Here is a 129,057-nt window from a genome sequence, read left to right on the forward strand (position 1 = left end):
TGAACAAGTTGCTTTGCATCTGTAGACTGGTTGGGCCGCTAAGGCTGTTGCTGGGAGCTTTGGGGTGGCTGCCCAGTGCTGCTGCTGCTTTTCCTTCCAAGTCCTACCCCAACAGTGTCCCAGAGACCCTGCATCTGTGTCACGAAGTGATGTGTGCCAAGCCAAAAAGACCCATAATTGCAACAAGGTGGTGTCTGCTGTCAAGAGGAGGAGAAATCTTGCTCCCTGCCTCCCTTGCTTCAGGCAGGAGCTGGATGGAGGCCCTGGAGCTACAGAGACAGTGTTGTCTAAGCAATAGTTGGGAGCTTGAGCTGACCTATGTGGGGGCAGCTATGAGTACAGCGTGACAGAGCTGAGAAGGGTCCTGTCTGGGAGGCACTAATTGAACTTACCAATTCTACTTAAAGCCCCTCAGTGGCTTCCCAGCACCTTTGAGATGATAAGTGGGCTAGTCCAGGCCCCTTTCTGGAGCTGTGCAGGTCGCACTTCATGACCCAGCCACACTATTTTCAGGGTGTGCCAAGCACTGCACTCCCCCACCTCTAAGCTTTCCAACACACTGCACAACCCCCACCTCCAAGCATTCCAACACGCTGCTTCCACCTTATCAGCCCATCCCTCCTTCAGAGCTCCTCTTGGGTTCTCCATGGTGAGAGAAGTGCCCCTCCTCCATGGTGCCACAGCACCCTGTGTGTGCCCTCTCACACTGGCCCAGAGCAGGTGCAGCGAAGTGTCTGGGAATGGTGATGCTAGGCCGTGTTTCTACAGATTACACCTACTTCTACAAGGGCCGGGACTACTGGAAGTTTGACAACCAGAAACTGAGCGTGGAGCCAGGCTACCCACGCAACATTCTGCGTGACTGGATGGGCTGCAACCAGAAGGAGGTGGAGCGGCGCAAGGAGCGGCGGCTGCCCCAGGACGACGTGGACATCATGGTCACTATCAACGATGTGCCAGGCTCTGTGAATGCCGTGGCTGTGGTCATCCCCTGCATTCTGTCCCTCTGCATCCTGGTGCTGGTCTACACCATCTTCCAGTTCAAGAACAAGGCAGGCCCTCAGCCTGTCACCTACTATAAGCGGCCAGTGCAGGAGTGGGTATGAACAGCCCAGAGCCCTCTCTGTTCACTCGGTCTGGCCAGCCAGGACCTTCCTCACCAGGGTCTGAGGGGCAGCTCTGGCCACTGCCCACTGGGGGAAGCAGGGCCCTAGGCCAGAGGTCGTGCAGCTGAAGTGGTAGGTGCATTGGCCTAGGCTGAGCATGGGGCAGGGAGTGATGGTGGCTGCCCCAGGGTGGGTGTCTGGCACCCAGCTGCCAGCCTTCTGTCCTGGGTAAACTGCTCCCTACTCCAGGGAATAGGCCAGGCCCCATGAGGAGGCAGGGACCATGCTAGGAGGAGGCTCTGTGGTCACTGCATCCTGTGGTGTCCATGAGGCACCACAGCTCTGTTCCTGGCTGGACCCAGCTCCTTCTGTGGGAAGCCAGCACTAGCGCTCTCAGCCCCATCTGGGAGATGCCACCAGTCCTGGTTCCCCCTTGCCAACACCTGCTGGTCAGATGTCCCCCTACCCCCACCCCACGGTCCTCCAAGGCTACAGGACCCCTGCTGCCAACACGGTGGGCAACAAGTCTGGGTTTCCCCTGCTGCCATACAGCAGATCCCTCAGGAAACCTGCTCCACACATCAGGGTCTCCTCTGAGACCCAGGATTTAGGGTCACATGCTGCAGGCAGGGCTGTGGCCCAGCTGGGTCTGACAAGGACCCAGTTGTCACATCGTGAATATTTAAATGTCCTGTCACTACTGTTTAAAGTCCCATTCTGCAAAGGCTGCTTGAGGCTTTAGGTGAATTAGAGGTGACTGTCTTGGTGATGAGGCCTGTGTGGCCGGCCCTCCTCCAGGGGATAAGGAAAAAGGTGCTGCTAAGGCCATTCTAGCACCCAGACACCACAGGAGCTGAGCCCTACTCATGAGGCTAAAGGACTGGGGCAGCACTTCCCATTTCTGGAAGCCAATCTGAGTTTGTGACCATCCTCCACTCACTTCCCATTATTCCTGTCCCTCTCCCTATTCCCCCAAACCCCAGCCCTGCTCCAGTCTATTGCTTGTGGCCTGGGCACTCAGCCTGACTAGTTAGGTGAGGTATAAATGGCTCCAGGCCAACATTCTCATAGCCTTGGGGTAAGGGACCCAGGGTAGCCTTCTGAAGTACTGAGAGCCCACACCTCTAGCTATCCTGAGGCCTACTCAGTCTCTCAGCCTGGAAGCAGTGTTTATACCACGAGCTTGGTCCTTGCTAACCCAGCTCACTGGTCCCACCTTCCTGCATTGCTCTTTGGAAAAGGGCACCCCCAGCTGGTAGTGGCCCAAGCCGAAGGGTCTCTCTTTTTGACCCTTCTTGGGACCACCCTTCACTGTCTCTGGCAGGAATTCCTAGGGCTTAGCTTGCCTCACTCCAACCCAGTGGAGGTAGTCCTGCTGGTTACTGAGAAGCCCTAGGCAAGACCAGTGGGTTCAGTGATGCCCACTGGCTCTCTGCCAAAGCCAAGAGGAGGTATCAGTCTCTAGGGTGCTGGCAGGGCCTCAGATGCCACCCTGGCCCTCTGAGCCTGCATGGGCCTGGCCCCCAATGGCCTCTGGGCTTTGGGTCAGCTTAACTTATAGCAGACAGGGACTCCTGTTGTGAGCTGTCTCAAGCAAAATCTCTCTTGTCCCAGAGGCACCTATGTGGGTCCACTGTGTTCCCTGTCATCATCCTTCTGTTTTTTTCTCATTTTGACCAAGGGCGGGCTCCCTGGGGCGGGTGGGGAACAACTGCAGAGATATTAGTGATTCATAGGTTTGTACAGTGTTTTATACTTCGCAAAGCACTTTATTAGCTCACACCTGTCCACTCACATCAAACTCGTGTAGGCCCTGGGAGGCCGAGGGTAACTCTCACCGTGCTCTCAAATGAACCAGAGAGAGGTTGTTACTTGCCCAGGCCCTCCAGTAGGCTGACTGAGCCTTGGGTCCCCACCTGTGGACCCCTCTAGGGTCCAAGATGAGATCAGAAGTGTCTCTTTTACCCATCTTTTCCTGGCCTCCCTTATCCCCTTCCTGGTCCCTCTCCACTCCTCAGGTTGGTGCTCTCACTTCTTGAAAGCTCTAGGCCGCCCCCAGGCTCCCCATTGGCTCCTGATACTACTGAGGCCAGCTGAGAAAGAGCAGGAGATGGAGGCAGGCAGCCCAGGCTGCAGATGTGAGGGATACAGGACCAGGCCCAGAGAACGCTCAGCCTGGAGGCTTCCACCCTCAGATTCTCCTGCCTGTGGTCATCGGTTTGTCCATCACCCCAGGACCAGACAGACAGAGGGGCAAAGCACTGGGGGCCCCAGAGCCCAGCTTCCCCTTGGCCTGGGGAACATCATAGCATTTCAGTGTCAGTCACATTTTAAACTGATCAGCCTTTGTATAATGTTTTTTAAATCATTTCTAAATAAAACAAAAATACAGAGTGTGTCATTTCCCTGGGATGTGGGAACAAGGATTAAGTTCTGAGAGTGGCCTTAAAGAAGCTTCTGGGAGAAGACATTCCAGGGTGCTTTGGGGTGTCTGGGAGCTACCCCACGCATCTCACCTGCCAGCCCAACAATCAGATGTCTCCCCTTTCCAAAAGGCTGGCTGTGGAGGCCCAGTGTTACTGGGGTCCCAGGAATACAGACTGATAATGGCTCACTGGGATCCAGGATAGAGGAGCTCCCTCCCCTAACAGTACGGGGAAGGTCACTGTGACAACGTCTTTTCTGAAGTCAAGGCACACGGTGCCATAACCAGGGACAAAAGCAAGAGCCCAGTTCTCAGCAATAAGGGGCAGACAAGGTGAGGTCAGGTCTGTAGCCTTGCGGCCTTACCAGGATCCCTGGCCTGGCTCTGGAAGCCAGTAACGAGGGCTGCCCCAGGACCCAGACGGCTGGAGAAGGGGTGGTAGTGAGCACGAAGGTCTGAGCCGGTTTGGGTGCAAAATGGGAAGCGAACAAATTCGGGGTGGTGGGAGTGGCCAGAGGCGAGACGCTGCCCCGTGGCAAGGCTGTGGAGGCGGCCCTGCCAGGACTTCCTTTCAGTCCTCCACGACCTCCTGATTCTCAGCGGGTCTCCGAGGCGCCGGGGTCGGGGGAGAGATGACAAGAGACGGTTCAGGCGAGGCGGACAGAACGACAGGAGACGGCGGGCGGAACTGCGAAGGGCAGCGAGTCAGTACCAGGAGGTGCAGACGATGAGGAAGCGCACGTCGTCCAGCGGCCCCCAAGGGCCAGGCTCGGGCGGGGGCCGCTGAGGGCCCTCGGGCGCTGCAGGCTGGGGCTGCGGCTGGGGCTGCGCTGGTTCCGGGACGCCCTGGCCGCCGCTCACCTGACCGCCCATGGTCTGCTAGAGGAGACGCCCATCAGGTGTGGGGCCAGCCGCATGCCACACCCGCTCCGGCCCGGCCCCCCGCCCCCAGCCCCCGCCCCCGCCCCCAGCCCTCAGCCCTCAGCCCTCACCTCGCGCAGTCGCAACCGGAGCCGCAGGTCTCCAAGATCCCAGCGCCGGTATCCGCTCCCTGCTCGCAAGCGCAGCGGCGCCGGGAGGAGCTGGCGCCGTGACGTCGACGCGCATCGACCCCGCCCCCTGGCCGTCGGAGCGGAAAGTTCCAGGCCCCGGGAGCAGGGCCCAACCAACCCGACCCCACCCACCAGCAGCCGGCCAATCCCGTCTCAACGTCACGGGACCCCGCCCCGCGCGCGGCCCAAAGACGGGTGGAGCCGGCCCAGCTACCAACGCGCCTCCCGGCGGCTACCGCGCTCCCTCAAGCTCCTAAGGGAAGGGGTCTACCAACGTTGGTCTGCGGCTGTCCAGAGCACATGCCAGCCAGGCCAGCATTCTCCATCCGTCTTGGGAGAAAAGGGACAACACTGCCCTGTAGCCAGGTGCCCCGGAGCCCTTATAGGGTCCTCACACCAGCCCAAGGGACAGCTGGAACACACTCTCATCCTTTGAAGCCCGGAAGTATAAAGCTGAAGTTGCCTGGAAAATGTGAGAACTACAGTGGAGTGCTTCTTCCTCTTGCCCTGGAATGAAGCCACCCATCCTGATGATGGAGGAGGAGGGGTGGGAGATTGTGGAACCGAGGAGTATGTATGCATCCTACCCCGCCTTCCCCCTGGAACAATGGGGGGTGGGGGCCTGGGTGCAGGCTGAGGTCCCCAAACAACACATTCACAACAGAATGACCAGAAGCAGCTGCCCTTTAATGAGACAGTAGAGCTTTCAGCTAGGGGTCACAGGGCCTGACCACCAGCATGATGTGGCAGATTTCTGCAGAAACCAGATTCAAGAGGTGGAAACAGGCAAAGAAGGGCTAGGCCTCCAGCCAACTCAGTCCCAGTAGGCTCCCTGCCACCTCCCTATCAGCATCCGGTACAGACTGGGTGGCGCATGGAGAGGGAGCCAAAGTCCATAGCCAGGAACCCACGGAACAGCATGGAAGGTGACTCAGGCAAGGCTAGAGAGAGAGAGAGAAAGAGGAAGGAGCATCATCAGTAGGTGCTTCACAGAGCACACCTCACCCTTCATTCTCAAGGTGCTTGCCTCCAGCCTTACCCCTAGACCTCAGTTCCAGCTCAGCCCCGAAGAGCAACACTCAGCCCCTTCCAGGTTTCACTGTTCCCAAGAGTAACAATCCAGTATAGAAATCTCAATGCTTTAAAAACTAAAAGTAACTCCTTTCCCACTCAGGTGGGTCAACTTAATTAATTTATTCAAACTGTTATTGATCATAAATCAGAACCTCAGCGAGCCCAGACAAAGAAGGGATGTGCCCAGACCATAAATCCCCCAGAGGCAGGGATGGGGCCAGAACATTCTTCCTGGAGGTGATAATCATGTGCATGATCATAATACTGAAGTACATATTTCTAATCACCTACCTGATTCCTTCATCGTGAGGTCTCATGGGCACTTCAACCTCAATGGGTTCAAAAGCAAAGGAGGCTAATGAGTGTTGTCTCTTCGTTTTCAATACCCATTTCTTTCTTATCTAACTGCATAGGCTAGGACCACCAGAATAATGCTGACCAGTGCTGGTGACTGTAGGCAATTCTGCCTGACTTGGCAGTTTCTGAAGTTTCACCTTTAACGGCAACATTTGCTGCAGTTTTTTAGTAGGTACTAATTATCAGGTTACAGAAATTTATTTGTTCTTAGGTTGCTAGGAGGTTTTTTGTTTTTTTCTTTAAATGATTAACTGTGTAAGTACTGTCTTCTTTATGAGATTGTATATTTCAAAAGGGCAGGGAGGGTATATTTTATTAATCACATCATTACTGTCTGGCACATAATAGGTGCTAAAAAAAAAAAATTTGTTGAATGGACAAAAGCATTGATACCACTTTCTTGTTCAGACCCTTTTAACTGCTCTCCAGTGCTGACAGCAGTTTGTCAGTGTGACCTCCAAACTGCCCCCATCAGAATCACCCAGGAAAGCTTATTTAAAAAACCACCATGGTTGGGTACCACTCCAGACCTAAGGAATCAGTATCTGAGAAGTGACACCAGGAATCTACATTAACAAGCATCCCAACATACAAAGCTCAAAACCACAGGTCTACAGTCAAAACTGTAGTATTCAGAGTCCTCAACACCCTAGGAATACCACCTTTTCCCTTCACACCCTCCACACTTTCCCATCTCTGTTTGTCTGAAGTGCTTCCCCATTCCATCTCTGCGTATTCAAGTACCTATTCATTCCCTGAAGCCCACACTAAATGATTTGTCCTCCACAAAACCTTCTTGGATCCCAGAAAGTGTCTCACTGGAGCTTTCCAAGCCGCTTAAGGCACCTTTGCTTTCTCCTTTGAAGGTAGCTAAGTTATGTGTGGCCACTGCATCTTTTCTGTCCTGCCATACTGTGAGGCCCTAGAGGCAGGACATAGGACTAAGTTGCCTGACTATCCCACATGGAGCCTTGTCCACAGGGCTCAATGATCATCAGGTGAATGAATGAAGGAGGGAGAATGATAGGAAATTTTGCCCCTGGTGAGTAGGGGGTCTGTTACTTGGCACTTGCTCTACACTTTGGGGTTTCCATCCTCATAAAGACTGCTGTGCTAGTTGGGTGTGACATGTTTTGAGAAGGATCCTCAATGGGGGATGAGAGAGGGAGAGGCTGAATATCCAGCACCTGCTGCTCGTCCAAAAAAAAGGCATTATAGAGCCTCATACCCCAGAATCTCCTGAGTTAGGGCCCAAGTACCTGCTTTTTAAAAAAAGCCAGATGATCGTGATTGTGATGCAATCCCCTCCCAACAAGTCCCTTATGCATCTGGGTTCTCCTCAGTTCCTAAGAGCAGTCTCCCCTCCTCCTCTCAGTAAACAGCTCTTTTCTGATCTGGCTCTGGGCTATTGGCTGGGGACAGCGACACACAGGCAGATACAAACTGCAAAACAATATGGTCAGTGATGAAATAAGATGCACCAGAGGGAAGCTTTGCCCAGAGGTAACATTGAGCTGAGTCTTCAAAGATGGGGATAAGCAGATGCTCATGCAACACCTGCTGGCTGTACCCTATGACTGCTCAGCAGTGCACAGGTGGGCCCTCAGATATAAGGAGAAGCTACCAGTACGATTACAGTGTGGTTCCCATTCTAGGTGGCATCTCCTTCCCCTACCCCCAAAAGGCAGAAGAGAGGAGAGGCCCAGGCCGAGATACCTGTCAATGAGAGAATCCCGCATGCTGGTAGCAATGGTGCTAGGCTGGGCTTCGTTCAGCTTGAAGACACTCTCCACCACTGACAGCTCTGTGCTGGTTGTGTCTAGACCACAGAAGGCACACCAGTCGTTCACCACCATCCCAGCAGCGATCACCTCACTGCCTCGGTTCACAGTGCCCGCCTGCCAAAGAATGAGCTCAGTGTAGGTCACTGCACCAACAGCCAAAGTCTCTCCCCTCCCTGATGAGGACTCTACCCAAACTCTTCTCCCTGACCCACAGGCTCAGTCCCAAACTGTGGCAGGTAATAACACAGATTCCTGAACAGTGGGCAAAGAGATCTGCCTCAGCAGGAGAGAGAGGACAGGAATGCTTACCACAAGTGGGACCTGAAGAAGAGAAGACAGCTCATCCTGGTCTTCAATTGAAGTCTTGGGATGTACCAGCCCTCCCTGATTGCTGAAGACACAGTAGCTCCCTACTAGCACCTGGTCAGCCACTGTCTGTCTGAAGACTTCCACCTTGAGCACATCAGCCAGGATTTCCTCTGTCTCCTGTCAGCCAAAGATACTGTATTCAGGGCCCAGAACTTGCAGGCCAAAGAACCCGAGGCCCTCCACGCCCAGAGCCACCTGGGGCTTAGTTCCCTGAGCCCTCATTCCTCCTCTACATATGAAAGCTTCACCCAGAAACAGGAGAGTATATAGCTTAGAGCAGAGTCTAGAGCAGCTCTGGAGTCCCTGATATCTAATGCCCTGAACAGCCAGGGGCTGGTCTCCACGTCACGCTCTTCCCTCTAACCCACACTTAAAAGAGTTCAGTCAATCTCTCCTGGCTCTGGCTGCAGGACCAGATGGGTTAGTCTCCCTGATTCTGAAGGATTAATATCCTCCCCAGCTTCTTTCTGGCACTGACCACACCATGGAAGGCCTCTAATATTACTATTCCAGTGCGTGCCTGAAATGTGAGAGCCAAGTAGAAAAAGAAACCACAAGAGACTCCCCTAAATCCTGACTGATAGGCAAGAAAAGTGGTTAAGCACTGACTAGGCTTGTCCTGGACCAAACTGGGCTGCCTCACCCTGTCTAGGTCTGGGTGGACCAAGGCCACATAGTCGTTGCAGGTGGTGACATTGCCCAGGGCTGAGAGCCGCTCCTCCACTCGCCGAATCTGCACTGAGTCTGGGAGGCAGTTGCGAATGTGTTGTAGCTCCTGGTCAGTGGTGTTGTTGGGCACCAGGAGACCATGCCTGTTCCCTGGAGAGATCCAAATTAGGGGTGTGTTGGGGAGGTGGGGGCAATGGACCATGAATACAAAAGATGCCTGCAAAGCTCTGGGGCCAGAGGATACAATCCAGCCCAATCAGCTTCCCCAGGAAAGCTTTAGGCCCAGACCCCAGTCCTCCAACCCACTGATCCATACAACAAACAGAGGGACCAGGAGTCTCACTGGACAGGCCAGCGATGGCCCAGGAGTCTGTCCCAATATACCCTACCCACTTGCCATCATCAACCGGGGGGACCAGGACTAGCAGGAAAGGCTACTGGCATCAGTTATACATTTTGCTACTTCAAAACTGGGCTAACGCTACACACCTACCAGAATGGCTAAAATTTTTAAAAGAATATCAATACCAAGTGTTGGCAAAGATATATGGAGCAACTGAAACTCTCATACACTCTAACAGGAATGTAAATCAGTCAAGCACTTCAGCTAATTATCTGGCATCACCTAATACACTGAATATTCACATACCCTGTGACCCAGCCATTCCTCGCCTAAGTATTATACAGGCATATCTCATTTTATCATGTTTGCTTTATTGCACTTCACAAATATTGCATTTTTTACAAACTGAAGGTTTGTGGCAAACCCACACCAAGCAAGGCTAATGGCACCATTTTTCCAACAGCATTTGCTCACTTCATGTCTCTATATCACATTTTGGCAATTCTCACAATATTTCAAGCTTTTTAATTATTATTATATGTTATGGTGATCTGTGACCAGTAATCTTTGATGTTACTATTGTAAATTGTTTTAGGGCACCACGAACCATGCCCATATAAGATGGCAAACTTAATAAGTGTTGTGTGTGTTCTGACTGTTCCACCAACCAGCTGTTCCCCTCTCTCCTTCCCCTCCAGCTTCCCTAGTCCCTGAGACACAATAATATCGAAATTAAGCCAATTAACAACCCTATGATGGCTTAAGTGTTCAAGTGAAAAGGACTCTCACTTTAAATCAAAAGCTGGAAATGATTAAGCTTAGTGAAGAAGGCATGTTGAAACTCAAGACAGGCCAAAAGCTAGGCCTGTTGTGCCAAAGAGTTAGCCAAGCTGTGAATGCAAAGAAGTTCTTGAAGGAAATTAAAAGTGCTACTCCAGTGAACACATAAATGATAACAAAACAAAACAGCCTTACTGCTGATATGGAGAAAGTTTTAGCAGTCTGGAGAGATCAAACCAGCCACAAAATTCCCTTAAGCTAAAGCTTAATCTGAGCAAGGCCCTAACTCTCTTCAATTCTATGAGGGCTGAGAGAGTGAAGAAGCTGCAGAATAAAAGTGAGAAGCTAGCAGAGGTCAGTTCATGAGCCTTAAGGAAAGAAGCCATCTCCATAACATAAAAGTGCAAGGAGAAGCAGCAAGTGCTGATGCAGAAGCTGCAACAAATTATCTAGAAGACCTAGCTAAGATAATTAATGAAGATAGCTACACTAAACAACAGATTTTCAATGTAGACAAAATAGCCTGATACTGGAAAAAGATATTACCCAGGACTTTCATAGCTGGAGAGAAGTCAATGCCTGGTTTCAAAGCTTCAAAGGACAGGCTGACTCTTGTTAGGGGCTAATGAAGCTAGTGACTTTAAGTTGAAGCCAATGCTCATTTACCATTCTGAAAATTCTAGGGCCCCTAAGAATTATGCTAAATCTACTCTGCTTGTGCCCTATGAATGGGACAACAAAGCCTGGATGACAGCACATCAGTTTACAATACGGTTCACTGAACATTCTAAGCCCACTGTTGAGACCTGCTCAGAAAACAAAGATTCCTTCCAAAATATTACTGCTCATTGATAATGCACCTGGTCACCCAGGAGCTCTGATGGAGATGTACAATGAAATTAACGTTGTTTTCACACCTGCTAACACAACATCCATTCTGCAGCCTGCAGATCAAGGACTAATTTCGACTTTCAAGTCTTCTTGCTTAAGAAATACATTTCGTAACGCTATAGCTGCCATAGGTAGTGATTCCTCTGATGGATCTGGTCAAAGTAAACAAAAAACCTTCTAGAAAGGATTTACCATTCTAGATGCCATTAAGAACATTCGTGATTCATGGGAAGAGGTCAAAGTACCAACATCAACAGAGTTTGGGAGAAGATGAATCCGTCCCCCTCGCCTCATGGATGACTTTGAGGGGTTCAAGACTTCAGCGGAGAAAGTAATTGCAGATTTGATGGAAACAGCAAAAGAACTAGAATTAGAAGTGGAGCCTGAAGATGTGACTGAATTGCTACATTCTCATGATGAAACTTTAACAGATGAGGATAACTTTAACTTTTAAAGATGAGCAAAGAAAGTGGTTTCCTGAGAGGGAATGTACTTCTGGTGAAGATGCTGTGAAGACCGCTGAAATGACAACAAAGGACTTAGACTATTACATAAACTTAGTTGTTAAAGCAGTGGCAGGGTTTAAGAGGACTGACTCCAATTCTGAAACAAGTTCTACTGTAGGTAAAATGCTATCAAACAGCATCGTGTGCTACAGAGAAGTTGTTTGTGAAAGGAAGAGTCAATTGACACAGCAAACTTCACTGATGTCTTATTTTAAGAAACTGCCATAGCCACCCCGGCCTTCAGCAACCATCACTCTGATCAGTCAGCAGCCATCAACATCGAGGCAAGACCCTCCACCAGCAAAAAGATTACGACCCACTGAAAGCTCAGATGATGGTCAGCATTTTTTAACCAATAAACCACTTTTTAATTAAAGTATGTACATTGTTTTTTAGACATAATGCTATTGCACACTTAACAGACTACAGTATAGTGTAAACCTAACTTTTATATGCACTGGGAAACAAAAGAATGCCTGTGACTCACTTTATTGCAATATTCACTTTATCACAGTAGCCTGGAACCAAAACCACAGTATCTCTGAGGTATGCCTGTACATCCAATAAAAGACTTAGATGTGTTCACTAAAAAACATAGCAGCACTATTCATAATAGACTAAACCGAAAACTACCCAAATGCCCATGTCAATAGAATGGATGAATACACTGTGGTATACTTACACAAAATATAAAGCAACAAGAATTAACAACTACAATTACACTGTGACAACAATGACTAAACCTCTGCCTACCTCTGCAAGGCCACAACTTTGAACTTCTGAACTCTGAGTTACTCCCATCATAAAAAAGACACCATCGGCCAGGCTAAATTCTCCTGTTATGTAAGAACTTACTTCAAGGCCTAAGGTCATGGTTAGGAAGCAGAGCAGAGTAGAGGGACAAACTCCTATATGACCCAATGAGCAGAACTAGAAATAAGGGGTGGCAGTAAAGGGAGACAGATCCAGCTCAAATAAAGGACCAATGGCCAGAGTAAACAGTGCTGAGAAGTAGTGGGGTAGGGTGGGATGCCACTCACAGACGTGGTAAAGGGAATTTAAGATTTAAATGAATAACTAAGCAGGATGCCCCAGAATCTTAGCTTGTCATTTTTGAGAAGCAAAAATGGATGCACAGAAACAGGAAGCAACTTGCCCAGATTCGCTAGCAGGGGAGAGAAGACATTCCAGTCCTCTCTCACGTTAGGTGTGGAACTGGGTGTGTCACTTAGGTTCTCTGAGTCTTAGCTTCCTCCCTCAGTCAAATGAGGCCAGTAATTCCCCCCTCCCAGGATCTTCGTGAAGAAGGAATGAGAACAAGTGTAAGAGTGAAAGTACTCCACGATATTTGCTATTACTATGACCCAGAAGCCTTCGCCAGAGGTTGTCCCTGATCTGCTGACACTTAGACTGGGGCAGGCCCAGCCCTGAGAGATTCTAATCCCTGGAAATAATGGAAGAACACCTGGAAATCCCTGGGTCACTCCGGGTCCGCTCCAAGAGTATAATTAAAGGCGCTGGGAGGCTCCACTCCCTCCCTCGGCGTCTTCCACCTGGCTTACCCACACACATGCGCCCGATGATGCGACAGCCAGCGATCGACGCATGCACCACGGGGATGGTATCGGCGAGTTCGCCCTCGAACACACTGTAGGGACATGGACTCGGTTGGCAAAGGGCTGAGGGACCGGTGCCCTTACTCTGCCGGAGCCCCTGACTCCCAGCACCCCTCCCCTCCCCGCCACCCACACTGCCCGGCGGTCCCGGGGCTCCCGCCGCACCTGTAGAAGTTCTCGGACCCTCCAATGGCCACCAGGCAGTAAGTGTTGGTGAGTTTCGCAAAGCAGCCGATCTCACAGTTGTTCTCGAACGACGCTCGGACCGCCATGAGACCTGGGGGCTGCGGGACCGAGAGTTCAGGACCTGCGGACCCTCTCCTGACCCCCCGGGTCGGGATCCCCAGGTCCCATCCCCTTAGGTCCCTCAGGCCCCGGCGCGACCCCGCCCCTCTCGGCCCCTCACACCTCGGGTCTCGCCCACTGGGCCCTTCGAGACTCAACAGCCCCGAATCCTCCGCCCCTCACGACCCCGGGCGCCCAGAACTGACCCTTTCAGTCTCCTTCCACACGGGCTCCTTCCACACGGGCTCACCAAGTAACCGCAACCTCCTCACGCGGCAAGACCTCCCTCTCTGCCTGAGGTAGGTTTCCGTTTCCGCCTCCGCCTTGGGAGACTTCCGGAAGAGCATGGCGCACGCCGCCACGCATGCGGTCACTCTAGCTCCAGCCCCTGGGATGACTCTATGGTTGCGAACGGACTCGTCGCAACCCCGCCTGGCCCCGCCCCCATCATGCTTGCAGTGCATCATTTATCAGTCATTCATTCACTCGTTCAGGACGTTTTCAGGAGACCTGTGGCTGGCTGGATGTGAGGCATGAGAGAGGAGGAGCCACAGACGTCTCACAGAGGATGAGTCGATGGAGGTATTTACTGAAGCCTGAGGAGGAAGAGGCGTGGGCAAAGTGATCTGCGCGGGACAGACATCAAGGCCGGATCTGGAGCCCAAGGAGAGTGATGGGCATAGGAATAAGATTTGAGGCTGAAGCCTGGGGTGGATGAGGCTCCACCCTCACCCATGGAGAGGGTATCCAGTAGGGAGAAGTGAGAGGACAGAGGCTGGAGAAGGAGGTGTGGCCAGAGAAATAAAGGAAACAAGGCTGAAGAAGGTATTGGAGAGAGGGGAGGATGGATAAAGCAGGGTCTTAGGGAGAGGTTAGAGGGGGAGAGTCCAAAGTGGGCAAGGGTGTGGGAGCTGACTGGCTTCACTATGTATGTGCCTCTTGCACATGCTTGATCACTCATTCAGCAGCCACTTTCTGTCTCCATGACTGATGGTGGCAGTCAAGGGATATACTCTTGTGGACGAGATGAACTTGGCCCACATTTTGTAGAATCTACAAAAGCCCCCGGGTCTCTCAGAACATCACAGGGCACAGGGGGTTTGCAGCCCCTGGCCTCCCCCTAGTCCTCCTGAGGCCATCCACTCTCTCCCAGGGAGCCCTCTATAATTAGCATGAATGGTGCCCTTCCCCTGCCCCCAACGTGCAGTTCTATAACTCTGCCTCCCTCAGAAAACACCAGGCTGCTGCTGGGTCATAGCATATCTGCCTTTATTGATTTGAATAATGTATACTCTCCCAGGCAGGTGGTGAGCTCGGGAAAAGGACCCACAACCTGTCAGAGACTGTGCTTCTAGGGACATTCAGCAAAATGATGTGTGTGTGTCAGAGTGTCTGGGTATCCACATCTTCACTTGTCCTCCCCAGGTCATCTCATCCACTGCCTCAGTCCTCTTGCTGGCCTCTCTTCACCTGGTTCCTTCTACCAGGAATTCCTCTAACTCTCTCCTCCATCTGTCCAAATCCTCCCCATCCTTCAAGGCCTGGCTCAAAAACTGCACCTCTAAGGAACTTACTCACTACTCCACTGTCACCACGACTCTCTGCCCTTTGTTCTCTACCACCCTCTTTCACTGGTCAGCCTTTAATTAGATACAGCTGTCTTGCTCACCAATGGTTTGTACATTTAATCCTCATCTCCCAGAGACTGAGCCTGATTTATTTGTCAGCCCTACGGCATGCCCAGTATAAGGCTTAGGTTCAAGAAGATACTGGTTGGTGCGTGTGTACCTCCATGTTTGTGTGTGTATGATTATATGCATACTTATGATCTGTGGATCCTGAGGGGTCTACAGTGTACACTGAACGTATATATTTTGTGCCATTCATTTAACCAAATGACATTTATTGAGTACCTATAACTAGAACTCTGAGTGTTTTGGTCTATCACTTCGATCTATGTGTACATACTGTGTGTTTCTATGGGCATACAGTTTGTGGGTGTGAACCCTGTCAGTGTGCTGTGTATATTGTGCAGGCATTTGAGGCATCTCTGTGATGTGTGTATTTTGTGTGCATGGGGACATGTGACCTGTTGATATTGTGTGTCATGGCTGTGCAAAAACATAATCTTAAGAGTCAGAGACATAGGTTTGAGCCCCTACTCTGCCACTTACTTGGACCTGATTCCAAGCAAGTCATCAAACTCTCTGGGCCTCAGCTTCCACATTAACAAAATAAGTAAGATAGTATCTATGATCGTAGAATTGTATACCTACAAGAGGTCTATCTTGTAGAACGTTGTGAGGATGAAGGATGAGAAGTAACTGGTGTGAAGTGCCCAGCACAGAGGCAAATGACAGGTGCCCAGTAACTGTGGGTTCCATTTCCCTGTGTGTGTGTGTGTGTGTGTGTGTATAAGCAAGAATCCTGAGCCCAGGGAGTGTCTCACCTGGGCTTCTAGATATCCTTTCCTCCCCATACAGCCCCTGCCCAAGCTCCCAACACAGTGTCTGGGACCTGAGCAAGTCTAGAGACTCAGTGGATGGAGCAGGGACATGTCTCTGCTGGGAGCAGGACTAGGACTCAAAGCGGCTTCGGAGCAGCTTGCACTTGGACTTGTTGTACTTGGTGATGAGGTCCAGTTTGCTGTGACCCAGGGTCAGTCGTTTCTCATCCTCAAGCAGGCCATTGCTACTGCCATTGCCATGGCCACCTGTGGGGCCCCCGGGAAGGCCAGGGTCAGGTCCCTGCCTGGTGCCCTGCAAATGATGATACTTTGTAATGAGGTCCAGCTTGCTGTGGCCCAGAGTCAGCCGCTTCTCATCCCCGGAGCCCACTCCAGCCTTGCGAGCAGGACTCGGTCCGGGGAGACCACTGGGCCCAGGCCCCTCGCCTCGGAATGGGCCAAACTTTGTGATGAGGTCCAGCTGGCTGTGACCCAGGGTCTGCCATCGCTCATCTGGACCCTGCTTGCCAGCCCTGGCTGAGGAGTTGGCTTCAGGAGGCACTCTGGAGCCCCCAGCCTTGGGGTACTGTACCAGGAGGTCCAATTGGCCGTGACCGTGGTTTGGGGATAGCTTCTTGTCCTCCGGAGTCTGATCGCCAGGTCTGGGGGAACCTGATTCAGGGGCACCCCTGCCATCCTGGGCCCGAGGCAGGATATCCATCTGGCTGTATCTCTGGCTTGGGAACAACCTCCTGTCCTCTGTGGCCTGTTCACCAGGCCAAAGGGAACCTGAGTTGGGAGTAACCCCAGAATCAGGGCCTCCTTCTTCTCGGGCTCTGGAGAAGGGGACAAGGAGATCCAGCTGGCCATGGCTCTGACTGAGAGACACCTTCTTCTCCTCCACCGTCTCCAGGGCTGTGCCAGGTACCCAGCGACCTCGTGTGGGGCTGGGCTCCCGGCTTCCTGGGAGCCCATTCTCCGGAAGCTTGGACAGGGCTGAGACACCCCGAGGGAAGGGGAAGAGAAGGCGCGGGTGAGGGAGCAGAGGTGACCTCACTGCCAGGGTCAAGGGGCTGGCACTATTGTGGTTGAGGGCAGGGGAGGACTGGGACCATGGGAATGCCCCCAGCTTGCCTAGGTTGGCCCTATAGGGCCCTGGGAGGAAGCCATGATTAGGGTCTGACATCTGGCGTTGCAGAGAGGGCTGGCCACTGGCCTCACCATGGGCAGGGCCCGGGGATGAGGACCCCATACCCATGTCACTGCAGCCACCACCTCCTGGTAGAGCGAGGTAGGAGGAACGGCCCATGAGAGGTGAGTGCTTGATGCTGCTGAGGCTGGTGCTGGAGGGCGATGAGGATGTGGCACTGGGGATGCGGGGCCTGGAGGCCAAGGCCACTGTGGGAGGGCACGGTGCCCGGGGAGACAGGGGATCATCACCACCACAGAAGCCCTCCACAGGCTGTGACTCCGCATACAGACAGCGGAACTCCCGGTCAAAGTCTTCCACAATGCGGCCCCTCAGCTGCAGCACCATGCTAGTGTGGGCCTGGCTGCAAAGCCAGGTGAAGCTAGGGACAGAGGGTTGAGGTCAGGACCCTGGGGCTAGGCAGGAGTCACAACAAGGGGAGCATACCAAGACACTGGGTCAACTCCACCACCACAAGAGCTCAAGTGAGGGGGCAGACTCTAGAGTCTGCTAGTCCTAGCTCTGCTTAGTGGACTTGGGCACCTGGTTTCCTATCTCAGGGCTTCAACTTTCCCATCAGAAAAATGACCATAGGCAAGGTTCCCAAAAGTCCCTCCATTTTTGAGCTGCAGTAGTTATATTCTATGCCAAGGGCATTAAAGTAATCCTTCCATAGAGTGAGCTCCTCCAGGGCCCAGCCTGGGGCTGCCTTCCTCCCCGCACTATTCCCTGAGCCCTGCACAATGCCTGGCACACAGCAGCTGCTCAGTCCACGTTGGAAGAATGAAGGACATTCAAAGCTGCCAGATCCCAGGTGCCCTCGCCAGCCAGTGGCCCAGCCCCAAGCCCCTCTCCCCTCCCTTCCACTTGCTCACCTGTAGCTGCCTGCCACTACCTGCTCACAGTCGATGATGACGAACTTCTCCAGGGCTTGCCCTGTGAAGCGGCGGCCTGCCTTGCTGCAGTACATGTCCCCACACGTGCTCCGCACACGCATGTTCTGGGCCAAGGAGGGAAGGAGGGAGGTTGGGGGTGACCTTGAGAGAATGGGGCTCAAGCCATGTCTAAATCCCATGGGGCCTCTGACCTTAAGCAGCTAAGGAAACCCGGTCCCTCACTCCCATTGACCCCCACTGTTCACTGACCACCCAACTGACTCTTCTGCCCTCCCTGACGCCCCACCCCATCCCCTGGTTACTGCCCCTGTCCCTCACTGACCGGCAGGTGCCCCCCATTGAGGTCCATCTTGTAGCACATCTCCAGGAAGTGCCTCAGGTGCTCCTGAGCCAGGAGCAGGTAGACAGGGACACCACGCCGGCTCGAGGCCTCCATGAGGTCACACAGAAGCTCCATGTCGGTGAATACGTCCATCACCACAGCCACCACCTGAAGGAGGGAGGGGAAAGATCATTCCTGCCCGGGGCACTGCCCAGCCCAGGGGCAAGGGCTGGGATCCTAGCAAAAGCACATGACTGAAGAACAGGAGGCCAGAGCCCAAGAGAACACCTGAACTGGAAGGGCTTTTAGCGATGACCTAGCTCGGGGTTCTTAACTCAGACACAGGGAGGTGTCACTGTCTTGAACCCCCAGAAGTTGTTTGAAAGTTTTGGTGTGCATTTTTCTGAGGACAGAATGTTAACTATCAAAGATGTCTGTGGATCAACTGCACTGGTCTAAACCTCCACTCCGTATATGGGGAAACTGAGGCCCAGAGTGCGAGTTGTCAGAAGCATAACCTAGACCCCGGTTCCCAGTCTAGGTCCTCACACTCTCCCCACTAGCTCAAGCCCTAGCTCTGGCCCAGGGACTGTCTGTCTGAGGCTCTCTTCTCAAGAATCTTCTGCAAGCCAGTTACTGGGTTCTTCAGTGCCCTTTGCCTTACCTGCCTCAGTTTCCTAGTGAAGCTGCAGAGGTCTGGTGTGACATCTTACACCCACGGACTCCCTCACTTCCACCCATGCCAAGTGGGACCAAGTTTTCTGCTGAGTGGAAGGGCTGGGGCTTGTGGCCTCCCTCATATAATGGGCTGCCTCAGAGAAGCCTTGAAAGACTCCTAGTACCACCAAGCCCCCAACTTCCCCTTCCCATTGCATATCTGCTGTGAGAACCTCCTCTCCCAGTTCAGGCCAAGAGCAGGAGGTAAAGAGCAAAGCACTCCAGCTCTGGAGCCAGACAGAACTGGGTTCAAACCTAAACTCAGCTACTTCCGAGTAATATGGCCTTGGGCAAGTTGCTTCACCTCTGGGAGCCTCAACTTCCTCATCTGTTAAATGGAGATGATGGCTACATCTCAAGAGTTATGGGGAATTAAATGTGAAAATACTCAACACACAACAGCAGCTCAATAAATGTTCCTTTCCTGCTGCCTCCTTAACAAAGGAGGACATTGGGCTACAGGAAAAGGAAGCACTTCCCAAGGCCACTCTGAGTCAGGGACAGCCCAGAGCGGAAGTCTGGCTTCTACCCAGAGGTGGGGTCTAAATGGGGGGTGAGGAGGCAAAGCACTGGGGGATGGCTTAGTCCATGGCACAGGCCTGGCCAGGGGTAGGGAGAACAAGGACAGGCAGGAAAGATCAAAGGCGCAGGGGTGATGACAGCAGCCACCTCAATAATAACCCCATTCCCGGTGCCAATCAGGCCTGGCCCTCCCCTGCCTGGGGGCAGGTGGGCTTGCCAGGGAGGCTCTGGACGTACAGTGGGATCCCAGCATCCTGGTTCCTGATCTCTGCAGCAGGAGCCCTACAGGCTGCTACCCTAGACTAGGGCATTGAGACTAACCTACCTCAAATCCTGCCTGGGGTCATCTGACCCATTCCCCTGCCTCCTGGGTCAGAGGTCAGGGCTCCAGGAGTGAAGCTGTGCTAGTCTGCAGCTGGAGCCTTCTGAGGCATGGACCACCCCAACCTGCTCACCCACTTCTCTTTCTCCTGGGCCCCTGCTCCCCATCCCTGAGCCCAGCAGCCTTCACTCCTCTTTCCTTTTGGTGCAGAGCTAAAGGCCCAGCCCTCAAGGTCATGCTAAGGCCCAGGCACCTGTGCCCCCTCCCCTGCTTTAGGCCCAGCTGGAGATACAGTGCATGAGGGGTGAGGTGTGGCTAGGAACATGTGCCAGGAGTCAGGACCCCTTTCCTTCTCCCTGAGCTCTATTTCACCAACTGACTGGACCTCTGTGAGCAAGTCCCAGCCCTTCTCTGGCCTCAGTGTCCTCCTCTGTAAGTCAAGGGGGTAGCTCATAGGTTTTCTATGTTGGGGTTCTTAGTTTGAGGATGATAAGCCTTTTTGAGAATCTGATGGAGGCCCTGGACCCTCACCCAAGAACGATGAAGAGAGCACTCCTCCCTGCAATATGCACAACTTTGCATGCATTTTCAGGGCTTTGTGGAGTCCCTGAGGCCCATCCTCTGGTCTACGCTTATCCATAATGTTCTGGAGTGCCAAGGGCTTACCAAGGTGAATAAAACACACGCCCACCCTCCAGGAGCTTGTGATCTGATAGATCCCAGAGGTTCTAGTCCCAATGCTGCCCCTAAGCTGCTGTGTGGCCTTGGGCTGGTCCCTTTCCCTCCCTGGGCCTCAGTTTCCACATCTGTGAAATGAATGTCTGAGGAGATGAGTTCCTTACCGTGCGGGCCTGGCTGAAGAGGAAACGCAGAAGGTCTTTGATGTTCTTAGCCTTGTCCCGCTGGAAGTGGACCACAGCCTGTGTGGGACTGAAGCCCGTGGCCTGTGGAACCTCGGGCCAGCCCAAGTCCAGGTCTGGGGGATCTGTATCGGAGGCCATGGGGAAATAAGTGCCTGAGGTGACTTCGGAGAGCAGGCTGAGGTGGTCGGGCCCTGAGGCCTCCAGTTCCTGGGCCTCACTGAGTTCAGGGCCCCCACACACGTGGCTGGTCATATAGTCCATGTCCAGGGCACTCAGAAAGGGCAGCTCCCGCTCCTCAGAGATGACCTGCAGGTAGGCGGCCTCACCCCGCTCCAGGAGGGCGTCAGCTGCCAGCCGGGCCGCCTCGCTGTGCTGTAGCACCAGTGGTGAGCTCTCCCGCCACCATGGCCGCTTCAGCTCCTCCACCCGGCCCCGAAGGGGTCCTGCCATGCTCTAGGCTTCCAGGCCTCCAGGCCTCAAGGCCCTAGGCCTCCCACCTGCCTGCCCACCTGGCTGCCCTCACCCTCCAGCAGGCTCCATGGCCTACACCTCGGGCTGGCTGCAGCAGGAAGAAGATACCAGCACAACCACCTCCTGCCTGCCTGACCTGTGTGGCAGGGCCCCAAACCTGTTGCCAGCCTAAGTCAGAGCCATGCTCCACCCCATTGCCCCTGGCCTCTGGAACCTGTCAGGTCAGCCTCACCTGCCTGCCCGCTGTTGGGACTCGCCCGCCCAGGGAAACTGCAGCGCCAAGTCCTTAGCACACACTCCTGCGCCCTCCCTGCCCCACCCCAGCATCACCTGCCCCATTTCCACCAGGTTCCTAGCAAGTTCCCTCCAAATCCTGACCATAGACCCCCAGTGGAGGTTGGATTATGGTGCAGAGGGGCCTGGGCCTGCTCAGGGACACGCAAGCACACACACGCATGCACATACACACCAGGGTGGATAAATGACTCAAGACACCAAGATAAAGAAGTGAACACACAAGCAGATGGGCTTACTGACATACTGACAGTTGACACACATAGATTACAGGCTGATATATGCAGACCACACACTTTTTATCAAACTCACGTAAACTGACCCAAACACTAATTCAGAGACTAGCCATAACCCCAAACATACCATGATGGATATCACGAGCCTTGGCACACCTGCACACAGGCCCCAAATAAGAGCTGAACAGTGTCACACAGAACTGCCAAGGACATCAACACCTATCTGTCCCCCTTCTGGGCCTCTCTTTGCTTCTATAATGGCCCTGATACTCTCCACTCCCGTAACTGTGGCATTGACAGTACCCTGCTCCACCCCAACCCTGGCTCTGAGCCCATCTTCCAAGGGTCTAGAGCAGTGGCTGTCACCCTGGTCCCCAAGAAGTGTTAAAATGCAGATCTCCAGGCTCTATCCACCTGAGATTTTGATCCAGAAGGTCTAAGTAGGCTTCTCGATCCTGCTTTTTAACAAGTGGCCCTGTGCACCCGGGGCAATGGGCTGAGGCCCACACCCGAGAAATGCTGTTCCAGATGGCTATGTTTCCAACATCCTCAATTTTAGGGAAGCTCTTGGCCTGGTGAGGGGTAGACCTCAGCCTTCTTCCTCTCAGGGTCTGAGTATTAAACAGTTAGTGAGAAAGTTTGTTTCAGAGGATGGGGGACACACTGCAAAGCCAGGAGGCTAACAGGGCAGGCTGGTTTCTATTCTCTGCCCCCAACAGAGGCCATGGTCCTAGAGTCTTCTGTAGCATGGGTGAGAGGCTTTGCTCTGGAGAAGGCGGGTCAGCACATGGCAGCTAGTTAGGGAGGCAGGCCAAGCAGAAGTGGTCACAGTGGTGCAGTGACAGCTCAAGGCACCACCTTTCTATGGAGGTATCGGGTCCAATGAGGAGGGCCGGAAGAGCAGGAGACCTAATGCCATGTCTCACAACCCTAGTTTAGTACTGACTGCACTTGCTTTACTTGGTCTGTGATCACATCCACACCAGATACAGGTTCTTCTATGACCACAGAGCTTCACACATCAGGCCCAACACACACATAGCAGGGGGACAGGAAGATTTAGGGGCTCCCCACATGGAGCTGAGCCCTGGGACCAAAGATGAATGGGGCTGGGGCTTTGTCTTTGAGGACCCTAGAAGTGAGGGACCTAAGGAAGCAGGGGAGAGCCGGACACCAAGATCTTAAGTACTAGGCCATTCCATCCCATCCCAGGGGCAGGGGCAGAAATTGGAGCACCAGGCACTCTAAGGAGGCTCTTCCCTAGGGGTGGGGAGGCTGTGTGAGGGGCAGGGGGTTGAGTAAGCAGAGCCAGACTGTGGGAAGGTAATGAGCTGTGGGGTTAGCTGAGGTGGCAGAGCCTTCATTAGGGCCTTATCTCCAGATTTGTTTCGGGGAAGACCCGGGCCTTTATCTGGGTCAGAGAAGTGCTCCTGGGAGGGGAGGCAGGCATGTTTCTGTGTTGCTGAGTTCCTGTGTTTATGCCTTCAGTGGGCATAAGTCTTTCTAATGGTAGTTTGGGCTCTTTTTAAGAATTATTTTTAATTGTGGTAAAATATACATAACATAAAGTTTACCATCTTAACCATTTTTAAGTTCAGTGGCATTAAGTACATTCATATTGCTGTGCAACCATCACCACCATCCATCTCCCAAAACTTTTTCATCTTCTCCAACTCAAATCTTGTACCCATTAAACACTAACTCTCCATTCCCTTCTCTCTCCCAGCCCCTGCTAACCACAACTCTACTTTCTGACTCTATGAATTTGACTACTCTATGTATCTCAGGAAAGTGGAATCATACAGTATTTGATTTTTTGTGACTGGCATATTTCACTTAGCATAATGTCCTTGAGGTTCATCTATGTTGGAGCACATGTCAGAATTTCCTTCCTTTTAAGGCTGAAAAATCTTCCATTTGTATATATACCACATTATTTATCCATTCACCTATTGATGGACACTCGGATTCTTTCCACCTTTTGGCTATTGTGAATGATGCTTACACATGGGTGTAAAAATTTGGCTCTGTATTTTTGAGTATTTCCCCTGATGCCCATGTTTGTATTAGATTCCATTTTTCAAAGTAAAAAACCACTGAATATTGGCAATTTCATATGGCTCAACTCAACATATATACATATACCTACGCATAACCGTATCTGTGCATGTATGCACTTGTACGTACTATTTGTGATGTTTGCGTGCCTGCTTGGCTGTTTTTAAGTATCTAGCCATGCATCAGTGTATATTTACCTATGTGCACATCTGTGTATATGTGCTCACATGTGCATGTCTGGGAGCAGACCTACTTGTGTGTATGAGAGTCTGGGTGGTGGAGGTGGTCTTTGATCCTAACTCTGGACTGTGGTACTGGGTGCATGTACAAGGGAGCTCAACTGAGGGGCAGGGATGGGGAGACTGAGTTTAAGGGAAATGGGCTCTCAGGGATCCCTGACATCCTGATGACAAAAGCGTATAAATCAAATCAAATCTCCCATAGCTGCAGGACTGGCTGACCCTCTGGGCTGAGTGCGTAAAAGGCAATGGGAGGGTAGGCAGGGAGATCTTGGCCTTGGGGCTGGGCCTAGGGGTGGGGTCCCAGGGTGATGGGAGCCATACAGACAAGTAAGCCCAAACCCTGGCTACAGTGTTGAGCACAGGCCCCTTAATAACTGTTATTAGGAGAAAGAAAAATATTTTCCTGTCCAGGAGGTGTGTCAGGCGCCTGCCTGGCATCATTCTGCCATCCTGGGGGCCATTTAGGCTTGTCTGTTGTCTCTAAAAGCCAAGTGGCGCCTGGGCAGGTGACTGTCGTGTGGGGGTGGTGGGAGCAGAGACTGGGCTGCAGCCTGTTCAGCTGCAGGCTGCTCTGATGCCAACACTGCTACACAACTTTAGTGTGGCATCGCTGGGTCAGGGGAGACAAGGTTCCTGGGGAGGACCAGCCAAGACAAATAGGGGAGCCCAGAATGTGCCCAAATCCCTTGAATCAAGGCAAAGAGACTTAAAAGCTAGAGATTCGGGGACAAGTAGTAAGGATTCCCAGAGGTTGGCTTGAGTAGGGTATTAAAGGATGAAAAAGATTTCAAGATGTGCAGAATGGCAAGCAGGGCATTCCAGGCTGGAGGACTAGAGGGTTAAGAGCATGCCTATTGAAGAAAGGAGGGGGTGCTAGTGCAGGGAAAAGTCTGCCAGAAAGGCCACCTGGAGCCACATTCTGAAGAGGACCTTGCTAAGATGCTGGCTCTCATCGTAAAGATGACTGCACAGAGGTTTGCAAGATTCCTAGAGTGATATTTTAGGATAAGTTTGGAAGTAGTCCCCCAGGGAGAGAGTGGTCCAAAGCACAAAACTCCCAGAAACAACCCAGATGGACGTGGTTCACTGTCCCTGAGCATCACACAGGCCTTCAGGAGGTCACACTGGCTCTGGCACTTAATGCGCAAGTTAAACAATCACAACAAGTCACAGTGGCTTGATTTGTAAAATGGGACCAACATTACCCCCTTCATCAAGTTGTTCTGAGGAATAAATGGGCTACTCTACATAAAGTGCCTGACTGAGAGGAGTAGTAGCTCATTAAATGCTGAATTCCAGAGCTTTTCCAGCTGTGAAAGGGCAGGGGCTCAGTGAAGGCCTGAAGACAAATGAAGCAGTGACCAAAGGAGCTCCTCCTGGTCAGTCTCTGGACCCTTCTAGACCAAAGGCTGGCCCTGAAGGTGAAAATGGTCCCTGGGCCACATCTGTGGAGTATGGCTCTGAGATTTGGCCTCTTATTCCAGCTCACAGGAGGCAAGGTCCTCTCTCCACTCTGCATACACAGATGGGCATTCCGGCAAGCGGAACCACAAGTCATGAGAATTTTGGCATTCTATTTCAGAAAGGGTCTGAGACACTGTGATAATGGGGGGTCTCACCTTTTCTGCCACATCCTTCCTTCCACCCCCTCTATCCATCCATCCACCTCATCCCATTCAATGGTGGGGGACTTGTCCCCACTCCTCATGTTTCTTAAAGAGAGGTAATTCCCACTCCATCTTCCAGGAGCGGGAGGGGAAGTGTGAGAGAACCACTCCCTCTTCTGCCTCCTCACTTGCTCCTTCCTCCCTAGGGGAGGAGGAATGGCTTGTCTGATTGGTGGCTTAGGAAGAAGTTGGGCTCAAATAATCCTGGATTTTTCTTTTTTTTCATTCTGCTGTAGGCAAAAGGTAGCATATTTTCCATTGATCTACATGGTAAACTTCCAAAGGAGATTCTGCCCCTGCACAGGGAGAGGTCTGCCCTTTCGAGGGTAAGGGGGGCATGTTTAGTTTGGGGAGGATATTAGCAAGGCCATTTGGCCAGAGCAAAAGCTACCTTCTCCAATCAGCTTTGTCAGAAATACTGGTAAAGGGGCCAGCCCGGTGGCCGAGTGGTTAAGTTCACAAACACTGCTGGGCGTGGACATGGCACCGCTCATCAGGCCCTGGTGAGGCGGCATCCCACATGCCACAACAAAAAGGACCCACAACTAAAATATACAACTATGACTGGGGGGATTTAGGGAGAAAAAGCAGAAAAAAAAAAGATTGGCAACAGTTGTTAACTCAGGTTCCAATCTTTAAAAAAAAAGAAAGACTGGTAAAGCCACCATTTTGATGTCCATCTGTTTGTCTCTTGTATCTTCTCAATTTATTCTGAACTTGGGAGGGGAAGAGATATTACCTATTAACCTCTTAAGCCCCCAACATTATTGATCCAGCCACCTCTCCCTCCCCATCCCATCCCATCCCATCCCCTCTCCGTCCATCCAATCCATTCAAACATGTATTTAATGCCTTCTTTAGGCCAGCACTGTAGTCCCAAGGATGAGTAAGACTTGGTCTCTGCCTTGGAGGAACTCACAGTTTAGTGGGGAAATTAAGCTGAGGTATAAACCAGTGTTGGGGTTTAGAGCTCATGACCCATTCTGGAACCTTAGAGGAACCATGCCCCGACCCCACACCCTTACCCCCCAACTAGGAAACAGCCCTGTGGCAGGCTCTTTGCCAGATGGTAATTGGGAGGTGAAGGAGCTGTTTATGGCCGTAGGGAGAGAGAAAAAAAGGGAAGGAGCAAGCCAACAAAGGCCTGCGGGTTCTGGTTCCCAATATGAAACCTTACATGAGCTTCTCAGGGCCTCAGCCTCCCATCTGTAAAGTGAGACAGCTGGGCTGGAGGTCTCCAAGTCCCTTGTAGTGGTCACGTTGCATCCTGTCACTCTTTGGCATTACAGGTCAGTGATTAAACACTGTTTCCCTGGAAATTCTCCAGTTGGGATCTGCAGGACCCTTTCTCCCCTCAATTGAGGGGAGGAGGATCCTTGACTTGGTGAGGGTCTGGTCCTAGGCTCACCAGCATGGCTCAAGGGAAATCCCCTGGAAGCCACAAAAAACTTGTGATGAGTAGTTATTACTGGGGCAAGGGTGAGTGAGCAGAGGATCGCCACCAGAGGCCTGGGGTCTGGCCTACCCCTCCCTAAGGCCAAACTCAGTGGAGAGGGTGGGCAAGCCATGGTGGGAAGCAGTGGGGAGAAGGCTAGAAGTGGGCAGAAGCAGGCAACAAGTATAGGACTGCTCCTAAGGGAAGAGTTCAACCACTTTGGGACTGTCACATTCTCTGCCCACAAACCTGCTGGCTCCTGTTCTTCCCACTTCACTCCAATGGCTGATAAGCTCCAGATTCCCTGGGCATCAAGATCAGCATGAGCTCTCCCTTTCCTCTCAGCCCTCACCTCAACCTCAATCTGAGACCTGTCCTCCAATCTCTGGTCTCAGAAAAGGATTCCTTCCTCCCCTCCAAAGCCTAGCCCTTGTTCTCAAGACCAGGCTTCCACTTCCAAAGGGATCTAATAATAACAATTCCCAACATTTATGGGAAGTTTCCTACTCCACTAAGTGCTTTACATTTAATCAGACTCCTCCCCAACCTCCGAGCACATCTTCGGCTTTCTTCTGTGCTGAAGATGCCTTAGTTTTTAACCTGGTCTCCTAACTCCTGTCCAATTTTTCTCCATTCCTTCTCAGCCAGGCACCTCCCAAGATACCACAGCTGCTGCTATACCTTGCATTCTTAACCCTTTGCAATCTGTATTCTCTCAAAAATCTTGTTCCTGGACTAGTCTAAAGCCCTTAAGCCTCACTACCTTACTCCCTGGCCTCTACTCTCTGCAGCATGCAGCATTAAGAGCTGCCCCCTTCTGGAAGCTCTCTCCTCTTCCCTGGCTTCTACTCCCTATAGCGGTTCCTGCTCTCCCTACCTCTTGCTGTGAATGCTTTCCCCCAAGCCCACCCCAGTCCCTGGTCTATGTTCTACAACTCACCTCAGGGAGCTTGTCCAGTTTCATGATTTCAAGTGGCCCTTCTATACCCAAGACAAGACCAAAGTCCTTAGCCCCTCAGTCCTAATCATCCCCTGAGGTCCAGTCCTGCCCTATACCCTTGCCCTCCCTGGGGATCTCTACCATCTAAAGTCTCCCACCAGACTAGCTACCCATACAGACACAACCAATGTGTACCAAAAGCAATGGAGTAGGGCTCAGAAGACATGAGACTGTTCAGCTTTGCTTAGAGGGTCACCTTGCAACAGCAGGTGGTTTCTTCTCAATGGACCTGTTTCTCTGTTGCATGATGGGGCAATAATCCCTGCTCTATCTCATAGGATAATGTAATTAGCACTTAAAAACAACAACAACACAATACAAAGAGGATTCTTCTTTTCAAGTTTCCCTCTTCTGCCAGACATCACCATCTCCCAGTTCCCAGGAGAGCTCTGGACTTCTCCCTTTCTTCAGGCTCCATGTACAGTGAGGCAAGTCCTGTTGACTTTTTTCTCTGAAATGTCTCTGGGGTTTGAACTTCCCCTTGAATTCCTACAATAACCCCCTAAACCCTCAAGCCTAGATGGCTAGAATCCCTTCCTGAGCCAATCCACCCTGTGCACGGCTGTGCATCTTCACTCCATCAGGTCACAGTCCTTACCAAGAACGCAAGTGGCTCCCTGTTGCCTGTCAGATGCAGCATTACCCAGGCTACTGCCATCCATGGTCCCCCTTGGCTCTGTGCAACCTTTTCTTCCCTTAGCAATCAACTCAGCTGGTCCACTTGAGTCTGAAAAGCTTCCTGTTCTGTGCCTTGCCCTGGCAGCCCCTCGCTTCCTGTTTTTCTTTACACCAACCTAAACTGTGCCCATCCTTTATGTCCCAACTCCCTTCAAGGCTTTTCTGATTTCTAACCCTTTGTTCTGATTTTTCCTGTTTGTATGTGTATGTACTCACACAAGCCCATGTGGCTTTAGGTTTCCTTTTACTTTTTAATTGTAGCACAACTGACCCTTTCCCACCTAACACTCCTTTTCTAGAACTAAAAGCAGTGAACCAGGGAACTTCAGTTTCCCTCAGCTATAACATAAGCTTAATAACACTTGCCTCACAGAATTGTCACTGAAGATTAAATGAGATAAGTGAAAATACCAGTGTCTGGCACAGAACAGAAATGCAAAAAATATTGGCTGAATTGTGGCCTGGGCTTTAGTCTCAGCCTGATGTAAGAAATAGCAATTATTTATTATTTTTAAATTTTTAGGTGAAACAAATCTTACGGGTACTGTTTACTACATTGTTCAGTGTTTCTCATTAAAAATAACCCCATAATACATTCTTCTCTGAAGAGTAAGGAAAACATTTGTTTCTCCTAATGAATAAGTCTACTTCCTTTTCCGTGCCAATGGGAAGGAAACTACCTAACCTTTTGGTTTCTGCCTTTGGCTGCCAGGAAGCTCCGAGGGACGTTTTATACTGTTGCAGATTCCCTCGCTGGCCTGCGGGAGGCAGTGTGGGATGGGGGAGAACAAGCACCCGGGGAGCGAAGATGTGGCTGAGGCACTCTTGGCCTCTTCTTACCCTGGAAAACTCTCCAGGCCTCTCTGAGTCCCCTCACCTGTGTAAAGGGGATAATAAGAAGGATGAGGATAATACTTATTTTACAGGACTGCTGTGAGAGAATGCACCTAAAATACTTTATAAATGACCCAAAAAGTCACATGAAAGTTGGTTATTAGCAGCCTAGGTTTTCTAACATGATTATTTTCCCTCTCTTCCCTCCCAATAGTTACAACTTATCTTTTAAACGTTGTTTTAATCATTTTGCAGTTTTATTGTAACTGTGTCTCTTAATTTGCCGCGATCTCTTCTGGAAGTATACCAAGTACAGATAAATGACAAAATTATCCCTAGAGAGCAGTCTCCCTGAGGGCAAGAAACCACATCCTTCCTTTGTTTTGTATAACAACAATTTACAATACAAAAGCATTCAGCCATAGAAAGCACATTTGGCTTTCATTCCTAAGGAAGGCCAAAGGAGGTACTTCATACTGAATTGTTAAAATAAGCTGAACTGTAGGCAAAGCTGAGAGACAGGTCCAGACAGGGACTTTTTTGTTGGGCTTGTAGTGATAGTGATTGATGACTTAGTCATTCATTCCTTCTTTCATTTATCAAAGCTTACACTGATGCCTACCATGAGCCAGGGATTCTGCTGGGCAGTGGAAAAACAAAGGTGACGACCCAAACACAGTGCCCACTCTGAAGGAGCTCCCAGTGCAGGATGGAGGTAGGGATGTAAAACAGTTTCACAGAGGATACCACCTAGGGCGGAAGTATTTGAGGACACACAGGATTTCTTTAGTCAGAAGAAGAATGGAGAGGATAATAGGTAGAGGAAACACACAGGGTAGTCTCTTCAGGTAACCCCAGTGGTTCAGTTTGCTCAGAGAAGAAATGGGTTAGAGACTCACAGAAACAAGCAGGAGTCAAATTAAGAGAGCCTTGCAGCCTCTGAGAAGTCTGGATTTGATCTAGAAGGGAAGGGGGGTTGGGCAGTGAAAGACACAGACGGCCAGGAAGTGAGGGCTTTGGGACATCACAGACATGATACATCCGATTTGGCTTTTTGAAACGTGGCTCCTCCGTATTCTAAGTTTCAGTGTTTTACAATTACTCATCTCATGGAGACAGGACTTGGCTCTGCAGGAAGAGACTATCTGCTGCTGGAGATGTTCATATAGGGCCTGTATGCACATAGGCCAACTGGAATGTTGAGAAACGGAGTCAAGTTCTGGACCAGGGCTGGACTAAATGACCTTTAAAGTTCCTTCCAAATCTTGAGACTTCATGATTCTAAAGCAAGCCCAGTAGCTGAACTGGTGCTGTGGGCTGGGATCTGTGGCTGGGGAGCTGCCCTGGGCAGCAAATGGGTTAAGGCTCAAATAACTTTTATATATGAATTAATGTGTAGAGTTGGGAGCCAAAATCTGTTCCATTAATTTTTCCATCCATTCCAGGGGCAGTTAGGTACACACAGTAAAGTTTATTTTGGTGCATGGTATACTTCACTCCATTAAAAATAAATTAATCAGCAAATTCCTCCCTGGCTCAGCTCTGGTTTATGTAAATAGTGCCCAGCTGTAATGAGTTACAAGGTGTTATTATCTCACACACACAGAGGAGGCTTCACTCTAGAGCTCCGCTCGCAACAAAAGCATCTTAAGTAAACTCAGAGAAGGCGGTTTGATTTGTAATGTTTTCACAGAAGTGGGCTATACCTCACCCATATAGAGTTTCTTTATATGACTCATTTTATAGCAAGTTAAATGAAGGAAGTTTGATGGGGGGAGGGAGGGGCATTTTGGTTCCCCACCTCCTTTCTCCAATTTAAAAGAAAATTCCCCAAGCGATGACCCATACTCATAGAGAGGAAGAGACTGGTCCTCAAGTGCTCAGACCAAGGTGGCTCTGCAGCACATGCTCCAGAAGTTGGGAAGGGGACAGAAAGCTGGGCATGGGACTGGGTCCTGGGATGGTACAACTAAACCAGGAAGAATGTTCTCTTCTTCTGCCCAGTATCTCATATAAGGAGGAGCCAAGAGAGGAAAAAGGGCATATTCCTCACTTGGTTCAATACGGGGTGACAAAGGGACCTTTGTTCTTGAGACCTCTTTCCAAATGACACCAGGAGCCTCCCGGGCCCCAGACGACAGAGCCTAGCAGGCTGTGTCTGTGTCAGATCAGTGACATGTCCATGAATTGGAGGCAAAAGCAGCAGTAGCGACCCTCCTGACACCCTCCTGACCCCCCATCACTAGCTGAGCCAAGCGGTGCTCCTCAGCTTATGGCATCCACTACCTAAGTTTCTAAAAGACCCTGGAATAAAGAAGAGCCATGGCAGAGATAAACCCTCTGTTTCTTTTAATGGCCAACTCAAGCCCACAGCTCAGAGCCAGAGGACAGAGCATGGTTACTCATCTTGCTGGGGTCAGCAGCATTACTCCTAGGCCACAGTGGACCCTTGGTGGGGGTGCCCCTTTCTAACCTATTCCCATCCTTTCTGCGGCCTTTGGGAAAAGCTGTCAATCACATGGTTGATGGAGGGGACTTGGGGAATGGGTGCTGGGGAGCTCTTTCTCAGGGCTTCTCTTGAGGGAGAGGACACCCTATAAGAGTCAAGGGTTTTCCCAGCACTGTACCCCACCAGATCAAACTCCTGGGTACTAAGAGGAAAATCAACACAAATGGGGCCATATATTTGACAGATGCTGTTCAAAGGTCAGTTCAGGCCACTTTCTGCACAGTCCTGGGCCAAACAGGCACCTCTCTCCTGGCAGTTCCTCAAGTCCAGATGAGCAGCTGTTTGGAGGGACCAGCCCATCAAAGACCTTCGTCATTATAAATTGGGGCATGGGGCTTCAGGATGCTCTGAGGATTCTTCTCCACTAGAGGGCGCCAGCTCACCTCCCCTGTCAGAAGCAGATCCTCACCATTCATGGAGTCCAGGTACTGCATCTGCAAGACAGAGCAGGGAACAGAGGAAAGGGACAAGGGCAGGACTGACGTGAGATGGCATAAGGAACCAGCGTCCCAAAGGAGAGGAAGGGGAGGGGGCAAGGAGGACTTCTGACCATCCCAGCTCCCAGGCCAAGGGGGTCTCTGATCTCTCAGATTATTTCATTTAAGAAGGTTCAGAGAAACAAATCACTGGGAAAGCTCATTGGGAAGGCTTTAGGGAATTCCCCATCACACCTCTGAACGGACAGACACATAAGCCCTGACTTTCTGGACTGAAAGAACTTGCTAAGGAGGATGTAGAAGGGGTAAGGAAACATGTCATTGAAGTGTGTGTCTGCATGCACACGCACCTGTTTATCTATTCAGGATAGCAGTGTTACCCAAGGTGAACCAATTCCCTTCTCTGAGATTTAAGTTCCCTTGTCTGACAGAGAGGACAGTAACCTGTACTCCACAGGACTCATGAAAAGATTAAATGATATATGCACACTGCTAGTCATTGAACTTTTTTTTTTTTAATATGTATGCCTCTACTGTCCTTTAGTGAGCCCTGACCCCACAGTTAGTGGGCCCCAGCTTCACCACTCTAGGATGGCTGGGGCAGTTTATGCCCTTGAACAGCGCTATGAAGAGGGTACACCTGTGACAGAAAACAAGCAGCTGCAGGGGAGGTGTGGTCGAGCAATTCTGCAAGAGGCAGGTGAGCTAATGAATGGCTGAGTCTCAGGAGGTAAAGATGGTCTCTGGGAGGATTCCCCAGGCTGCTGCTAGTAAGGAGAGCAACAGAATGAGAAATGCTTTCAAGTGGACAGGCAAAATATAGGGTGAGAGCTGGATCAGAGCAGGAATCAGCATTGGATTCAGAAAGATGAGGCTCTATTTTGGAGTGAGAAGGCATTTGGGGGGAAAAGAAGGGGGCAGGAGTCCAGAGCCCTCATCTTAGGCCTTGGATTGTCTCCCTCTTTCAAGAATTCCTTCCCTCCTGTTTGTTCATCTTCAGGCTGCTGACCCTCAAACTCAATCCTAGTCCTAGTCTCTCACATATACCTCAGGTCTAGATTTCCACATGTCCTGCTATCTTCCAGTGCAAGATCAACCAATATCTTCCCTAAAATCCAGCCCTCTTTCCAACTACTCCATTTCTGTCCCTAATGCCATCACTTTGCCCATCTCTTGAGTTGAAAATCACAAAATAACCTCTGACTGGGTCTTGGGCCACCTACCACCCCAATTAGTATCATGGCACAGGACTAGAGTCCGCTCAAGGCCCAGCTTCCTGGTCTTCCCTGGTCTACCCCCTTAGATTTAGTCTCTCCTTTCTTTGACTTTCCACAGCACTTTGTTCCTACCTCTATTATATCACAAACTGACTTCTTCCAGGGTTAGCCTTGTATCTGACTGGTTTCCTCGCCAAACCATAAGCTGACTTTTTGGGGGCAGGACTGGGTCTTATTAATCTCTGCTTTCTCCACAGAGTACCTGACACAGTAGGTGTTCAAAAGGTTTGCTGACTGAACTGGGTCCCCATAAAGCTCCCTGCTTCCTTAAGAGCCCCGTCACTGTTTTCCTATTGCCTGCCTCTCACTGGGGCCATACGAGACTTCTTATAGGGGCACTAGGGTGGCTGGCCCCTTCCTTTAGGGCCCCCGGAGCCCCTGGCACAACCCCACCATGGCAGATGGAAAAGTTAAGCTGGTCTCTCAGAAAACATAGCATTTGCTTTGCCAATTGCTACTCCTGTCTGAGGGCGAGTCCAGTCAACAGTGTGAGTCTCAGAATTCTCTGTGGGTGGAGCCCTCTGGCCACAGTGCCTTCTCCCTGGCTCTAGCAGATTTGAAGAACGGTCAAACAGAAATCCTGGCTTCTGGGGTTCTCTACCCACTGGGTCTGAAGAGCCTCAGTATGTGGCTTTTACATACTGGGCCAGCTCTGGGCCCTGGGTCCTGTTGGCCCTATCTTCTCCTCAAGAGTTGGGGCTTGGCCTTCCCTCTCCTAGCTTTTGGAGGCTTGAAGGCCATGGACACAGGTGAATAAAAGAATAACTGTGGGGTGAGGCCCCTTCGGCTCCAGGGTCCAGGCCCATGAAGCAAAGGTGTGACTCATGGGACAGCCTGAGCTGATGAGTTGTCTGGAGCAGCTGAGGCTTCTAGTGGCTACATGAATCACCCAGCTTGGGGTTCTAGGCCAGCTGTGCAGGCTGACTCATTGTGAGACCCTGGAAAAGCCTCTATGTTCTTCTTCCCTGCCATTCAACTCACTCATCTATAAAGTATGAGTTTCCCATCAATACAAGATTGGTGGGCAGAGAGATCAAGGAGTGAATTCTCCATTGGCTCAAGGAAAACTATGTAGCTAAGCAGTCTTCACTCTGGAGCTTTCTCCTAGAAGCTTTGGTATCAGAGCCCTGAGGAGCCAGAGGGTAAGGAACAAACCAGGGGGACCCTGTTTGACTGTGGATAGCACTCAGCAGGAAGAGGCTTGAGAGATGTCTGGAATGCTGCCTGGAGCCAAGTCCTGATAGAAATCAGGATGAGGAAACATGAATCCTGGGGCTCAAAGCGGGTACAGAAGGGGGGTTGCAGTGGGTAGCTGCACTGTTCCCCATGCCCATGTCTTACAGGATTGTGTGTGCCCTGGATCTAGCACAAATCAAATGTGTAGTGAATAAATGACTACAAGTTTTTGAGAGCAGGAGACTACTCGTGCCTTTGCTTGTTCTTCCATTCCTATTCTCCAACCCCTGGCCAAGCTCATGGCTGGATACATAGAAGATGCCCTTCACTGGTGCCTGGTGTGACATGATTGGGTCAGAATTCCCTCAGACTGGCTTCTGGGAACTCAGCCTCTCATGATCCTGTGAAAGTCCAGCACCCACAGACCTCAGGAAGGACCTGCTTTCCATTAGACTCCGGAGAGGAGGGGAAGGGCTGCTCACCTGTTTCCTCACATACTCCACCAACAATTCAAGGTGTCGAGGGTCTTCACATTTCTGGTTGAAGAAGGTTCTCCAGAGGGCAGCAGCCAGCCCATGATCATCTGAAAGGAGCCCCTGGAACAGAAAGTATAACAATTGGTCTTCCAGAGAGTATCTCAGAGCCATGATACAAAAGCTGAGGATATCGTGAACATGCTAGCAACCACAGAATCAGCTCAGAAGGACCTTACAGATACTATGAGAGAGAAATGGGGCAGCCATACAGTAGAGCTGGAAGGGGTAATCAGAAAGCATCTAGCCCAAGCCCTTCATTTTATATAGAAGGATACGGGACTCAGAAAAGTCAACTGACTGGCTAAGGTTAATGCAGAGATGGAGCTCAGGTCTGGATGAACCTCCCACACCACCACTCCCTGTACTCTACTGCAGTGCACCCAGCCCAGGCAATGCTTAAGAGGCTTAAGAAGAGAAACAGTAGCAGCAGTGGTTCCACTGCTGTCCATAAAGAATGAGCTTGGAGTATGGTAAGTGTATACTTTTTCCCAGGAATAGAGGTGGGAGTGAACTGCACCGCTCTGCTAGTCAAGAGTACACATATGCAGGGCAGCTGGCTCTTTGGGGAAGGGAGCTGGGCACCTTGACCTCACTGTCACCCAACTCTGGGCTAGCTCTGGATGGCCCAGCCTCTCCTTTAGTAGAGGAACAGTCTGTTCGGCAGGATTACCATGGGCCACAGGGAATGCTGAGAGTCTGTGTGTATGTGTGTGTATGTGTCTAACACTGTCTCTCCTGGCACACAGGAGAGCTCTACTGGAAAGGCCAAACATCACAGACGCTAATCAGCGCTTAGGCCACGAACTAGGGCCATTTTCTAACTTAGACCTCTAAGGGATGGAGGGAGGAGGGTCTTGTTTCCTGGGGCAAGGGTGACTGAAGGCAAAGGCCCTGAGAAGTTGTTCTGTCCAGGTACCAAGGTGCCAAGGTAATGTGCTGACTAGGAGTCAGAAGGTCAGATCAAGTCCTAGCTCTGCCACTGTCAAGCTCTGTGATGGTGGGCAATTCACTAAACCTGAGTCTCAACCTTCTCACCTATTAAATAGAGATGAAAATACTTGCCCTTCTCATAGCATCCTTGAATTAAAAGCAAGGTAACGTAAAGGTGTTTTGTTAAGTTTAATATGTCAGATACAAAGATTAGGAGCTTGCTTTGGCAGGCAGCCATGAATATAGTTGAAACAACAGTGGGACCTGGGGATCAGACCACCTGAGTTCAAATGGTAGCTCTGTCACTTGATGGCTATGTAGCCTTTGGAAAGCCATTAGACCTCCTGAGCCTCAGTTTCTTATGAGCTACACAAGCATAATACCTATCCCTGAGAGTTGTTGTGACAATTAAGAGATAATGGCCGTAAAAGAGTCTGTAAGTGGTGAATCATTACACAAAGACCCAGGATCATTTATTCGACATTATGTTGCGGGTTGGGGTATCATGGTACATGAGGTCTGGCTTCGGGTCTGCTGCCAGGAAGGGCCATGTCCAGTATGGGGTGTTGACAGTTTGGTGGAAATACAGTCCACCTGTTCCAAATGCCCCTGCTAAATACCCCCCTAATTCTACAGCTTAAGTGACTGTCCTGGCACAATGGCTGAGTCAGGAAAACCAGCTTCTTCTGGCAGATGGGGACAGGAGCCAAGGACAAGCTCAGGCACATCACCATTCTTCAAGCTATTTGCTAACACAACAGCCTGCCTGTGTCTGAAGTGCCCCAGGAGCATGCCAGGGTGCTGCTGGCAGCGACTCACATGTGCTATAAGAGAGGGGAGAGGAGTGCGAGTGGGCGTTATGAGGACTTGGAGAATGAGCACAGAGCACAGGACAGCAAAAGTCTGGGAGCCATGGCCTGCTGCAAATAGGCAGCCTTGGCGGTGGGTAAGATAGGGCTGAGAAGGGGCAAATCCTATAAACAGGAGTTCCTCAGCAGCTGGGGAAAAAAAGGATGATTCAAGACTCAGATTAACGGTGATAATAACCTGGCTGTTCCAGACTGTCAGAGTACCTTCATATACCTGGTTCCTAATGACTATGTATGCCAAGAAGAACAGATATTATTATCCCCATTTGAAAGATAAGTACACTGAGGCTTAGAGGTTATCTAGCTAACTGGTGGTAGAACCAGGACCAGAATGTACTGGTGAGGTCAAGGGATGGTGCCTGACTAGCTCTAGTTAGGATGCAGTACCTGGCATAGACTGAGAGTGCAATAAAAATGTTCAAATAAATCAACGAACCCAGCTTTAGCCTTCTTTCCACCATACTGCTAGTAAGTCAGTGAAAAAAAATGGGAGACTGGTCTGAGAGAGAGTAAATTTCAAACTAAGGAAGCAGGAAAAGAGGTGCCTGGAAGCCAAACATTAGGTTGCATAGCAATCTGCCCACAATCTACTAGGGTGCCTACTTGCAATCCTTCACGATACAAAAAAAGCATCCTTCAGGAAATTAAGACACTTAGGTCTAGAGTAACTGAGAGGAAGCCAAAGGGACTGTCCTGACCCTAGAGGGCTCTGGTCGGGATTTAGGGTGGCAGTTTGTCTCAGTGAAAACTGATTTGACACCACTATGTGCTTAGCATGATGTTGAGAAGATAGAATCACAGCAATATGGTCTCAGCTCACAGGCAGCTTGCAATCTGGTTGAAGGGACAAAGCTAGTGCACATCAAACAGCAGCACAGAATTGAATCCCGGAGAATGAACAAATGCTAATCTGCCCAGGGAGACTCTGAGGCATACTCTGTACATAGCTGGCTCCTCATTCTTCAGTCTTAGCTTCTATGACAACCCCTCAGAGACATTCCCAGTCCACACTAAGTATATTCACCCTGTTATTCTCTATCACTGCACTCTATTTCTAATTACTTATTTATTTACTTGTTTACTGCCTATCTCCCAATTAGAAGGTAAGCTCCCGTGGGAAAGGACCAGACCATGTTTGTTTTATTCCCCAATATATTCCAAGTGCATCGCACATGGCAGGCCCTTAATAAACACCTTTTAAATGGATGGGTGAATGGATGGATGTTGACATTCAGAGTAAAAAAACGCAGATCCAGAGGTCAAGGAAAGCTCTGAGAAGGGGACCTTAAAGAATGGAGAATATTTGGAAAGCTATAGGACATTCTAAGCAAAAGAGAATATTATTATTTCACTAAACACTTAGAAAAAAAGGAGCTACAATGTGCCAGGCCATTAACCAGGCCCTCAGGTCCAAAGCTGACAGATTCAGCTACTGCCCCCTACACCTAGTGTCCAGGAAAGCCTCAATCAGGCACAGCATGTCTGTCTGGCAGTGAAGCAAATGGCTTCACTCAAAGAGAAGGCTACACATTGGAGGGCAATGGGAGATAAGGGTGATAGGACATGTCACAATGGGGACAGTTCACAAAAGGCCTGAAGTTCCATGGAGGACTTTCGACCTAATATAGTAGAAAACAGGATGGTTCCAAAACTGTTCAGGGCGGGGACACAGTCTAAGCAAGATTCTAGGAAAGGGGTGCTGAAGAACAGCACTGTCCAATGAACTTTCTGTGACGATGATGTTTTACAGGTGCACTGTCCAAAACAGCAGCTACTAGCCACATATGGTTAATGAGAACCTGAAACGCAACTAGCCCAACTGAGGAACTGAATTTTCAATTTTATTTAATAAATTTAAACCAAAATAGCTATTTAAACCAAAATAGCACAGCTCTCGAACCTTGTGACTCCCAGTGTGGACTGCAGAACTGCTATACCCACATCACCTACAACTTGTTAGCAATATGGAATCTCAGGCCTCACCCCAGACTTGCTGAGTCAGAATTCAGATTTTACCTAGGTCTCTAGGTGATTTACATACACAATAAAATTTAAGAAAAACTGCTCTAGAATTACACATTAAAATTACCTGGAGAACTTTTACCACTACAGATGCTCACTTATACCAGTTAAATCAGAACTTTTGGGGGGATATGGCCAAGCACTGGTATTTCTAAAAATTTTCCTAGGTAATTAGTATATTTCCCAAACTTTCTCATTCTTAGAGTCACCTGGGTTGCGTGTTGAACTACCAGGCCCCACTCCTATTGAACTGGAATCTTCAGAGAGGCGCTCAGGAATCAGATTTAAAAAGCACCCCAGGTGATCTTGTGATTGGGCATGTTTAAGATGGCTCTGCCACGATGGAATGGGATGGGAGACAGAGAAGAGACACAATTCAGAACATCTTTATTAACAGTGGTAAGAGGGATCAACTGAGCCACCTGTAATAAAGACCTCAAACAAATGCTAATAAAGGAGAATTATATTTCTTCAATTCTAAGCCTCATTCTTTTACACACTGTAAGGTTTCTGAAATCAGAATGTATCTAATTTAATAATTGATGTGTAGATTTAAGCAGATTTCTCAAATCCCATCCACTCTCACAAAGCTCATGCTAAATTAATGATGTACGGGGTATGCAATCTAAATTGCTTTCTTACAACAGATTGTCTGGTGGACTGGGAATCAGGAAACCTCAATTTTAACTAGTCCTAGGACCCTAAGCAAGTCATTTAACTTAATTTTTTGTAAGCTTATCTCCTGGCTTTAATTACTATCTTCAGGCTGAGAACATTTCCGCCAACCTAAACTCTAGTTTCTTACTTTCATCCTTTTATGCATTTCTTCCCTTCCTCACTCTTCACCTGCCATGTGCCAACCACCATGCTAGGCAATAGAAATACAAACACAGCAGACACTGCCATTACCTGGAAGAAAATCCCCACCCAGCCAGGGTGACAGTTCACACTAATGCAGCAAGTGCTGTGGAGTTCAGGGAGGGAGTAATGAGCTGAGCCTGGGGAAGTTCTGGGACTGCTTCCCAGAAAGGGTGATGCTTGCATTAAATCACAAAATGAGCATAAAAGCACAAGATTTGTTTAAAAGATGAGGTGTGATGAATCCTGGTGGTGTGCATAGATGTTCATTACACCATTCTTTTAACTTTTCTATGTGTTTGAAATTTCCATAACATCTGGGGGTGAAAAAGATGAGACAGATACTACAACATGGATGAACCTTGAAGATAGCATGGTAAGTGAAATAAGCCTGTCACAAAAGGACAAAAACTGTATGATTCCACTTATATGAAGTACTTAGAGTAGTTAAAATCATAGAGACAGAAAGCAGAATAGTGGTTACCAGGGGCTAGGGGGAGGGGAGAATAGTATTTAATAGGTACAGAGTTTCAGTTTGGGAAGATGGAAAAAGTTCTGGAGATAGATGGTGGTGATTGTTGCCCAACAATGTGAATGTACTTAATGCCACTAAAATGTACACTTAAAAATGGTTAAATTGGTTAAGTGGTTAAAATGTTATGTGTATTTTACAATAAAAAAATGAGATAGATCTAAATGTTCTGATGTGGAAGGATGCCCAAGATACCTTGTTCACTTAAAAAAGCAAGTTGCAAAATAGTATGTATAGTGTAACTCCTATTTGCATAAAGAAAATAAATACATAGGTGCTCGTGTTATGCATAGATAACATCTGGAAGGACACTCAATAGACTATTAACAAAATTTTCTTCTGGGGCAGAGAATTGGGCAGGAAAGGAAAGGGGCCTTCTCTTTTCTACTTCAACAGTTTTATGAATTTTTAAAATAATAATAATAAAATATGTATGTATTAGGGCTGGCCCAGTGGTGCAGCGGTTAAGTTCATGCGCTCTGCTTCAGTGGCCCAGGGTTCGCCAGTTTGGATCCCAGGCACGGACCTAGGTACTTGTTATCAAGCCATGCTGTGGCAGGAGTCCCACATATAAAATAGAGGAAGATGGGCAAAGATGTTAGCTCAGGGCTAATCCTCCTCAATAAATAAATAAATAAATAAATAAAAGTAAGTATGTATTGCTTTTATAATTAAAGTCAAAAAAGTGTGCGATTTGTCTGGCAGATGGTGCTAATGGTGTGTTATGCCTTCCTCTCTCTGGAGGCACCTGGGGCTGAGACAGTGACTGATTTGCCTTTGTCCCTCCATCCAGCACCCCACAGGACTCAATAAATGCTGACAAGTTGAATGACTTGCCCATATTGCACAGCACTCTCCTAAGCACAGGCAAACTGGGGCGCATTCATTCTAGTTACTGAGTCAATGAAGATGAGGAAATAAATACTAAGCCATAATGGCACGCAGTGATGGCCCCTGAAGCTTTCCTCAGAGACTCTCATCAAAACCCTTCGTTATGGAAGGCCACTGTTCGCCCTAAGGCTTAGCAAATGATCTTACCTCATCATATCCCAAGATTGCTGCATAGAAATTATTTGTCATAAGGATCATGTTCTTCTTCAGGATATAGGAATTAACCTACAGAAACAAAATGGCAAAAACAAAAATATGAAAGAGAGGAAGAAACTAAAATGTATCTTTGGCTTTTAGCTCTTAGCAGAACAGAATCTTAGTAGAAAATTCTTAGTAGAATAAAGACAGAGGGTCCCTACCAGGTCAACTGCCAGTCCATCCCCATTTCCCTGATCTGTCAGTATTCTCCCAGTTTGACCAGCTTCTTTTAGGTTCTGATGCCAAATTACACAAAGCAGTAACTCACTTTAATAAACTGAGCCCCAACTATGTGCCAGGCTTTGTGCTAGATCCCATGAACACCAAGTGTAAGAAACGATTTCCTGACTGGAGGAGTACACAGTCTAGTATGAGAAAACAGACAGGTAAAAAGTAATTACACTGCAACGTGTTGCCTCAAATTCTACTCCAAAAGTGGTGAGCCATAAATGAATTTTAGTACAAATGATCTCTGCTTGCAGGGGGAGGAAAAGAGTTCTTTAGTTAAGTGGAACTTGGAGGAGGAGGAGTCTGACACGAGAGATGAGAAGGAGGAGAGAGGACATTCTAGACAGTGGGAAAAGGTGTGCAAAGGTAGAGAGGCAGGGAAAGAATGTTTGGGGAGTGCCAGGGAGGGTGAATACATTGACAAGGTATGTTGCGACCAGGTTAGGAAATGTCTTAAGGGCCACAAAGAGGAGCTGCTTGTGGTAAAAGGACAAAAGAACGAAGTTGTCAAAGGTGGGAAGAGGGAGAGTGGCAGGACTGTGAATGAGATGCTGAGGAGAAAGGAGGGCCTCTGAGGCTGTGGACAGGAGGGGAGAATAAGATGGGCTCAAGGAGTAAGACTGTTAATTTTAAGAGACAGTTTTAGAAATGCAATTCCAGTGAGACTTTGAGACCCTGGTAGAATTCCTCTCAGAGAATCGCCAGGAGGGCCTTCACAGCCTAGAGTGCAGTTCACCGAATGTCATGAACAGGATAAAAGCTTTGACCTCCAGGAATATGCTTGAGCGCAGGGACCATGTTTCATTCCTCTCTGGGATGCCAGCAGAAAGCCTGGTGTAACGTGTAATACGTAGTAAGGACTCACTGAATATTTAAACTGACAGGTTTTAGAAATAACCAAAAGTCACTTGGAACTTTATATGGAAAATGAGATTTGTGCTTAACAACCCTGACCATGAACACGCCCACCGTCATCTCCTCCATTTACTGAGCACTTGTTATGGGCCAGGTGCTTTATGGACATCATCTCCTCTTATTGTCACCAGAACTCAGAGAGGTAGACATGCTATAGTCACTTTATAGACACAGAAAATTGAGACTCAAGACAGGTAAAGTGACTTGCCCTAGGTCCCACAGCAAATTAGTGATAAAGCTGAGATTAGCATCCAGGTCAGTCTGAATCTAAAGTCCATGAGCCTTATGTTCCATCAGGTTCCTGCCTCCAGGAGGATAATTTTACTTTGGCTCATGAATCAAAGACTGAGTGATTTAATCCTGTGGTTTATAATTGGTCTCTGAGGAAGGGCAGAAAGGAGTAGTGAAAGGATCTGGATTTACTCAGAAAAACTGGGTTCAAGTCATAATTCTGCTATATAATAGGATGTGATCTTGGGCAAGTCAAGTACCCTCTCTAAGTCTATTTACTTGTCTTTTAAATGTCCTACACACAGGGCTAGTTTGAAAAGCAAATGAATTAGCATGTATTCATTCATTAATTCAACAATGCATGCTGAAAGCCTTGGTAAGCTGCAAAGTGCTCTGCAAATGCAAGGAATTATGAGTAATACCTTCTGGTTTGTTTATGTAAAACTAAAACCAGTTCCAATACTTTATAGTCATGGATAATTTTCAAAAAGGAAGAGAACTGTGAAGCTCAAGACTGGAAAATGTGAGATTGGATGCAGCTGGTAGTGCAATCCGTGACCTTTCCCATCCCACCTTCAACCCAGGCCAAACTAGCCATCCATCCTTTGTTTTCCCAGAGCTCTCTGACCACACTTCTCCCCCTAGGTGCACAACATGATTTAGAGTTGCTTATGTACCTGTCTCTCCCACTAGTCTGTGAGCTACTCAAAGGTCTTAAGGAACCCTGTGTGACTAATCTCAGCACCTCCAACACCTGGTCCAAACCCTGGCCCAGAGCAGGGTTTAATCCTGGCATGCTGATAATGACTGAATCCTTAAAAGGATCTAAGTGCTACACATAGTGTGTTCTATCCAATGACACTCATTTGTTTGTTTCCTTTTTTTGTTGCTGAGTACTTTTCATGTTTCTGAAATTTCAGAAACATAGACTGCCAAACTTCTACTGCACCATCTTCCAGAATGGGCTAAGGCGTAAAGAAGAGTGAAGAAACAAGCCAGAGCTTGAATTAATTCCTTCTGTAATGTGAGGTTGGGACTACAACCTAGACCTCTTGATACCTGTTAAGGGGCTCTCCCCACTCCCATACTAGCTTTTCTCCTAATTGTACAAGAAGAACCACAGCCATAAATGGACAACATCAGTGATGTCAAACACAAAGGCAGGAGCATCTCTCAGAGGTAAACATTCACCGAACTTACTCAGCAGAGCTAGTTTATGTGTTGCATCAAACCAGTAAGCTTTAGAGCTGGAAGGGCACCTAGCCCAATCCCTCTGAGGAAATGGTGAACCGAAACCCAAAAAGGAGAAGGGACTTCTCCAAGGTCACACATCAAGTTAGTGTCAGAGCCAGGATTAGAACCTGATTTCTGGATGAGTGCTTATTCTACTTTACCATCTGGAGGACGTTTCCAGATATCACCAACACATTAATCTGAAAACCTCAGTTCTTGCTTTCCAGCAAGGTCCATTTACATACAAACACACTTTCTCCTCCTGGGATGCACCTGCATTCTGGCTGGCTACTGCCCAGGAATAATGGAGAGCAGGAGTGGAATTCCTTATTAGCAAGGCGCCTCTACCTCTTGGTCCTATATTCTAACTCCAGTGACCTATAAGCTGCCTCTCCCCCTTAACTCTAGCTAAGAAATGGTAGGCTGCCACAGCTAGGAATGGTTTTTAGATATCATCACCAAGGCTAGATTAGATCATGAAAAGGGCCCTTCCTGGAAGAGGGTGGAAGCTCGATCAGTGCAGACACATGATCTGCAGGCAACAGGTGAGAGTGGCTTCCTGAACTACTGGACTCACCCGGCTGGGCCCTTCTAGCCAGCCCAGCAGCCAATATTCCTCTTGTGTTCCCCCTGGTGAGCCCCTGCTGGGATTTTATTCCCTCATCTAAGCTTTTGTTTGCTGGTGCCCTGCCAATGGATACACAAATGGACAAACCAATGAGAAACTCTTCCCAGATAGTGTTGGGCATTCTCTTATTAAACTCTTATCCTTTCCATAATGCTTTGCTTTTTATAAAAACCCATACATACAGCACCGCCACAAGGAAAAGGTTCCTTTTATATCATTTACTCATATTTTCCCATTTATTTAAGCTATTAAAATTCATGCAGATATTTTATAAGCCATCAGGATTTGGTGACTGGTATTACTGAATGTTTAATAATAAACTAAACAGAAGAAATCAGAGGGTTAAATGATGACTGCAATTCCTGTAATGACTTAATTAAATTTTTATTGAGTACATAAACTATGATGTCATTTCTAGCCAACCATGGGTCTGCTTTCTCAGCATGTCACAAGGTGGGAGCACTCAATAGGAGACTAGGCTAAATGAGCAGCAAGTCTCAGCTGAAATGGGGAGGGGAGCAAGGCTCATGTAACACACTCAATAAATTATCCGTTCATTTTTAAACAAAGTCCATGAGTTATAATATATTTGCCATGCACTTTTTATGACATAATAAAAATGTTACCTTAAGGATTACTTAACACATACTACAAATGTTATAGCAGAGGCAGGCACAAGGGGCAAAGAAAACAAACATGAGCAAGCCAGGGACGGGTCCTGGAGTTTACATCCCAGGGGGAACAGCATAGTATATTAAAAAGGGAATGCAAAAAAAGGGGAGGGGCAAGAGTTCAGGGTTACTAATCAGCAGATTAATGAATGAGATAACCAACAGGGAACACAAGTAAAGTAATAATGAATCTTGCAAGGCACGTGTTTAATTAATGTAGTATTCTCAAGGAGGAATATTAGCTTTAAAGAGATGCCAGTTCATTTGAGGCCAATTCGCTGCTCTCTTTCCCCTTTTCACCATTGCTGTTCTTAAAGACATTTATGTGACTGCTTAACAGAGGAACCACAGTATGTGGTGGAGAGACTGACGGAAGATCAAGTTTAAACTCCTCCATGAGATCTACAAGGTTCTTCGTGATCTGTTCTTGGTCATCTTTCCTGCCTCACCTCACCTCCTCCTGCCTCCCCACTTCTATCTCACCCTTCAGTCAGAGTAAACTATTCCACAAATGTGTCGCGCTCTCTTATAGTTCTTCAATGTATTGCTGCCAGGAATCCTTCTCCCTTCTCTATCCACTGGGATGCTGACTTCTTATCTTCTAAAACTTAGCTTATGAATTATATCTTCTACAAATCCTCCTCTCTCTCCAGGTTACAGGTAAAGTTATTCAAGTCCAGAAACAGGTCCCATAATTCACAGTTTACCATGTGCCAAGAACTATTCTAAGAGTTTTATACAGATGAACTCACTTAATCCTTTCCAATGACTCTATGAGATGGGTACTGTTACGATCGCCACTTTAGAGAAAAGGAAACGGAGGTTTGGGAAGGTTAAAGTTAAACAGTGAGGAAACAGCGGGTCAAGATTAGAATACAGAACAGTCCAACTCGAATGCTCACTTGGAAAAAACTAAATAATGTGGCTGTCCTGTCATGTGCCCTACACCTCAGGTTATCTGTAGATGCAGGGCTAAGAAGTGCTAATGTGGTCTTGGGTAAACATGACTCAGAGATTCTCAATTCCAACAGTAGCTAGAGATGGGCCAGCAGATGGGTCATCAGTGGACAGTTACTAATATATCAGACATGAATGGTATAGCTAAACTCCATTCCTGGGAAAAGTGAAGGGAAAAAAGGGTATAAATATGGTGTAGGAGAGGATAATGGAAGAAGGTTGGTGTGGACAACACAAGAACTGATGAGCGTGAAGGTTAGAATAAGCTTTAAGGCTACTAGCTTGAGGCAAAGTTGCTAACAGAGGCTGATAAGAATTTGTTGGAATAATGAATGATAAAGGGTGGCTAGAGCTGCTGACTGAAGCAACCTTGAAAACGTTATGCTTAGTGAAATAAGTCATACACAGAAGGACAAATATTATATGAGGTATCTAGAATAAGCATTTATATGAGGTACCTAGGATAGGCAAATTCATAGAGACGGAAAGCAGAATAGAGGCTACCAGGGGCTGGGGAGAGTAGAAATTGGGGAGTTATTTAATGAGTACAGAATTTTTCTTGGGGATAACAAAAAAGTTTGGGGGTAAATAGTGGTGATGGTTACATAACATAGTGAATGTATTTAACGCCTTTGAATTGTATCCTTATGAACAGTTAAAATTATAATTATGTTATATGTATTTGACCACAATAAAAGAAAAGGTAATTCCAATTACAAATGATTCTTCTCACACAAGTGTTTCAATCTGTGATTTAACTATATATATATATATATTAAAGCCTCTCTTATGATACTTATCCCATTCTGAGTAGTAGCATGATGAAGCAATTTGTTTCTTGCTAAACCATAAGCTGCCTGGGTAGCAGAATTCTACACTGCCTTGTACATGTTCAATAAGCATACACTGAGTGCCTACCATAATCTAGGCATTGTGGTATGTGCTGGAGGTAAAAGATGAATGAAACACAGTGCCCATCCTCAAGAAGTCTGTAATCTCATGTGAAAGACACACACAAATGATTATAACATTTAGCATACTGTATGTAAAAAATGGCAATGGTGAATTTGGAGGCTGAAAGGCTTCAATGATGAGGAAATGTTTATTATATTGGGTATTAAAGGGTGAACAGGGATTAATAGTTTTTAGACAGAATGGCATGTGCAAAGCCACAGGGAGGTAAACAAGTACAGCATTTTCAGAGGAAAATTTGTAACAAAGAGCTCAAGATAGGGGCCAGGCCTGTGGCATAGTGGTGAGGTTCGGTGTGCTCTGCTTCAGTGGCCTGGGTTCACAGGTTCAGATCCTGGGCATGGACCTACACCACTCATCAGCCATGCTGTGGTGGCAACCCACATACAAAATAGAGGAAGAGTGGCACAGATGTTAGCTCAGGGCTAATCTTCCTCAAACAAACAAAAAAAAAAAAACAGAGAGGAAGATTGGCAACAGATGTTAGCTCAGGGTAAAACTTCCTCAGGGGAAAAAAAAAGGTAGTTGGAAGGGCAGTCTGTGTTCGATTGTTAATGGCCCTGAATGCCACATGAAGGAAAGACAAAGAGTTCTAAGTACAGAGAAGTTACATAGACAGATTTATTTTTCAAAAGTGACCATAAAGTTGGGGGAAGGACCAGAGGCAGGAATACCAGAGGAGGCTACTGCAATGGCCCAGATAAGAGTTGATAAGGAACTGAATTAATATGAGTGGCAATAGGAATAAAGAGGAACACTTTCAAGAGAAATGTCTACATCAAGATCAATAGGATTTGATTATCAAGTGGATGTGGAGGAAAAAAGGTGAGGCTATGACCTGCACATAATTAGACTTCACTGCATGCTAGCTAAAGGAAGAATCCAACAGTTATATGCCATCATAAGCTGATGACTTTCTGACCCTGGCAGCACTAAGTCCAGACAACCAGTCTTGTAGGGTTTTAGCAATCACCATGCCCTCAATGTCTCCTATGTTGTAGTAATGGAAAATCTTACTTGGACAAGATGTAATATGAGCAAGATGTGTATTTAGCTTGAGCCCGTCAGGCGTCTCCAGTGGAGCAAGAGTATAACACACTAAGGCCTAGGAGTCTGAGCCCCTTTCTCAGTAATTTGTTCACTACATGTCAGTGGTTATCACTCCTCTGGGTCCTCTGCATTCTACCTGCAGCCATCAGATCTGATTACTGTTAGCAAGAAGATGCTGACACACCTTAGGTTTCCAGAGACACCTGCAGGCTCCCAATTGCACCCTGGACCTCATGACTACATTTATGAGTCCAGAAAAGCTACAGCCACAACTCTGCCTTTTTAATGATTTTCTATTAAATTTAGGCAGACTGGGGACAGTGGAAAATTACAAGATGTTTGTTCCCCATCAATATCAGTCATAAACAAATGCATAGACATACAAGCTAACCAGCTGAAAATGGATAATTAACAAGTTAGTGAGTTCTTTGTAAATGGAGCCTGGGCACTGTCACTTGTCCTGCGTGCTGAGGATCTAGGTTCTAGAGAACCTAGAGGCAACACTGAGCTCACTGAGCCCAGCCAGAGTCCTTTCCCACTCAGTGATTCCAAGATGGATATCATGTTGCCTGGACAGCAACATTTTCTCAGTGGATCCAAAATCTAGGCCCTCTCTGATCTTCAGACTCCTAGCCCTTACATCAACAACCCTGCTTTCTCTCTCTCTCTCTGCAGTAATCGGGAGCAAAAGAGATGGGCCACCCTAATGAACTGGTGTTATATGTTAACCACACATGTAAACTGGTGACTCGAGCTAGGCAGAAGAAGTCCGACCAAAGTCTACAGCCTCAAACAGTAAAGTGGACGATTTCATTGTGCTCCATGGGTCATAGAATGCTTGCCTTTCACTGCTGGTTCCTTACTGCTTACCCTTCAGAACCACACAATTTCTAAAATACTGACACTGTAGTAATCTGATAAACAGGCTATTCTCTGCTGTCGAGATGAGGAAACAAAGGCTCAGAAAGGTCAGGTGACTTGCCCAATTAATAATTAGCTCATAGATGATGGAGATATTCAGAGAAATGAGTCTTCCGGCTCCTAGTCCAAATTTGTTTTGTTTTAAGGCTGGAACAGAATTCCATTCAGTTGATAGCTTATAGAAGCCTGTAGAAGTATTCTGGGAATGGCTGAGCCTGAATTCTGGGTAGGAGCAATAGGATCACTTCTGCTCAAGTAATGAGAAGGCCAAGGGTGAGGTAAGGAATGACATTCAGATAACCCCTGAAAATGGAGCAGATATGTGATCTTATGAAGAGTTGTCCCATCTATATAGGGCAATTCTTTTTGTTCTCTTTTTTAAGTAAAATGTTCTTAAAAGGGTAAGCATTTTATCTAAAGGAAAAATAAAACCTCAGTTAGAATGATATATCTGCTAAAGAAATGTTCTCTCTAGTGATCTGTATTCAAGTCCACTTGGACCTAAGCAACACTCTGAATCTAAGTAAATTCTGGGCCCAAGCAGCTTCATTTCCCCGCCTGGTGACTCTGGAAAGACAAATCTCTGAGTCTCAGTTTTTCCACCAAAACTATACAAAATTGCCTTTCCCTTTTCTTTTTACATTATTATGTGAGTTAAAAATGCTCAACAGTAAGTGATAAAATTAATAGCAGCAAACATCGATGTAGCCCTTAAGCACTATTTAAAGAATCTCAAATGTAATAACTCATTTAACCTCCACAATTCTGTAAGGTGAGGTAGGTACTACAGCTATCTATATTTTACAGAGGGGAAACTGAGGAACAGAGATTAAGGACCTTGTCTAAGGTCACATGGCTGGGGTGGGCTCTGAGCCCAAAGAGTTTGGCTTCAGTGCCCAAGCGCCCTCAACCACTGTGATACTGCCTTGGAAAGGAGGTTACAAACTCAACCCACTCTTCCAGCTGAGACGTGGACCTAACAGTCTCTGTCCCTCCCTTCAGCACCTGAGGGCTGCCTAGTCTTCTGTGCCATCCTGTCATCACTCTCAGTCCTGCTCTGGGCCAGCTTCTCTAGGAAGTCTGCAACAAAAGCAAAACAAAATAAAAAAAAACAAGGTGAAGTCATATCTTACTTGTTCATCTATTTAGTTTGGAACTTAACCTAGGCAAGATTCAACTCCATTTCTCTTCTTGGCATAAACTAGATTGTAAGCCCTGTAAGATCACTTCTCTCTGGTGTACTCTCTACCAATAGCATTTAGGGATTAGCATGTGTTGAGGGATAAAAATGTTCCTTGAACAAATGAATGAATGATTGAAACAATCATTAATAGAGCCACACTAATTAACAGTGCTGCTGGACTTAGAGGAAAAAAATTCAATAATGCCTTCATCATTCAACAAACATATATTCAGTGCTAATCATGCACCAAGCATTATTCTAGGAGCTGAGAATACAGCAGTAAATAAGAGACATCCTGAACTGCTGGAGCTTATATTCTAGGAAGGAGAGGAGGGGACACAATAAGCCAAATAAAATATATAGAATGTTAGATGATAATTCAGTGCTATCGCCCTAATCCTGTCATTCAAGGTCCCTAAGATGAGAGCTGCCCAGGGCTGTGTATGGTGTACACATGTGGGGATAGTTTGGGAACCTGCTGCTGCTAAAAGCTGGCAAACACTGATGTGAAAGTAGGAGAAACTGCTCAGGGACAGAACCAAGGATACTTGAGGGAAGCTTTACTATAAATTCCTGGAGGACAAGGCCATGTTTTGGTCCCATCTGTATCTCCAGCCCAGTGTCCTGCACATGGCAGGCACTGAGTGAACACTTCATGATTGTGCAGAGTATCTGGGGACTGTGAGGGAGATGGGGAGCCCCATGCCTCCATACACATCACTCTGCTCGGCCCTACCGTGCTGGATAAGAAAGGGTCAAGGGGATAGTTGAGGAAAATTAACCAGGAAAATAATATTCAAACTATGCTTTACCCATATACCTAGCACAAATGCCTCAATGCATGTCAGTTTTTGAAAGAACTATCTTTATTTCATTCTACTCTTCCCTTGGTGCCTCTTGCAATGCAAAAACAACTATTTGTTAAATCATATCAGGAAGTATTTCCTGTGAACTTAAATGTGCCTTGCTCTGTGCTGGGCCCTGAGGAGGTTACTTTAGGATGTCCCATGGTCCTTGCACTTACGAAATTTACAATCATATGGGTAGAAAAAGACACAAATGTAAATCTGGAGTGCTTAGGGAAGATTTCAGGAGAGAATCAGTTTAATGTGGACAGGCAGGGCCTGGAAGAAAAGTTCTGTAGGCAGAAAAGATAATAAAATGATAGTGAATCACAGAGACCCTTTAAGACAGGTTAAGGGGTATGGTACACACCAGGGAGCCATTGTGGGTGTCTGTGTAATGAGTACTTGACATTAGTAGTGTTTAGGAAGATGGCCCAGGCTACTGAACGATTTGCAGAATGGATCTGAGATAATGAGAGTCAAGAGGTAGGGGGACCAATGAAGCAGCCGACAGTGAGTATACATGGAAAGTCAGGACTGGTTCTGTCTATCAGTAAGAGAACTGAAGTCCTCCTAGTGGTTGTTTTAAAGAAGAGCTCCTTGTAGTTCCCCCTGCTCCTTTGAGGACCAGACATGTTGCACTTATGGCAAGTATCACTGCCACTCAGAAAAGATCAGCTAAACAGATGGCAACCGACATGGAGAAAGAAAGTCCCTCCTTTCCAACTATGCCCCTTCAGTTCTAACCAACCCCACAGGGTCACATATCCAGCATTTTAGGGAAATAACAGGGAAGAGGAGTGTTACAGCTACCTACCAATGGATCCAGAAACACTCCCAGTGCATCCAGGGTAGGTGCGATTAATGTGTGGCTCTATTGTATCCTGGGTCTCACCCCTTAGCTTCCAAAACTTTTTCACGTAGCCATCGAGATCTTAGCAGAGACATTACCCTCTGGCAGTGCCCAGTCCAGGGCTAAACCCACAGGAGAAAAGAGCACACAGCTGCCTACTTTGTGGTAGGACACAGAGTGAGGGCACATCAACAATCTTGCGTCATCCCAAGAGCTCCACACAGTGCTATTGCAATTACTCCTTTTCCAGAATACACTATCTACAGAAAGCCCCCGTGAAAATGCAAATGTTATCTGAGACCATTAAATGATTATGCTATTATGCATTAAGAATTTAGCATTAATTAGTTTATCAGGTAAGGTAGCAATAGAGAACTGACTCTGAGAAAATGAGGTTAGGAACACACTGTGAGTTCACTCACTCACTCACTAACATTGGATGAAGGCCTATTATGTACTAAGCATTGTGCTAAACTCTGGAACTGACCTTAAGAGAAAGGGATCAGAAGTGGTCTATAAGATAGGAAGAAAAAATCGATGTGGTAGCTCTAGGGAATGTCAAAAGTGATAGCATGATGTAACTGAAAAAGCAATAGAATGAATCAGCAATGAGTTTTAGTCTCTGCTCTGCTACTAATATGTGACAATAAACAAGCCATTTTTCTTGCCAGGACTAAGTGTCTTCAATTGGAAAGGGCTGAATTAGACTCATCTTTGTGGATGTCAAGTCTCTAGGAGACTGCCAGCCACTGAAGTGGCACAAAATATAAATGCTGACTGCTTTGCCATTCTGACCAGCTAGGGCCAGCTCTGACGGGGGTTTCCTGCCATCAGTCAGAGCAGTCTGGACTTCCTTTACATAATCTCTGCAGGTTGTCACCAAGTGGGATTCTTCTGACATCCATATCCACCCACTACTTCAGACCAGACAACTCTAGCATGTTCTAAACCCCACACTTGTCCCCAAACCACTCTAGTCTCTCCTGGGCCTTTGAGTTGAGGATATTAGGGATGGAGCCAGTTCTTCAGGGCTACAGCGCAAGAGAAGCTTGGAGAACAAGTAGGAAGTCTAGCAAACTGTTGTTCACTCTTGTAAATTCTACCCTGGATTGGAAAATTCTTATCTCATACATTTTCTTTCCAGGCAAAAGGGCCCTTAAAAACAACCTGATCCAGGTTCTTCATCTGAGTCTGCTGGTTAATGGTGCGACTAAGTCTAATTCCCTACTCCTGTGGCTCCAAATCCAGTGAGTGGTTTTTATCTCTTCCATTCTTTCTTTCTCTAGAGGGAGGCTCTTCTTTAGCAGGTGACTCAGCTGGGAACCTAAAGCACAGCAGACGATAAACATCCTCTGTCTTTGAAAGAAAAGAGGTATAGCCACAAATATCTGTACCCAAAATAGCAAAGACAATAGAGTTCATTTGATAGCTGAAAAGTCTTAGAAAAAGGGCATGGGACAGGGATGAAAAAGAGTAATGTGTGAGACACTTAGAATGGGAATCATCTCCTATGTCCCTCATAACCAGGTACAAATCACATGCTTGCTGATTCTTAACCCTAGCAGCTGAACTACCCAAGGCCCAGAAAAGGGGCAACACATACAGTTTACACCTTTTATTATTCGGATAGAAATTTCTCTCCTGGGAGCAGAAAGAGGTCAAAAGTCCAAAACCAAAAATATATATCTTTATAAGTCAGAGCAAAGAAGTATTACAGCAGTTATTTAAAAAAAAAGAAAAAGAAAAAAAACTTCAGTGAACAGAGCAGAGTAGGAGGTGTTAGAAAACTCACTCCAAGTAATTTATTTGCCGGGAACCACAAAGGGCTTTCCCAAGAACAGCAAAAACACCATTAATTTCCCCAGTACCTTCCTTTCAAAGGGCTCTAAATACTTCACACATATCGTTTTAAATTGTCCTCAAAGGCTCCAAAAATAAGGGGTTACTATTTCCCCAGGTTCAGATGGATAAACTAAAACATTCATGCCCGCCCTGCTCTGCCCAAGTCATCCTAACAGATTCAGCGAATATTGACAGAGTGCCTGCTACGCACACGATTCATGCCAGGCAGAACAGGAGATACAAAGATGAAAGATATGATCTCCACCTTCCAGAAAGTCAGAATCCAGTGGGCCATGACAGAAGTGTACATAAATACTTTTGAAATAAGGCAGCCTATGCCAGGTGCTAAAGAAAAGGTCCAAATACAGTGCCCATTTTATCAAGTGCCTAAAACGTGCCAAGTAATGGGTCAAGTTTTTACTAGCATCGTATTGTTTAAGTCACACACTATGTGTGGCTTATCTTATACAGGAAGGAATGAAAACGAGAGGTAAAGAGACTTGCCCTGGGTCTCAAGGCCACACTGGCAGAGCAGGAATTAGAACCCAGGTCTGTCTAACTCCAAAGCCCAGGTGATGGGAGATAGCTGCTTGGGAAATTGGGTGCTGGCCTTTGGATGTTTTAGCACAAAGTGCCCACAGCTTAGAGGTGGACAGCAGAAAGCAGGAGCCCTCACCAGATTTGGGAGGAATGGCCTGTTTCCCTGGCCCCAAATTGCATGTATATGTACTAATTTGGATTCTCCATCATAGGGACTGCTCCTATGGGTCAAGAAGCCAAAGGTAAGTGTCTTCCAAAAGGGAACAGAGCTCTCTCTGGGCAGAGAAGGGCTGAAAAGTCCTGAGCACTTCTTTTTCTGTTGGTGGGCAGTGAAAGTGGACCACGGCCAGAGAGCCCTCTGTCTGGCTTTAAAAGAAGGTCATGGTATGGTGGTTGTGGTATACATGCCAGCAGAGCATTCTTTTCTCAGAGCTTGAGTAGAACTCCTAGAGGGGAAGGAGGGCCCTGCTGGAGATCCCTGGAGAAGGGCCTAGTTTGGTGACAGCTCTCCAGAGCTCACCTGGTGGGGGTAATGTCTGCCTCTTTTGCCAAGGCTCCATTTTAGAGGCCAAGGAAGAAAGTGCCAGACTTGGAGGAAGAAGAGCTTATGGGGCAGCAGGCCACTGTCCCCAGACCAGACAGGCCACAGACAGCATGGTCAGCCCTGGGGAATCCCTGGGTCTTAACCAGGGCCAGGTTAATAAACAGCTCTATTTTAAGCCCACAGGACACGAGGCAGAATGGGGAAGGAGAAGGGCCTCCAAACTCTGGGAGCAAAGTTGAGCCTGGAAGTAAGGAAGCCCAATCATCAGTCCAGCATTCTTCCCATTTAACAAATGGCATCTTTCTACACTTGTTTTCAAATCTTAATTTCAACCTAACAAAACAACAACAACAAAATCCTTTGATGGAGCCAGGTACTTCTGTGTATTACTATCTCATTTAACACAAGTGACTTTGCTCCTATCAATGGATAGATTTGTGTCTAGTTTTCTCATTCATTATTATTTATGTTCTATCTACTTCCAAAAAAGGTTGAAAGTGGCTTACAACAAAAGGCATGTGGTATGGCCAAAAGAGTACAAGTTTTAAAATCAGTCAGATCTGGGCTTCTGTCCTACTATGGTGGCCACAGCCAAGTCCTTTAACTTTTTTGCCCCACAGTTCTCCTCAGCTGCAAAAATGGGGACAATCGCACCTCTATCATAGGGCAATCATAAGGATTAAATGAGATGGTGTCTGTAAAATGCCTAGCACAGAGTCTGGCCCACAGCATGCACCTCAACCAAAAGAAAGTAAAAGAAAAGAGTTAACATTGAGCACTGTGTGTGTGAGAAAGGAGATAATGAATAATTATATCAAAACATTTAAATAAAAGAAGTTCTGTACTTTCTGGCAGCCATGGCAACAAGGAAGCAGAATTGTTATGCCATCCTCATTGTTAAATAAAGGGAAGCATGTAAGTTCATCAAGACAAAGTTCTCAATTCCAAATGCAGAGAGGGTCATACACACATGAGTGAATGTGAATGTGCACACACATGCACGCGCTCTCCAACAGGAACGGGGGAAACAGCCCCCGAACCCTGCTGCCCCTCTGACACCACACTACTGCTGCATGCAGTGAAGTACTTCAACAGTTAAAACACTTTTGTGCCAATATTTTAAGAGTGCAGAAGGTTCCAAATTACATGTAAAATAAACAATGCCAGACTGTGAAAACTCTTGGCTGCAACGTTCTCTGATGTTAACAAGAGTTTCTTTATTACTGTAACCTTTCAGAAGTGAATAAAAATTATTTCTCTGCCCTAGTTTTGCCCTCCAGTAAAAGGGAAGAGAACAGTGACCATGGAAAGAGCTGTACAATGACCTCTCACGGAGGCTGGGAAGGAGGCAGTTTAAAACACAAAGCCTTCCATATATGTTTCCAGTCAAAGATTAGAAATTTAGTTTGTGCTGTGCTGATCATACTGTAAAATTTTACATTCCTAATATTTTTATGTAACTAAAACCCTTAGGGGAACTAGAAGGCATTTGCAAGAGCCCAAACTAAGCTGGTGCTATGGAGAAAATCCATATCTTGACCAAGGCTCCTTAGCCATTCAGTGAACCTCCTTACTCAGAAACTGAGTCTGAAGTCCCCTTAAGAAGCAGGAGAGAAGATCTACAGATGGCTAGGACTTAGAAAAAATATGTTACTTGGCAGACCTTTGAGTCGATGAGTCTGCAAATATTGGACACACAAAAGGATCTCAAAATGGAGTTAGTCTGGATAAAGACAGAATGCTTTCAGCATTGCAGGAAAAGAAGGAAAGAAGTCACCAAATGAAGGCAAATGAGCTCTGTCCTCTCACAGCACTCTGCGTTTACCCACACTCTTCCTCTGCCCAGAATGCTTTTCTTGTCTAGCAAACACTTATCTGAAAAGATAGAGCCCAAATGTCATCTACCCCAAGCTTTTCTCCTCTGGGCCTTCTCAGCAATTTTTAAATATCATAATCTCTTAATATTGTTGTCACTTGTTTATATGTCTTCTCCTACTAGACTGGGGAGTCAGGGACAGTGTCTCCATCATCTTTGTATCTCCCAGTGCCTAGCAGAGTACCTGGCAGCTAGCAGGCCACAATAAAACCGATGGATAGATGGGTAAAACCTTGTTTGTGTCTGGGAACAGAAATCAGACAGAGAATGATGAACTGCTAAAAAAACAGAACACAGGCTCTGGGATTTAACACAAGGCTAGCTTTTCAGACTTTCACAGAGTTGCAGAATGTTAAGTCTGGAAGGGAACTTAGAAATCATCTAGGTCTCCTCCCCAGAGAGGTGAGGTGACTTGACCTACTCAGGCTCACCCAGAGAGTGGCCAGGCTGGCCAGAATTCCTTCCATTATACCATACCATCTTTTCTCTTTACTGTTGAAATTGTAGGTGTAAAGATTTATTTGACAGCAAGATGAGAAATATGATTAAGACTACATATTGTGAGAATGTTATTTCACTATAAACAAATGAACAATCAACGTCATTCTAGGAATTCAAATAACCTGATATAAGATAGAACATCTGAGTTGCCCAAAAAGCTAAACATAGTGTCACCTTATAACCCAGCAATTTCACTCCTAGATATATACCCAAGAGAATTGAAAACATATGTTCAAACAAGAACTTGTACATGAACGTTCACAGCAGCATTATTCATAAAAGCCAAAAAATGGAAACAACCCAAATGTTCATCAACTGATGAAGGGATAATAAAATGTGGTACTGTACATCCATACAATAGACTATCCATAAAAAGTAATGAAGTACTGACAGTCACTACAACATGGATGAACCTTGAAAACATTATGCTAAGTGAAAGGAGCCAGACATAAAAGGCCACATATTATACGATTCTATTTATATGAAATGCCCAGAATAGGTCAATCCACAGAGAGAGAAAGTAGAGTAGTGGTTGCCAGGGCCTGAGGGAAGGGGGGAAGTGGGAGTGACTGCTAATGGGTAGAGGGTTTCTTTTTGAGGTAATGAAAATGTTCTGGTATTAGATAGTGGTGATGGTTGCATAACATTGTGAATTTACCAAAAAGCACAGTTAAAATACAGAATTTTACGGTATATGAGTTATATCTCCATTTTTTAAAATGGAAAAAAAAAATGACACAATCTCTGTCCTCTAGTAGCTAACAATTTAACTGAGTCAGGACCAACATACAGAGATGCTTAAGGAATCAGGTTCAGTGTGATGTGACAGCAATGTTAAGCAACTTAGAGGAAGAAGGAAACAACACTTTAGCTAAAAATCTTAATGCTAAGGGGCTGGCCCCATGGCCGAGTGGTTAAGTTCGCGCGCTCCGCTGCAGGCGGCCCAGTGTTTCGTTGGTTCGAATCCTGGGCGCGGACATGGCACTGCTCATCAGACCACGCTGAGGCAGCATCCCACATGCCACAACTAGAAGGACCCACAACGAAGAATATACAACTATGTACCGGGGGGCTTTGGGGAGAAAAAGGAAAAATAAAATCTTCAAAAAAAAAAAAAAATCTTAATGCTAATGCTAGAGCCATGGTTTTTAGTAATGACCCTTTCAGGCAGTACATAGTAGTGATTAAGAGCATGGGCTCTAAAGTCTGGCAGGTTTGGGTCCCAATTCAGGCTCCCATATTTACTGTGTAAGCCTGGTTAAGTTACCTAACTGGTAGGCTAAATAATGGTTTCCCAAAAACATCTACCTTCTAATTCCTGGAATCTGTTAATGTTACCTTACATGGCAAAAGAGGACTTTATTGCTGTGACTAGATTAAGGATCTTCAGATGGAGAGATTATCCTGGATTATCCAGGTAGGCCCTAAATGTAATCAGTATCCTTCTAAGAGCGAGGCAGATGGTGTTAGACCCAGACAGAAGAGAAGGAAACGTGACCACAGAGGCAGAGATTGGAGAGACATGACCACAAGTCAAGGAATGCCAGCAGCCACCAGAAGGAGCACAGCTCTGCTAACACCTTGATTTGGGCCCAGTGAAACTGACTTCTGACCTCCAGAACTGTGAGAGAATAAATTTCTGTTGTTTTAAGCCACCAAGTTTGTGGTAAGTTGTTACAGCAGTTACAGGGAACTCATACGCTAACCTCTCTGAGCCTTAGTTTCTTCATCTGCAAAATGAGGGCAGAAATACTATCTACCTCACAGGTAAGATTGTTGTCAGATGTAAAACTCAAATGGTGCTTGTAAAGTGCACAGCAAAGAGAACGTGCCCAATAAATGTTAGCTATTACTATTGGTGAACTCTGTTTCTCTATTATGCTCAAATTCTTAACTTTCACATGTCACTAGCCCATGCCCATAACCCTGCTCCTCTTAGTACAGAGAGCAGTAAGAACTGGCAACCAGGAAAACTGAATTCTGCTCTTCAGTTGGTTTCTAACTCAAACTTATTCAGCTCTCTTAGAGCCAGTTTCTCCATCAGTTACATGACAGGATCAGACGAGAGCACTGGCTTTCAAACTGGAAGGTTTGTTAAAACATAGATTGCTGGGCCTCATTTCCAGAGTTTCTGATTCAGCAGATTCAAGTGGGGCCCTAAACTTGCATTTTTAACAAGTTCCTACGGGTGTTGAGGCTGCTGGTCTGGGGACCACACGTTGAGAATCTCTGGACTAGATAATTTCAAGGTTCTTTTGCAGTTTTAACAGTCTAAGATTCCCCAGGAATATCCAAAAGATGTACTCAAGTAATAAACACTGCTGTATCAGGCTCAAACAGCCTTAAAACTAAGTTATTTTTCTAAGTAGGATAGTCGGGGATGAGAGGGTGGCTATGAGGCACATGGTAAAGACTAGTTTTAACTTTTGAACTAAGCAGAATGAAAAATCTTAAGCAATAGTGGGAACAGGAAGAGGCTGTCCCCTTATCCAACATGCTGGCCCCATTTTAATTTATCTTAATCCCACCTTTCTGCCTTTTTGCCAGACCCCTCCCCCTCATGCCCTCCTCTAGAAACACATCTAGGTGTCTCCTGAATTCATTTACTGGCTTTGCCGTGCACAGTATAATACCGCCTTTGTTAGTCTCCCAGCCCAGCCTCTCCAAGCACGGTGTTCAGTCTCGGTGTTCCTCTACTCTTAAAAAAAACACAACCAAAGAGTCTCTGAAAAATAATTGTAAAATCAACTAAGGCAAATTCAGACGATGTGGAGACATTCAGACTCTAAATGCTGGAAAAAGAAACAAATCCAGAACATTGTTAGCATTCTGATCTGTCTTTTTTTCCCCCTTAATCTCTATTAGTCCCATTGAATAGGAAATCTCTGCCGTGTTGGATTAGAAATTCTGAATAAAAGGGGCCTCAGGCTTGACACTGCTCTGAAGAAATGAAATGCCTCTAGATTCAAGAAAAGCTGTCCTCTTGGTCTTTGGAAGTCCTTGGTAATAAGACAGGGGAGAAGGAACCTGTCATGAGTTGATTTGGGGGAGATATATCATGGTATAGTAAAGTGGACACTCGACTAGGAATCAGCATACCCTAGGTTTTTGGTCCTCATTCTGTTGTTTTCTAGCTGCAGGACCTCAAGCAAACCAATTAACTTCTCAGGGACTCGATTTCCTCACTACAGAAATGAGAGGGCAGGAACAGACTCAACTTGAGACGTGTATCAGAAATCTGGGGAGGGCTTTCAAAATATAGACCTGAGACCCTTCAGATTGAGAACCACTGAATGAGAGAATATCTGAGGTACCCAGTCTAACATTCTAAGATTCATCTAATCCCTAAAGTGGATTAAAAGTATAAATGATGAAAGAGCCAGGAAACCCATAAGGCAGGGAAGGAAGAGAAAAAGGAACTTTTTGGGAGTTGGAGCGTGGTCAGAGAAATTGAATCCAGGTGTGACATAAGATCATTCATTAAGTCAGTATTTCGGAGATAGTGTTGGCCAGACAGTAATAATAGAACCAAGTACCTATGTTCACCCAACAAGTATGTGAGGGGTGACTATGTCAGGCACTCTGTTTAAGACACCAGGGATCCCAAGATCCTTATCCCATCTAACGGATATGACCTACACAAACCCATAATTACAGTATAGCATGGTAAATCCAATCTCAGAAGTTTGGGCAAAGTGCTGCAGGGATACAGAGAAGGGAGTGGTCAAATATACTACCATTATTAGGGGGGCTTGGAAAAGCTTCTTGGAGGAGGTACTATCCAGCAGTGTCTTATACTAGTGCCATGAGCAGAGCAGACAGGGGTTAAGACCACTTCAGACAGAGAGAAAAGCATAAACAAAAGCCCAGAAGCATAAAAGGGCATGGTACACTGTAGCAGCAGAGAAAATCTGGCATGAGTAGAACATGTGTTTGAGTGTATGTGTGCAGGCACTCACGCATGAACATTTGTGTGTGGGTAGTTTGATGGAAATTAGACTAGAAATCAGGCTGGAGCCAGAATGTGAAGATTCTTTTCTCCCCAGTTCATTTTAAGAATTTCAAATTTATATTAAAAAAAAGATGTAAGAGTAATACAAGAAAAATTTGTATGATCTTTAGATTCACAATTACTATTTTGTGACATTTGCTTTATCTGTCTATACATACACACATATCCTCTATTCTGTTAAACCATTTGAAGATAGTTGCAGATGTCAAAACATTTCACCCCTAAATTCTTTAGCATGTATCTGTAAGAACAAGCACATTCTCCTACATAACTACTAAGAGTTCTATAAGACATTGCTAAGAAGTTTGAATGTTGTCCTGTATGTGATGAGAGTCCTCAGATTTCCAAAGAAGGGACATGACCAGATGTGGGATTGAAAAAGAAAAGCTCTAGGGGCTGGCCCCGTGGCCGAGTGGTTAAGTTCGCGCGCTCCGCTGCAGGCGGCCAGTGTTTCGTTGGTTCGAATCCTGGGCGCGGACATGGCACTGCTCATCAAACCACGCTGAGGCAGCGTCCCACATGCCACAACTAGAAGGACCCACAACGAAGAATATACAACTATGTACCGGGGGGCTTTGGGGAGAAAAAGGAAAAAATAAAATCTTTAAAAAAAAAAAAAAAGAAAAAAAAGAAAAGCTCTGGCAGTTATATGGTGGGTAGGTTCACCAGAGTGCAGAAAGTCCAGGAATTAGTTAAGAGGCTATGTGCAGTAAAGGAGAGATGATAAAACCTGAGATGAAGCAATGGAACAGAGGAAAGAATAAAGTCTGGAGATATTTCGGGAGAAAATTGATAGGCAAAATGGACGCAGGAGCTGAGGAAAACTCTAAGAATTCTAGCTTGGGGGACTGGATTGATGGTGATGACATTGTAAGTGAGACAGGAATTACAGGAAGAACAGGCACATGAAGCTATTTATCCATTCTCCTGAATGAGATTTATTTAGGAGAAGTATTAGGACTTCCTGAAAGAGAGGTATGGAAAATGGCTTTGGCTATGCCTGATGCACACAGCTCTAGGCAGTATAACTATGGTATAAAAGATAATCAAATGGAACAGGGCATCCAGAAAGACTGGAGGCAAAAGAGATGTGATGGGTTGGAGAGGGAAACAGTTCTGAAATGATGAGCTGAATTGGGAGTACTTAAGGAGTACTAAACAGGGGTATTATAGAAAGACAGGACAGTATCAGTACACTGAGGCTAGTCAGGGCTTTGAAACATGGAATTAAGTCATTGTCTTTCTCCTAAAGAAATCTGTGAGGTAAACTGAAGATAACAAAAGGGGATCAAATGCACTTACTTATTGACTCATTCAGTGAAGAAACACTGAATGCCTATTATGTACAAAGCTCCATTTTAGGTACCGTAGGAATACAAAGACAAACAAATAGGAATTAGATCTCAGAAAACTCACAATCTATAATTGAAGGTAAAATGGCCATGAGAGAGATAAATGATCAGGTGCATATGATGCGGGGTCGGTGAGCCGAGGAGTCGAAAGAAAGATTTCTTGGACTCTTAAGATCTGGCAGTAGTGCTCTTTTATTTAGAGAATAGTGTGGAATAGCATGGGGACAGGACCCATGGGCAGTCAGAGCTTCTGCTGCCGCTGCTTCTGCTGCCCCCGCTGGCATGGGGACAGAGCCCATGGGCAGGCAGAGCCGCTGCTGCTGCCCCCGCTGGCATGGGGACAGGACCCATGGGCAGGCAGAGCTGGTGCGTGGGGACAGGACCCACGGGCAGTCAGAGCTCCTGCTGCTGCCCCGAGTTGAGGGTTAGGGCTAAATTTAAGGCATAGGTATGTGAGTCATCTCTTTACAAAACAAAGGAAAAAAAAGTTAAAATGGTACCAGTGCCGGTAGGGTCCGGCCATTGGGCGGTCCCACAACTTTTAGAGAAGAATCAAACCGGATTGAGTAAATGGCAGAAGTCACCGCTCAAATATTATCTTCAGCTAAAGACAAAGGAGGATTTTGGGGTGGGGGGGTCAGTTACATGAGGTTGCCAGACAGTAAACAACTTAAGTTCTTGCCTTCCCCATTAAGAGTTTCCAGAGATAAAGCCATCCCCCCTTCCTCCTGGCGCAGAGAGGGAGGCATGGAGATTTCCTTCACAAATGCAATTGTCTCTGATCAAAGGGCAAACAAATTCCACTCCTCGGAGCCTGCTTCTTATCTGTAGTTTTAAAAGTAACCAGCCTAAAAATCCTCATCATAAACTGTTTTAAAATTAAGCAGCCTAAAAATCCTCATCACATAGACCGAAGTTTCATGCTTTATTTAACTTCAAATACAGAAAGGTTTGTAACTTCTCTTTCAGGAACACTCCCTGAAATAGAGCAAATCCAGCATGGCACTCAGAACAGGCAGCCATCAGACTGGCATTCTGGCTGCAGGCACCCAGGCATCAGATCAGCTGGAAAACCGTTAAAGCACATAACGCGTGCACTTTTGCTACCTCTTTTTTTTTTTTAAGATTTTATATTTCCTTTTTCTCCCAAAGCCCCCTGGTACATAGCTGTGTATTTTTAGTTGCAGGTCCTTCTAGTTGTGGCATGTGGGACGCCATCTCAGCATGGCCTGACGAGCGGTGCCATGTCTGTGCCCAGGATTCAAACCAGCGAAACCCTGGGCCGCTGAAGCAGAGCGCACGAACTTAACCACTCGGCCAACAGGGCTGGCCCCTCTTGCTACTTCTTAAGGCCTGAGGGTATGAAACTTGCATAGAGAAAAGAATGCAACTACTAGATATACATCTTGAGTTGGACCCTGCTTGAATTCATAAGCCAATCCCAAAAGGGAATTGCTCTGCTTTCTAAGAATTTAGCCTTCTCTCTCCTAATAAACAAGTATCTACTCCAACAGTTTAGGACATTTAAAAAACTTTCAAAGGAATAACTGATATTTGAGAACAAACATGTATTCTTATTTTAAAGGCCTTGAGCCCAATGGATTGCTCTGTATTTCTACTTCACCATTCATACCATGAAAAAACTACACCCTTAAAGTGGTCCTTGCCTTTTAAAACAAACCTTTGGCAGCAACTTTTAATTCTGACCTAGAGATGTGAGCTGTCGACAAAAATAATCCATAACCAATCTATAAATGAAAATTTGGGTGAGTTTATTCTGAGCTGAAATCTGAGGACCATGGCCTGGGGCCATTCTTCACAAAGGAAGAAAGGGCATCAAAGAAGTGAGGTGTACAGAGTGGTTATATACCCCCAAGCAGGACGTTTCACATATGATTGAAATGTCCCTCCCACAATAGTCACAAGATTGCCCTGTCAGCACAGCGCTTGATGGACACAGCAGGTAGTGGGTCTGCTATCTCGGAGGGCATAGCAGGAGGCAAGTCTATTGTCTTGAGCTGGGTGGTCACAGGCGAGCGCAGGGATCAGTTTCTAGCCTAAGGAAAGATGCTTACTCCTTAAGGAGATGCCAATGTTGGGAGGGGGAGGGAAGTTGCACCTTTATCTCAAGGGCCTTTGTTCTTGCCATAGGGAATATCTAAAGCAGATATACAATGCATGCTCAACAGCCATGGTCAGGCCCTTTTGGAAAGACAAGGCCAGGCCGAATTAGGTTTATACCAAATGGCTTCCTCATATTCTCCAATATATCCTATTGCTTGCCATTTTTATTTGTCAAAAGTACAGGAAAATTTTTTACTTCATGGTAAAACAGAAGAGTTGGAAGACTTGAGGGGTGAGGGGATGGGAATGGACTCATAGAGGCCTAGAGGGAAATTTTCAGAAAAATAAAGGTGTAATTCTTATTTTTACCACCCTTAATAGATTTAAAGCCTTTGTTAGTTTAGAAACATGAAATATCTTATGTATAAATTGGGATTTTTTTAATAGTTTTGTTTTTTGTTTTGTTTTTTGTGAGGAAGATTGGCCCTGAGCTAACATCTACTGCCAATCTTCCTTTATTTTTTCCCCTCCCCAAACCCCCCCAGTACACAGTGGCATATCCCAGTTGTAGGTTCTTCCAGTTCCTCTATGTGGGAGGCTGCCTCAGCATGGCTTGATGAGCAGTGCCAGGTCTGCGCCCAGATCTGAACCAGTGAACCCCAGGCCCCGAAGCGGAGCACGCAAACTTTACCACTCGGCCATGAGGCCAGCCCCTAAATTGGATTTTTTTTTAATCAAATAATTCTATTAGAAGATGCAAAAGCATGGAAAAAGAAAAAGAAAAATTGAGGGTAGAGGAAATAATTTCTCATTTCTTTTTCTTCCAATATTTAAGACTAACAGAGCAAACAAATATCCTCAGAATAAAAGAGGATACCTCCCACCCCACGTTTTCCAATACTTATAGTGGGCTTCCAGAACTGTCTTCTTTCATTAGATATTTACCAGGCATGCATTCAGCCATGGGGCAATGACAGTCACTTTGGAGAATGCAAACAGGAATGTGCATGATCCCAACCCCACAGAATTCACCTGGAAGGTAGTCAACATATATGAATGACAATAATACAAACAGAAACAGTAAGAGCCAGAGGAAGGGTACATATAAATTATTATGGTACTTCCAGCTAGGGGAAATTGGGATTCACTTGCAGTTTGGGGTGGAAGGATGTGAAGGAATTGGGGCTGGAGTGTTAGGACAATCTAGGTGTAAGTAGTGCATGAGGAAAGACATTAAGCTTGGCTAGATTGAAGGGTATGTAAAGTGTGATGTTCACTGAATGCTTACTATGTGCCAGGCATATGTGCTAGAAGGTTTCACATATTTAATGTTGAATAAAAGCTAGGGGAAATGAGTTTGGAAACGTAGTCTAGAGCATGATCACAAGGACCTTGCAAAGCAAAATGCTGGTTCTGAAAAGCACAAGTAGAATTTTACAAAGGAGCCTGGTTCAGTCCACAGTTCCTCTACCTCTTCGCAGGCCCTCGGCACCACCCCAACAAGCAGCTCTGCCACAGAGAGCAGGAAACAAAGAAGTGACAGGAGGGTCATCCTTATTCTGGAACGGTGTTAGCAAGAAATCATCTGAAGTCCTGCTGAGGCAACTGGCACGCCAGGGACCACTGATAAGGATAAACTTGCAATTTTTTAACTAAAGCCCACCCATGCCCCCCCTTCCCACCTAGTCACCACGGCTTGGAAAGCTTAAACCTGCTCACTGTAAGCCACAAGGTGGAGATGTCTGGCAGGGCAGAACTGAGAGGAAGTCGTTTAGCCAACCTAAGGTTACCATTAACACTTTGAGCCACTGCCTTGAGCTAATTTTTATGTTTGTTTTTTAAGTTTGGTTGAAATGTCACAAATGGAAAAATTAAGTAAAGCGCCCCGGTTAGCCACAAGACTGGACACACCTGGCTGCAAACCCAGCAAAAGAAACTTACTTCATTAGTAGGAGAGGCAGAAAGTGAAATTTACATCTGAAATCTGCCTGCACCAGGAGAAAGTGCTGAGGCCAAAGGCGCTGTCTGTTTTTACAGCTGTGTCAAGTCTTAGTTCTCTACTCTTACCAACACTCAGGAGTGAGGCAAGGGCCCAAGGAAAAATGGTCTCCAAACTCTTCAGCTGCAACTCAGCTCACAAAGGTTTTTTAAGAACCCTTAATGAAATAAAATAAGACCAGATGAGGTGATATAATGAACTTTATTTCCACAGCTAATTTATATGTTTAAATCCCAAATAATGTCTTTTTTTAAAAGTCAGAACACTCTAAATTATTGATGTGATTTTTGTAACCTCAAATTTAACACTTGCTTTTTATACCAGCTTCGCTTATGATATGTGAGTCTGCCTTATTTTTCACAATAGCTGGGCTCCTAAAAAGCTGGTAAAAGCTAATCTTTGTAAAATGAAAATTTTCCTACCAAATGAGACTGGAATTCTAATTTCAAAGAAGTTCTTGATTCAAATTTCTGATCCGTTATTAATTTGCAAGTGGTACTTAGTTCTCAATCTCCCCCACACCAATCCACTCAAGTAATGGCCTCCAAGAATTCCCTGGCACAAGAAAAATCACCACTACATTGATCAGTCTTATAAATTCTACTTTTTATGAGTTTTCTTAAAGATGTACACCTGGGATGCCAAATAACACAGAGATAGATTTGCAAATTACCACCTTCAAATCATAGGTTTTCAAAGCTGAAAAGAAACTTGAAAATCATGTAGCACCCCCATCACACTTTTTTTTTAAATGAAGAAACTAAAGCACAGAGCAGGAAAGACTTACCAGCCAGGATCAGAACCAGATGAGACTGGTTCCCTACGGCCTACTACTTTTCTCCAGCCACAAGTCCCTAACTTTCCCATTTCTGTAGGTAGGACATACACAGAAGACTGGAATCCCCTCTACACACACACAATCACACTCACAACTTAGAAGTGGTTAATATATAATTTTCTTGCCTGTATAAAGGATGTCGGTTTATGCTAAGGTGGGGGGGGGGTCAAGTCAATTATAGTAGGAAAGCACTAACAGTAATTCCCCAACTTTTCCACATCTTTATTATTTTTAAACTATCATCTTTTATTTATAGTCTTTGTAACTAAACTGAAGCTTGGCATTTCTCTTCATGAAGACAAATTTCAGAGTCTGTACTTGGGGAGCATTATGGATCATCTAAAACCTTGCTATTCAAACTGTGGTTGCTCCTTCCTCACCTTGTCCCACTAGTATCATTGGCATCACTTCAAGCTTTTTAGAAATATAGACTCTCTGGCCCCACCCCAAACCTACTGAATGAGAATTTATATTTTAACAAGATCCCCAGGTAAACTATAGGCACATTAATGTTTGAGGAACACTGATCTAACACACTTCTCCATAGGGCAGTATCATATCTATAACAATTCAGACAGAAAAAATGGTTGGCTAAAACGAGAGAAAAAAAAGGGAGGACTAATTCCTGCAGGACTACACTGATGTACACCTGGACCAGAGACTACTATAAATCAAGTATGATTTATCTGATAAATAAGTTGGATTTAAAACAGAATTTCAGAGGCTGAAGTTTAATTTATTCATCCAGTGTTTACTGTGTAAGCAAAAAACTGCGGATAAGACAGGTTTCCTGCCTTTATAAAGCATGCAATCAAGTAGAAGGGACATTAGAAAGTAACAGAGAAGGGTCAAAGTTTTAAATATTGTGATGGAGACATATATGGAGGTCCAAAAGGAAATTCTTTGGGCAGAGGGGCAACTAAAAAGTTCCTGGGGTCTAGAAGTCAGCAACCTATGGCTCACTAAGCTATTCAGGTTGGGGACAGCTGTAGCCCACATGGTTCTATGCTCCAACTTTCAGCAGAGTTTAAGCAACAGTGATACAAAACAGGCTAAATAATAGAAGAGCTACAACGTAACTGTGTGGCAGGGCTTTGGCTGGCCAGGGGGTATCACTTGTCATCACTAATGGGATGACTTGAGACTGCCAGCACCACCCTATGTCCACTGTGTCCACTCTGAGTCCAGAGTTGGGTAGTATTACAGGGCATGTGGAACACTCAGCTGGATAAATACCTTAAAGGGTGCTGATCCCACTCTGCGAGCTAAGACAGCAGAAAGGCATGACAGTGAGAAAAATGAAAAAGGAACCAAAGAGCACAATTACAAAGTCAGTTGAATACTGACTCCAAAACAAATGATGATGATGATGATGATAGCAGCTAAAATTTTGATACATGCTATCATCTTCTTAGAATGAACAGAAATGACAACAGTCTGTTGTCTATTATCCCAAAGAAACGTATGTAAATGTCAACAAATATATCTAAAGGCAAATCCATGCCCATGGTGCTTCCTATACATGCAGTCCCTCCAAAGACATGAAAATGTGAAAATATCCTCAATCCAGAATTTCAGTAGGCAACCATCACTTCCATGATCTGATCTCAAAGACTACAATTTTACACATAGAGTAATAAGCACATGATACCATTAGACAATAACATTGGAGCATGTCAAAATAATTACTAATAAACAGAAGTAAAACATGGGTGAAGATTCCCACTTAACTAATGCAGCATGGAAAGATTTCCAAGACATATTATTGAGTGAATAAAAGAAAGCTGCACATAAGTACACAGAGGATGACGTCACATATAATAAAACATACACACAAAAAACAAATACTACGTATTTTCTACAGATAACATAGAAAAAAGTCTTAAAATATATATATACCAAAGTGGAAAACAGTGATTACTTCTTGAAAGAAAGTAACTGGCCAGGATTGAAAGTGATGATTAAAGGGATTTCAGTCTTAATTAAAACATTTTGAGTTTTAAAAACAATTATAAAGTAAAAATATATCTAATATATATTTAGTAAAAAAAAAAAGCCAAGATGCAAAACTGTGTATATAGTATAAGCCCATTTGTGTTATGTTAAAAGAATATATATTTATACATTTGTATTTATATAGAAAACAACTAGAAGGATACACATCAACTTTTAACAATGGTTACTTCTGGAGAGTCAGACTGGAAAAAAAGACACTTGTTATTTACATTAAACACTTTTACTCTCATTTTTTTTAAAGATTGGGACCTGAACTAACATCTGTTGCCAATTTTCTTTCTAATTTTTTTTTTTAAAGACTGGCACCTGAGCTAACATCTGTTGCCAATCGGTTTTTTTCCTTCTTCTTCTTCTCCTGAAAGCCCCCCAGTACATAGTTGTATAGTTGTATATTCTAGTTGTAGGTCCTTCTGGTTGTGCTATGTGGGACTCTGCCTCACCATGGCTTGAGGAGCGGTGCCACGTCCACACCCAGGATATGAACTGGCGAAACCCTGAGCCGCAGAAGCAGAGCATGGGAACTTAACCACTTAGCCATCGGGGCCGGCCCCTACTCTTTGATTTTTATTCTATGAACATGTATGACTTTTATAATACATCTATAAACTTTGTTTACTCCTCAGTCTACAGGGAGAACTTTGCTCTGAAATGAAAGAAATTAAATTAACTCATTTTGTGACCCCATCTGATGGTTCTGCTGCAGATGCTCCCAAGCTAGGAGGCAAAGAAACGGAAAAAACAGGAACTATAATCTACTAAAACATGGTCTAGACACACAAAATACACAATATACACAAAGGAAGAAATTACTATTTATATAATCAACTGTATTCTAATGTTTTGGTTTCATTTTTATATTTTTATCACATTCTATGTTATATATACTATATATTCTCCTTTCTCAGGTTAATTATTTAATGTACTAATGTACATTTTTCAGTAAATACCTTGCTGAAGTATTCTAGGTTATCAGTGATCAAGGAGCTTGCTTTTCAGTTTCTGGGGACAGTGCAGGCCCATGCCAGGATCTTCCCATCAGAACTAAATTACAGGAGGACCAGTTCGAACACTGAATCTGTGTCAAAAGCATAACGTCCTTAAACTGGATATTATTTTGTTTCCCCCACTGACCAAATCCATCCTTCCTAACATCATGATTTGGGCTTAATAATCCCATGTCCATACACAGGATGTCCTCACAGTGACAAACCACAATGTTTGCAAACAGTGACAAACCACAATGTTTGCAAACACATAAATAAAGTGTCTGTGACATGTCAGTCTCCACAGAGGCAGAAGTGACTCTAGCTGAATTACCATTTGACATTAGACAGCATTTCACAGAAATCTAAAAGCAAGACTACTCTAGAACAGATAAAAACTTCAACTCACTCCCTCATTGGAGTTTTCCAGGACCAGAATCTGAAAGCACTCACTTACCCCCATCACTCTGCCACGCTGCTCAACATCCTCCCACATAAAATGAACTATGATACGACACATGTATTTCCCACTCCGGCCTTCCTGCTTCATTCGGACTAGACACATCCTGGGTGGGAAGAAGACATAAAGAGTTACTGGCTGTTTGCATTTTTCACATTATACATTTCCACTAAAGGTCAGCTCATCTGAGTGATTTCAGCAATGGGAACAAAATGAAAAAACTGGAAGTGATCTTATTTTTTTAAAAAAAAAAAACTCCATTGATGTATGACATAAATACTGTAAAGTATATAAATCTTGAGTGTACAGCTTGATGATTTTTACATATTATATACACCTAAGTAGGCACCAGCAAGATCAAGATATAGATTACTTAGAGCACCTCAGAAAGCTCCCTCATACATGGAAGGGAACACATTTAGTTGTTAGAATATAAGCAAGTCTGAATCCTTCATTTTACTGATGAAAACAGGAGTACTAAAGAAGGAATGTAATCTGCCCAACACCACAGAGTAGTCTGTAAAGGTGGGTATAGTACTGTCCCGTCTAATCAGAAGCCACTAGCTACATGTGGCTATTGAGTGTTTTAAATATGCCTTTTCAAACTGAGATGTGGTTTAAGATTAAACTTAAGAAGTTTAAGATTTCAAAAATTTAGTTCAAGAAAAAGATATAAATACCTCAAAGTTTTTATATAGCTTACATGTTGAAATATTACTTCAGCTATACTGAGTTAAATAAAACCTATTATTAAAATTAATTTCATTTTTTCTCTTGTTTAAATGGAGCTACCAGAAACTTTTAAATTAAATACATGGCTACTGTTATATTTCTGCTGGAAAGCACTTGTCCAGAACATGGATCATAGAAAGTATTACAATTTCATCTGTGTAATTATGAAATTGTTTCCCCCATTAGAACGTAAGTTCCATTGAAGGCAAAGATCAAGTCTGGGGTGTTTTTTTTACCATTGTATCTCCAGGGCTTAAGTATAGCAGGCACTCAATATATATTTGTGAACAAATAAATGAACAAAACATCTCAGGGCAAAGTTTAGGGCTCTTTCCTGTATCCTCACATCACATTGCCTCTAATCAGCACAGAGGGCTCACTGCCTGAGACCTCATTTAAGAATAGAAAAATTATTTTATTAATTAATAAACATAATATTATACTTAATTATATATAAGAATATAAACAGGGTCATCAACTTTCCAAGCTAGTTCCTAATCTCATTCTCATGACTATACTTATTTGTATGATCTCTCATTAAATAGTTATTAAGCAGCTACAACAGGACAACTCACCTAAAAGACCATTCCTGCTATAATTATGGAATATTTGGTATAAACGGACAATTCTATCTCCATTCACAATTAATCCTGTCCATTAAAAACTATTAGCAATAGCATGGTACAGTGGAATGATTGCAGCCTGGCCTGCCTCAACATCTCTGGTAACCACTAAGATGGAGAAAAGAAAACATACTTATCAGATTTGCAGATGACAAGAAGCCGGGCAGGAAGACAAATATGCTGGATGACCTAACCATTGACCAAAAATATTTCAATAAGCTGTTTCAATGGGCTGAATCTAATAGGATGGATTTGAACAGGGATAAATCTAAGGTCCTACACTTGGGTCTAACAGAACAACTAAAGAGCTACAGGATAGGTGAGTCATGCCTACCTATGTGGGAAAAGGCTTAAGTCGACAGTATATGTTCAAGCAGAGTCAAGAGGATAATGAGATTGCCCACCAAAATAATGTGATTTTAGACACAGTAACAAATATAATATTTTCAATGTGCAAAGTGAGATTTTTGTTCTACTCACACAGATCAGACTCTACTTGGAATACTGTCCATAGTTTTGAATATTATATTTTAAGAGACAAGAGGAAGAGATGAAAGATCAGAAGGTATTTAACCTGGAGAAAAACAGGAGAGTTGCCCCAAATATTGTAGAAAAGCAATTAGACAGTCCGTGAGTTAGAATCAGAGCCAATAAGTGGGCGACAGAGGGAGAAAGAATTACTCAACGTTGAATATTGAAAGCAAAAACTTTCTAAGAGGGGAGTTTCTGAAGATTTGAATGATGGAATGGATGACCTCAAATGTAGAAAATTTGCCTGTTTCTGAAGGTTAATAAATGCTTGGTGGGAACTCAGATATCTGACAGAGGGTTGACTACATGATCTCTAACATCCCTTCCAACCTTGGGATTTGCTGATGCTGTAATTCTAAATTTGTAACCTTTGAACCCAGTTAGTGCCTAAGAAATAACACTCCATGACAATGAAAACAGGTCATGGAAAAAGATTTGTCCACTTTACAGGATACAGGGCACATTCCAAGGCAGAAACAAACCAGGAAAAGTTCAACAGTCCTTTTTCATGATTTTTCTTAAAGTTAATCAAATCACTCATGTCAGCCTCTCACCTGAAAAGTCGCCGTATGTTTTGATGTGTAAGTGCTGTCAGAGGCCAATTCATCAAGAGCAATAGTGAGGTAATGGAATTCTCCATTTATTTGAAAATTCTGTAGTTTGTTAATGCACCTGTCCTCTGAGGTTTAAAAGGCACAGATTTTCTCAGACCACAAACTTACTAGCTATATCAACATGGGGTAAAGTGTTTTTTGTTTCATAGCAGTTTGTTCTGTAGCCCTTACAGATAACTAAGTCAGCTCAAATGGTTATCTGGGTAGGAAAGATAAAATAAACTGAAGACTGCTGACAGACACTGAATTCACTCAACGAACATAAATTGATTTCCTACTGTGTGAGGATGTATCTATGGTTGGATGCTGTGGGGATTAGAGTGATGGCTAAAAAGAGCCCAGCTTCCAAGGAGCAGTTAGTCTCCTAGGGGAGTTATACACAAACAGCCCTAAAAGAGAATGTGGTCAATGTCCCAAGAGAAGCACAAAAGTACAATGGAGTTTGAGAGGATTACTTTTGGCTGAATGGGATAAGAGAAAGCCTCATGGAAAATGAAACATTCTACCCGGAGCTTGGAAAGATGAGCTTAAGTTGGACAGGTAGAGACAAAAGGTAAAGAGAATTTCCAGAAGATGGAACGTTATGAGCAAAGGCAGGGCAATGGAAAAGCTCAGCATATGTAAGGGAACAATGAATACCTAGATTTTGTGGGAGGGTAGGTATGGGAAACAGAAAAATATGCCAGAAAGGTCATGAAGGGCTTTGAAAGGAAATGCTAAGAAAGTCTAGACTTCACTTAGTAGACAATGGAGAGCCAGTGAATGTTTTTAGGAAGGGGTATAAGATTAGCACCTTGGCATTAAGAGTAGATGAGTGTCTGAGAAGTTAACCCTTTCTTCACAGCCTCAACCTTGTAATATAAATATTAATGTCACCAGGGCTGGAAAATGACAAATTTGATGAATATTTACTTTAGTAGAACAACGGTATTCAGAATTGTCTGATCCAGAAATACAAACTAAAGTGTGTGCCTGCCTTTTGAGAGAAATGCAACCAGCAAAGTTTGTTATAACATGCACCTAATTTTGTTGATATTAACAGTTGAGAAAATATGGATTCAAGCCTACTAAATGAAAAGAAGGTAAATTCTAATTACTCCTAAAACATTGTACCTAATTAGTTCAATAGACAATTGATGCAAAAACTTTCAGATATAAAACTCTACAGAAAATTTCATCACACATAGCTAAAGTTATCAAAACAAAGAATCAGTCTTCTCATCAACAGGAAGTATACTAAAGATTCCCATGAGTTCTATTGGAAAAATAAGATTCTGATCCACAGAGCTGTCCATTCACCAGCACCATATTCAGCTAACTAAAAGCTCAACTAATTTTTGCACTGAGTTTGTGAATCAAATTCTCCAGGTAATTAAGGACAGAAAAGCAGTCCTGTTGTGAAGAACTTTTGTGTTTGTCCTCTTCAAGAAAAAAGCACAGCAGAAGGCCAGGGCCCACATCTCAGACAGTCAGCTTCCTGGAATGTCCAGACCAAGCAGCTGAAGGTCAATTCTCAGGCCATCTGACCTTGAAGCCTACACATTCAGTCTACTCCTTTCTTTGTTTAATAACTGTTATGAATAGGCAATACATGCACCCAGTAATAAAAATTAAGTCTCCTTCCTACTCATATCCCCCAGCCACCCAGATCCTCTCTTTAAGGCAAACACAGTAGTTTCTTAGGAATCTTTCCACATATAATCCACAAACTAATACGGATATACATTCTTTTTACAGAAATGGTAGATTCTTTTTTCCCCCTTTTTCACAATGGTAGCATTCTACACACATTATTCCTAAGTTGAGAAAACACAGGATGTGCTACCAAAGGATGGATGTGAAGAACTCTCAATGCCAACCCTACGTTTCACCCAGATAGTCACCCATAGTTACCCCAGTGAAATCTTTGTTAGATATCAGAGATCGTAGATTTCCACTAATTTATTTAGCAGTTGTTAGGGTAATATGTAATCTAAGCTGAATTCAGCTTATCTGGTAATTTTTCCTATTCTAAAAAGACTAAGAAATAGGAAAAAAGAAAAATATCCTTAAATAGCAAAAACAGACAAGTGCTATAATTAACAGCTAAAACAACTATGTGCCAGGTACTGTGCTAAGCAATTTAGATGCATTATTTCATTTAATCCTTACAAATCCATGAGGCTGGTATTCTTCCTGCCTCCATTTTACAGTTGAGGAAACTGAGTCTTAGAGAAGTAACTTGCCCAGAGTTATAAACCCAGTGTCAAAGCTGAGATCTAAACCCTGATAATCTGATCCCAGAGTCATACTAAGTTTTTCTGACTCCTTTGAGGACTAGAACAAACCTTCTACAATCCTTTTACTCTGAGTTTCATTTAATTCTCACAAGGGCAGTAACTTAAGCTTCAAAACTAGTATCACATTAGAAATATTATATCAGAAGGGAAAAGACCGGCTAACTTGAGGCAAGCATAACTACAACAACAAAAAGTAACTGCTGGCAGCCTAACAGGAAAGGAAGAAACTAAACATTTATTTAAAATAGACACAAAAAATAGCACAGCAATTGAAGTTCAAGAGGGAAGGTAAATCTACCCAGTGCAACTCAAAGAAGACAGCCTGGCAAAATACAGATAAGAGTCATCAGGACCTGCTGAATGATCCAGTAAAGGTTAAAGAATGTTGAAAGGTGAAAGGAAAATGAGTAAAACAAATTCAAAATGGTAAACAAAAACAAACAAGATGTGATGATCCTGGTACCCACTGCAAAACAAAGCCAACACTTGTCACAGGCTCAGACCATACAACAATCACGCTTGAGTCATTAATAAGTAAACTATTTTACAACAATTGAAAATACTAGGCTTAAACAAAAGAACAGAACACCTCTACTTCAATTCACATCATGGATGCATTCCTCATAAGAAATGCTTAAATTAAATGTTGACAGGCCAAATTACATTTTGCTACTGATTCAACTTCATAATTTCAGAGCTCTGTTCTTGGAGGAATGGTGAAGAGAGAAGGGGGGACGTCCACACTAAAGCAAAATAAAAGCTGCCCTTAAGAATGCAAAACAGGGGCTGGCCCCGTGGCCGAGTGGTTAGGTTCGCGCACTCTGCTGCAGGTGGCCCAGTGTTTCGTTGGTTCGAATCCTGGGCGCGGACATGGCACTGCTCATCAAACCATGCTGAGGCAGCATCCCACATGCCACAACTAGAAGGACCCACAATGAAGAATATACAACTATGTACCAGGGGGCTTTGGGGAAAAAAAGGAAAAAAATAAAATCTTTAAAAAAAAAAAAAGAATGCAAAACAAACTTTAAAAAGAGACAATCTTCTGCTCAAACATAAAACTGCTCTAAAAAATAAAGTCTATTTTTAAAACTCTTTTAAAAAAGAGACAATCAAGTAAGAAAAAAAATTCTTGTATTAAATAATTTATTTAATCATTCATTTAACAAGTATTTATTAAGCACCCACTCTGAGTACAGGCTTAATCTGTGCATAAACTACTCTCTGTTTAGGAGCAATTCCAGTTGCCCCTCCCAAGCTTGATGATGTTCTTAAACCCACAATTTATTATTGAGGTTTTAAGCTTTACAGTACTATCCTTGTCTCTCAGTGATTCCAGGGGCTCATAAATAATACTGATCTCTTTTACATATAAGGAAAGCAAATAACCCAGCTAGCAAAGTAAAGAAAAAAAGGAGTGTTCAAGCCCTAGTCTGATGGCTTCCTAATATCTCTAAAAGGCAAGCATAGAGACAGGGGAAAAGAGAAGAAAGATTCATAGACTAGAAGCCTTAAAAAATAAAGGGCTAGATAAATTTTCCCTTATGGCAAATAATAATAATGATTACTACCATTTATTAAGTCCTCTAATATGAGACTTGTTACTGTAAGATGTATTTGCATTCATTATCACTTTCAGTCTACATAACCATCTGTCTAGTATAACTGGCCACATTTCATTGAAAACTGACACTCCGAAAAGTTCAAGTAACTTAAGGCTGCTCAGCGGAGAAGAGAAGAGTTAGAATGAAGCCTGAGTTCCCTCCTCCTTCCCCTAAGCCACAGTATCTCCCAGGGCAGTTTCAATATTGGCTGTTTCCCCCATTCTGTGACAGCACAGCTCCAAGAGCCTCTTCCTGCTAGATCAGACAAGGAGGAAGACAGCAACACTGCCTGCAGAGTTCAAAGGAACGAGTTTCCTAGCCACACTTTTCCTCCTCTCTGCCTAAATCTGGAAGAATTCTTGTTATTCCTGATGCTGACCTCCTGCCATGTATTGGCAGCTCTGAGCATCCTGTCTCACTTGCTCTTTGGGCCTTCTGACAATGCCAGTTGTGTTCTGGCCTTGTTTCTCCTTCATGGTAGTTTATAAGCTGCTCAGAATGGATCTGATTTTGAATTCAATGAAGACTAGAGGGCACTTGGGCAGGTCTGTCACTCTGGCTGCTATGAAGGAATCCCAAAGAGGACTCTCACGTAGCTTGTTTCCCTTACTCTGCCACCAGCTGCAGCCAAGAAAGCAAAGCCTACATGGCCACACTCAAGCCTCAGCAGTGTGCTAATGAATGAGTTTATTTATTTGTGAGCTGGCACGCTGACCCTTTCCTGGGGCTGTGTACAGGGCTATCTCCACTTCGTTTCCTAAACTCTCTCCCCACGAAGCCTAACCTTTATGTGGGAGCATGGGGGCCACAGGGTAGCCTGTGGGCAAACAGACAAGTGGGGTGAGGCACTTCCTGAAGCCATCTCACCTGACAGTGAGCTTCCTCCAAAAGCTACACCTGGCCTGTGGCCTGCCTGTCAGATCCACTATAAAGAAATAAGCTCCTGGGTAGCAGGTACCAGTGCTCTTAGGTTATGCAATGTTGGTAAAATGATGCTCCAAAGACCTTTCGTTTGGGCAAAAAGCTATATGTGCGGGTGTTTGAACAGAGCAATTCTGGCTGGGGGAGGGAGAGAGGATGTGCACACGGCCAGGGCTCACCATATATAGCAGGTCTGGAGCTGCTAGAATCCGGCATGAGCTTGAAAGCCCTATAGCAACAGCAAAACTGCTGTGGTGGTTTTCGAGAGCCCCCCTGCACTGGCCATGAGTGTCTGCCAGGACAGTTCTCTGGCCAGACTGAGACTGGAACCAGTCTGTTTTTCAACCCCTTCCCACCTCCATACTTTACTCCCTGTTCCCAAAGGCTTCTTCCCCTAGGCTTAAAAAAGTTCCAGCTTTTCTCCATCTTAAAATAAAAAACAAATATCAAAATGCTTCCCCTTCATCCTGTTTCTCCCTCTAGTGATCATCCTCTCATCTTTCTCTCCCATTTGGAACATCTTAAAAACCAGTTTACAATTACTTCTTCCCTTCCTAATAACTCCTCAAGACCGAATGTCCTCTTGTTCTATCCCTCAGAAACCCAATGCAACTGCTTTCCTTAACCATCCCCAGGCAACCCCCCTTCCCCTGTGCACCCACAAGATCTGTACATCTCCTAAACATAGCACTTACTATCCTGTACTATTTTCAGGTTTACTTGTTGTCTCTCCCAGGACACAGACAATGAGTGCCAAGAATACAGAGTTTCATATAGTTGGTGGTCAGTACTACACTGTTCACATTCAAAGGAAGAGACCTCCGTCCCCATGAACACCAAAAGGGGACACTTAGGCAAGAAGCAAAATGTTGCAGAAGCAGCAGTTTACATAGTTAGCTTTGAATTTGAGTCTCAGATTCTCCATTACTGATAAAGAGGCCTGTGATGAATCCCTTATAATTGCCAAAATCATCTCATTTGTAAAATGAGGGGATTAGACTAGATCTGTGGTTTTTTTTGTTTTTTGGGGCTTTTTGCTGAGGAAGATTAGCCCTGAGCTAACATCTGTTGCCAATCCTCTTTTTTTTTTTGCTTGAGGAAGATTAGCCCTGAGCTAATATCTGTACCAATCTTCCTCCACTTTACATGTGGGTCACCACCACAGCATGGCTGACGAGTGGTGTAGGTGCACGCCCAGGATCTGGGCATGCAAACCCGGGCCACTGAAGTGGGGCATGGCGAACTTAACCGTTACGCCATGGGGCCAGCCCCCTAGATCTGTGGTTTTTAAACTATGTTCTGAGTTTCCATGGAGCTATGCAAGGGTCCCTTACCATTGGGCACATCATAAAGACATGAAGTGAGCACATCATTCCCACTTCCCCAACCCAAGCAGCAATCCTTTCATCTATTCATATATTGTGGCTGAGCATAAAATTTCACTTTTAAAAAGGACTCTGCTGGGGCCAGTCCAGTGGCATAGTAGTTAAGTTCACATACTCTTTTTCCGAAGCCCAAGCTTCATAGTTTCAAATCCTGGGCACAGACTTAACACCACTCATCAAGCCATGCTGTGGTGGCATTCTACATAAAAGCAGAGGAAGACTGCACAGATGTTACAGTGACAATCTCCCTCAAGCAAAAAAAGAAGATTGGCAACAGATGTTAGCTCAGGGCCAGTCTTCCTCACAAGAGAAAAAAAAAGGGCTCAGCTGATAAAAAGTTTGAAAACCACTAGGTTTCTCTGCCTGAAACAGTTTTTCATCTACCCTTTGCCTTGCTAACTTCTATTCATCATTTAGGTATCAGTTTAAATATTATCCCTTCGTTGAAGCCCTCCATGACTGAGCTACCCCTCAACTAAATTATGTACCCCTCTCTCCCACAGAGTCCTATCATTTCCTCTCATAGCCCCTATCCCAGCTGTATTAATCAATGATTTGTTTGTCTCTCTCCCATACTCTAAGCCCTATGAGGGCAGGGAACAAATCTGCTGCATACAGTAAGTTCTGTTAGAGAATAAATGCTATAAATTTATAAATTTATGTTTAAGAATTAGCAGGTACTTTAAGTAATAAATAGTATTAATTAAAATTAAACATTAGTATTAATATTAAATATTACTATTAATAAATAATTATTTAATTAGTTACTTTAGTTGTTTTAATTACCAATGAGAAGACCCACTTAATACTCTGATTAGCCAGATCCAGACTTGAATTTCCTCTCCAACCTGTTACTAACTAGTTCTTTGGGCAAGTTCTCTGACTTCTCTAAACCTCTGATCTCTCATACAGAAAACAGGAATAAAGGAATTGTAAGAATGTGTAAGACAATACATATAAATAAATAAAACATAATATATGTAAATGACCTAATAGTTATTATATTTATGATATACATGACTTTAAAATAATTTATAAAAATACAAACTGTATTTTACTCCCTCTCCACTCCATCTCCATCATAGGCATATTCTAATTTTATTTGAACCATCCCGTTTTCTAAAATTAATTTCTGCATCTAGAAGGTACTAATGTTTCGTAAAAATTTTAGAAAGGAAGTCTCTACAAATCTATTAACACTATAACACCAACATAAATTCCAACTACATACATCTCACCACCCAGAAATCTAAGTAGGAGCAGAGCTTTGCTACTCTTACCCGACCAACAGTTAGTGGCCAGGACCCTTGCCACAGGAGTCAAATCATACCTGAGGCCATCAATTATCTAATGAACATTTACTGACACAAACTAAGAGTAAGACATGGCACTGAAGGGAAAAAATATCTTATTTTCATATCTTTCCAAAAAGATGATAAAAATAATTCTTGCTCTCAATAAATTCATCATCCACAAGGAAGACTGATAAAGATACAAAGTATAAAAACGTTATGTGATGATTGCCATAATAGGGGTGTCCAAAATACTAAGGGAATACAGAAAAGGAACTAACTCTGCCTTCAGAGGGAAGGCAAGGCTTCAAAGAGATGATATCTTTGTTGGATACTGAATAAAAAATAGGAGTTTGTCAGGTGGAGAGGAAGGAGAAGGGTCTTTGAGGCAGAAGAAAACTTGGTGCAGAAGACGTGACACTTCTATTACCTAGTTTTGATTTTTCTTGCAGAGGAGGGGGTTGTGGTGGGAGTGGTGCCTACAATGGCACCAGGTGAGACTAGTAACAGTGGAATATTTGATGGGATATGAATGTTATGCTAAGAAACACACTTTATCCTGAGAACAATGGAAAACACTAAGAAGGAGTATGTATGTGTGCACGTACTGATCCAATTTGCATCAAGAATACCAATGGCACAGGGAGAGGGAAGTGGAGGCCAAAGACCAGTTTTCAGGTACTGTTGCTCGTAACCCAGTGAAATCAATTTAGTGGGTGACATCTTGAATTTCTGTTCAAAATGAATTCAAATGGAATAGAAAATATCAGAGATTATCTGACATTCTAAGGTAAGTTTTACATAACTTTTGTATCAGATACATGTATGTCTTCTGAGTCACAAGGTAAAATGCATATGTTACTATGAGTCATGGTCAAAAAAGTCTGTTGATGACTGGTGACTAACCAGATGAAGGGAGTGGGGGAAAAGTCAAGGAGGACTCCCAAGTTTCTGGGCACCTGAATGCATCACAATTGACACGGACCAAGACAGGGAAGAGAGGAGGAGGCCTGCTTTTATCAAGCCCACGTGGGGATGCTGAATAACCCAGACAGCAACTTCTCTCAGCATATTTTCAGTGGCCACAGTCAATACTCCTCTTGTTCAGCAAAGACAAACGATACATAGTCATTGCAGCTGCAAGCTCACATGAATACACAACTGATAAGGGCCCTCTAGGAACTGGGGAGATTCCAGTCCTAAATCCTAATATACAGAAAAACATGGGAACTAGAGAAAGCAGACAGGATAAGGGAACCATCAACACCTCCTCCAGGGAACTAACAGGATAGGGGAAATCCTGTTCCTATTCTAAGAGCCAACAGGGAGCCATCACTCTTGGGAAGTCAAGCAAGCTTTCTGGAAAGTCCACTGCCAGGGTATTCTATTATTATTGTATATGATCTTTGTTTTGTTCCTGATAGTCCTTCAACCTAAAATGCCCTCCATTTCTCTGAAAGAAATTCTACCCACCCTTCATGGTGCATTTCAAATGTCACCTCTACCAAGAGCCACTCTTTAGACACTCACCTTCTCCCCCACCAAATTTGGATTTGGTCACACCTCCATGTGCTTCCATAATATCTGCTTGGGCCTTGGGCACTGCACTTCTTTCACTGTTATCCATTACAGGCAATTGTACTTGAGACGTGTGCTTTCCATTGGACTAAGTTCCTTGAAGGTACAGACCATGTCATATCCTTCTCTCCAATGCCCCATAGTCCTTAATACACAGTAGGTCATCAATAAGAGTTTGCTGATTCGAACTGAAAAGCTACTGATTCCACCAAAGCCTGCAGATCATGGGAACTAAAGGAGGCAGGGTGAAGGGGAGACTAAGCACAGATCTGAAGCAGATAGCCTCTCTCCTCCTTCTTAACTGCTGGTGGTACTCCTCACTCCTCTGAGAAATTAAACCAACTTCAGCACAGAAGACTCAGCAGGAAAGTTTGGAAATGATGGCTAACTTGAAAGAACTACACGTAGTTTCAAGGTTCTCTCGGCTGCTATTAGTCAGGTGTTGACCTTGGGATGTGGTCACAGGGATTATATATTTTATTTTGCCATCCACTCCCTCTAACACTCTGATACCTCTAGCTATATGGGCAATAAAGAGTCTTTCATACAGGCTCTGAATATTATCTTTGAGCTCCTCTGGGAACAGCCTAGCCTCCTCTCAACCCTCCCACCTTTCCAGTGAGCAAATCTACAGCGCCACTTTTGCAGTCCTCCCCTCTTGAAAAAGTAGTTTTCCTCTCAGTATATCCAGCTTCCCTCCCTGCACCTTTTCCTAACCTTCCCCATTCAGACAGAAGGTAGTTTGCCTTCTCAGCTGCCTGACTAGAAGACAAGGCACATTTCAAAGAACAGGTAGAACTAGTAAAGGTTTTGATAGTTGCAGCTTCCTCTGTGACCCCATAAGTGCTACTTACACTGATTTAGTATAGAACTTAGCCATGCCTACTTATAACTGACCATTTTACACATCTTATCTCCCTCACTAGACTAAGCTTCTTGAGAATTATCACTGGTTCCCAGGACATAGTGTGCACTCAATAAACTATCAGCTTAGGAAAAAATAACATAAAAAAACTGCCACCTTAGGCCCCTTAGCCAATCTCAGTGACTATGTGAGTTCAGAAGAAGAAATATTTCAGAGGTGATCAAAACCAAAAAGTCTGTACATAGTAGTCAGTCCTGTGATGCAAAGCTCAGCTGAAGGCAGTCTCAAACAAGGGTCCTTTTGACAGCGCAACCATTCCCCACGTTCCTCAGATACTCACTATGGTCAAAGTAGTAAACTTAGTTCTCCAGAATTTACTTTCCCAAGATCTGGCAGTTCAATAAATACATTCCCCAGCCCCCACTTCAACGTCTTTCCTATATCCTTCTGACCTTTAATACTGTGTAACGTTAGATGAAAAATTGATTTTTTTTGGCTACTTATTTTGCAGCTGAAGAAAAAATATACTGTTTAAGGTGTTAAATATTTTTACATGCAACAAACCTGGCATGAATCTAACCTGTATGCACATTTTAGAGGTACAGGCGTAAATGTCAGTGCTATAATTTGTTATAGGTTTCTGATGACCAGCAATGAAAATGACCACGGATTCTCACAATTCAAACCACTTTTACGTAAATGTGAACTTTCCTAAAACAGCCAAAGGAGAGAACTTTCCATCCAAGTTCATAGAGTCTCTTAGAGATACTGATAGCATTGTTCACTGGGTTAGATGTTCTTTGAGAAAATCCTACAAATATTAGTTTCTTTCTGGGACTATGCTTTGACCTTTAATAAAAATGTGCTTCAAGACACCAGTTATTAAAATGAAAGGAACAGTTTTTAATTCCTGAACAACTGCCATTTCATGTAATCAGCCCTGCTGAAGGCTATACCTTACAAATCAGCAGTGTTGGGAAAAAAAAAAAAATACATTTGGTGACTTCACTTAAATTGCTCACTTACCAGACATGAAGTAGAGTTATAAGAAACCATGAATTGAATGTATCAGGCATCTGACACCCTAGAAAATAACAATAAAATATAAACATGTGAAGGTTTAGAGGAGGAGTAGTGACTATATCTTAAATATTGCTAGGAATTTGTTCAATTAAAATATATGGCAGTTACAGTGCTCTCTGATCATGCTATCACAGAGCCAGCGCGCAGAACCACAGGGCAGGACCACGGGTTGAAAGAGCTCCAAATGCAGTCAACCAGCCTTCTAGTTCCAGCCCTGCTGCCATCTTGCTGTAACGGCCTTGGGCAAATCACTTCTTCTCTCTGGGCCTCAGTTTTCTCCCTTTGTACAATGTGGACTAGATGATTTCTATGGTTCCTTCCAACTTCCGTGTGATCCTATGTCATTTTCCCTTCCTGATCTCAAATTCTTCTGAAAAGTTCGGCAGACACCGCCTTGCCTACCCCACTTAAGTATAGGCTTTTTTCACTTGAGCCCCACCGAGAAGTTTAAGTCTTTCTAGTCTCCTTTTCCTGTCTTCTTTTAGGTGACCCAATGTGCTACAAACGTGAGTGTGCTGCATGATTCACCCAAAGTAAATGACCAGGAGAAAGAAGTGAGGCTCTAGGGAACTGTAGCTGAATAAGAGAGCAGACCATACCTAATGAAAGGCCGTTTATCTCCCCCTAGGAATGACAAACCTGGGCAGGGCTTCTCCTTGGTTTAAGATACCAAAAATCAGGTCAGTGCTTAGCCATCCAAGCCTCTCAATTCTAGGATCTCTAAGAAATGCCTCTGGCTGGATGAGGGACCCCACACTGAATGTGCCCTCCTTATTACATGACAACGAGAAAAGCTAGAGCAAGAGGATAAAGAAAAAAGAGAAATCAGTGGGAAATTGGGGCCCTTAGGGTAGAATTTGTCCTTTGGAGCAATGACTCAAGAAAGAAGTGGTATCTTCTGCCTTTCATGAATCAATGAAGTAAACAATGTACTAAATGGTAACAAACAAGGGCCACTAGGAGAGAAAACACAGGGTACCCTGTGAGGTACTCTAACAACACTAATAATAATAAAGAGCTATAATTCATCACGGGCTTACTATGTACCAGACATTATAGGTGCTTAACATGCATTAGCTCAATGAATCCTCCCAACAATCCTATGAAGTGGGTACTGATATTTTTCCCATTTGACAGGTGGGAAAACTGACTCTTAGAGAGATCAAGACAATTGCCCAAGGTCACAGAGCTGTGAAATGAGACATATGGGATCAAATTCAGATCTGCTTGATTCCAGACACTGTGGTCTTAATTGCTAACTGCCTCTCTAATACTAATATCAGAAACTAACATTCACTAAGGGCCCATACTCTATGCCAGTCCACTGCTAGTAATGTCAATATATTATCTCATTTAATCCTCACCTTAACCTTGAAGGGAGGCATTTTAGAGATGAGGAAATGGGCTCAAAAGACTAAGTAACTTGCGGGCAGCCACAGTATTAACAAGCGAGTGGCTGGGGTGGGGTTTAAGTCCAGGTCTGTCACAAAGTGACACCAAAATACTCTGGTGAGCTTACTGGGAGGTGCCCAGCAGCTGTCAAGTGAACTTCCTCTCGGAGCCCAGCAGGAGGGAGGTGAAGGCTGGCTTGGCCAGCCACACAGCTATTAAGATACATGCCATCTGAGAGTGGGCCAACCACCCTCCACCTAGAACAAGAATAGCCATGAGAAACTCTCAAGCCCGGATCTGAAATTGGGTCTTTTTTGGATGCTAGAACAAAACATTAAAAAGAAAAGTTTTCTTGGAAGTCTGTCTTTCAATCTGGAAAATGAAATTTGGCTGCTTCTAAAGGACAATCTGTTCAATTGCTACCTCTACATCAAAGCTTCTCAGCAGCCTCCAGGAGCCTTTCCAATTTTCTCAGAGAGGGAATCAGTTCTTGAGCTGGAAAGCACAGACAGACAGACAGGCCAGCAGCTGGACTTGGGTCACAATTTTCCCTTCTGGGGGTCGGCTCAGGGCTGAGGATGGGAAAAGAGCCGGCATATGATTGACTCTTTGTATCCATTGGGGTCAGAACAGAAACTCATAGGGTAAAGCCCTAAAAAACAAGACCATTTGACTGTGAGCAACACAAAAATACAGCAGATTCTTTAGCTCAATGAAATGTGTTTAAACACTTCAAAGTTAAAACCTGCTATGAGTCTTTTTGCCATGATCACACTCTTGCTCCAATACACACTCAGTACATTATTTTCTGAGGCTAAGTACTTTCTTCCTCAACACCAAGTTGGATAAAATTAATTCATTACAGTTATGGGGCGGCAGTACTAACATAGTTTTTGTTTAATGCAGGTTCTAGAGTCACAGTGCCTGATTCAAAAGCTTGACTCTACCTCTTACTTGCTGTATGATTCTAGGTAAAGTTACTTAGCCTCTCAGTGCCTCAATTTTCTTCTCTATAAGTATGGGGAGAACAAGAGAACCCGCCTTATGGGATTTTTGTGAGGATTAAATGAGATAAGGCTATAAAATGTTTAGCAAAATGGTTAGCATTTAATAGGTAATTAATAAATATTCATTGTTGCTGTTTTTCAGTTAATTATTTAAACACTAGTTAATTATTATAAACTAGGATTTATATTATCTTTGAAAAAACTCACGATTTAAGACTGTATCAATAAAATGATGAGACTTGATCACTGACTCAAAACCTATCCATTAAGGATCCTCCTCTCCAAGATATTAAGTCTCTTAAGGGATAAAGACAAAGCAGTCTGCAGACAACAGCGTGGGATTAAACACAAACTTTACTGATTGGCCACCTCTGCCAAAGTGCTCTTCATAATAGAACTGATCTCCAAAAGACCAGTTAGCAAACCACTGCACTGCATGCTCACAGAGGGTGAGCTTATTTATGCCACAAACAACATCATCAAAACATCCTGGAAACAACAGTGGGCTGCTAAGATATCTCACCAGTTAGAACCCTCAATATCTAGGTCTCTGGATGAGAGCCACCACGCTGGCTCGGAGATGAGAGAGTCTATACCTTTGGTATTTTATGGGGGCCTGTCCAAGAGGCTGATAGGTATATTATTTACTCAGAAGCATGTTGTGAGTAAAGAACTCACTCTTATATAATCTTCATGAAATAGCACTGGCCTCTTTTGTTGAAATGAGGATGACGCTGGCCAGCTACCTGAGGCTCTCAATCCTTTCAAAAATTTTTTGAACTTTCAGGACTCTAGAAGTCAAGCCCTAAAACACCACAAGTCCAAGGAAGCAATGGCCACTTTAAAGGTGTAATCTTGGGAAGCAATATATATATTTTCTTCTTTTGCCTCACACCTGGCTAGCCTACTCTTTAGAATCCAAGATACAAGAAAGTCAGTCTCATTAATTTATAGATTTTCTCTATCTGTCTCCAAACGATACTTTTCAGATTGGCTCCCTTTTTTATTCACTAGCCACAATTTGGAACCACTTTGGTTTGATCCTAAGTGTAATCTACCCACAAATGACAAAGATGGACCACAATGAAGCATAATGCAAATGAACTTGCTATTGGTCTTAACAGGCAATTCTCAAATTGAGCCTTAGAAAACTTGAAGTAAGAGTGATGTCACTGAAAAATGTACTTCCTCCCTGGGTAACCATTTCAAAGGGCAAAGCTAGGACAAAGCTCACTGAGATCTAAGTGCTCTAATATGTATAAACACTGGTTTACAAAACTAATAGAATATTTCATAGAGGTAGTTCTCATTTAAATATAATAAAATACAAAATTATTAAGACAGATTATAATTTCTAATTTGCAGTTACATTCATTCACAGGCAATATGTTATAGTGGAACAATTCCTGGATTTTAAGCCAGATGACATAAGATCAAGGCTTAACTACACAACTTTGGACAAGTCAGTTAGTCTAAGTTTCAACTGTTTCTGAAAACAAAACAAAAATGAAAATAAGAATACAAGCCCTTTCTATCACACAAGGTTTTGTAACTCCTAAATAAGACAAATGTAAAAGCAAACCATGTAAATGTGAATTATTAGTATATAATGGTAACAACTTTTATAAACGTTTATTTTTACAAGTAATTTATAACAGACTATAAATTGAAACATGACATATTAACTTAATAATAGTCTCATTATCTGATACTATAATGTTAACTCGAGAGTTGTCAATCATGAGGACTGGCTAAGATAAAGAAAGCTAGGAAACATCCTTTCAAAATAATTACAATAAATTTCTGAGTTATTCATTGAATCAAATATTAAATAGATGTCTAAGGATAGGATTTTTAAAAGATCTGATGAAAAATACTTCAGCACATGAATTCAAGAAGCCACTTAAGAAAAATCCACCTTCTAATAGTAATAGTTTCTTCATCAGGTAGAGAAAGAATATTTTCTCCTTTCACACTAATTTGTCCTAAAGTGAGAAATTTTTAGAGACTCAAAAGCAGCAGGAAAGTTTTCTTTCCTCACTACAAATAAATAAGAAATAGAAGGTGGATACTAAATTAGGATTACAACTCAGTATGGTATTTTAAGTTTCTAAAATAATATCAATCTGCTGAAATAAACAAAAGTAAAACAAAACGACTTGCCTTTGGTTTTAAAAAACCAAAATGGTTATTAAATAATCAGAACTGCATCTAGCTTTCTTCATTGTTGTTAACATAATTACACATAAATGTTTGCTGTCCATGAAAAATATCAAGTATACACAGTTAAGTGTTCACTGCTTTGAGGAGAACGGCTATTACCATAGACGTGCATAGCACACATTTCCTTCCAAAATCTGTAGAACTGGAAACAGCTTGAACTTTCCCAATGACTTTAGTACCTGATTTAACTAACTTTGTTTATAACCACAGCAATTTACAGCATAAAAATGAATACTGTATTGTTACAATCAAGTACTAGTAGTGGTCTAAACCAGCAAAACCCTTTTGGAAAGCAATTTATCAATGGGATATAAATAATAAAATTATACATGTCTTTTGACCCAACAGTCCTTCAACAGAAGGAAACAAAATCATGAGGCATATACCAGGATTAACTAAAACAATTAAAAACTAGAAAGAAAAGAGGAATGACTGACAAAAAGTTCATGTCAAAATGCTAAATAAACATCCAGAATGTAAAACAGGACAATTATATGACTACTCTTATATAAAAAGATGCACGTGTGGACAAAGGGGATGCTAATGTCAAAGTACTAGACAAATCTTCAATATTTTTTTCAAACTTGTTAAAATGTTTTATGTATAGGGTTCTTTCAGTCTTTGTTTACTCTATTAAAAGAGAAAAACAAGAAGCTTTTATTATACACTTCGTACAGGAAAAATTGTTTCACTAGAGACTAAAAAAAATCTATCCTACTACGACACAATCAGAAAAATGAAAAATAGATACATTTTCCTTTTCAGAACTATCAAAAACAGTAACTTACTTAGAAAGAATTCCTCGAAGTCAGTTTTCTCCACACAGCTAGTATACATGCGCAGGGCCGCAATCTTAATTTTCTAGACAAAGAGAATAAAACCAACTCAAGACATGACCAAGTGGATGTTCTAGTGCCATTAGACGTTGGTCACAGAATCTTGTATTTCTTCAACTAGAAGGGGGGATCCAAACCTGTCTCTAGGCAATTTAATAGCTAAACCAACATAAATATTTCTTTCTTAAAGCTAGCCATTCACAGAGACTTCACACAATTTTCACATTTTAGGATTTTAGCATGAAAATGTCAAAAAAGTTTCTCAATATTTAAATAGAATCTCTCCTTAAATTCAAGCCCATTTTACCACATTTGAGCCTCTAAATCACTGTTCAGCATCATCCACATTAGTTCTTTACAATCTCAAACTGAAACCGGAAGAGTTAGCCATTGATGATTAAGTAGCTAGGAACTAAAGTTTTTTCCCTTTTTGCAACTACTGATTATAGCTTTTAGTTGTTTAACCCTCCCATTGTTAATTGTGCTGTTTCGGCAATAAGCTATCTAATTCCCACTAGGCTCCTATAGATTACATCTCCCTGGAGCCTGGGTCACCATGGTAATGGGTGTGTGAGCTGTTTTTCAGGAATAAGAACTCCTTGTCCACTTCAGGATGGTTGAGATGACCAACTCATCAACTGGGCCCGCGCAGAAGTCAGACAGGTGACCTTTTGATGTCAAGAGGCTAAAAACTCCACCCTCAGATCATGCTAACGCCTCCATTTTGTGAACACGGGTCCTATGAAGAGGCATGGGGTCTGACTACGCTTGCGCAGATCATCAATTACCTCACCTCTCCTCACCTCCAATCACCTCTCTCCACACTTCAGACCACCTTGCCCCCATCCCATAAATATCCCTCAGTCCCTATTCTGGGGGAAATGAATTTGAGGCTCATGCTCTCACTTCCTCAAGTGGCTGCCTTGTGAGTAAACCCTCTCTCTGCTGCATTCTCGTGGTCTTAGTGTTTGGTATTCTGGGTGGCGGGCAAAAATGAACCTGGTTCAGTAACAAAACCCTTTACATTAAAAAATTACCCATTCTTTGGCCAAAATCAAACAAACAAAAAAAACCTGCAATCTTTCCATCTTTCCTCAGAGGCACTACTCTCTATTCTGTAAATCATTTTTTTCCCTTGGGGAAGCAGTCATTTTTTCCTGCTTTCCCTAGTTTTAGTCTGCTGATTAACAGAAGACTGTGTTTATAAATAAGGATTTCCAGTGAATATAAGATATAGTAGAAAGAACAACCTTTTACTATTCCCTAAAGCACTAAGAATTCTCTTAGAATCTTGATCTGAATGATGGTTTTAATTTATTCACTGAGCTGTATATTTAAGATTTACATCCTTTTCTGTATGTACATTATGCTTTAATAAAAATAAATCTGAAAATAAAAAATAACTTCTTTTTGGGGCTGGCCCCGTAGCGCAGCAGTTAAGTTCGCACGTTCTGCTTCTTGACAGCCCGGGGTTTGCCGGTTCAGATCCCAGGTGCAGACATGGCACCGCTTGGCAAAAGCCATGCTGTGGTAGGCGTCCCACGTATAAAGTAGAGGAAGATGGGCATGGATGTTAGCTCAGGGCCAGTCTTCCTCAGCAAAAAGAGGAGGATTGGCAGTAGTTAGCTCAGGGCTAATCATCCTCAAAAAAATTAAATTAATTAATTAATTTAAAAAAAAATAAGTTCTTTTTAAGAGTTGAATTGTAGGTCTGAAGACCAACTTAGTACCAAGGGAACAGGTATTTCTAAGGACTTTCAAAATAATTCCTTAAGGATACAACTAAATAAATTAGTACATCAAGAAAAGCCTTGTACAATCTTATTTTTACTTAAAATGAAAGATTCAAAAATGCACAGACTAAAAAAAATAAAAATTCAAAAATTAACAGACAGAGAAGGACATAGCAAATGAATAAAAACCAATACAGAATTTTAGCAGAGCTATGCTTTTTAAGGTTCAAGGTCATCAAGGATATACCATATGCACTACTATATTTCTCTATACTCTCTGAGTCAAAACAACAGTGTCTCTGATGGGCAGCAATATTCATAATAAATTAAGGAAGGATTATGTCTCTGATTGTAACTAAGATTTTTTATTTGCTAATTTGAAGGCTATCATTTTTTTCCAAGGCATTTAGTCTAAAGCTCATAGAACAGAACAGAACATATAACAACTGGAAATCAGATATATCTACATGGGAAGTAAATTAGCATTAGAAGCCCACATTTTAAAAAACCCATGGTAAGACACTAAAAAAGAAGAGTGAATTAAACCTAAAAGCAAGCAGAAAGAATGATATAATAAAGATTAGAGTAGAAATCAATAAAGTTGAAAACAGAAAAATAACAGAAAATCAAAGCTGGTTCTTTGAAACATCAACAAAATTGATAAACCTTTAGTTAGACTAGTAAAGAAAAAAACAGAGAAGATACAAATTAACAATATCAGGAACCAGAGAGAGGACATCACTACCTATCCTAAAGATATTAGTAGGATAATAAAGGAATATAAACAACTTTAGCCCAATAAGTTTGATTACTTAGATGAAATGGACAAAACTCTTAAAAGACACAAACTACCAAAGCTCACTAGAACAAATGAATAACCTGAAGAGTCCTGTATTTATTAAAGAAATTGGGGGCCAGTCTCAGTGGCCTAGTGGTTAAGTTTGGGGCATTGCACTTCAGCAGCCCAGGTTTGTTCCTAGATGTGAACCTACACTGCTCTGTTAGCAGCCATGCTGTGCTGCCAGCCCACACACTAAAAAATAGAGGAAGACTGACATGGATGTTAGCTCAGGGCGAATCTTCCTCAGCAAAAAAGAAAGAAAGAAAAAAAACTGGATCTGTGGTTAAAAATCTTCCCACCAAGAAAACTCCAGGCTCAACGACATCACTACATAATTCTACCAAACATCTAAGTAAGTGGTACCAAATCTACACAAACTTTGCCAGAAAACAGAGAAAAGAACACTTCCCAGCTCATTCTATGAGGCCAACATCACTCTTACGGCAAAACCAAAGTCATTAGAAGAAAACAAAACTATAGAACCACAGCCTATATGAACATAGATGCAAAAATCCTTAAAATATTAACAAATCAAAGTCCTCAATGTTTAAAAAGGATAATATATCATGATCAAGTGGGATTTATGCCAGAATGCAAAGTTGATTCAACATTCACAAATTAATCAATGTAATAATTCACCAAATCAGCAGGCTAAAAAAGAAGAACCTGCAGTTCTTAGAGGTAATGGACACACAATACATTTTGGAAAGCACTGGTCTGTACCCTCACCAAAATAATGATATCCTAATGATCTCATGATCCTAATGCTTTGACCTTGATAGGCCTATTCCTAACCTTGAGACAGGGAGTTTAGGACACCTGTTAGCTCTTCACTTCATTTGACAAATAATTTACTGAGTACCTAACTCAGTGCCTGGCGTTGACTTGGTTGCTGGGAATACAGCAGTAAACAAAGCAGTCGAAACTCCTGGGGCTGGCCTGGTGGTGCAGTGGTTAAGTGCACATGTTCCGCTTCAGCGGCCTGGAGTTTGCTGGTTCAGATCCCGGGTGTGGGCATGGCACCGCTTGACACGCCATGCTGTGGCAGACGTCCCACATACAAAGTAGAGGAAGATGGGCATGGATGTTAGCTCAGGGCCAGTCTTCCTCAGCAAAAAGAGGAAGATTGGCAGCAGTTAGTGCAGGGCTAATCTTCCTCACAAAACAAAAAACAAACAAACAAAAAACCTGCTTTCATGGAGCTTATGGCCCACTTCGACTACAGACACATTTATAATTTTAAGTAAAATTCCTAATGGCCTATTTCTTGATTTTTTTTTTTAACTCTGCAGTTTCCTTCACAGTCTTATATACAGAGTCCTCTAGGTTTACAATTAATGACCCTGTAGAAAGGCAGACTTGCCTCCAAGGCTCAAATCTTTCCTTGAGAAGGAGGTTTCCCCCTACAACATGTTCATGAAGAAAGCATTCATTACAAACAATGAAGACCTCACCAGATTGGCCGGTAGATTTATACAGTGTTCATACTGTGGCAATCAGGAGCATTTTATAGTGTCTCACTTTTCCTGCAGTGAAGCCAAGCCTTTATACTTGGGTGAGCCATTTTCCTGGACAAATCTCTAAAGCAAGTCCCTGAAGACCATCACACAGGGACTGGAAATAGCAACTTGAGGAAAGAACCTCTTCAAGATTCCTGTGTTAATATAAGTTAAGGAGGTAGGTGAACTAAATTCCCACCCAGTCAATACAAATTATTCTGGTCCTCAAATGACTTCATGTTTACCTCATTCTAACTTTGGAAGTCTTCATCAGTCTACTTGACTAAAACACAAGTACCAAAGACAGCTTTAAGAAGTAAAAACTCTCCCATCAGCAAATGCATTTTTCGCCATCCTACAAGACGAAAAATGAATCTAGTAAAAGGCTTGCACTAACAGCTGTCTGAGAGCTGGAAGGGGCTGTGAAGTCATTTGAACCTTCTATTCTGTACTGGAACTCCTTCTACAGCATTCTTGATTCACGGTCAATCATCTGGGTTCCTGTTCAAAGAAGTCCAATGACCTTGTGAGGCTACCTATGCCACTGGAGGACAATTCTTGTTAGATTTTTGTTTTATTGCACTTAAATCGGCTTCATGTAACATTCATTAAACATCATCTGCCCACTGGAATACCTCAGATTAAGCCTCTTCATTTTTATTACATTTGCCCTTCAAATATCTGAGAAGACCATCATTTCTTCTTCTCCTTTCCAGGGTAAGCATCACTGTTTCCTTCAACCATTCTTCACTCAACATGGTTTCTGAAACCTCCACAAGGCTCACTACCACATTTGAATGCATTCCAGTTTGTCAGTGTCCTTCAGAACAGGAATAATTTTGTGGCCTAAGGCTAATCTGGAAACTGCCTAGTCTATGACATGTGGCTGAATCTAGTAAATGTTGTCCTTGTCTTATCTGATATTGCAACATAAAGATAGTAAAAAAGAAAAGTTATTTCAGGATAGTCAAAAAGGTAAGGAAATTCCTAAAGATGAATCTAGAAGAAAAATGGGACTACGCATGAAAACGTTACAGAAAAATATGGAGGAAATATGAGTGATATTGCTGATGTAGACAGACAAGCAGGCATTTTACTCCCTAAACAAAGACATCTGAAAACACAAAACAAAGTATCTTCCCATTGCAATACAGGTGTCTAGCCATAGATTTCTGAGTCAACATTTGCTGAAAAGGGCTCACCATCTTTCAAAATGGAAAGTTATACCCACATTTTCCTACCTAAATTATACTAGAATGTCATACTTTGATGTTTTGATATCACAAATTAAAAAATGAAAGTTATAAAAAGTAGACACTATCATATGACAAAAGATTTTAAAACACAAATACTAGGGACTCAGTTGAGGTCACAAGGGAACCAAGAAAAATCAGAGACTAACTTAAGCTAAAAAAGTGAAGAAATTTTCTTGATTTAGTAATCCTCCAAAAGGTAGCCAACTTTCCCTCTGGAATCATAAAAAAACAGACGAGACAAAGCATATGGTAGCAACCAAGTGGAACCCAACCACCAAGAAACGAATGAAACAGTAAATTTTCTTCTCTTTTCTTTCTTTCTTTCTGATCTCACTTCTGTTTTCTTTAAATTAATTTCTAATTTTCAAACAGAACACATACTTTAAGTTTTTAAATCCAAATGCCATAATGACGACCATTTTTTTAATAGGAGAAAAGTTTCTGGTTAATAACATTACCAAATATACCAATGAGTATCAATAGCCAAAGAATTAAGATGTAAAAAAGATAACTTTAATGAACATAACTAATATTTCTTTGATGATTAAGAAAGCACTCCATAACCTTAGGGCTCAGGAACATCATTATTACCTAGTATGTGTATTATCTTCTATACTTTTCAAAGTCCCTTACAAACAAAATGCTTGTGAAATCAGTGTTCACTTTTTAGAATTTATGTAAAAGAGAGATTACACAGAGAAGTCTATATTTGCTGAAGAGAGAACTGTTAGGAATATAACCAGACATGATAAGAAGAAACTAAAAGTAGAAGTCTATAATAAAACTGAAATTCTAATTTCAATCCAACTTGTTAAAATGATGTAATTGTGGCATTATTTGGTCATCTTGGGCAAAGCTATGATGTTTTCTAAAAAAGTCTTCCCTACTTCTTTGTGTTGGCTTGCTTTGATTAATATATAACTTATGACTCATTAGGCTCATCCAACACTCTAGTAACTTTGAAAAGCATTAAAAGGCACTTCCGTCATAATGATAGAGAGAAATGGTAGTACTAGATAACTGGGCTGAGAAAAACTGAATAGCTAACATTTTATTACTTTACTTGGTTAGAGGCATTGTCATAAAAACCCAGGGCAGGATGCACATGACCCAGAAAGGACATTCACTCATTTATAGCGCTAGGCCAAGAGTTGACTAGAAATGATAAAGCTAGCAAATATCCCTCCGTAATAAGAATTACAATAAATTGCAGGGTTAATTAGTTAATTTAAAAGATGCTTATTAGAAAAATTTTAAAGAAAGTTAGTACAATGACCTAGTAAAAATCACTTATGAATATGGATTCATCAGAGAGTAATGTTTCCTTGAGAATGTTGCCCATCAGACTAGTTGGCCCATATAATTCCTTAGAACTCATCTATATGGCATATCACATAACAAGGGCCTGGAAAGCCCAGTCTTATTGGCTCGCCTGCTACTGAGATGCTTCTAAGGAATCCAGTTAAGGGAGCAGAGGGAGGATTTTCAGCCCCACACGTTGTATAGATGTGACTTGGAACAGGGGGTGGGGGACAACAACACATTTTAAAGCTCTCAAAATAATGTATGAAATTCACAAAAGCAAAGCAGAAGCTTTAAAAACTCTTTTTATGAGGAACAGAAAGCAATAAGCCCAAAAAGAAAAATGAGAACTTAAAAGACTTTACCCATTTACTGTATTTCAAAGGTCCTGTGAATCCCATGGCTTCTATTATCTTTGTGAAGGCACCAACCTTCTCCTCAACAGGCTGCAGGGAATCCTTGGTAGCAGAAAGCTATTTAACCAAAAAGAAGGCGACCAAAATTAGTTGCAAAAAGATTTTTTTTAAAAGAATGCTTTTGTTCCTCATTAGGTCTAAGGGTACTTTTATTACTTACATTTTATTGTTTTCACCTAGAATTCTTAATTCTCATTTTTCTGGGCATCTTATCACTCAGTGCAAATACATCTGGAACTCTAATAGATGTCCTCCAAATTTCAGAGCAAGAAATACCCATCTCACTGACCACATGCCTATGAACCCATGTATAGGAAATGATAGATTCTGTGTATCAGAATAAAAGTTCTAGGGAAAAGAGTACTTTTAAAAGGAAATCTTGACCCCTATTTCCCAAAAAAACAATTCTGAGAAGAGGAATGTTCTGTTTATTGACATAACAGGAAAAGGAAAGAAAAATACTGTCTGAAAGCAGTCAAAAGTCATTCAAAACCATAATCAACCAAAGCAAGCACTGAATAAATAACTCTTGCATTTTTTAGTATAACAAATTTTATTAACGACTACAGAAGATATGAGTCTTGTAGTTTGCAAATAAACTCCAAGGAAAACCTGTTGTAATGCTAAGCCTCCCCAAAAGAGGGCAGGCTATATAACCAACAAGAAATTCTGCAAAATTTAATACGACTTTATTTTTAGAATATAAAAAATTCATAAAGACTTTTTTCTCTAAAGCATTTCAAAGCAAGACAGTACAGTGGAAGAAATACAGGACGTAGGATCAGAAGTCTTAGGTTCAAATATTCAGTTGGTCTGTCACTTACCATCCTTATGACAAGTCACTTCACCTCCTGGAGCCTCACCTGTGTTTGATAAAATTCCTTGCCTCATCCAACTAACAATTTTGCTGAGATTCAAACAAGAACACCTGTGTGAAAGCACTCTATAAACATGGAAAACACCAATAATTCTCACCTTATTTGTGGTGTGAGACTTCCTACTCAGCTGTATGTCTATCCCAGGAATCTGTTCTGATCTACCACATGCTAGGAACTGGCTCATCTGGGGCCACTGGGGGATTTAAAAAAAAAAAAGATGTAAGCAACACTAAGCATTGACTTCAGGGTTAATCCGAGCAGAACTGCTCCAAAGTAAAGACTATAAATCTTTCCAACCCTGTTTAACCCAGTTCCTGGTGATCCGATCACAGAGAGGATCCAAAATCGTCACCTAGAATGGTGTCTGGTACATGGTATGTGCTCAATAAATATCTGTTGAATACTTGAATAAATAAAGGATTCAGCCCTGGAAACCTGGAACTAAATAAATCTGAGTCAACTCTAAGAACTAGAATTGCAATAAATGCCTACTTAAACATTGGCAGCAGTGCAGTATACAAAAAAAAGACTTCAACATCAGTCAATTTTAAGTTTAAAACCTGCTTCTGCCACTTACAAACTGGGTGGCCATGGGCAAGTACTGAACCTCAGCTGTAGTGAGAGTTAAATGAGATAAAATATGTACAGTGCCTTTCGCAAAACAGATAATAAATAGTAGAAGCTTCCATAAATATCATCAACATCATCAACATCATCATTGTTCAGAATTGCCTTCCTTTTATGTTCACACGTTGCATTTGAAAGCATTCTGGCAATATAACAATTATTTATAATTATTATGTGCCAGGTATTATGCTAAACGTCTTACATATATTACCTTATTGAATCCTCATCATAACTCTTTTAGATTGGTATTATTATAATTAAGGCCAGTAAACACAGTTTTGAAAATAAATTCCCAAGGCAAAAAACTACATGTAAAAGATCCTCATCATATCATTATTCACAAGAGTGAATATGGGGAAAAAGTCCAATAAGGAAGGAGATTGTTAGTTAAATTAAGGTACAGTCACTCAATGGAAAATCAGGTAACTATTGAGTTTTTTTTTAATAGCTTTATTTTTCAAGCAGTTTTAGGTTCACAGCAAAACTGAACAGAATAAATGCTACTAACATACAACACATTATTTGGATGTACACCTGAAATTTATATAATGTTATAAACCAATGTTACCGCAACAAAAAAATAATAAAAATAATTAAAAAAATAAAAATCTTTTTTTAAAAAACTGAACAGAAAGTACAGAGAGCTCCCATATAGCCACTCCCCCACACATGCACAACATCCCCTACTATCACCATCCCCCAGCAGAGTGGTACATTTGCTACAATTGATGACATACACTGACACATCATTATCACCCAAAGTCCACAGTTTACATCAGAGATTATTATCTTTAGCAACATGAAAAATCTCTTATAATACGTATAAAATTATAGTTAAAAACATGAATGCATATGGGCAAGTCTAGAAAGGAACACACAGAAATGAAAGAGTTATTTTGTTAAGTTAGCAGAATTATGAATAAGTTTAAGAATCTAGTTTCCAAACTCTCAGTACTGTTATATTACCTATACAACAAAAATGGGTGGGGAGGGAGCAGGAGGATGGTTACTGCTTCAATTCTGGTTTATTCCAAGAAGAGACGGGACACATGAAACGAAAATGATCTTTTCTTTAATTCTAATGAAGAAAAAACAGAATTTCTAATTGTGGAGAGTTATTATTTACTTTTCTTTCTACAACAAGGATATTAAAAGATTAGTATCCCAAGGACACAGGCTTTAATTCATAGGTATTAAGCAGGCTTTGTAAAACACAGAACACCTCCCATTACATCACATACATCAATGTAACGGTCCATCTAGAACACAAAGCACTCAAACAGGCTCAAAAAACACAAACAGCAGTTTCAAGGAGCTGTGCTTTGGGGTGAGTTCTCTTCTATGATCGTTCTCTTCCCCCACAGCTCCAGGAGTAACTTCTATGGCTGTCTCACCACCTACTTCACCTAAGTATTTCTGTCCTACAATTATTCATGAGTTAACATTTAACACTATAGTGAACTATTGAAGTACCTAGCTATCTAGTACCAAGGACAATATCTGGTTTCGCCATACCTATACATATCTATAAACACACACATTTACTTTTTTGTACCCCCATGCCCCCCAAAACAGATTCCCTCGATGTTTAAAGACATCAATTTTTCCTTTGTTTAAACTGAAAAGATAGCAATAAATAACTTTTTGTAAAAGAGAAAAAATACCCTGAAATACTCAAATGTCACTTTTTCCAAGAGGCCTTCTCTGACCATTTTATCCAAAATAGTTTCTTATCACCCCCTTATTCTCTATCATAGCAGTAGCCTGTTCATTTCATTCATAGTACTCACTACAATGTACAATTATATTTTTACGTACTTGCTTATTTTCTATTACCATTACCAAAAAGATTCATGAGGGTAGGAACTAAATATATTAGCAGAATCAAGTACAGTGCATTACACATGGAAAACATTCAAACATTTTATGAATAAACAAACACAACCACCTGTACTGTTATTTCTTATTGTTTACTTCCTGTCCTTATTCACACACATGCTATGCATACACGTTTCATTCATCCAAGCTCTATTAAATGCCCATGATATGTCAGCCATTATGTCAAGTTTTAGGACACAAACAGAATCCCTATCCTCAAGGAGCACTCAATCTTGTGGAGAAGAGAAGACTGACTACAGAAGAAACAGAATTAAATATCACAATTTAAAATGCTTAAAGATCACCTACCACAAAAAAAATTGTTAGCAAGTATGTAGAGCAACTAGAACTCTCATACACTACTGGTGGGAGTGTAAAATGGTACAATCACTTTGGAAAATTATTTGGTAGTATCTACTGAAGCTGAATGTATGTATGCACATCCTATAAGATTCAGCAACTCCATTTCTAAGTACATACCTCAACAGAAATGTATAAATAGGTTCACCAAAAAACACACACAAGAATGTTCATAGTAGCACTATTAATAAAAGTCCAAACTAGAAACAATCCAAATATCCATCAATAGAAGAATGGATTAAAAAAATCATGGTATATCCACATAATAAAATATACACAACAATGAGAATGAATAAACTATCTCTACACAAAACCACATAGGGGAATTTCTAAAAGAAAGTTGAACGAAAGCAGACAAACACAAGAAAGTACATACCATTTACGTAAAAGGCAAAGCTACTCTACGGTGTTCAAAGGGAAGACTGTGATTAACCTCGGTTAGGGGCAGTGACTAGAAGGAGATCAAGGAAGCTTCTGGGGTTCTATTTCTTGACCTGGGTGCTGGTTATGTTCACTTTGTAATAATTCATTGATCTTTACATTTATGCTTTATGCCTTTTTCTGTATATTTATTATACTTCAATAAAATGTACAAAAATGCTTAAAGATGTGAAATAGGCAATGCATACAACAGAAATTTGGAGATAGAAAAGAATGACCTAGAGTCATTAGAAAAGACTTCATAAAGAAGCTTTAAGAAGTGGGCAGGATAGAGAAAGTGAGTGAGGAGGCAGAGGTGAGGAAGCATGGGGTAGAGGAAAGAGAAAAACTTGGGCGGAAGCTCTAGCTCTGCATGTCTCATAAATTTGCTTTGAGAACCAAATAAAATAATGTACGTGAAAGAGATGTGTAAACTACAATGCATAAGATAAATGTAAAGACCTGTTCAAGACAACTCCAATGAGAAACTCTTCTTCAGACGACCCCTCATTAAAAGGAATATAAGACTTTACCCTTATTTTTTGCTTCCAAAAAGATTCTGAACATGAAAAGGAAAGCGAGAAAAAGAAAGATAAGAAAAGAAAAAAAGGGAAGGAGAGAAGGACTCAGGCGATTCTTGAATACCACCATGGCTGAATGTGTCTGGCCCTTTCAGCAAAACTATAAAGCTCCACCAGGGCAGAGCCTACCTACCTTAGACTTCTTTTATTTTCTGCCCCAATGCTCAACACCATTCTGGGCCTGGAGCTGACACTCAATAAAAACTAGGTGGATTTTTTTTTTTTTTTTTTAAATAGAAGGACAATCTGGAGAAGGTCCAGAAAAGAACCACAGGAATGATCAAAGAGATGAATAAAAGGTCCTAGTGGAAAGGTTGAAATGAATTGAGGCTGTTTACCTTGGAGAAAAAGCAACTGAAGAACTAAGGAGTAATTTAGAATAATAAGACTTGAGCTGGAAGAAATCTCAGAGATCTTCTAAGTCCAACCTTTTCATTTCATAGATGAGGAAACTAAGACTCAGAGAGAGGTTGCAACTTGCTTAAGGTAGTTTTAGGACAAAAATTTTTTTAAGTTTCAATTTATACAGTGAGGAGAAAATTTACCCAAGTAGCATGAACATAAATAGTGACAAAAATAGCAGTTACAACTTACTGAAGATCTCTTATATGCCCAGCACCCATATGCTTGGTGTTGTACTTATGTTCATCTCACAACTTTGTAAAGTAGATACTACTTTTTTCTCACTTTAGAAATAAGGATACTAAGACATGAAGTTCATTAAGGGGTAGAATATATATTCAGAGCTATCTTCTTCCCTCTCTATCAAGCTACTTTCAAAAACCTAAGTAGAGTTCAACACAGGCTCGTGAAACCTAAGCACCCAGATCTTGATTTCTAAACATTCTAAATACTGGGGCCAGCCCCATGGCCAAGAGGTTAAGTTTGTGTGCTCCACTTTGGCGGCCCAAGGTTTCACCAGTTTAGATCCTGGGCGCAGACATGGCACCACTCATCAAGCCATGCTGAGGTGGCATCCCACATAGTACAACCAGAGGCACTCACAACTAGAACATACAACTATGTAATGGGGGGCTTTGGGGAGAAGAAGAGAAAAAAAAGAAGAAGATTGGCAAGAGATGTTAGCTCAGGTGCCAATCTTTAAAATAAATAAATAAATAAATATTCTAAATACCATTCTCTGATAAAAGGAACCACAGCTCCTCAGAGAAATTGTTGAATCTAGAGCTAGAGCAAAGAAAATACAACATGAACCTGAAATATCTTGTCATGCCAGGAAATAAGGAAGCGTTCAAAAAATGATGAAGGTGGGACCAGCGTGGTGGCACAGTGGTTAAGTTTGCACACTCCACTTTGGCAGCCTGGGGTTCGCTGGTTCGGATCTCAGGTGCAGACCTATGAACTGCATATCAAGCCACGCTGTGGCAGGTGTTCCACATATAAAGTAGAGGAAGATGGACACGGATGTTAGCTTAGGGCCAGTCTTCCTCAGCAAAAAGAGGAGGATTGGCAGTGGATGTTCACTCAGGGCTAATCTTGCTGGAAAAAATAAAATGATGAAGGCATGTAGAAAGGAACTTGAAGGAGTTCCCAAGAGTCAAACTTGGGACAATTTGATCAATAAAGTAAATAATGAGAATAATGGATTATAATTCACAGAAGAAAATAAATATCCATAAGCTCATTCTGATATAGGTAAATAACTGAATAAACAAATGGGGAAGAAGTGACAGCTCTATCGTACAGTAGAATTCCAATCAATCAATGTTGTAGTAAAGATGGAAATAGAAAATCACCATTAGGCAAACACTACAGTAATGACTATTGCAGTCAAGAAATATCGACAGAATTACCTTGTGATGCAGCAATCCCACTTCTGGGTATACATCCAAAAGAATTCAAAGCAGGATCTTGAAGAGATATATGCACACTGATGTTCACTGCAGCATTATTCACAATAGCCAAGATGTGGAAGCAACACAAGTGTCCATTGATAGATGGATGGATAAAGAAAATGTATATATACACAATGGAATATTATGCAGCCTTAAAAAAGGAAATCCTGTAACATGGATGAACCTGGAGGACATTAAGCTAAGTGAAATTAAGTCACAAAAGGACAAATAGTGTATGATTCCACCCATATGTAGTATCTAAAGTAGTCAAAATCGTAGAAATAGAAAGCAGAAAGGTAGTTGCCAAGGGTGGTGGGGTGGATTAGTGTTTAATGGATATAGAGTTTCAGTTTTGCAAGATGAAAAAGTTCTAGAGATCTGTTGTACAACGTGAATATATTTTTACACTACTGAACTGTATACTTAAAAATGTTTAAGGTGGTAACTTTAATGTTACAGGGTTTTTTACTACAATTTTTAAAATAATTAATTAATATTATACATCGTTAAAAAAAAAGAACCATGGATGGATGTTAAAAAAAAAGAACCATGGATGGATGCTAAAAGTGTGAGCAAAAAGTATGACAAAAAACAGGATATCAGCATAGTCTCAAAGTATCTTCTTAGAAGATACTTACTAATTATAAAGGGAAAAATAGTAACTTTATAATAGGGGAACCTGACAGACACTAATTTAATAACCAAGGGATCAAAATTGACATCATCAGTAATAAGCCATATTGGCATCATGTATCCCTTGATAGGATGCGCTGAAAACGGAACATCACCACTTTGCCAAAAATGCATAACCTCAATCTAATTATAAGAAAATATCAGGCAAACCCAAACTAAGGGACAGAAAGAAGGACATTAGTGAAAAAAACTGGTAAGACTGGAATAAGGTGTGTAGATTCATTGATAGTATTATATCAATGTTAATCTCCTGGTTTCAATAATTACACTATGGTTATATAAGATGTTAACATTAGAGGAAGCTAGATAGAGAGTATATGGGAACTCTACTATTTTTACAACATTTCTGTAAGTTTAAATTATTTCAAAATAATTTTTTTTTAAGTAGACTCATCAAAGCATGACAGAACTTCAAGAGGTTATATAGGAGAGACAGAGGGAAGAGTACAATGTTCCTAGCTTTTTGAAAATAACAGAACTATAGCTTTGGACATTACCTTAGAGATCATCTAATACTACCACTCAGCCAATGAAGGATTCCCTTTTTTTTTTTTTTTAAAGATTGGCACCTAGGCTAACAACTGTTGCCAATCTTCCGGTTTTTTTTAAGGATTGGCACATGGGCTAACAACTGTTGCCAATCTTTTTTTTTCCCCAACTCCCGCCCGCCCCACCCCTGTACATAGTTATATATCTTAGTTGCAGGTCCTTCTAGTTGTGGGATGTGGGACGCCACCTCAACGTGGCCTGACGAGCGGTGCCATGTCCGCATCCAGGATCTGAACCCTGGGCCGCTGCAGCAGAGCGAACTTAACCACTCGGCCACGGAGTCGGCCCCTGAAGGATTCTTTTATGTCATGCCCTTAACATAGTCTTTCAACCACTGCCTGAATAGTTCCACTAGTAAATTTACTATGTCAAAATGCAACCCACACATTCAACTACACTACAGTTCTAATTAACACAAAGTTCTTCCTCATTTTGAGCCAAATTTGCCTCCCTGTCTGACATGTACCTGAGGATGTCATTCTGAGGCAGGGGCTTCCAACCAGGAACCTCAAAGATGGGAAGATGTGCCAATGAGGTACAGTCGGTATGATAAAATGTCCAGTTTACTTACATTGGCTAAAATTACATCTTGTCAGCATGAGATAAACCACTCAATTATTTACATGGATAATGCTGTCCCAGAGCCTAATACAATGCCTGGTACATATTTGGTACTCAAGAAATGTTTATTGATTCAAAAGAATAAGGCACAAGTAAGAGATTCATATAATGAGTTCCCCTCCTCCATCATCTATGCACACACAAACAACATATGATTTAGAACTATATGATAAATTCTATTAAAATTTTCCAATGCACAAAAAGTAAGAGAACATAGGCCAACTCTGAAAAGAAACAGCTGCATGACTACCCAAAGTAGATGCCTCTTCTGCACAAGCATATTCTTCATTCATTCAACATACTTTTAGTGTCTGCTCTGTGCCAGGCTTAGAGAGAAGCCAGGAAATAGAGGGATAAACAAGATGTGTCCTCAGAAGACAAGACTTACAAATTAGTTTAAGGGAATTATTCTATATTTTAAATATTTTTTATTATATTTATATAAATAAATTATAGTTATATAATTATGCATATCAAAAATAATTTTAATTCATCAAATATGAAAAAGAAAGTTAATGGCTACAGAAGGAATTCATATAAATTGTTAAGAAAAATAAATTCCCAGTAAATAAATGGAGAAATGACATAAGCATAAGATTTTCACAAATCGGAATACAAGTGATAAACAGAAAAAAACGTTTAACCCTGATAGATTAAGAAATGCAAAGCAGGGGCCAGCCCAGTGGCGCAGCGGTTAAGTGCACACATTCTGCTTCGGCGGCCCGGGGTTCAGATCCCAGGTGCAGACATGGCAGCACTTGGCAAGCCATGCTGTGGTAGGCATCCCACATATAAAGCAGAGGAAGACGGGCATGGATGTGAGCTCAGGGCCAGTCTTCCTCAGCAAAAAGAGGAGGATTGGCAGCAGATGTTAGCTCAGGGATAATCTTCCTCAAAAAAAAAAAAAAGAATTGCAAAGTAAAACAAGATAACATTTTCTACCTAACTGGTTTAAATTTTTGAAAAACACTCAATTTAGGGGAGGTAGGGATGAAAAACTAGTTATGTATACATTGCTGGTAGCTGTATAAATTAAACTAACTTTTTAGAGAGGTAAACTTTGGATAGGTATACCTTTGACCCAGTGTATACCCTCATAGGAATTTATCTGTAATAAATAATTAAAAATAACAAAAACTGGGCCGGCCTGGTAGCACAGCGGTTAAGTGCACACATTCCGCTTCGTTGGCCCAGGGTTCACTGGTTCAGATCCCGGATGCGGACATGGCACCGCTTGGCAAGCCATGCTGTGGCTGACATCCCACATATAAAGTAGAGGAAGATGGGCACGGACGTTAGCTCAGGGCCAGCCTTCCTCAGCAAAAAGAGGAGGACTGGCGGCAGATGATAGCTCAGGGCTAATCTTCCTAAAAAAAATAAAATAAAATTTAAAAAACTATATATCAAGAAAATGGTACACTAAGGCCTATAACGGCAAAAAAAAAAAGGAAATAATTTTAATATCAAAGCCTAAGTAAATAGAATAACACATAGCCATCAAAAAATTTAATTATAAAATCTATCTAACATGAATAATGTCTGCTCTAATAAGTAAAAAGGCAACAGAACATTAAATTCTGTGAATTTTTGTTAAGGTACCTAAGCAAAAAATTAGTACAGACACACACATACATAAGGAATGGAAAAGAACCAGCAGATGTTTTCAGGTTTGAGGTCATGGGTGATTTTTTTCCTTTATTACCAAATTATTTGTAACAAAAATCAGGAGGAAAAAAACTCTCAAGGAGAGCCCACAGTAGATTACATTATAAAAAAGTGAATCTTATGGCCAGTGGCAAACTAAGGTCTCAAAATAATTGTTCCTTGGATTTTATGTTCATAAAAAGAAAAAGAAAGAAACATTTCTCATCCCAAATAAAAGTGGTACAAAGTAGCTACAAAAAGAAAACCGAAGAAAAGTTAACTCTGAGATGAATATCTGGCAACACTCCCAACAGTAAAAATCATCAGACTGTAGCATGGTATCCTAGACTAAATTCTACTGCTAGGGTATTTAGAAGCAACGCCCTGGACACCATAGTGCAGGAATCAGTCCTGAGCTGGCACCACAGAGACCCAAAAGTGGTCTCATGAGGTTTTCCATCACAGTTTGGTTGGCTAACCTATAAATACATGACATTTGCACATAAACACTAAGGTTTTCATACCAAGCAAACGAACAACAAACCTTACCTGAGAAGTGCCAGACAGAGCCCTGCCCCACTGTCCCTGCATAGGAGGCACAGGTACCAATCGGCTGCATACTGGAACCCACTGGGAAATGCTAACCCGGTTTCCCTAGAGAAAGAAAAAAATATTCCATCAAAAATCTATATCAGACTCCATATGTAGAAGGCAAAGAGCATATCTAAGTTTAGAAATCCTTCCAGAACAGGGCACATAAAAGGAGAACATCCAAAATCGAACCAGAACCAAGACTCCTCACGCTCATCTCTCCAAGGATAAGATGGAGGCCCGCCTATTCCGGACCCAGCAAGTAAGAGAACTTTAGTAATAAGTGACTCAAGCAGGGGGATATGGGCTCCCTCTCAGAAGAAGAAAATCAGCCGACTTCAGGCATTTTACAATTAGATTATCATTTAAATTAGAGTTTGCAATGCCTTTTCATAAACACTGACTTATCTGATCTTCATAAAATCCCTTTATAGTAAGCAGTGCTGGGATTACCATCATTCCCATGAGGATGAAGAAACTAGGGCTGAAATTTTTAGGGTAGGAAACCATACTTGGACAACTTGATTTCCAGGACAGAAGAGAGACTAAAAGGTTGTTTGACCTATGACTGAAGTTTGATTTTTCCCTCTGGCATTAACTGACCTCAGAAAGATCTCTGGGCCAAAGTAAAAGGCTACACTGTAGAAAACAGAGTTCTATCTTGCTAATGAGAAGTCTGTTTTTTGAATCTGAAATACATTCCACTGTATCAATGGCATCCATGTACACAGCACTGGAAATCTCTATTCTAGGGACAACTCTGGGGATCCATGGGTTGCTTTCACGTGACCTATGACGTTATAGGGCCATCATGAGAACTAAGTATACACATTGCTTGAAAACAATTTGCCAAGCATAAACTACAATTCTAGGAGTCAAAGATCTGGATTCTAGTTTAAATCAACTACTCTAATATGATCTTTACAGGCAATTTAACCTAAACAATGCTCAGTTTCCTCATAGCAATTATTAGTAATACTTATGAGCACTTACTATGCACCAGGCACTGTTCTAGGTACTTTACAAGATGAGCTCATTTAAACCTCACAATCATCACTCAATGATCTAGGTATATTGTTATTATTCCATTTATACGGACAAAGAAACTGAGGCATGGATAGGATACGTAACTTCCCAAGGACACATAGTTAACAAACAGCAGGGTTAGGATTTGAACCCAGGCAGCCCAACTCCAGAATCCCTGCTCATTTATGGGATGAAAGGGTGAAGGGAATATCTCCAAAATCCCTTCTAGCTCTAATACTCTATGACCTAGTCTTGAACCAATTAAAACATAACATAGTATTGTGGAGAGAGCCATGTGCTTGGAATCAGGAAGCACTGATTTGACTCTTGGCTCCAGGGTTAGTGAGCTATGAGCCTTTGTTGACTCTTCCATAAAATGAAGAAAAATCCCTACTTCTCAGGATTTTAAGAAAAATCAATGGATATACCTTGCAGTATATCTAACCTAATACATATTAAGTTGAATCTGAATCTCCACTTCCTTTTGAGTAAGCAGGAAGGGACAGAGAAAGGTGTTCAAATTTTAAACCTAGAGATGCTTTCTGAAGTGTCTCGCAGTTCTAAAACTATGTAACTGTTTCTAATAAGCCACTCAGCACCTTATGTCTCAAATGAAAAGTAAAGTTTAAAAATATTTTATTTCAGCTGAAGTTTAATCTGTTGGGACGGTAGACAGTTATTGGGTTTTTGTTTACAAAAGCTGACAGACTTACCAGAATCATTCAATGTCAAATGTCCCCTTCCTAAAAATGTAAATATGGGATAAGATGAAACTTCTGTAGATTCAGGCCAAAAGGAAAAAAAAAAAGTAGGAGGAGATGACAAGCAGGAACAATGCAAACTTTTAGAAGATTTTAAGAACTTCATCGTATTTTTTTCCAGTGTCAACAAAATTTTCCTCCAAAATGTTGGGTCTATTTAGTCTTATGCCAATACTTTAAATCAGTTCATATTGGAAGAAAGGAGCAATCAGCCCCATTCTTTCCTTCTCCAATCCTACAACAAGAATTCTTGTCCAAATTCTTAATTGAAACTGCTGAGATGTAGCAGAAAGAGTGTTTGAATTCTAAGTGTGCCATTAAATAGCTGCATGACCCTGAACTAGTTACTCAACTCTCTGGGCCTCCATTTTCCCTTATGTAAAGTGGGAATAAAAGCTACCTCACAGGAGAGTTCCAAGGAACATTTGGAAAGCACTTGGTAACAGTAAAACACACACAGAAAGGCATCATAATTGTTCTTAACAATTGTTAAGTAAGCTCCTCCCTCCCCAGCAAACTGTCATAGCAGCAAGAACTATTTTCTTAAAATATTGTTTCAAACCTGGAATTCCCTTTCTCAAAAGCTTGTAGGGGCTCCAAGTGCCTCCTTAGTCAAACTTAAACACCTGATCTTTACCAACTGGATCCTTTCTAGATTCACCTTATACTTACACATCCTGCCTTGTAATCTCCACTCAGCAATTCCAAAACCTGACTCAGATTCTCTGGTTTGGGAATTACCACTCCTCTCCACACAAGCTAATCTCCCTTGCAATAAGTTCTTCTGAGACTCTCATCTTCACTCCTACCTAAACCATGAGCTCGTTTGCTTCAAGTCTCTCCAGACTTCAGGTTCTGGTTCTACTGACTGCTGGGTCCTTTTCTTTCCCGCCTCTCCCAATAGTTCATTTATAATATAAATCTGTAGATATACTTCTCTCCCTCTTACAGGTACTAATATATTAGGCCTATAACAATTAGTAAACATCAACTTTTTCCAAATTGAGAAAACATTTACGGCCATTCCCAGTGGTTAAAATTACTCCTTTAACATAGGATAATACATACACTGGTACTAAGTGGGAACCGGTTTTATTGTCTTTTTGCCTCGCCAACACTTCAAAACCAAAATTTTAAAAATAGGTTTCATGTTTTTATTTCCTGTGCATATCGTAAATTGCAGGTGATTTTACATTCGTATTGCAAAATATTCTGACATACCAGTTCTTTTTTTTTGACTACACTTCAATCAGTCCAATGAGTGGCCTGTTTCTGCGTGTGGTTTTCAAGATACACAGTATTTTCCTTGGCTCACTAATGAGCTGGAAAAGGCTTTACAAGTAGTCGATTCTCCTAGTCTCCATAGTTGTTTTATAAAGTGACTGCAAACACTGAGTTAGCAAATACTGAACCATTGCTCCTAGGCGAAATACAGGGTTAGGTTCCTGCAGGCCTCTGGTCACAACATTTTCATCAACCAATCAACACATAACCTTGTTCAATGTGTGCTTCTGTTTAAAGACACCTTATTTAATACATATTGTTGATTCATTAACATTGAACTTACAGCCAATAGCATTATCACTCACTCCTGAACAAAACTTTTCTAACACACAAATTTTCTCTATAAGGAACATCATGGCCTTATTGCACTTAGCAATACTTGACAGCACTTTAGCACTACACCTGAGGGCCATTTTAAACAGGGAAATCGGCAAAAAAAAAAAGCATAAAAATGCAAATACAAAAAACATGGCACTAAATAGGTGTGAAATGGATACTTGTTTACAGTATGCCTGCTGAAACAAGAAGGCAGAGTATTGCCCTGTTCAACCAGCTAGGAACATGCATATTGTGACTCAAATTTTTCACTCCTCTGCACATGTCCACAAATGACCACAAAAGCAGCATGGGTATTATTTTTGGAATTACAAATAAATGTTAGCAAGTAGATGAATTTACAAATACAAAATCTGTGAATAATGAAGATAAACTATAGTCACCAAATCTTCCACTCTGTAATTCTCCAGTGGTGCCTGTACTCTGACCGCCATGCATACTAATTCAATTCCATAGAACAAAGGACAAACACTACTGTAGCAAATTCTCCAGCAAGTTACAATGTGGCATGCTACAAAAGGCTACTTATACACAGGAGGAGCAGAGAGTGTTCAACCACTCCTTCAATAATTACTGAACACTCTGTCCCCTCCCACTTTGTTAATGGTATCCAATCTGAGCTTTCAAAAGATTGATTACATACAGGAAGGAATTGAGCAAATCAGTAAATATATTAAGGATGAGAGGTCAGCTTTCTATCAGAGAAAGGAGTAAACAAATATAAAAAGGCAGAAGGGTAGATAGAACAAACCCTGTTAGTATTGGGTTGGATTTAGAGTAATTGGTACATAGTCTTTGGGTGGTGAACATGATGTAATCTACACAGGAATCAAAATATGATGGACACCTGAAATTTACATAATGCTATAAACCAATGTTACCACAATAAATACAAAGAGAGTAATTGGTAAAGGTTTTTAACGCAGATAGATAAGTAGATAAAGAAAAAGATGTATGTAAGGTTATGTAAATGTATATTCATACATATATTTCCTAGCCCTGTCCCTGATAGGGCCTGGAAGCAATGACACACCAAAAGCAATGACCACACGTAGCATCTAGACTTGGTTTCTAAATAGCAATATTCACTAAAAGGAACTAGTCTTCTCTGGAGAAAAGTTGACTCCAGAATGGGGTTGATACTTCTCAAAGCCTTATTCACAAAGAGTTGGCATTATTTGATCTGTCTAGTAGTTCCTTGGAAGACTCCACTTGCAAGGCTGTCTTGGAACTCATCCAGTGTGAAAACTGTTTTCCCCAGGAGCAGTAGCTGACAACAAACAGAGGCAATTGTTTAACTTCATAGTTGCCTCAGGCAATGGATAACAGTTAGGGAAAACAATAGGCTAAGCAAAAAGCTTAAAAAGAAAAGCAGGGGAATGAGATGTTCATAGGAGTTTTGAAAAGTTCCAAACATGTTCAAGGGAATTTGAAGGCCATATACAAGCACAGGGTTGTGCACATGCCCAGAGCTGTGTGCATGAACAGGAAAGATCTGAGAATGCCCTAAGCTCTCACCTCTAGTCAACCTTGAGGCTCTGCACAAGCAGGAAGTGAAAGTTAAGGCAGAATTGTCAAATGACTGACAGATTAAAAACATGTCCCAGCATGCCCACAGAGCCCCTCAGCAAAAACTTGGGGACTTCCTGATTGCAGGCATTTAAAGAAACCTCTGTCCAATCATTACCTGACCACTATGTAAACTGAGCAGAGACCACACAACAAAGAATACAAACTTTACAGAATTAACTCAAAAAAGTCACCAAACAGAAAAGCAATAAACTCTAGGAAAGGAGGAAGACCTGATTTCCAGAGTTGCTACACTACATGTTTAAACTGTCCAGTATTTAACCAAAAATTATAAAACACGCAAAGAAACATAAACGCATGGTCCATACACAGGGGAAAAAAGCAATCAAGAAAAAGTATGCCTGAGGAAGCTTAGATGTTAGACACACCAGACAAAGATTTTTGAACCAACTATTCTAAATGTTTAAGATCTAAAGGAAACCATGTCTAAAAAACTATAGCAAAGTATGAGAACCATATCTCACTAGAGAACATTAATAAAGAAAAATCACCAAAAAACCCAAACCAAATAGAAATTCTGGAGTTGTAAAGAATAACTAAAATGAACATTTCACTAGAGGCATTCAACAGATTTGAGCAGACCAAAGAATCCGTGACCTTAAAGATACGTCAATTGAGATTATCCAGCCTAAGGAACAGAAAGAAAAAAGAATGAAAATTTAACAGAGCCTCAGAGACCTATACAACACCATCAAACATACCAACATATGTGTAATGGAAGTCTCAGCAGGAGAGGAGAGAAATAAAGGGACAGAAAAAAATATTTGAGGAAATATTGGCAGAAAACATCCCAAATCTGATGAAAAACATTAATCTATAAATCTAAGAAGCTCAACTAATTCCAAATAGGATAAATTCAAAGAGATCCACAGATAGACATATCATAATTAAGCTGTTGAAAGACAAAGATAAAATCCTGCAAGCACAAGAGAAGTGACTCATCATGCACAAGAGATCCTCAATAACATTAACAGTTGATTTTTGCCCAGAAACCACGGAGGCCAGAAGGCAGCAAAGTGAAATACTCAAAATGCTGGGAAAAAGAAAAAAAAAAAGACTGTCAAACAAGAGTTCTATATGCAGCAAAACTACTGTTCAAAAGTGAAGGAAAAATTAAGACTTTCTGGACAAACAAAAACAGAGATTCTGTCACTAGCGGAACTGCCTTACAACAAATACTAAAGGGAGACCTTCAAGTTGAAATTACACCTCTGACAATACAGTAACTCAAATCCACATGAAAAAATAAAGTACACTGGTAAAGGTAACTACCGAGATAAATAAAAAATACAGCATAAATGTATTTTTGTTTGTAATTATTTTTATTTTAATTTAAAAGACAACTGCATAAAGCATTAATTATAAATCTATGTTGATGGGCACACAATGTATAAAGATATAATTTGAATGACAATGATACAAAGGAGGGAAGGAATGAAGCTATATAGATCAAAATTTTTATATATCATCAAAATCAAATTGGCATTAATACAAAATAGATTGTTATAAATTAAGATATTAATTGTAATCCCTAGGCAAACACTAAGAAAATAACAAAAAAATACAGTAAAACCTTACATCATATACAAAAATTAACTCAAAACGGATCAAAGATCTAAACATAAGACCTAAAACTATGAAACTTGTAGAAGAAAACATAAAGAAAAAGCTTCATGACACTGGATTTGGCAATGATTTCTTGGATATGACACAAAAATCAGAGGCAACATAGGAAAAATAAGTTAGATTTCATCAAAACTAAAAACTTCTGTGCATCAAAGAATACTATCAACAAAGTGAAAAAGCAATCCACAGAATGAGAGAAAATATTTGCAAACCATATATCTGATAAAGGATTGATATCTAGAATATATAAAGAATTCCTACAACTCAACAACAAAAAAACAACTCAATTAAAAAAGGGGCAAAAGACTTGAATAGACATTTCTCCAAAGATATACAAATGGCCAGCAAGCACATGAAAATATGTTCAACATCACTAATCATTAGAGAAATGCAAATTAAAATGACAATGAGATATTATATCACACCTATTAAGATGGCCACTACGAAAAAAAAAAGGAAAATAACAAGTGTTGACGAAGATTTGGAAAAACTGGAACCCCTGTGCTTTGCTCATGGGAATGTAAAATGGTGCAGCTGCTGTGGAAAATGGAATGGTGATTCTCAAAAAATTAAACACAGAATTACCATACAATCCAATAATTTCACTTCTGACTATATATCCCAAAGAAGTAAAAAAAAGCTTCAAACAGATAAATGTACACCCATGTTCACGGCAACACTATCTCACAATAGCTAAAAGGCAGAAGCAACTCAAGAGTCCATCAACAGATGAATGGATAAACAAAATGTAGTGTATATATACATAAATACAATGCAATACTGTAGAGCCTTAAAAAGGCAGGAAATTCTGACACATGCTACAGCATGGATGAACTCTGAAGACATTATGCTAAGTGAAATAAGCCAGTCACAAAAGGACAAATACTGTATGATTACACTTATATGAGGTACCTAGAGTAGTCAGTATCATTAAGACAGAAAGTAGAATGGTAGTTGCCTGAGGCTGAGGAGGGGGAGGCATGGGGAGTTACTGTTTAATAAGCACAGAGTTTCAGTTTTGCAAGATGACAAAAGTTCTGTGGATGATGGAGGTGATAGTAGCACAACAACTTGAATGTACTTAATACCACTGAATTGTACGCTTAAAAATGGTTAACATGGTAAATTTTATGTTACATGTAGTTTACCACAATTAAAAAAAAAATTAGAGTGGCTTGCTAAAATTTCTACTACTGTCAAAGAGCAAAAGTGATTATCAATGCCCAAGACAGCTGATAAAACCATAAACATGTCCAGTTGCACTGCTCAAATGTCCAGTTCCTCTGCTGGAGCTACTCAACAGCAGCAGTGTTTGAGTTTCCACCTCCTTCCCATAGCCATCACCGAAGAAGGGAAAAAATCGGCCAAGACAGAAACAGGCAAAAATAAGGGTAGCCTAATAGTTCCAGGAGTACTACCTCTCTGTGGTTCAATTTTCTTATCTGTAAAATGGGGAAAATAATAGTGCCTACCTTTTCAAAGTGCTGGTGTAAGGATTAAGTAAATTCACATATATAAAGTATTTAAGAGTGCTTAGCACATGGTAAGTGCCCTATAAATGTTAGCTATCAATATTATTGCCCAGGAAATCTCAACAATATCTTGCTTCAATTACAATCTATATCTCAGCTTGCTCTTTCTCTCCTGAATACCAACTTTCCAGTTGTTAAAAAGAAATCTCCAGCTGAGTATTCTCAAAGGACACTGCTATTAACACAGTCATCCAAGGCAGACCTGGGACTCACTGTTGGACTCCATCCTCTCGCTCACTCTCAACATCTAACCACTCACCAAGCCCTGTAGACTCTACTTCCTTAATACCTCTTAAAACCATCCTTTTCCTTTTTTTTTTTCCAGGGGAAGATTCACCCTAAACTAATATCTGTTGCCCATCTTCCTCCTCCTCCCTGCCCCCCCCACGGCCCCCTGCAAAGCCCCAGTACATAATTGTGCATAGTTGTAAGTTCTTCCGATTCTTCTGTGTGAGCCACTGCCACAGCATCACTACTGACAGACAAGCGGTGCAGTTCCACGCTGGGGGGAACCAAACGCAGCCCGCTGAAGCAGAGTAGGCCTTAATCTCTAGGCCATCAGGGCTGGCTCCACCCTTTCCTTTTTAACCACACTGCTCCTCCCCACTAGTACAGGCCTTCGTCACTTCTTCCAGGACAATTTAAGCAGCTTCTGAATGGCCTTGAGGACTCTCATCTCAGCCCTCTCTGACTGATCCAACTACAACTGCTACAGGGATCTATTAAAACAAAAATCTAGTACTGGGTATATGAGTGTTTACCATGTTGACCTTTTTTCACTTTTTTTATACTTTCAAAATAAATTTTTAAAATTTCAATTAAAAAATGAGAGAAGGAACAAGTCTTCCCCTAATCAGTGGTGGTTGGGGGAGAGGAGAGCAACAGAAGAAAAGGACTGCAAAAGGGCACAAAGCAATTTGGGAGAACGATGGATATGTTCATTATTTTTACTGTGGCTTTTTAGGTGTTTACCTGTGTCAAAACTTACCAAACTGTACAATTAAATAAGTGCAATTTATTGTATGTCAATTATTCCTCAATTTTAAAAAATTTAAGTGAGGAAAAAACAGAGTAAATGCATCAAAAACCCTTTAAAAACTAATCATCCCTTGCTTAAAATACTTCAATGGCTCCCTCTGCCTTCAGGATAAACTTCCAACTCCTAACCATGATACATAACGCCCTGCCTCATCTCCTGCCATTTCCCCCTAAGTGCCCGAGTCCAGCCAAACAGATTTACTGACAGTTCCTTGGTTATCTAGCATTATTAGCATAAACTAATCCTCTTCAATGACCTTTCTCCCATTCTCTGCCTAACACTCTCTCATTCAGTTCAGGCACCTCTCTCTGATGGATGCTTGTCCTCAGGTTGGGTTAGGTGTCTCTCTACTCTTCCACAGCACTTGGTACAAACTTCTACCACAGCATTCATGTACATATTAGTAGTTTTCTTTTCTGTCTCTCCTGTTAGATTATAAACTTGAGAGTAAGGTCTATGTTTTTCATCCTCGGTCCCTTGGATAGTTCCTAGACCGCAGTAAACACTCAAAACAGTTGCTGAATGAAAAAGAGAAGAAAGGCATTTAATTTTCACTTTAATCAATTGATTTTCTGATCAACCCTTAGAAAATTACTGAGAAAATCTGAGGCTCAGAGAAGTTAGGGGATTTGCTCAAGGTCACACCTATGATTGGTAATGGAGCCAAGCTTTCAACCAAGGCTCTTCAGAATTCCAGACAGGAGCACTTCCTGTATTTGTGAGTTCCTCACAGCGCCTTGCCCAAATGCCTCTTCAGAGTAGGTGATCAATATATGTCTGCTACTTTCATGTTTACTGGCACTTTCAACTAGTCCTAAGGGATTTTCCATTGCTCTGTCACACATTACATTATAACATATGCTAAGAAGACTTCAAGAATCACAGTATAAAGTCAAAGTGACCTTCCTTATCTAAACTTGCTTTTTACATAAAAAGAGTAGAAAAGGATAAATAGAAAAAAAAAAAAACAAATAACAGAGGACAGTTAGAGAGGTGGTTTCTATGGATGCCACCACTCTAGAAGAAATGAACCTGCAACACTCCACATGCTCAGAGGCAAGAATATTTAAGATAGCTGGGGCAGCGACTAATTTCCAAGACAAATCAAAGTGTTCATTTAAAGTCTACAGCCCAATAAACTTTTCAAAATCTTTTCCGCAAAACATCCATCTTAAAGACTAAATAACTTAAGACATCCAAGTTGCTATTTCCCCAGCAGTCCTCAGATCTGAATCAATTTCTGCCCTGGCATCAACAATTAACTTCACCAAGTGAATCTTTCTGTGGGTTCTAGGATATTTCAATATATTTAAATATACGTGCTTCAAATATTTATTCAGCAGCAATCGAGGATACTGCACTTTGCTACGCTGACACGGAAGGCAAGAAGTAAAACTGCAGTCCTTGTAAGCCATGTATAAAAATATTAGAAACACAAGTGTAGGGGCCGGCCCGTGGCAGAGTGGTTAAGTTTGCGCGCTCAGCTTCCTCCGCCCAGGGTTTCACCGGTTGGATCCTGGCGCAGACATGGCACCGGTCATCAGGCCATGTTGAGGCGGCGTCCCACATGCCACAACTGAAGGACCCACAACTAAAATATACAACTATGTACTGGGGAGATTTGGGAAGAAAAAGCAGGAAAAAAAAAAGATTGGCAACAGTTGTTAGCCCAAGTGCCAATGTTTAAAAAAAAAAAAAAAAGAAAGAAACACAACTATAAAATAACAACTCAAAAGATAGCCAGAAGCAGGAATACACAACGTTTGGATATGAAAAACAATGTCCTTGACCTAGTTTTTGAAAGACTTGCTAAAATTATACAGTCTCCCATCCCTCCATGATTAGAAACTAGGCTCTGTATCCTCCTAACCTTTTCCTGCTGCCACTTTCTCCTTTCATTTCTAGAGGTCAGAGGATGCCAGAGGGATCGAATGAATCAAGAAGCGCAGCAGCTTCCCATATGGGCGCTAAGACGTCTAGCAGTCCTTCCTCCTTAATTCATTCATCCTTCAACAAATATGTATTGAACACCTACGATGTGCCAGACACTGTGTTAGGCAAAGTGAGAAAGACAGATATGACCTCGGTTCCCGTGCAGCTTTCAATCTAATAAAAACTATAATAGTACTCCACTTAACTGTACAGTTAAGAGTGACTACTGATCTCTGAAACAAACCCGGAGAACCTCAGAATCCGAAGGGACCGCAGATTAACGTCCTCGTTTTTTCCATGGGGACACTGAGGCCCGCAAGTGACTTGCCCAAAGTCACACTGCGCTTTAGTGACAGAAGGGACCAGAACCCAGGTCTCCCGAAACTCCATCAGTGCCCCACGTGCTGCCTCTCCCTGAGGAGAAGCGGTCACAGGTGGTGACTGAGGAAAACAAACTTCATCAAATTTAGGTCCGATGTCACTCACCCCCTCCTCCAAAGAAGGGGAAGCCACGGCCAAACCGAGGGAAGGGGGAGGTGGGAAGCTGCCTCAGTTTCCCGCAGAGAGGCGGCCGCGCAGCCTCGCTACCACACAGGCTCCCCTCCTGCACTTTCCTCCAGTTTCTCCCGCCCCGCCCTGTCCCACGCCAACCCCAGGGCCCGGCGGGCGACCGCAGAAAATTACTCCTTCACTCACAAGGACTCGGACCAGCAACGCCATGTTCCTCAACAACCATTTCCGGGTGAACGGTGAGCTTCCGGAGTCCCCGGAGCCGCCACCCCTTCACTAGGTTGTCCTTTAGCCGGCGTGTGCCCGGCAACGGCGGCGCAGGCGTACAGAGGCCAGTGAGTGCACGAGCGCGCGCATTCCCCGCTGTGCGCGAGGCTGCCGCGCGGGCGCGCGCGCCTCCCGCTCAGTTGGGTCCTCCCACCGCGTCACAGAGGCTCAAGCGCTCTCCGCAACACCACCGCGCTTTGACCTCTGGCGTCGGGCTTTGCATTGCCCTTTCATTAACGGCCGCTTCACCCAGCCTCTCTCCTCAGCGCCCCTTTGTGAGAGCCCCTCCTTTCCGGACTCTATTGCCACCAGGATCCCCAAATTTTCACTGGGTGTTGAAATGAACAGCACCTTGAAAGATCCCATCATTTAAGAGTTCCCTAAAAAGAGCCTGAGAAGGAGTAGTGGAGGAACAATTTTTTTTTTTTTTACTTAATTGGCAACATTCTTATGTTTTATTTTGCTGCTTCCTTTTTCTTACTCATCAGTTTTTTAAAGTTCTGTATGTGTTGCCTTATATAGATCCAGTTCATTTTGGTTTAACAGTTGTTCTGTGTATGAGTCTATCACAGATAAGGTATAGTTGACACACAGTTCTTTCCATTTTCTCGTGTGTATGTTTTTATGACCCATGTTTCTGTGAATATTCTTGTGCATTGAAGAGCAAAAACTTTAGGGGCCAGCCCCATAGCCGAGTGGTTACGTGTGCGCACTCTGCTTCTGTGGCCCAGGGTTTCGTGGTTTGAATCCTGGGCACGGACATGGCACACCGTTCATCAAGCCATGCTGAGGCGGCATCCCACATGCTAAACAAGAAGGACCCACAACTAAAAATATACAACTGTGGGGCGGGGGGTCCTTTGGGAAGAAAAAGGAAAAATAAAATCTTTAAAAAAGGGCAAAAATTTTAATGGCACTGATCTACTTCTGTGCGATTTTTCTTCAAAATCATTTGCTAGCCCGAGGCTAGCTGGATTTGATAAAGGATTAAGGTTTTTCCAAGTCATGGAATGGATGTCATCAGTGCAAAGAAGAGGATGATATTATGTTGTCAAGAAAAAGGTTCAAGTGATAGGCCAGGAAATCTGTATAGTGAAGGATAAAAAGAGAGGGAAGAGGCTGTTAGGAAAGAAGAAGGGTCAAATGAGTAAAAGAAAATGTAATGAGAATAACTGAGTGAGAGCTTAAAGGATAAGAAATTACAGTCAGACCGTGAGATTTTTTAATTTAAGATTTTGTGGTTGCAGATGTAATGTACAGCATGGTGGCTATAGTTAATAATACTGTATTGTATATTTTAAAGTTGCTAAGAGAGTAGATCTTAAAAGTTATCATCACAGGAAAAAAAATTTTTTTAAGCCTCGATAAATTTAAGAAGATTGAAATCATATCAAGCATCTTCTCCAACCATAATGCTATGAAACTAGAAATCAACTACAAGAAAAAAGCTGGGAAAGTCACAAATATGTGGAGAATAAACAACATGCTCCTGAACAACCAATGGAACATTGAAGAAATTAAAGGCGAAATCAAAAAATATCTGGTGGGGCTGGTCCTGTGGCTGAGTGGTTAAGTTCGTGCCCTCCACTTCGGCAGCCCAGGGTTTCGCCGGTTCAGATCCTGGGCGTGGACATGGCACTGCTCCTCAGGCATTTTGAGGCAGCATCCCACATGCCACAACTAGAAGGACCCACAACTAAAATATACAACTATGTACCGGGGGGATTTGGGGAGAAAAAGCAAAAAAAACCAAACAAACAAGAAGAAGATTGGCAACAGGTGTTAGCTCAGTGACAATCTTCCTCAAGCAAAAAGAGGAAGATTGGCAATAGATGTTAGCTCAGGGCCAATCTTCCTCACAAAAAAATAGTAACAATAATAATAAAAATATCTGGAGACAAATGAAGATGAAAATACACCATACCAGGGTCGGCCCCGTGGCCAAGTGGTTAAGTTCGTGTGCTCGGCTGCAGCAGCCCAAGGTTTCGCTGGTTCGGATCCTGGGCGCGGACATGGCACTGCTCAGCAAGCCACGCTGAGGCAGCATCCCACATGCCACAACTAGAAGGACCCACAACTAAAAATATGCAACTATGTACCGGGGAGCTTTGGGGAGAAAAAGGAAAAAATAAAATCTTAAAAAAAAGAATACACCATACCAACTCATGTGGGATGCAGCAAAAGTGGTCCTAAGGGGTAAATTCATAACAACACACGCCCGCCTTACCAAACAAGAAAAATCTCAAATGAGCAATCTTAAACTACACCTAACAGAATTAGAAAAAGAAGAACAAACAAAGCCCAAAGTCAGCAGAAGGAAGGAAATAATAAAAATAGACAGAAATAAATGAAATTGAAACAAACCAAAAAAACCACTAGAAAAGATCAATGAAACAAAGAGCTGGTTCATTGAGAAGATACACAAAATTGACAAATCCTTACCAGACTCACTAAGAAAAAAAGAGAGAAGCCCCAAATCGATAAAATTAGAAATGAAAGAGGAGAAATTACAACTGATACCACAGAAATACAAAGGATTATAAGAGAATACTATGAAAAATGATATGCCAACAAATTGGACAATCTAGAAGAAGCGGATAAATTCTTAGACTTATACAACCTCCCAAAACTGAATCAAGAAGAAACAGAGAATCTGAATTGACCGATCGCAAGAGAAGACATTGAAACAGTAATCAACAACCTCCCAAAAAATAAAAGTCCAGGATCAGATGGCACCTCTGGAAAATTCTGCCAAATATTCAAAGAAGGTTAATATCTATCCTGCTCAAACTATTCCAAAAAGTTGAAATGGAACACTTCCTAACACATTTTATGAGGTCAACGTCACCCTGAACCCAAACCCACACAAGGACAACACAAAAAAGGAAAATTACAGGCCAATATCACTGATGAACATAGATGCAAAAATCCTCAGGTAACGAAAGATCCCGAATAGCCAAGCAACCCTGAGAAACAAGAACAAAGCTGGAGGCATCACAGCCCCTGACTTCAAAATACACTGCAAAGCTATGGTAATCAAGACAACATGGTACTGGTAGAAAAACAGCGACACAGATCAATGAAACAGAATTGAAAGGCCAGAAAAAAACCCCACACATCTACAGACAGCTAATCTTCAACAAAGGAGCAACATACAATGGAGAAAGAAAAAGCCTCTTTAATAAATAGTGCTGGGAAAACTGGACAGCCACATGCAAAAAAATGAAAGTAGACCATTATCTTTCTCCAAAAACAAAAATAGATTCAAAATGGACCAAAGACTTAAAGGTAAGACCTGAAACCATAAAACTCCTAGAAGAAAATATAGACAGCACACTCTTTGACATCATTCTTAAAAGGATCTTTTCAAATATCATGTCTACCCAGACAAGGGAAACAAAGAAAAAACAAACAAGCAGGACTTCATCAGACTAAAGAGCTTCTGGAAGGCAAAGGAAACCAGGATTAAAATGAAAAGACAAACCACCAACTGGGAGAAAATATTTGCAAATTATATATCCAACAAGGGGTTAATCTCTGTTATATATAAAGAATTCACACAACTGAACTACAAAAAAGAAACAAGCCAATCAAAAAGTGGGCAGAGGGTATGAACAGACATTTTTCCAAAGAAGAAATACTGATGGCCAATAAGCACACGAAAAGATGCTCAACATCACTAATCATCAGGGATTTGCAAATCAAAACTACACTTCGATACCATCTTATGCCTGTTAGAATGGCTATAATCACCCACACAAAAAATAACAAATGTTGAAGAAGTTGTGGAGAAAATGGAACTCTGATACACTGCTGGTGGGAATGCAAACTGATGCAGCCACTATGGAAAACAGTATGGAGATTTCTCAAAAAATTAAAAATAGAAATAGCATATGACTCAGCTATCCTACTACTGGGTATTTCTCCAAAGAACTTGAAATCAACAATACAGAGACTTATGCACCCCTATGTTCATTGCAGCATTATTCGCAATAGCCAAGATGCAGAAGCAACCCAAGTGCCTATTAACTGATGATTGGATAAAGAAGATGTGTGTACAAGATGTACACACAACGGAATGTTACTCAGCCATAAAAAAGGCAAAATCGTCCCATTCACAACAACGTGGATCGACCTTGAGGGTATTATGTTAAGCAAAATAAGCCTGACAGAGAAAGACAAACACTGTATTATTTCATTCATATATGGAAGATAAATTAACACACAGACAAAGAGAACAGTTTAGTGGTTACCAGAGGGGAAGGGGGTTGGGGGGTGGGCACAAGGGGTGAAGGGGCACATTTATATGGTGACAGACAAATAATAATGTACAAGTGAAATTTCACAATGTTACAAACTATTATGACCTCAAAAAAAAGGAAATGTATTGTTTCACAGTTCTGGAGGCTAGAAGTACAAAATCAAGGTGTTGTCAGGATCATGCTCTATCTGAAGGCTCTAGGAGAGGATCCTTCCTTGCCTTTTTCTAGCTTCTGTCAGTTACTGGCAATTCTTAGCATTACTTGATTTACAGATGCATAACTCCAATTTCTCTGTCTGTTATCACATGGTCTTCTCCCGATGCTCCTGTCTCTATCTCTCTTCTCTTCTTTTAAGGACTCCAGTCATTTTGGATTAGGGCCCACCCTAATGAACTCATCTTAACTTGATTACATCTGCAAAGACCCTGTTTCCAAATAAGGTTGTATTCGCAGGTACAGGGGTTAAGACTTTAACATATTTTTTTGAGGAACATACTTCAACCCATAACAGGATGCTTCTGACCCCTTTCTACTGTCTCTAAACAGACCTCACCTCCTACTTCACAGAGAAGATAGCAATTAGAAGCCACCAGAGGAGCCGCCCCATGACCAGGTGGTTAATTTCATGCCCTCTGCTTCGGCGGCCCAGGGTTTTGCTGGTTCAGATCCTGGGTTCGGATGTGGCACCACTCATCAAGCCATGCTGAGGCAGCGTCCCACATAACACAACCAGAATATACAACTATATACTGGGGCGCTCTGGGGAGAAGAACAAGGGAAAAAAAGGAAGAAGAAGATTGGCAACAGATGTTAGCTCACGTGCCGATCTTTAAAAAAAAAAGTGTTAGAAGCCATCAGAAGGAAATTTAATTTCCCAGCACTAAACTAACAAACCTGATTTTATCACGTGCATTTATCCTTTCTTCCTTTTATCATTTCATGGAAGAATTGCTATTTTTCCTACTTAAAGCTAATCTGTTAAGAGTTCTTCAATCTTGACATGTCCAAAACTGAGTTCATCATCTTTCTCTCAAAATCTTTTCCTCCTTTTGTGTTCTCTTTTTTGTTGTTGTTAAATGGCACACTGTCCACCCAGTTACCCAAGCAAAAAACCACAGGATTCACTCTTGACTTTGCATTTCCTTTAATTTCTCCATCCCGACATGCCCCAAGTCCTACCAGTTCCATCTGTTAATACGTATAAATTCCATCTGTTCTTCTCCAATCACCACTAATTCCCTCCTAGTTCAGACTACCTTCTTCTCTCATGTGGTCTACTATGACTTGATCAGCAAGTCTGATCTATTCTGTTGATTCTCCTATATGGATATCCAGAGCTAGAGCATTTCAAGCAGAAAGAGCAACACATGCAAAATCCTTGAGGAAAGAACTGGCTTGGTAAGTTTAAGAAAAAAGGAAAGGCAAGAATAGTGTGGCTGGTACGTAGTAAGTAAGAAGGGCAATGTAGAAGATGAGGTTTGAGGCATTGGAGGCCATGGTGAGGAGTTTGCATTTTATTTTATTTTATTTTATTTTATTTTATTTTATTTTATTTTAGACAGGGCAGTGACATGATCTGATCTGCAGTTTTAAAGGGGCTGTCTCAGCTGCTTTTTTGAGAATGGATTATGGGTCACACCACAGTTTATTTCCAGCATGCACCCTAGGTTTGGCAAGATGAGCCATGAATGTGACCCCAGTTTGGGGACTTTCTCTAGCTCACTTTCAGTGTATATAAAATGGGAGAACTATCCAAATTGGTTTAATTTAGGCTCAAATAGAGAAATCTCTATTTATTCCCTCTTAAGTGCCAAGGATCGAGTCTCCCTCCTTGGAAGAGTCAAGGCGAAACATTCTTTCCCTCTAGAAAAAAATATGAAAGGAAGCCAGAAAGAAGACAAATGGGGAGGCGGCAGTGTCCAGTCCTAAAGGATTATGTAATCAAACCTAAGTGACCGATCTCCATTCCGACAGAGTGACTGTGCTTTCCTAAACTAAAAAGCCATTGGCTGAGAAGAACTTTTACTGATTTATAAATTTATTTATGTGAAAATTTCCACAAAGGTTAATATTTATTAAATCACATTTTTTTTAAAAAAAGAACTTTATACTGAACTATTCTAGAACATTCAGAATATATATTCTCTATGACTATAGGACAATACTTGCAAATGGGATCAAAATTTTGGTTTACTTTCCTCTTTGAAGAACAGTCCGTGCACTTTACCTCTGAATCAAGCTAACCTAGCAGAGAACTGGCTATGCGTCATATTGGCCCCCATAGAATTGTTTTCTCTATACCTTACCACAATGCCAGCAACTTTTATGATTTAAGAAACCACTCTATAAAACTTATTGTATTTACTGTAACAATGTTATCAAAGATACTGTGTTATATTAGTTTTCAAGAATGGCTGTACAGTGTGTCTGCTGAACAATTGCTTGATTAAGTCATAGATGCAGTGACTTGTGTAAATAGCCTATTCTCCCTCTTTGTATTGGCTGCTAGACAGCTTAGAGCCCAATGGATAGCCCGCCTGAAGCAGATGTAGGTCATTATAATCTGCATTGTAGCCCTGTTCTTGGCTTCACGTTGTCCCTTTGTTTTCTTTTTCTCTTGACTCACAGTTGATTTATCTTGTGCATTTTACATATCCTTGTAAGACCCTTAAATCCTTTCTGAAACATAGCAAAGTATGAATGAGTGAACAGTATTGAAGATACTGAAACCAATCAAACATTAAATCCTATCTCAAAAAAAAAAGACTCTCAAACCCAGCATATCCTCTGCATTCTTTTCTTAAAGTAGAACAAATACCTCTGTTTTAGACAACGTGCTGTTCCCTATTGCCTAGAGGCTAAAATTCAAACTCCTTCATCGTCAGTGGGGAGTAAGAGCCTCATCTCTTGATATACCTGCCGCTCTCCAAACATACACATATCCTGCTACATTAAACTTCCAGAACATGCCAGAACCTTTCATAACTTGTTGCCTCTGTGCGTGCTGTTTCTTCTACCTGGACCATCCTTCTCACCTTCCTTCTCCATCTGGCAAATTCCTTTCTTTAAAGTCTAGTTTAAAAGACATTTCTACCTTTTTTCCTCTCTAATTTCCCTAGGCAGAGTTAGCTTCTTTCTATTCTATGCTTTCATAGCACTTTAAATGGACATTATTTGTTTGTACAACTACATCGTAAGCTCCTTTTGAAAATGGTTATTGTTCATTCATTCAACATATGCAATGGAGCCACATGATATACTCGTTTAACTTACTTCTTAGGAAAAAACATAAAAAGAAAAAGAAGAAAGACAAATACTGTATGATTTCACTTTCGTGAGGAATCTAAAGGGGTCAAACTCATAGAGACAGAAAGTAGAATTACTGTTGCCAGGATCTGGAGGTGGGGAAGAAATAGGGAGTTGTTCAATGTATACTCATTGTTTCAATTTTGCAAGGTGAAAACGTTCTAGAGATCTGTGGCACAACAATGTGAACATAGGGTAACGCTACTGAACAGTACACTTAAAAATGGTTAAGATGGCAGATTTTGTGCTTTGTGTTTCCTATCACAATTTCAAAAAGAAAAAGAAGAATAATCAGCTATCAGATGCCTGAGATGGGACCACGAATCTGCTGTTTCTGCAGCTGGTCTTGGTTTTTTTCCTCTCTTTCCTAGTGTGTGCATCTCACCAGGCTGAATGTGATTCTATTGTTTAAGGATAAGTGTTTTTCTTACAGCATGACCCTTACATGCAAGCCAATTGCTCATATGGACCTCAGTCAAAGAAACTGTTCTGATATTGGAGGGAAAAAATGGTCACGTTGAAACAGTCAAGAGAAGAAAGAGACTATATTTAAAGAATTTTCAAGGATTATTTTTACTATATGAGTATAACCTGGATAACCAAAATCTATTATGTATATCATGAAGTTCCTGATACCAATTTTTACCACGCTTTGAGCTTGGTTTAGGGGAGGAGAACGCAGTAGTATAGGACAGGGAAGTTGACTAGGTAAACACTAAGGTTCCCTTCAATCCTGTACACTGAACATACTGGTAAGAGCTCTCCTTCCTCACCAACTCTCCAGTGGTGTGCTCGACTTTTGAGGCCCCGGCTGCTCTGTTTTCTCTGTTTTTCAAATCTGCACCTCACAGAAGGCAAGTAGAAAGCCTCAGTGTGCCCATAAGTAAGTGACTTGGCAGCTCCCAGCTGGAGCTATCCCTCACATACTCGGTAGTACCAGTCAATAATGTGGTATGATTTTAGGATTGGGAAGATGTGCTCATCCCACTTTGTAAACTCACTGTTATTCATTTGCTCATATAGTCCCTCTGACTAAAATGTCTTCCTTCAATCCCCATCCAAATTTCATTCAACCTTCAGGACCCAGCTCAAGTTCCTCATGCTCCGTGAAGCCTTCCTATCACCTTTTTCAATTGCTCCACTCATTTATCACTTGAGCAGTTGATTACCTTCTCTCTCTCTCTCTCTCTCTCTCTTTTTGGTGAGGAAGATTGGCCCTGAACTAACATCCATGCCAATCTTCCTCTATTTTGTATGTGGGACGCTTCCACAGCATGGCTTGATAAGCAGTGTGTAGGTCCGTGCCCAAGATCTGAGCCCACAAACCCCGGGCTACAGAAGCCAAATGTGCAAACCTAACCACTATGCCACTGGGCCAGCCCAAAAGATTATGTGACTTTTTTCGGGGGGGGTGGGGAGAAAGATTGGCCCTGAACTAACATCTGTTGCCAATCTTCCTCTTTTTGCTTGAGGAAGAT

General features: G+C 42.8%; 4 protein-coding genes across 5 annotated transcripts in view; 1 reads left to right on the forward strand and 3 right to left on the reverse strand.

The window, feature by feature from the left end:
• Positions 1-3,472, forward strand: part of MMP24 (matrix metallopeptidase 24) — a 35,621-nt gene extending 32,149 nt beyond the window's left edge. Inside the window, exon 9 of the mRNA XM_046678044.1 lies at positions 769-3,472. Within this exon, the coding sequence (XP_046534000.1) occupies positions 769-1,106 (338 nt within the window). The 3' untranslated portion in view covers positions 1,107-3,472. The remainder of the gene's footprint in view (positions 1-768) is intronic.
• A 1,777-nt stretch (positions 3,473-5,249) lies between these two features.
• On the reverse strand, positions 5,250-13,736 carry EIF6 (eukaryotic translation initiation factor 6). The gene is made up of 7 exons (XM_046678295.1): positions 13,464-13,736; positions 13,138-13,256; positions 12,919-13,004; positions 8,811-8,986; positions 8,108-8,284; positions 7,731-7,912; positions 5,250-5,524 (listed from the first exon to the last, which is right to left on the reverse strand). The coding sequence occupies exons 1-7, from the start codon at positions 13,722-13,724 to the stop codon at positions 5,515-5,517; spliced, it is 1,011 nt and encodes a 336-aa protein (XP_046534251.1). The 5' UTR covers positions 13,725-13,736; the 3' UTR covers positions 5,250-5,514.
• A 773-nt stretch (positions 13,737-14,509) lies between these two features.
• Positions 14,510-21,159, reverse strand: FAM83C (family with sequence similarity 83 member C). The gene is made up of 4 exons (XM_046678294.1): positions 20,514-21,159; positions 18,111-18,278; positions 17,768-17,892; positions 14,510-17,274 (listed from the first exon to the last, which is right to left on the reverse strand). The coding sequence occupies exons 1-4, from the start codon at positions 20,982-20,984 to the stop codon at positions 15,834-15,836; spliced, it is 2,205 nt and encodes a 734-aa protein (XP_046534250.1). The 5' UTR covers positions 20,985-21,159; the 3' UTR covers positions 14,510-15,833.
• A 7,941-nt stretch (positions 21,160-29,100) lies between these two features.
• Positions 29,101-120,046, reverse strand: LOC124248832 (ubiquinol-cytochrome-c reductase complex assembly factor 1). 2 transcript variants are annotated; one of them, XM_046679373.1, is made up of 10 exons: positions 119,931-120,046; positions 108,067-108,171; positions 98,386-98,481; positions 97,360-97,467; positions 90,316-90,388; positions 84,849-84,906; positions 71,396-71,504; positions 41,634-41,711; positions 35,331-35,444; positions 29,101-32,392 (listed from the first exon to the last, which is right to left on the reverse strand). In XM_046679373.1, exons 1-10 carry the CDS (start codon positions 119,952-119,954, stop codon positions 32,258-32,260), a joined length of 900 nt encoding a protein of 299 aa, XP_046535329.1. In that variant the 5' UTR covers positions 119,955-120,046; the 3' UTR covers positions 29,101-32,257. The 2 variants fall into 2 exon arrangements, with proteins under 2 accessions (XP_046535329.1, XP_046535331.1); XM_046679375.1 differs by lacking the exon at positions 119,931-120,046 and adding an exon at positions 109,848-109,877.
• Between the last annotated feature and the right edge of the window lie 9,011 nt (positions 120,047-129,057).

This window comes from Equus quagga, chromosome 12 (assembly GCF_021613505.1).
Source record: "Equus quagga isolate Etosha38 chromosome 12, UCLA_HA_Equagga_1.0, whole genome shotgun sequence".
Classification (NCBI taxonomy): Eukaryota; Metazoa; Chordata; class Mammalia; order Perissodactyla; family Equidae; genus Equus; species Equus quagga.

Coding starts and splice junctions, on each gene's coding strand:
- EIF6 (XM_046678295.1), bottom strand. CDS start 13,724: ATGATGCACTGCAAGCATGATGGGGGCGGGGCCAGGCGGGGTTGCGAC. Junction 13,257..13,463: donor TGTGGAAGGAGACTGAAAGG/GTCAGTTCTGGG, acceptor TCGGTCCCGCAG/CCCCCAGGTCTCATGGCGGT. Junction 13,005..13,137: donor GGGTCCGAGAACTTCTACAG/GTGCGGCGGGAG, acceptor ATGTCCCTACAG/TGTGTTCGAGGGCGAACTCG.
- FAM83C (XM_046678294.1), bottom strand. CDS start 20,984: ATGGCAGGACCCCTTCGGGGCCGGGTGGAGGAGCTGAAGCGGCCATGG. Junction 17,893..18,110: donor TCAATGGGGGGCACCTGCCG/GTCAGTGAGGGA, acceptor TCCTTGGCCCAG/AACATGCGTGTGCGGAGCAC. Junction 17,275..17,767: donor GTAGTGGCAGGCAGCTACAG/GTGAGCAAGTGG, acceptor CTCTGTCCCTAG/CTTCACCTGGCTTTGCAGCC.
- LOC124248832 (XM_046679373.1), bottom strand. CDS start 119,954: ATGGCGTTGCTGGTCCGAGTCCTT. Junction 41,712..71,395: donor AGCGTGGCAGAGTGATGGGG/GTAAGTGAGTGC, acceptor TTGTTTCTGTAG/GTTAATTCCTATATCCTGAA. Junction 35,445..41,633: donor CAATCTTGGGATATGATGAG/GTAAGATCATTT, acceptor TTTCTGTTCCAG/GGGCTCCTTTCAGATGATCA.